Source organism: Canis aureus, chromosome 12 (genome assembly GCF_053574225.1).
Source record: "Canis aureus isolate CA01 chromosome 12, VMU_Caureus_v.1.0, whole genome shotgun sequence".
Taxonomy (NCBI): Eukaryota; Metazoa; Chordata; class Mammalia; order Carnivora; family Canidae; genus Canis; species Canis aureus.
This window is the reverse complement of record NC_135622.1, coordinates 7,118,495-7,260,454: the sequence shown is the minus strand read 5'-3', so window position 1 is coordinate 7,260,454 and position 141,960 is coordinate 7,118,495. Positions and strand designations below refer to the sequence as shown.

General features: G+C 44.7%; 3 protein-coding genes, 5 long non-coding RNA genes and 3 other non-coding genes across 20 annotated transcripts; 6 read left to right on the top strand and 5 right to left on the bottom strand.

Moving 5' to 3' along the window:
* Nucleotides 1-25,049: 25,049 nt before the first annotated feature.
* On the top strand, nucleotides 25,050-36,486 carry LOC144280497 (regenerating islet-derived protein 4-like). The gene is made up of 6 exons (XM_077842596.1): nucleotides 25,050-25,168; nucleotides 27,793-28,015; nucleotides 30,656-30,753; nucleotides 32,813-32,950; nucleotides 34,206-34,311; nucleotides 36,293-36,486. Exons 2-6 carry the CDS (start codon nucleotides 27,949-27,951, stop codon nucleotides 36,358-36,360), a joined length of 477 nt encoding a protein of 158 aa, XP_077698722.1. The 5' UTR covers nucleotides 25,050-25,168; nucleotides 27,793-27,948; the 3' UTR covers nucleotides 36,361-36,486.
* A 21,986-nt stretch (nucleotides 36,487-58,472) lies between these two features.
* On the top strand, nucleotides 58,473-73,164 carry LOC144280496 (NBPF family member NBPF6-like). Of its 7 annotated transcripts, none has more exons than XR_013348902.1 (11): nucleotides 58,473-58,580; nucleotides 58,682-58,993; nucleotides 60,285-60,381; nucleotides 61,151-61,364; nucleotides 61,551-61,602; nucleotides 62,595-62,749; nucleotides 63,504-63,694; nucleotides 65,624-65,863; nucleotides 68,046-68,262; nucleotides 71,174-71,459; nucleotides 71,985-73,164. XR_013348902.1 is itself a non-coding variant. In XM_077842592.1 (10 exons), the coding sequence occupies exons 6-10, from the start codon at nucleotides 62,706-62,708 to the stop codon at nucleotides 71,232-71,234; spliced, it is 753 nt and encodes a 250-aa protein (XP_077698718.1). In that variant the 5' UTR covers nucleotides 58,473-58,580; nucleotides 58,682-58,848; nucleotides 60,285-60,381; nucleotides 61,151-61,364; nucleotides 61,551-61,602; nucleotides 62,595-62,705; the 3' UTR covers nucleotides 71,235-73,164. The 7 variants fall into 7 exon arrangements, 5 of the variants coding, with proteins under 5 accessions (XP_077698718.1, XP_077698717.1, XP_077698719.1 ...); XR_013348901.1 differs by having other exon boundaries at nucleotides 71,174-71,650; XM_077842592.1 differs by having other exon boundaries at nucleotides 58,682-58,848; nucleotides 71,174-73,164.
* Nucleotides 73,165-73,854: 690 nt separating this feature from the next.
* Nucleotides 73,855-81,007, bottom strand: LOC144280495 (uncharacterized). Its single transcript, XR_013348900.1, has 3 exons — nucleotides 79,762-81,007; nucleotides 78,468-78,613; nucleotides 73,855-73,965 (listed from the first exon to the last, which is right to left on the bottom strand). It is a non-coding gene; the product is annotated as an uncharacterized LOC144280495 (long non-coding RNA).
* Nucleotides 81,008-81,274: 267 nt separating this feature from the next.
* LOC144281422 (U1 spliceosomal RNA) lies at nucleotides 81,275-81,434 on the top strand. Its single transcript, XR_013349960.1, has one exon. It is a non-coding gene; the product is annotated as a U1 spliceosomal RNA (small nuclear RNA).
* A 2,610-nt stretch (nucleotides 81,435-84,044) lies between these two features.
* Nucleotides 84,045-86,517, bottom strand: LOC144280492 (uncharacterized). The gene is made up of 2 exons (XR_013348897.1): nucleotides 86,080-86,517; nucleotides 84,045-85,344 (listed from the first exon to the last, which is right to left on the bottom strand). It is a non-coding gene; the product is annotated as an uncharacterized LOC144280492 (long non-coding RNA).
* Nucleotides 86,518-86,620: 103 nt separating this feature from the next.
* LOC144280493 (uncharacterized) lies at nucleotides 86,621-95,340 on the top strand. The gene is made up of 4 exons (XR_013348898.1): nucleotides 86,621-87,927; nucleotides 89,070-89,216; nucleotides 93,933-94,045; nucleotides 94,716-95,340. It is a non-coding gene; the product is annotated as an uncharacterized LOC144280493 (long non-coding RNA).
* A 193-nt stretch (nucleotides 95,341-95,533) lies between these two features.
* LOC144280490 (NBPF family member NBPF6-like) lies at nucleotides 95,534-109,201 on the bottom strand. Of its 3 annotated transcripts, XM_077842587.1 has the most exons (10): nucleotides 109,074-109,201; nucleotides 108,661-108,972; nucleotides 107,493-107,589; nucleotides 106,509-106,722; nucleotides 106,271-106,322; nucleotides 105,116-105,270; nucleotides 104,171-104,361; nucleotides 101,999-102,238; nucleotides 99,589-99,805; nucleotides 95,534-96,723 (listed from the first exon to the last, which is right to left on the bottom strand). In XM_077842587.1, exons 6-10 carry the CDS (start codon nucleotides 105,157-105,159, stop codon nucleotides 96,663-96,665), a joined length of 753 nt encoding a protein of 250 aa, XP_077698713.1. In that variant the 5' UTR covers nucleotides 105,160-105,270; nucleotides 106,271-106,322; nucleotides 106,509-106,722; nucleotides 107,493-107,589; nucleotides 108,661-108,972; nucleotides 109,074-109,201; the 3' UTR covers nucleotides 95,534-96,662. The 3 variants fall into 3 exon arrangements, with proteins under 3 accessions (XP_077698713.1, XP_077698714.1, XP_077698715.1); XM_077842588.1 differs by having other exon boundaries at nucleotides 105,116-106,322; nucleotides 108,806-108,972; XM_077842589.1 differs by lacking the exon at nucleotides 95,534-96,723 and adding an exon at nucleotides 97,586-97,700 and having other exon boundaries at nucleotides 105,116-106,322.
* LOC144280494 (uncharacterized) lies at nucleotides 102,417-106,055 on the top strand. Its single transcript, XR_013348899.1, has 2 exons — nucleotides 102,417-102,638; nucleotides 103,884-106,055. It is a non-coding gene; the product is annotated as an uncharacterized LOC144280494 (long non-coding RNA).
* Nucleotides 109,202-113,926: 4,725 nt separating the features above from the next.
* Nucleotides 113,927-130,762, bottom strand: LOC144280489 (uncharacterized). 2 transcript variants are annotated; one of them, XR_013348895.1, is made up of 5 exons: nucleotides 129,410-130,762; nucleotides 121,078-121,210; nucleotides 119,856-120,026; nucleotides 117,944-118,016; nucleotides 113,927-114,728 (listed from the first exon to the last, which is right to left on the bottom strand). It is a non-coding gene; the product is annotated as an uncharacterized LOC144280489 (long non-coding RNA). The 2 variants fall into 2 exon arrangements; XR_013348896.1 differs by having other exon boundaries at nucleotides 130,432-130,762.
* On the top strand, nucleotides 130,713-130,784 carry TRNAQ-CUG (transfer RNA glutamine (anticodon CUG)). Its single transcript has one exon. It is a non-coding gene; the product is annotated as a tRNA-Gln (tRNA).
* Nucleotides 130,785-138,833: 8,049 nt separating this feature from the next.
* Nucleotides 138,834-138,905, bottom strand: TRNAQ-CUG (transfer RNA glutamine (anticodon CUG)). The gene has a single exon. It is a non-coding gene; the product is annotated as a tRNA-Gln (tRNA).
* Nucleotides 138,906-141,960: the final 3,055 nt, after the last annotated feature.

Sequence of the window (141,960 nt, the reverse complement as noted above, 5' to 3'; positions counted from 1 at the left end):
GGGAAGACTGTACTATTGCTGGGTAGAGTACTGTATAAGCATTAATCAGATAAAGTTGGTTGATAGTGTTGCTTAAGCCTACTCTATCCTTGCTGCATTTGGTCTACTTGTTCTTAATGTTAATTTGCCTATTCCTCCTTGCATTTCTATCAGTTTGCGTCATGAGCAATAGACCTTGCTCTGAAGTCTATTGCAGCTGATATTAATACAGTTCCTATAACTTCCCTTTGACTACTGTTCATATGGCATATACATCTTTTTCATTCTGTTATCTGACTATATTAGTATCTCCATATTTATAGTGTGTTTCTTATAGGCAACATGTAGTTGAGTAGTTTTTAATATCAAGTCTGACAATTTCTTTTAATTTAACCATTAACATTTAAGGTGATTACTGAAAGAGCTAGGTTTGTGTCTATTCACTCCTATTAGTTTTTGGTTTGTCCCATGTTCCTTCTATTTCTTCCTTATTTATTTATTTATTTATTTATTTATTTATTTATTTATTTATTTATTTATGATAGTCACACACACAGAGATAGAGAGAGAGAGAGAGAGAGAGGCAGAGACATAGGCAGAGGGAGAAGCAGGCTCCATGCACCGGGAGCCCGATGTGGGATTCGATCCCGGGTCTCCAGGATCGCGCCCCGGGCCAAAGGCAGGCGCCAAACCGCTGCGCCACCCAGGGATCCCTATTTCTTCCTTCTTTTGCATTAAGCTATATTTTTAAAAATAATTTCATTTCATCTCCTTTGGTTACTAGCTCTAACTCTTCATTATTTTATTTCATTATTTATTATTATTTTTAATTTTTTTTATTGGAGTTCAATTTGCCAACATATAGCATAACACCCAGTGCTCATCCCGCCAAGTGCCCCCCTCAGTGCCCATCACCCAGTCACCCCAACCCCCCGCCCACCTCCCCTACCACTACCCCTTGTTCATTTCCCAGAGCTAGGTGTCTCTCATGTTTTGTCACCCTCACTGATATTTTCACTCATTTTCTCTCCTTTCCATTTATTCCCTTTCACTAATTTTTATATTCCCCAAATGAATGAGACCATATAATGTTTGTCCTTTTCCAATTGACTTATTTCAATCAGCATAATACCCTCCAGTTCCATCCACATTGAAGCAAATAGTGGGTATTTGTCGTTTTTAATGGCTGAGTAATATTCCATTGTATATATAGACCACATCTTCTTTATCCATTCATCTTTTGATGGACATCAAGTCTCCTTCCATAGCTTGGCTATTGTGGACATTGCTGCTAGAAACATTGGGGTGCAGGTATCCTGCCCTTTCACTGCATCTGTATTTTTGGGGTAAATCCCCAGCAGTGCAATTGCTGGGTCATAGGGCAGGTCTATTTTTAACTCTTTGAGGAACCTCCATACAGTTTTCCAGAGTGGCTGCACCAGTTCACATTCCCACCAACAGTGCAAGAGGGTTCCTCTTTTCTCCACATCTTCTCCAACATTTGTTGTTTCCTATCTTGTTCATTTTCACCATTCTCACTGGGGTGAGGTGGTATCTCATTATGGTTTTGATTCGTATTGCCCTGATGGCAAGTGATGCGGAGCATTTTCTCATGTGCTTGTTGGCCATGTCTCTGTCTTCCTCTGTGAAATTTCTGTTCATGTCTTTTGCTCATTTCATGATTGGATTGTTTTTTCTTTGCTGTTGAGTTTAATAAGTTCTTTATAGATCTTGGATACTAGCCCTTTATCTGATATGTCATTTGCAAATATCTTCTCCTATTCTATAGGTTGTCTTTTAGTTTTGTTGATTGTTTCTTTTGCTGTGCAGAAGCTTTTTAGAATATATTCACATGTCACACAAGCATTTTAAATGTAATAAAAAACAGAAGTGGAATCAAAAGAAAGATTTCAGCTTTACACTGGTTACTACATGGTAAGCTTGTAGGAAAAACTGGTTCACACAAGGGTAATGTTTTTCTTCCCCAGTAGACTGAAAGCCCTAAAAAGGCAGGGATGTGTCTCCTTCTGTCTTGGATACATCCCTAAGAAATTACATGGGTCCACTGACAGAAAAAAACAAACCTTAATAAACATTTGTTGAGGCTAGGTGTACATCTCCATATCTAGAAAGCTCCTTCGGTATAACCTAGACTGATTAAACTATAGTTGAGGACACTGAGGTCTCATGTTGAGATACCTGGCCAATGAGGTCACACAGCTCATTCAGAAAGTAAAAATAAGTGACTAGTAACAAAATAACAAGCAACAATCTCCAAATCAGCAACCCAGACTGTTTCTAGCATAATGACACATATTGTTGTATGTTTGGGTAGGTCTAAATTTTAGGCATAGCCGATTCAGGTGCCATTTCAAGTTAAATGATCTGAATAAGAAAGCACTATGCGCTAGTGGACAAAAGTCTTTTACTGCACATGAACAATCTAAAAGGAAGAAACCATCTTATAAATATTTGTATATAATGCTATAAAATTACGGACATAATGCACTCATTCCTATATAATGAAATACCCATCCTACTTTGCACTTTCCTATGGCACCAAGTAATTCATATGAAATACCCATTCCATATGATGGTCACCTCTCCAAGACAATACAAAACTCAGTAAACTACCTAGATTTTCATATTTGTATTACTTATTTTACCTGATCAGTCTTCTGTGGGTTTAGAATTTGGAATATGGAAAATCTGGGTTTCAATGTATACCTGTGACTGTGACAATGCAGGGGCTTTTCTAGGGGGCTTTCCTTCATAGTATAACTTATAGAAATGGTCCCCTACCGTGGTTGATCATGGGCTGGACATTTGGCCTAAGACACTGTATATGACAGAATTTCCTGAGATGTGATAGACTAGGAAGAGTGAAAAAGCCAAGAATGGATCCACAGTGAGAGACAGGAGGAGGCACATGTGCAAATAGGACAGGAGAATAAAGGCTCCATGCCCAACTGGAGAGCAAGGGGTCCCTGTGTGGAAGGAAAAACACTTTTGGAACAAGACCTACACATTCCCTGCATCACACAACAATGGAAGATACATTTCTCACCATTACTGGAACATAGGGTAATGAACATTTAAGCTACCACTAGCACAGGCAGAGAAGAAGATGTGGAGCCCCAAAGAGAAGGGAATGAAGCCCCTGCCTAATTCTCCTTACCATTGGCAAGGGGAGGCATTAGTCATGACCTCCAGTCTCACAAAGTACATAAAAATACCAAGATCCTGCTGAATTCATACTCCCAAAAGCTATGTCACAGATGACTTACTATTAACAGAGCTATGAAGGACCCTCAGGGTCCATGGCCAGCAGCATCACTTCAGCCACTTTGAGTGGGTTTCACTGTTTTGTCTGAAGTCCCCTGGAGTCATCAGGATACAGTGGTGAGATAGGTAGCTCTGTGGTTCTGCTTGTCATTTCTTTCCCTATGAAATGAATGTAGCCAGCTTCCATTTTCTGGCACTAGCGCTGGGAAGTCCCATCTATTAGGTGGAGTCAGGAGAGGTAAACGTGAAGTCTTCATAGACAATGGTGGTGGAAAGAAAGGCCCTTCTCTATTCTCTCTATGGGTGAAGCCGCTGGGACAGACAGTTGTATTCGGAGAATTACTGGACTTTCTTGATAGCATAGGCCATTCTGAGGTTCAGTGCTCAGATAAATGATGTAGGATTCTAAGGAAAAGTTATTTGCTAATGAAAATCCAAGGGAAAATCATATTACATAGACCTGAGAGACCAAAGTCAATTAGCATGACAACCACATAATCAGTACCTTTGATTAACTACTAACATACAGGAATATCATTTAAAAGAAGGTGTTTCAAGCATAGCTGGTTTTAGTTGAGTTACTGTAGAGTGGTATTCTCAGAAAACTGCCTGTTGTGTTTGGTGTATGTAGGATGTTCTTCTTTTGGATTTTTAAAATCTATCTCATCATCCCACACATGAAGAAAATGGCAATTATTGAGATTATTTAAAAAGTGAGTAGAAGAACAAAGGTTATCTTTTGGTCAACTTAAGCCATTCAAAAAAGAATTGAACTCCAATTAAAAATATACAAAAAGTTAAATAAAAAATAAAAAAAGAAATGACAAATACCCACCATTTGCTTCAATATGGATGGAACTGGAGGTTATTATGCTGAGTGAAGTAAGTCAATCGGAGAAGAAAAAACATTATATGCTTTCACTCATATGGGGAATATAAAACATAGTGAAAGGGATTATAGGGAAAAGGAGATAAAATGAGTGGAAAAAATGAGGGTGACAGAACATGAGAGACTCCTAACTCTGGGAAATGAACAAGGGGTAGTAGAAGGGAAGTAGAAGAGGTGGGTGACTGGGTGATGGGCACTGAGGGGAGCGCTTGACAGGATGAGCACTGGGTGTTATGCTATATGTTGGCAAATTGAACTCCAATAAAAAAATTAAAAAATAAAAATAAGAATCTGGCATCATTGAGTGCATATGGAGAGCATGTGTATTTGTCCTATCTCTTTGATTTGGTTTTCCTACTGGCTTAGGTTGTGTTTGCCGATTCTCTTCTTTTATAGATTGAAGACATTTTGCTACAATTATCCTGGACAACACCAGAATCAGCCTAGGACTGCCTCTCTTACATTGACAAAATGTGGAATCACCCATCATCCCTACAGCATGTCCCAGTTCATGTGTAGACACATAAGCAGAAAAATTCACGTTTTCCATTCCAGTAGTGCAAGTTGACACACCATGATATTTGTCACAAACTCCTTGGATCCAGCCCCTCCGACATGTGTCACCAAAAGACTCTTACTGTTAAGTGTGAGCAATCTGTTTAAATTTGAGGATATTGAACATTTCTTCTATACTTTGGAAAAAACCCAGAGAACATTGAATAATTGCTTTTTTCTAGGATTTATTTTAACACTGCTCGGTCAAAATTTCAGTAGTAGCTGGATGTATCTGTAGATGTAGTGTCTGAAACTGAGAATCTGTAAAACCTGCCAGAAGAAGGCCTTCAAAAGTGGTATGGGTTACATTGTGTTCCCTATACAACAACCTCTTATGGTCAAATACCAGGAGCAATTCTCATACTTTCTGTGGGTGTGGGTGTCAGAATGTGCCAGCAACTCTGATTGCTCACAGATGTGCTCTTCAGTTCCTTCATAAGTTATACCACAGGCATTTGCATGCAGCTCCCCATCCTTTAGGAGATAGCAGATGTGCTCAAAGTCGGAGGAGGCTTTGAAGGGCTCAGTCTGGTAAAGCAGATCTCCCATGGTCAGCATGCTGAGGAGGCCCCCAGGCATGTACTGAGCATGCCTTCGGACTTCTGGGAGCCTTCCATAAATCTTCTCTAGTTGCTATCTCTGTGTCAATACTACCAGTCCTCCAGAAGGCCTCCCTCCTCAGTGAAGGAGAACACTTGCAGGTGCAGGGCAGCAAGAGCCTCTGGGACCTCAGGGAGAGGACCTACTTCCTGCCCATCAGGTTCAAGAGGTAGGCATATCTTCCCTAGCCCAGCATGTTTCTCCATTCTAGGGTTCAGCTTCCTGGGAATGATAATCTCATGAGTCAAAGCCCCACTTGGGATGATCCTGCCCCAGGCACCTGAACAGTGTGGATGGCCAGCAGGTGAATGGTAGAATGGAGTGATCCTGGACCAAGGAGGTCCCCGTTGGCCTCCATCCTGAGACCAAGCCAAGGGCCCAGCATGACCCACAGTGAACAGCTCCAGAGGTGCCAGAGGAAACAATGCAGAGGAGCCAGGCCACTGAAAACCTCCAGTTGCACAACCTGGTCGCAATGGGCTGTGGGCAGTGCAGGGCCCAGTGCAGGTCAGGATAGGACAGTTCAGAGTAGGGCAGGGTGGCACAGGACAGGGGTTTGCAGGTCAGGTCAGGCCCACACCAGTTACTGCTGTACAGTTGAGCCTCAGAAGAGTGATCAGAGCACAAGGACACCAGGGGAAAAGACCTCAGGCTGTGCAGAGATTTTGAAAAGAAAAAGAGGGAGCATCTAGGATGAACAAGAGGAGACATTGGGAGACTTTATATTTGTGAGACCCACAACACCTTCTCTTCTGGTGCCTGGTCTTTGCATTGCTTCACACTACTTTGGTGATATTTTTGAGCCTCAGAATTGTGCCTTGATCCAGAGTGTCTGGTCATAGATCTTTTCACTTCTTCCTGGGCTTTGTGTACTGTGCTTACTGGGACAGTCTTCAGGAGCACTCTGGTTGGATAATTGGGGTACTGGAGATCAGAGCAGTCTTATCTGATTGCCTTTTACCTACCTATGTAAATGATATGCTAAACTCATGTTAGGAATGGTTTTTTTGGAGACTAACAGACCCATAGCAAGTCAGGGCAGGATTATCTCTGCATGGACACACTGATTAGTCTTCCTTTTCAGTGGTTCTGTGAGAGAGCCATGGGCTGGCCTGCCCCTTGCCTGGGACCTTTTGCTACCTCACCGAGAATCAGTCTGTGCTCAGAAACAATGACATACTTGTTTAAAGACTGCTCTGGGCCAATCCTTCTTGCTGTTAAACTGTATGGTTTGAGGGTATGCATGTGTTCAGACACTATTAAGAAAACAGCAAGGGAAAGAAACTGCACCAATTGGTATGTACTCATATTCTGACACTTGCTGAAAAAACAGTAGACCCCTGAAACTCTAAATGTGGCTAACTCAGATTCCCCTTTAACATGGTTATGATGGAATGCTTTTGGACTGTGAATTTTGCCTTGGGAGAGCATAACTTTCTTACACAATAATTTTTTTGTATATTTTTTATTGGTGTTCGATTTGCCAACATACAGAATAACACCCAGTGCTCATCCCATCAAGTGCCCCCCTCAGTGCCCGTCACCCATTCACCCCCACCCCCCGCCCTCCTCCCCTTCCACCACCCCTAGTTAGTTTCCAAGAGCTAGGAGTCTCTCATGTTCTTTCACCCTCACTGATATTTCCCACTCATTTTCTCTCCTTTCCCCTTTATTCTCTTTCACTATTTTTTATATTCCCCAATGAATGAGACCATATAATGTTTGTCCTTCTCCGACTGACTTATTTCACTCAGCATAATACCCTCCAGTTCTATCCACGTCGAAGCAAATGGTGGGTATTTGTCATTTCTAATGGCTGAGTAATATTCCATTTATACATAGACCACATCTTCTTTATCCATTCATCTGTTGATGGACACTGAGGCTCCTTCCATAGTTAGGCTATTGTGGACATTGCTGCTAGAAACATCGGGGTGCTGTGTCCTGGCGTTTCATTGCATCTGTATCTTTGGAGTAAATCCCCAGCAGTGCAATTGCTGGGTCGTAAGGCAGGTCTATTTTTAACTCTTTGAGGAACCTCCACACAGTTTTCTAGAGTGGCTGCACCAGTTCACATTCCCACCAACAGTGCAAGAGGGTTCCCCTTTCTCCACATCCTCTCCAACATTTGTTGTTTCCTGCCTTATTAATTTTCTCCATTCTCACTGGTGTGAGGTGGTATCTCATCGTGGGTTTGATTTGTATTTCCCTGATGGCAAGTGATGCGGAGCATTTTCTCATGTGCTTGTTGGCCATGTCTCTGTCTTCCTCTGTGAAAGTTATGTTCATGTCTTTTGCCCATTTCATGACTGGATTGTTTGTTTTTCTTTGCTGTTGAGTTTAATAAGTTCTTTATAGATCTTGGATACTAGCCCTTTATCTGATATGTCATTTGCAAATATCTTCTCCCATTCTGTAGGTTGTCTTTTAGTTTTGTGGACTGTTTCTTTTGCTGCGCAGAAGCTTTTTATCCTTTTTTGTCACAATAGTTCATTTTTGCTTTTGTTTCCCCTGCCTTCATAGATGTATCTTGCAAGAAGTTGCTGTGGCCAAGTTCAAAAAGGGTGTTGCCTGTGTTCTCCTCTAGGATTTTGATGGATTCTTTTCTCACATTTAGATCTTTCATCCATTTTGAGTTTATCTTTGTGTATGGTGTAAGAGAAGGGTCTAGTTTCATTCTTCTGCATGTGGATGTCCAATTTTCCCAGCACCATCTATTGAAGAAACTGTTCTTTTTCCAGTGTATAGTCTTTCCTGCTTTGTCAAATATTAGTTGACCATAGACTTGAGGGCCCATTTCTGGGTTCCTATTCTGTTCCATTGATCTATGTGTGTTTTTGTGCCAGTACCACACTGTCTTGAGATCACAGCTTTGTAGTACAACTTGAAATCTGGCATTGTGATGCCCCTGGCTCTGGTTTTCTTTTCAATATGCTCCTGGATATTTGGGGTCTTTTCTGATTCCACACAAATCTTCGGATGATTTGTTCTAACTCTCTGAAGAAAGTCCATGGTATTTTGATAGGGATTACATTGAATGTGTAAATTGCCCTGGGTAGCATTGGCATTTTCACAATATTAATTCTTCCAATCCTTGAGCATGGAATATTTTTCCATCTCTTTGTGTCTTCCTCAATTTCTTTCAGAAGTCTTCTGTAGTTTTTAGGGTATAGATCCTTTACCTCTTTGGTTAGGTTTATTTCTAGGTATCTTATGCTTTTGGGTGCAATTGTAAATGGGATTGACTCTTTACTTTCTCTTTCTTCAGTTTCATTGTTAGTGTATAGAAATGCCACTGATTTCTGGGCATTGATTTTGTATCCTTCCACACTGCCGAATTGCTGTATGAGTTCTAGCAATCTTGGGGTGGAGGCCTTTGGGTTTTCTATGTAGAGTATCATGTCATCTACAAAGAGGGAGAGTTTGACATCTTCTTTGCCAATTTGAATGCCTTTAATGTCTTTGTTGTCTCACTGCTGAGGCTAGGACTTCTAGTACTATGTTGAATATCAGTGGTGAGAGTGGACATCCTTATAGTGTTCTTGACCTTAGGGGAAAGGCTCCCAGTGCTTCCCCATTGAGAATGATATTTGCTGTGGGCTTTTCATAGACGCTTTTAAGATGCTGAGGAATGTTCCCTCTATTCCTACATTCTGAGGAGTTTTGATCAAGAATGGATGCTGTATTTTGTCAAATGCTTTCTCTGCATCTATTGAGAGATCATATGGTTCTTGTTTTTACTCTTATTGATGTGCCCTATCATGTTAATTACTTTATGAGTGTTGAACCAGCCTTGTATCCTGGGGATAAATCCCATTTGGTCATGGCGAATAATCTTAATGTACTGTTGGATCCTATTGGCTAGCATCTTGTTGAGAATTTTTGCATCTGTGTTCATTGGGGATATTGGTCTATAATTTTCCTTTTTGGTGGGGTCTTTGTCTGGTTTTGGAATTAATATGATGTTGGCCTCATCAAATGAGTTTGAAAGTATTCCATCCCTTTCTATCTTTTGGAACAGCTTTAGTAGAATAGGTATTGTTTCTTCTTTAAACGTTTGATAGAATTCCCCTGAGAAGCCATCTGGCCCTTGACTTTTGTGTCTTGGGAGGTTTTTGATGACTGCTTCAATTTCCTCCCTGGTTATTGGCCTTCTCAGGTTTTCTATTTCTTCCTGTTCCAGTTTTGGTAGTTTGTGGTTTTCCAGAAAGGTGTCCATATGCAGGGAACAATCTCAATATTTTGGTATCAGTTGAGAACTGATTCGTGACCCATTATGTGGTCTATTCTGGAGAAAGTTCCATGTGTGCTTGAGAAGAATGTGTATTCAGTTGTGTTTGGATGTAAAGTTCTATAAATATCTGTGAAATTCATCTGGTCCAGTGTATCATTTAAAGCTCTTGTTTCTTTCGAGATGTTGTGTTAAGAAAATCTGTCATTTGCAGAAAGTGCCATGTTGAAGTCTCCCAGTATTAGTGTATTATTATCTAAGTATTTCTTTACTTTGGTTATTAATTGATTGATATACTTGGCAGTTCCCACATTAGGGGCATAAATATTTATGATTGTTAGGTCCTCTTATTGGATAGATCCTTTAAGTATGATATAGTTTCCCTCTTCACCTCTTACTACAGTCTTTGGGATAAACTTTAATTTATCTGTTACGAGGATGGCTACCCCAGCTTTCTTTTGAGGACCATTTGAATGGTAAATGGTTCTCCAACCTTTCATTTACAGGCTGTAGTTGTCCTTAGGTCTAAAATGAGTCTCTTATAGACAGCAAATAGATGGGTCTTGCTTTTTTATCCAGTCTGAAACCCTGTGTCTTTTGATGGGATCACTAAGACAATTCAGAGTTCAGACTTATTGTTGAAAGATATGAATTTAGTGTCATCATAATACCTATTCAGTCCCTGTTTTTGTGGATTGTTTCTTGGGTGTCCTCTTTCTTTTACAGAGTCCCCCTTAATATTTCTTGCAGAGCTGGTTTGGTGGTCACATAATCTTTAAGCTTCTGTCTATCCTGGAAACTCTTTATCTCTCCTTCTATTCTGAATGACAGCCTTGCTGGATAAAGTACTCTTGGCTGCATGTTTATCTCATTTAGGACCCTGAATATATCCTTCCAGCCCTTTCTGGCCTGCCAGGTCTCTGTGGAGAGGTCTGCTGTTAATCTTTCTCCCCATATAAGTTAGGGATCTCTAGACTCTTGCTGCTTTAAGGATTTTCTCTTTATCTTTGGAGTTTGTAAGTTTCACTATTAAATGTTGAGGTGTTTAACGGTGTTTATTGAGTTTAGGGGGGGATCTCCTGGATCTGAATGCCTGTTTCCCTCCCCAAATTAGGGAAGTTCTCAGCTATGATTCATTCAAATATGCTTTCTGGTCCTCATGTCCCCTCTGTCCCTCTGGAACCCCAATTAAATGTAGATTTTTCCTTCTGAAGCTGTCATGTATTTCCCTTAACCTTTCCTCATGGTCTTTTAATTGTTTTTCTCTTTTTTCCTCAGCTTCCTTCATTGCCATCAACTTGTCTTCTATGTCACTCACTCTTTCTTGTACCTCATTATCCCTTGTCTTGAGGTCCTCCGGTTTGGATTACATCTCATTTAATTGATTTTTAATTTCAGCCTGATTAGATCTAAATTCTGCAGTCATGGAGTGTCTTGACTCCTTTACGCTTTTTTTCCAGAGCCACAGTAGCTTTGTAATTGTGCTACTGAATTGGCTTTCTGACATTGAATTGTAATCTAAATTCTGTAACTCTGTGGTAGAGAGTACTGTTTCTGATTCTCTCCTTTGTGGTGAGTTCTTCTTTCTAGTCAGTTTGCCCAGTGCAGAGTGGCTAAAAACAAGTTGTACTGGGAAAAGGAAGAAAAAAAAGGAGGGGTACCCTCTGGTTCTATATACTGTAAATCCCTTGACTTCCCCTGGAGCTTTCCAGCGCTGCTTGGTCAAGAACTTGCTCTTCCCCTGTCCTTCCAGCTAGTCTTCAGGGGGAGGGGCCTGCTGTGCTGATTCTCAGGTGTATGCGCCCCTGCCAGGTGCACAGCTCAGTTGGAGCTGTTTACCCCATGAGGCCCTTGTTCCCTGGCAGCCCTGTTCCATCCCAGGCACAGGGTGAACCAGGAGGAACAACACCACTGGTGGTGGCCAGCTCTCCAGCCCTGGAGTCAGCTCTCGCAGTAACTACCACAGTCTCCCAGTCTGCACTGGCCTGGATGCTCTGGGGATGGAGCAGGGGGTAGGGGTGCTGATCTGCACAGCTTGGGGGTGCCGGGTGACAGAAGAGTCCTCGCTGTCCTGTGTCCTCCCTGCCTCTGCCTGTCCCAGGGGGAGCGCAGGATCCTGGGCTGTGTCCTCTTGGTGCTCTGGGTCCAGGGCCTGTGCTGTGGGAATCATGCTCCTGGAGCCAGGGCTCCCGAAGGCAGCAGGGCACAACACCCTCTCCCAAGTTGCCGCCTGAGCTTCTCTGAGGCTCCACCTGGTGCGTGCTCCAGCCCTTTACCGAGCTCGGCCCACAGTCTGTGGCGGGCTCTCCCCTGGGCACACTTCTTCTGTTAGTGACCCCGGGAACCTGAAAGCTCCACTGCCCCTCCTGTGGTTCTGCCCAAATTCTCTGCTAAGCGCCTTTCTGTCTGGGAAGAATCCAGTGTGGATTTTTAAAGTTCCTGCTTCTTCAGAACTGGGCTTTCCTGTCCCCAGAGGCTTTCGCTGCCTGGCCTTGACTGGCTCCTCGCAGGAGCCCCTCCCCCACTCGATTCTTATTTATTTATTTTCCCCGCCTTACTACCTTGTTAGAAGCGCAAACTCTTCTCTCTGTAGCGTTCCAGCTGTTCTCTCTTTAAATCTCAGGTCAAATTCATAGGTTTGAAAGTTATCTAGGTAACTTGGTGGGGATAGGTGACCCACAATAAGTTCTTGGTTTACAGTTCCCTCACCATCTTCCAAGTTCTATTGTCATCAGCTAGATTTTTTTTTAAAAACAGATTATTAATAACATACTTCTTGCCCCTTCTACTTTATGAATTTTTCACTGTTAATTTGTAATTAAATTCACAACTCTATCATCAGCAGGTAGTTTTACAATGCAATATGATCTTAGTCATTGTTTTTCTTTATTCCTCACGTGTACCACTTTTGTGGATTCTTAATTTATTTTGTCTGAGTACAATGCCTTCTTCTTTTTAGTGGAACACTTTAAAATTTGAGTTTTCATCAGGGTGGACCCAGGTGTGTGTGTGTGTGTGTGTGTGCGCGTGAGTGTGCATGTTTTTAAAGATTTATTTATTCTTTAGAGAGAGAGTGTTAAGCAGACTCCATGCTCAATGTTGAGATGGATGCAGGGCTCAATCTCATGACCAGAGCAGAAGAGTCAGACGCTCAACTGACCTTGCCACCCAGGTGCCCCTATGTGCATGTGCTTGAAGTTTTCTCTGAAGGTTTTTTTTTTTTAATTTTTTTATTTATTTATGATAGTCACAGAGAGAGAGAGAGAGAGAGAGAGAGAGGCAGAGACACAGGCAGAGGGAGAAGCAGGCCCCATGCACTGGGAGCCCGACGTGGGATTTGATCCCGGGTCTCCAGGATCGCGCCCCGGGCCAAAGGCAGGTGCTAAACCGCTGCGCCACCCAGGGTTCCCCTCTCTGAAGGTTTTGATAGATACTTTGTATCTGAAGACAAGCCAGGGTAATTTTCTTACGTTTATGTAATTTCTTACCTTACCTTGTCTGTATTCCTCCAATGTTTTCTTTCCTTCCTTTAGAAGTCATATTACTGCTTATTTAATTCCTGGACCTTCCTTCTATACTTCTTTTCTCCTGAGAACAGGAGCTGTTATCTGTGCTGTGTTTAGACAATTATCTCAGCTTGACCTCTCAGCTCACTCATTTTTTGTTCAGCCATGGCTCTTATGTGATTCAGTCCTTGCTACTTGCTAGTTGTATGATGTAGGGAAGTTACATAAGGTTTTCATGCCTCATTTTGTCCTTTGTGAAATAAAGATTATTGGTACCATTCTCTAAAGGTCACGGAGAAGTATAAATAAATGACCACATGCTAGACACTGGGAAGAGAACACAGTAAGTCTCAAGAACTGAGTTGGTTGTTAGTAGGATGACTATTCTGTGTTTCTGTTGAAGTTTTTGTTTCATTTCATATCTGAGTGCTTCTTTTTTCACAGCACTCTGTTCTTGTTGGATTGGTGTGATTGCTTCTCAAATCTCTCTGAGGATATTAACCATACCAATTTTTAAATGACCTCCTCTTTCCTTCATTAAATATGAAAGCTAAAACTACAAACTTTTGAAGGAAAAGTAAGGAGAAAATCTTTATGACTTGAATTAAGCAATAATTCCTTATATTGGAAACAAAAAGGACAAGCCATTGAAATAAAATGAAATAGAACATCACCATAAGTTAAAACTTCTGATGTTTGAAAGATTCCATCAATACAATGAAAATGCAAGCCATAGATAATATTCACAATACATATATCCGAAAAAGAATTTGTATTGTAAGCATACAAAATCTCCTAATAATTCAGTGGGAGGAGGGGCAAGACGGCGGAAGAGTAGGGTCCCCAAATCACCTGTCCCTACCAAATTACCTAGACAACCTTCAAATTATCCTGAAAATCTATGAATTCGGCCTGAGATTTAAAGAGAGACCAGCTGGAACGCTACAGTGAGAAGAGTTCGCGCTTCTATCAAGGTAGGAAGACGGGGAAAAAGAAATAAAGAAACAAAAGGCCTCCAAGGGGGAGGGGCCCCGCGGGGAGCCGGGCTGAGGCCGGGGCGAGTGTCCCCAGGACAGAAGAGCCCCGTCCCGGAGAAGCAGGAGCTGCACCAATCTTCCCGGTGGAAAGGGGCTCGCAGGGAGTTGGAGCAGGACCCCGCGGGGGGGGGATGCCCTCGGGCTCCCAGGGACACTAACAGACACCTGCACCCCGGGAGAGTGCGCCGAGCTCCCTAAGGGCTGCAGCGTGCACGGCGGGACCCGGAGCAGCTCGGAGGGCTCGGGGGAGGCTCCGCGGAGGGGGCTGCGGGGCGGGAGCGTGAATCCAACAGCGCAGGCTGGGAGTACAGGGCGCCGGGACACAGCCCAGGATCCGGCCTCCCCCGGGACAGGCAGAGGCCGGGAGGGCCCAGGACAGCAAGGACGCTCCTGCCCCGAGCTGAGCAGATCAGCGGCCCCGCCCCGAGCCTCCAGGCCCCGCAGACGGAGAGCTCCAGGGTTACTGCGGGGGCTGAATCCAGGTTTCCAGAGCTGCAGCAACCACTGGGGTTGTTCCTCCTGGGGCCTCACGGGGTAAACAACCCCCACTGAGCCCTGCACCAGGCTGGGGGCAGAGCAGCTCCCCCAAGTGCTAACACCTGAAAATCAGCACAACAGGCCCCTCCCCCAGAAGATCAGCTAGAAGAACAAGTTCCAGGGGAAGTCAAGGGACTTAAAGTATACAAAATCAGAAGATACTCCCCCGTGGTTTTTTTTTTCTTTTTGATTTCTGATTGCTTCCCCCCCCCTTTTTTTCACCTTTCTTTCTTTTTATTTCTCTTTTTCTTCTCTTTTTCCTTCCTTTTTTCTTTTTTCTTTTTCTCTTTTCTTTCCTTCTTTCTCTCCACTCTTTTTCTCCTTTTCCCAATACAACTTGTTTTTGGCCACTCTGCACTGAGCAAAATGACTAGAAGGAAAACCTCACCTCAAAAGAAAGAATCAGAAACAGTCCTCTCTCCCACAGAGTTACAAAATCTGGATTACAATTCAGTGTCAGAAAGCCAATCAGAAGCACTATTATACAGCTACTGGTGGCTCTAGAAAAAAGCATAAAGGACTCAAGAAACTTCATGACTGCAGAATTTAGATCCAATCAGGCAGAAATTAAAAATCAATTGAATGAGTTGCAATCCAAACTAGAAGTCCTAACGACGAGGGTTAACGAGGTGGAAGAACGGGTGAGTGACATAAAAGACAAGTTGACATCAAAGAGGGAAACTGAGGAAAAAAAAGAGACAGACAATTAAAAGACCATGAAGACAGATTAAGGGAAATAAACGACAGCCTGAGGAAGAAAAACCTACTTTTTTTTTTTAAATTTTTATTTATTTATGATAGTCACACAGAGAGAGAGAGAGAGAGAGAGAGAGAGAGAGGCAGAGGGAGAAGCAGGCTCCATGCACCAGGAGCCTGATGTGGGATTCAATCCCGGGTCTCCAGGATCACGCCCTGGGCCAAAGGCAGGCGCCAAACCACTGCGCCACCCAGGGATCCCGAAAAACCTACTTTTAATTGGGGTTCCCTAGGGCACCGAAAGGGACAGAAGGCCAGAATATGTATTTGAACAAATCCTAGCTGAAAACTTTCCTAATCTGGGAAGGGAAACAGGCATTCAGATCCAGGAAATAGAGAGATTCCCCCCCTAAAATCAATAAAAACCGTTCAACACCTCGACATTTAATAGTGAAGCTTGCAAATTCCAGAGATAAAGAGAAGATCCTTAAAGCAACAAGAGACAAGAAATCTCTAACTTTTATAGGGAGGAGTATTAGGATAACAGCAGACCTCTCCACAGAGACCTGGCAGGCCAGAAAGGACTGGCAGGATATATTCAGGGTCCTAAATGAGAAGAAGAGGCAACCAAGAATACTTTATCCAACAAGGCTCCCATTCAAAACGGAAGGAGAGATAAAGAGCTTCCAAGACAGGCAGGAACTGAAAGAATATGTGACCTCCAAACCAGCTCTGCAAGAAATTTTAAGGGGGACTCTTAAAATTCCCCTTTAAGAAGAAGTTCAGTGCAACAATCCACAAAAACAAGGACTGAATAGGTATCATGATGACACTAAACTCATATCTGTCAATAGTAACTCTGAATGTGACCGGGCTTAATGACCCCATCAAAAGGCAGAGGGTTTCAGACTGGATATAAAAGCAGGACCCATCTATTTGCTGTCTACAAGAGACTCATTTTAGACAGGAGGACACCTACAACCTGAAAATAAAAGGTTGAAGAACCATTTACCATTCAAATGGTCCTCAAAAGAAAGCAGGGGTAGCCATCCTTATATCAGATAAACTAAAATTTACCCCAAAGACTGTAGTGAGAGATGAAGAGGGACACTATCTCATACTTAAAAGATCTATCCAACAAGAGGACTTAACAATCCTCAATATATATGCCCCGAATGTGGGAGCTGCCAAATATTTAAACCAATTAATAACCAAAGTGAAGAAATACTTAGATAATAATACACTTATACTTGGTGACTTCAATCTATCCCTTTCTAACCTCGATAGGTCTTCTAAGCACAACATCTCCAAAGAAACGAGAGCATTAAATGATACACTGGACCAGGTGGATTTCACAGATATCTACAGAACTTTACATCCAAACTCAACTGAATACACATTCTTCTCAAGTGCAACTTTCTCCAGAATAGACCACATACTGGGTCACAAATCGGGTCTGAACCGATACCAAAAGATTGGGATCGTCCCCTGCATATTCTCAGACCATAATGCCTTGAAATTAGAACTAAATCACAACAAGAAGTTAGGAAGGACCTCAAACACGTGGAGGTTAAGGACCATCCTGCTAAAAGATGAAAGGGTCAACCAGGAAATTAAGGAAGAATTAAAAAGATTCATGGAAACTAATGAGAATGAAGATACAACCGTTCAAAATCTTTGGGATGCAGCAAAAGCAGTCCTAAGGGGGAAATACATCGCAATACAAGCATCCATTCAAATACTGGAAAGAACTCAAATGCAAAAGCTAACCTTACACACAAAATCTCCTAATAATTCAGCAGTAATAAGACAAATGACTCAATTAATGATGGCTCAAGTATTTCAAACAATACCACACAGAGGCAATATATAAACACAGTGATTAAATGAAAAGATGCTGCAAATCATTGGACATCAGGAAAATAACAGTGAAAACCACAGTGAGAAACCACTTCACATCAGCTAAAATGGCTACAGCCAAAATGACTGACAATGCCAAGAGTTGGAGAGGATATGGAACAACTAGAATTCCAGTCATTATTGATGAGAGGGCAAAATGTTATGACCCATTTAGAAAGCAATTTGGCAGTTTCTTATAAAGGTAGATATATGCTTTCCATGTGACCCATAAGTGCTACTCAAGACATATAAGGGCATGGATCTGCAAAAATACATGAACACAATGTTCCAAGTTGCTTTACTCACAATAGTTCCAAATGACAGCAAGCGCAATGTCCATTAACAAAGAACGAAGCTGGAGCATCATACTCCCTGAATTCAAACTATATTACAAAACTATCATAATCAAAACTGTATAGTATTGGTACAAAAACAAAGACATACATCAATAGAACAGAATAGAGAGCCCAGAAATAAAACTATGCATGTATACTGAATTAATATATGACAAGAAAGCCAAGAAGATACAGTGGGACATGGACTGTCTCTTCAATTAATGATGTTGGGAAAATTGGCTAGCCACATGCAAAAGAATGATAGTGGGCTACTATCTTTTCACAGTGCATACAGTTATCAAATTATTCTGTGGTACACCTGAAACTAATATGATGTTATATATCTGTTACACCTTCACAAAAGTGTCCATTCACCTGTGAGCAGATAAACAAATTGTCATATATTCATATAATAGACTACTACTGAGCAATAAAAGGAAGAAAATACTGATACTAGCAATAACAATTAAGAATCTCAAAACTGTTCAGCTGAGTGAAAGAGGACAGATAAAAAAAGTATATAGCATATGAAGTGTTAGAGTAGATTAAACTAATCTGCAAAGAAAGAAACCAGATCACTGTTTTCTTGAGTGAAGAATTGTCTGCCAACAGGCATGAGACATGAAAATGTCTAGATTTTTGACTGAAATTGTGATTATACCGGTGTATACATTTATTAAAATGTATTAAATTACACACTTAAAAGGTATATTTTTATGCTTAAACTATATGTCATGAGGTTCATAAGAACAATAGTGTGGTACTGGCAGGTAGAAGATAGATAGATGATATATGAAAGATAATAGATAGATAGATAGACAGACACTAGATAGACGATAGATAATAGATAGTAGATAATAGAGAAAACTCAGAAATAGATCACAGCCTATGAAAAGATGGGGTTTACTTTTTTTTTTTGGCAGTTAAAGATTTCGCATTCCTATGTGGGCTGGTTTCCGATAAGAGTGTGCTTAGTAGGGGATCCCTGGGTGGCACAGTGGTTTGGCGCCTGCCTTTGGCCCAGGGTGCGATCCTGGAGACCCGGGATCGAATCCCACGTCGGGCTCCTGGTGCATGGAGCCTGCTTCTCCCTCTGCCTGTGTCTCTGCCTCTCTCTCTCTCTGTGACCATCATAAATAAATTAAAAAAAAAAAAGTGTGCTTAGTAGTTAGACTAGGGTGAGGGAGTGCCTTAAGGAATAGGCACGTCATGTGGGGGGTTTTACATGAGATGGCGGGTGTAGCACAGAATGGAGTTAGTCCTGCCCTGCTTGTCCAGGGGTAGGGGGTTTTTGTTAGATTTCCTGGGTCCCACAGTAGGCTTCTCATCTATTTCACTCCCAGGCACCTCCAGGATGATGAATCACTGCCACAGTATGTCCCTGCCCCCAAGGTAATTGCTCCCATCTTGTCTCTGGATGATTAAGTGCCACCACCTGTCCTCTACTTCTCCACGACACTATGATTCCCACCAACATCAGGAAGCCAGATCCATGGCAGCATCTCCCACCATTAGCAGCAGCCTGCAGAGGACATACCATAAGGCCCTTTCTGGTTTGTCAGCCTTCCTCTCACCATGCACTTCTTAAAGTCTTGATGGAGAGATGTCTTCTGGACCTTTGTTTGTGGGAGGCAAAGAAACAAAGAGAAATACAGCTACATGGAGCTCCTGAGAATGAGGACTGTGAAAGAGGGGCCACACAAGTCATGGAAAGATGCAAGTACTACCAGATTCCCAGTGTCAGTGCAGGGAGGGTAGAAGGGTAATACTGACCTCTCTCTACTTTCACCTTCCAGGATCCTTGTGGTGCCTCCCATTGGCCAAACCTAACTAGGAGCCTGTCAACAAGACAGCCCAGGGTGTGCATTCTGAAGAGTATAGAGCAGGACAGAGATGCATGGAGATTGGATCTGGGGGCCAGTGTTAGAGGTGTTGAGCAGGGGGAGAGAAGAAGGGAAAAACCAGCTAAGAACATTAGTATCAGCAGTATCATATGTTCTAGGCATTGTTCTAGGCATTTGGCATGTATCAAACGGATTTAATCACCAACTCTGCAGGGTAGAAACATTATTATTCCTGTCCTAGCGGTGAGAAAACTGAGGCTAAGCTCTTTCACTGTCTGTGCTCATGTTTAGAAGAGAAAGTTCAGCGTGCATCTCTAAACTGGGAGTCAAAATATTGGGATTTCAACTGTCATCTCAACAGGCATGCTATAAAGAGCCAGTGATTTCACGCTTTTAAAATTTGACCTAAAGGTCAGGTAGCATTGAGGCTGGGGCAGCAGTGTTCAGTTTTGTGCTGACAAATACATAAAGAAAGCCAGGCTGAGGGAAGAAGCAAGAGAGTAGACTAGACGCCCAAAGGGCACCACAGACCCCATGATCCCAGAGTCAGTGACTGTGTCAACCACTAATGAAGGGCCTCTCATTTCCCCAGGCAGAGCCCACAACTGGGCATGCTTTGTTTCTGCAAGATGCTTCTTTATCCTTTCAATAAGCCCATTTGAATTTGAGCTGGCTGGAATGGATTTCTCCATTGTAAGCAAAATCTTAATTGTAACAATTTCCAATGAATTTTGAGCATAGATGTTAGGCTTATTCCTGTTTCATTCCACTCTCTCTTTTATAAGATGAGGAGGAAGTATCAATAGCCTCCATGTTCTCCTCTGGCTCTGACATTCTATAATTCTGGGTTTTTTTTTCAACTACTTTGCTTTTGGAAGGACATATCCTAAAGTATCCAGCTGAACATCTTCTATCTCTCATGTCCAAGCATTCCTAGGGCTATTTTAGATAAGAGGCTTCTATGTAACTGTACTCACAAACCTTGAACCAACCCTATGACCATCTGCATCATGGCCAACTGTTTGCTCATTTGATGTGAACATAAAGGGAGGAGTAGCAAGCTTGCACATTATAAATTACATCATCCTAAAAGGGAAAGGAAGGCAAGACTTTGCAATAAAACCATAAAATAAGTTAATTTAAGGCTGATCCTTTGAAGGGTGTTCATAAAATCCTTATCTAAAGAACATTTAGGGAATTAATGAATAATCGTCATTCAAAGAGATATGAAGAACCATATGGGTTACCTCTGGTAGAAATGCAAACAAAGAATCCATCTCTACTCAGGAAAAACAACTGGTGACTTCTTTTGAAAAACCTGTGTATTTGACTCCTTACCTTGATCCACAGACTCAAATTTGATGCCCACTGGCAATAACCTGGCATTTGTCTCTTAAATTTTACTAAGATCTGGGTTTTTCTAGGTGTGATATTATTTTGTCTGACCATCCTTATCCTTAGAAGTCACCAAGAAGGAACAAAGAATTTATTTACCTGCCAGATGGGCACAGGCATAATGACTCACCATGGGTCACTTCCCTACCAATGATCCCGGGGCCTCCCATGCCCTAATCAGTTGAGTACCCTATGAGGTCTGACAGGAACTCAAGCTAGTCTTAGGATTCTTTACACAATAAACTTACTTTCTAAAGCCTCATGTGATGGTGGTGGCTGTGTTCCTACATCCCATACTCGTGCTCCTGAAGTCATCAGCCATAACCCCAGTTAGAAAAAACCCATTGGAAACAGCAATGGGTTTTCCCTTATCATACATAATTCATAAGAATGTGAAATGATTTAACCATTTTGAGGAAAGTCTGGCAAATTCTTATAAAACTAAGCAACTTCCTATTCTATGTCTCAATAATTCCAAGGTATTTACCCAAGAGAAATTAAAACATGTCCACAAAATGACTTGTTATACAAGAATGTTCACAGCAGCTTTACTGTTTTAAGAACAAGCACTGGAAGTGTTCAGGTACCTTCAATAGTATGGATAACTGTGTTATATTCATTCTGTGGCATATTAAAAAGAACAGTGAAAAAGGAACAAATTACTGACACACAAAACAATGTAGTTGAGGGACTCCTGGGTGGCTCAGTTGGTTAAGCATTCAACTCTTGGTTTGGCTCAAGTTGTGATCTGAGTGTTGTGAGGTAGGGCTCTATACTCAATGGGTAGTCTGCTTCAGATTCTTTCTTCTTCTCTCCCCATCTGTCCCTCCCAGCTCACACATGTGTGTGCTGTCTCTCTCTCTCTAAAATAAATACATAAAATCTTTACAAAAAAAAAAAAACATGGATTATCTCAAACATATTTTATTGAGCAAAAGAAGCCATGCACAAAAGAGTGTATACTCTTTAATTCCATTGATAGAAGTTCTGAAAATTAAAATTAATTTAAGATGAAAAATATCTGAACAGTACTTGCCTGTGGAGGGGGTAGGAATTGATTGGGAAGGGGCACAAGGAACCTTCGAGTTCTCATCTCAAGACCTGCCCGTGGGAGGCGGGTGCAGGGAGGAATTACCCAGGTGATGGAAATGTTCCGTATCCTGATTGGGGTTATTGTCGGTGTCCATCAAAAGATGAATGGATAAAGAAGATGTGGCCTATATTTACAATGGAATATTACTCAGCCATAAGAATGGACAAATACCCACCATTTGCTTCGACGTGGATGGAACTGGAGGGTATTATGCTGAGTGAAGTAAGTCAATCGGAGAAGGACAAACATTATATGGTCTCATTCATTTTATATATATATATATATATATATATATGACATCTTTTTTATCCATTCATCTGTTGAAGGACATCATGGCTCCTTCCATAGTTGGCTATTGTGGACATTGCTGCTATGAACATTGGGGTACAGGTGTCCTGGCATTTCCACTACATCTGTATCTTTGGGGTAAATACCCAGTAGTGCAATTGCTGGGTCATAGGGTAGCTCTATTTTTAATTTCTTGAGGAACTTCCACACAGTTTCAGAGTAGCTATACCAGTTCACATTCCCACCAACAGTGCAAGAGGGTTCCCCTTTCTCCAGCAACTTTCAACCTGGAAATCTATACCCAGCTAACTAGCCATTGAGAGAGAAGAGCATGAAATTAAGACATGTGAAAATTATAAGAAAGTTGCTTCCCTTCACACTTTTTATTTATTTATTTGTCTGATTTTTATTATTAATATATTTTATTTAGTTAGTTATTTCCCTTGCATTTTAATTACTCTGGTATGGTGCTATTCTGATCCTAGTTTGTTGTTGTTGTTGTTGTTGTTGTTGTTTTTGGTGGGGGGATTGTGTATGTTTTTGTGTTTTTAAAGATTTTATTTATTCAAGAAAGAGAGAGAACAAGAGAGAGAGAGCTCAAGCAGGGAGGAGAGGGAGAAGCAGGCTCCATGAGAGCAGGAGCCTTGCATGGGGCTTGATTGCAGGACCCTGGGATCATGACTGAGCCAAAGGCAGATGCTTAACTGACTGTGCCACACAGGCACCCTTGATCCTAGTTTTGGAGGTAATTGTTGCTGATTTGCAGTTTTAAGTTTCTCTAAATGTCATGTATGATGTGTCCACATATAGAAAAATTTCAAATAATTCTACTCAGTATTCAGTGGCCCTTTTCAATGCAGGTATTTCCTGAGTCTTCTGTGTTCTTATATTCCACAATTTTATGTAGGTTCCATTAATGTCCACCTTTGGAACTAACTAATGGGGGGAGGGGTTCAGTGGAAGACCTCTTTTTTTGTTTTTTTTGGAAGACCTCTTTAAGTCCTATGAGCCTCTAATTCTCTTGTCTCATCTTCTTCTCTTCCCTCTCTCTCATCTCAAGACTTTATATAGTGACATGTAGCTAGCAGAGTGAGGGTTGGGGGTTGGGAAATCTACCTAAACATATATTTTGTCAAAACATTGCTCTCAGGATGATCAAGTGTCTACCTTTGGCTGGGGGTGTGATCCCAGGGTCCTGGGATGGAGTCCTTCATCAGGCTCCCTGCAGGGAGCCTGCTTTTCCCTCTGCCTATGTCTCTGCCTCTCTCTGTGTGCCTCTCATGAATAAATAAATAAAATCCAAGAAAGAAAGAAAGAAAGAAAGAAAGAAAGAAAGAAAGAAAGAAAGAAAGAAGAAAGAAAGGAAGGAAGGAAGGAAGAAAGAAAGATTGCTCTCTTACATTTGGACCAGTTCTTTTGAATTTAAAAGGTTTGGAATTAATATCTTTGTTCTCTGTTGTGTCATGATTCCCATCCAGCTGCCTAAAGGGAGAAAGGCCATGTTTAACCGTAGTGTAAAAAACAAAATTCATCTGGTGATTTCCTACCACATACATTTAGGAAATTGAGGCTCAGAAAGGTTCAGGAGCCAGCCCAATGTTATGCAGAGAATAGGTAACAAAATTAGGACCTGAACAAACATTCATTTGAAGCCAGGCCTTATGCTTTTTCTCCAAAGTATCATCAGAATTGCAGATGTTCTCTAAAATACATTTTGGGCACCATGGAAACATGACTTTCTCCTGTCCTACCGCAGATGTATACACAGGCTAGAAAAAGCCAATGGAAAAGCTCAAGTAGCATTGTAAAAAGAACTCTGGGCTGAGAGGAAGAAAGCCCAGTTTCTGATACCAGCTTCACTCCAAACTAGCTCTGTCCTGAATCACTCACGGTGCTTCTCTGGGCTACAGGTTCATCGATGGTAGAGCAGAAGCACAGGACTTGAGAAATACCATTATCCTTCCCAGCCTTAAAGTTCTAGTCTTTAAAAAAAAAAAAAAAAAAAAAAAGTTCTAGTCTTTTGAGGTTGAATAATTGCTGATATTTTCAACATAGTTTAATTTTTTGGCTATCAACACTAGAGAAAGAAATTGTGTTGCCTTTTCTAAATAGGCTATTTTCTTAAGAGTGTGTGATTCAGGAAACAGGGAAGACCTGAGGTCACTATCCAGCTCCACCACTGACCAGCATCACACACCTGACTGAGCAGGCTCTCTACTATCTCTTAACGTTAAGTTTCGTCAGTGTGAAATGAGGGTAAATGTCCTACATAACTCCCAGGGGTTCTGTTAGGATCTCACAGAAACACTCTATGGTAAAACAGTATATCAATGTGAACTATTTTGACATAATTGTCCTGCATTAGGACAAGATTTCAGTGCCTTGTTCCTGAGGAACAAACAGTAGAAGCTGAAATAGATATTTGAGGAATGGGGTGCATGCTGAGGGGGATAGGATTGGTGCCTTAAAGGGGAAAGTCTGTTTGGACCCCTGGAGCACACGGCAGGGATGCAGACCTTCCATCCAGCCTGGTGGCAAATCTTTTCCACAAAGATAGACAGACACATCCTGATTCTCCAGAGATGAAGTGGGGCATCTTTATAGAAAGGGAGGAGAAAGAAAGGAAATTAACAGTAGAAAGAAATAAAAAAGATTGACAGAAGAAAAAGTAGATAGAGTGAGAGAAGATGGGCTTCTCACAGATGACAGGATGTTGTCAGTTTTGATAAGATGGGATGGAAAGGAAAGGCTGTTTACAAACAGGGAGGAGTTCTTCTGGCTATTTGATTCATTCTCAAGCCTTCTCTCATACATTAGCTTTGACTACAGATAAGACTTTTATGGATGGATTATTACTTGAAGCAATATTATTGCTCTATGATTAAAACAAAGGTCATATAATTCTGGAAGCAAGAAGATATAAGAACTCAGGAAACTCCCTGGGATCTCTCAGGACACCAAAGAAGACAGGGGTCTTCAAAGCCTTGAGGGCCATTCAGGTAATTCTCTACCCAGTTGAGGGCAGAAGACGTTTTTTTTTTTTTTTTTTTTTGAACATTAGTTTTCCTCTGCTAGCTCTTCACTGGGCCAGATATTATAAGCTTTGGGTCTAATTAATGATGTTAGTCATGCTCTTTGCTGCTGTGTTTTTAAATTTGAACTATGCATTTCTTTTGTTCCTTATAAAGAGCATTATGTTTGGTGTCAGTGTCAGGTTAAATCATGGCTGTGAAATCTAGTAGTTGTGAAACTTTGGGAGTTACTTAATCTCAATGAATGTGGTATTTTCATGGGTAAAATAAGTTAGCAATATGTACAATACAACTTAGTTAGGGTTAGATTAGGTGGCATGAGAGCATTCAATGAATGTCAGTGTGATAAGATCCACTTATAGATTATTCCAAAAGATGCCGTACCTCCCTTCCCCCAGACAGTTAGTTTGACAGAGAAGTCCTTGCTGTTTGTGTTTTAAGGAGGTTGCAGGACATTGAGAGTACCTCCATCACTTTCGGAAGGGAGGTTCATCAGGGAAATACAGGGTTAATGTAATTATGTTAAGGGGTGGTCATCACACCTTCACCATTTGGTTTCCTTTATTCACACTGTGTCAGAGTGCTCACATGGACTTGTGTAGGGATTGAATCTTCAGATTGTCTAGGAAAGTTTGAATATTATGTTCCATCATTTCCCTTAAGCAATTTATTATTTGACAGAATGTATATTCTGATTTTTGGATCATAAAGTATGCTTAAAGCAGGATTCAAGGAATCCCTCATCCTCATAATCATTTGGGAAAAAACCTTGGACCCAATGGCATGCTTACACTAAAATAAATGTCAGAGGAATGAAGATAAAAGAGAATATGGGTAGATATTTTAATCTTATGTGGATGGTAATGGCCTGTTTTTTAATATAAATTCCAAATGTTATAAAGGAGAAGGCAAATATGGACATTATTGAAATTTTCAGTGTGGCAAAAGATATAAATGAAAAGAAATACAAACTGGGAAATATTCTTAATAATATATGAAAGGCAATAAATGCACAAAGAAAGGCCCTACAAATTCCTGAGGAAAAAAATAGCAATCAAACAGGAAAAATGTACAAAGCTGTAAACCAAAAATTTACAAAAGATATTTAAAAAGCTAATCAATCATCATATAAAAAGCTGTTCAGTGACATATACCCACCATTTGCTTCAACGTGGATGGAACTGGAGGGTGTTATGCTGAGTGAAGTAAGTCAGTCGGAGAAGGACAAACATTATATGGTCTCATTCATTTGGGGAATATAAAAAATAGTGAAAGGGAATAAAGGGGAAAAGAGAGAAAATGAGTGGGAAATATCAGAGAGGGAGACAGAACCTGAGAGACTCCTAACTCTGGGAAACAAACAAGGGGTAGTAGAAAGGGAGGTGGGTGGGGGGATGGGTGACTGGGTGATGGGCACTGAGGGGGGGCACTTGATGGGATGAGTCCTGGATGTTATGCTATATGTTGGCAAATTGAACTCCAATTAAAAAAAAAAAAAAGCTGTTCAGCTTTTTATATATTTTGAACATTTTAAAAAAATACTAATTTAAGTAATTTAATTACTAATATTTTTAAAAATACTAACAAAACAATGAGATTTTTGTTTATTATGCCAAAATTAGCAAGAAAAAAAACTGGACAAATTAGGTGTCCCTCAAAGTTTGGGGGAACTGGCATTGCTGTCTGTGCACCATTACTGGAATGTATAGAACAGCCCATTCAGAGGGCATTTTAGCCAAGGTTATCATTGTGACTGTGCATGTCTGTGAAGTCACAACCCTGTGTGTGTGTGCACTTATACTAAAGAGGGAATCAAAACTGCATAACACTTATGTGAGGGGAAGAAGATTCATTACAATCAACCGTTTCTGAGAAACAAAACCAAGTAAAGGAACTCTATGACTCTGTTTATATAAATAAAATGACACACAGACCTGCACACATATACAGATGTACATGGAAAGATGTCTATCAGCTAGTCACTAAATTGTTTATTTCTGGAAGATTGAATTTACTTCCTATTTTCCAGTTTTTCACTGATCTTTTAATAATTCATGTACAGTCTGGTGATGGGGAAAGATAACAAAGCTATCTTCTTAAAAAAAAAAAAAGATGGTTATCACCTAAGTGTAAAGAACAGAAGGTTGCCCTAATATCTACTTGTAGCCATGTGACAATGACCAAACCACTTCATACCCATAGACCTCAGGTCCTCTAATCTGTGAAATGTGGGTATTGGATCATATATTTACTTTTGATTCTAACAGAAAAATTCACTCCTGGGACCAACTTAATTTGATTGAATCGACTCTATAGAAAGTCCATTACTGCTCCAACTGTGAGAAAGCTTGCTGGTTCTCCTGAAAATAGCAGAAGCAAGGTCTTCACAATATACCAAATGTTTTCATCCAGACTTTTAAACTATTCAGCCCAGTACAGTTACAGTACCCAGTACAGTTAGGTCTCTGGCACTGGGCCAGAGGCCTTGCAGGTGACATAAATTAAATATTCCTAATCTCTACATTTACCCTGAGGCTTCCTTTATTGTATAATCTGGGTTTAACCAGAACAAAATTTTTTTTCCTCCTTAGGTGATTTGGCATCTAAATTCCTGGGTCCGTTTCACCCACTGTGCTCAGATTGCAGATCCAGGTGAATCCAAGAACTTCAAGGGAAAAACTCACAGATATCTGAGACCCCTATAGTAGAGGTTTCTGAAGCATTTCTGCTGTCCAGGGAAGAGGACGATGGCTCCCAAAAGCATGTGGCTGCTCCTACTGCTGAGCTGCATAGCCAGCACTGACGTCCTGGGTAGTGAGTATCAGTCACTCAGCTGGAACTGAGCCTAGAGCCAGTCATGCAGCAAACTCACATAGCCCTCCTTTCGCCAAAAAAAAATGTTTAGGTGCTGCAGGCAGTGGATATCAGACAGGAATGAAAGACCATGTCACATGGTAAAAATTGCAAGGACTGTAGAATCAAATTCTAGCCTTGTATAATTGTAAGCCATAGTTAAATTATCAACGAAATGTCAGTTATAACAATTATTTTACAAGTTTCTTGTAAAGGGTGGAAATAATGTATTTAAAGCACCTGATGCTTAGTGGTCAATAAGTGAGAGATCTAATTAGAGCTACCCAATGTTTACACATTGTTTTTCCATTTGAATATGCTGGGAATTCTGGTGTGCAAAGGACTTACAGCCTCATGGGAGAGATGACTCCTGCATACATGTAGACCCAGCATCAAGTACAAAGTACTTGAGTCAACAAAGTGAGAATCAATAACCTAAGATCTTCTAGGAAATAAAGCTAAGAAGACTGTACACATGAATTAAGAATAAGTATCATAGAATATCTGAAATGGAAAATGAGATTTGGGTACATCTGGTATAATGCTTTTGTTCTGAAGAAAATCAGACCCAGAGGAGGTGGGGACTTGTCCAAGATCACACAGTAAGATTATGTGATGTTCTGGTGCCTAGTCCAGGGTGCCTTTCATAGTCCCATATGGCCCCGTGAAGGAAACCATGCCTGAGCATGTATATAACCTGACATTCTTCCCACTGAGGAATACTTTGGCCATGGGGAGATCCATTGGAGGGACATAGGGAGAGAAGTAGTGTTCTTTGGGCATCGTATTCATGTCCGTGACTCACATCTGTGGTTCTTGTCTTAGCCTACCCTGGATGTGTCCTTGTGTTTTAAGGCTCTCTGCCCTCCACACCATGCCAACCAGCAGCCACCAGTTCTCTCAGTCCTATGGGTGCCCGGTCCTGGGGAATTCAGCCACTTTCTCTGAACCATGCTAGAGTGTGAAAGACTATGGGAGGCAGCCTTCAAGCCCTCCTGTGGAGCCAACTAGCCAGTTGGTTAGTTCCCTGTTGTTCTGGTTCTGGCTTCCCTGCAGGGGCTTGAAATTCATCCAAGCTAAACCTGGGGAGTGAAGTAGAGCCAGGACATTCCTACCAGTCACTCCATTAGTCTTCCACAGATCGTCCCCTCAACTGTAGAGACTTTCTGGGGTTGCAGCATAGGAAGATCCAACTGGTTAGGGCTGTGGGACCAGGTCATGAAAGCCCTCACATGCTAGCCAGAGTAGGGAGATTATGTGAAAGCATAGGAAATCCCTAGAGATTTATAGGCAAGGGATGAAATAGAACAGGGAAAATAACAGTAGTGTCACTTGAGAGGGGAGTGAGGAAATGCTTGCTTTGTGACAACAACAGTCTGTGGACATCCACTAGGAATAGAAAGAGCCTTGCACTCATCTCTAGCATTGGAGCACAGCCACATGGTCACAAAGCCCAAACTTGCCAGCTTGGCATTCCCTTTAACATCTAGGCCCTCTGCATTTTCAGCCACCTTCTTGTTTTTTAAACCTTCAGATATGGTATCGTAGCCCACTCACTAATCCACTAGCACAAAGAACTTGTGCCTCACTCTGTCACAGATTCCTTGGCTTCAGGTCTTGATTCTTCATTTCCTTTCCACCAGGCTTGCCCGAAATATTCCCTATACTTAAGACAAAATTAAATGCTTGCTCTTGCTGTGCACAGCTTACACATTTCTGCCCCCATTCGTCTGCTCACACCCCCCTTTGCCTCACATGTCCCCTTGCTACTGACTTACAGCTCAGCTCACCCATCCTCAAGCTCCATCCAAGTTGCCATCTAACCTGTCCTGTGTCCCCCAGCCAAAGCCAGCACTCCTTTCTTGTAATGCCTACAACTACCAATCTATGCCACTCATCCACTCTTTTTTTTTAATTTTTATTTATTTATGATAGTCACAGAGAGAGAGAGAGAAAGAGAGAGAGAGGCAGAGACACAGGCAGTGGGAGAAGCAGGCTCCATGCACCGGGAGCCCGATGTGGGATTCGATCCCGGGTCTCCAGGATCGCGCCCTGGGCCAAAGGCAGGCACCAAACCGCTGCGCCACCCAGGGATCCCCCCACTCATCCACTCTTGTGCTGCCTTCATTATGGCTGTTTGACCTTAGGACCAATGTGGGGATTTTTCCAGTCACTGAGTATGTCTGTTCCAATTCTGCATTCCATAACTGGGAAGATAATCACAGGATGGCCTTGGGGTCCCAAGGACCCTATGAAATGGTCCTAGCTAAAACTCTGTGGTCACCTGACCTCCATGAGCCTCTCCTCTGGCAGACTACAGTGACTTTTTGAGTATCCTGGAATTAGTGTCAGTTCAGAATCAGTGTTCAGTAATCCCCCAAAGATCTCATTGTATCCTTTTCTCCAATGCACAGTTATCCTTCTAAAGGCCATAGTTCCCTTTGGAGAAGGCTGGGAGTAAGATTAACAGTATAAAGATTTGGCAACATAGCAGGGTCCTTCCTCAGGGCACCCAGCCTCCCCATCATTCTGTACACCGGCTGGTGCGGTAATTGATTGTTTTTGCCATCATGACTGTGATTGCCTTTGGTGTCTGTGCAGACATCATCATGAGACCCAGCTGTGCTCCTGGATGGTTTTATTACAAGTCTAATTGCTATGGATACTTCCGGAAGCTGAGGAACTGGTCTGAGGCTGAGGTAAGAAATCTGGCCCCACGCTTAGACAGGGATCTCTAAAGCAAGATGCCACGCAGAGCTGCAGGTCTCATGTAACTCAGAACTAAGGGTTATTCTTTGGCATTCTAAGGCTGCTGAGATGGAAGAAGGCAGTTGTATGTTTCAATTCATTCAGTTCTAAAAGCATTGATGGACCATGTGCTATATGCCCAGACCCTAGGTGGTCCATGAAGAAGTAAGAATAAACAAAAACAGCCATTGCTGTTGGAGATTACTGTCAGTGAGGACAGAAATACACAAAGATAAGGAGAATAAGAAGATAAAGACCTTATAGAAAGAAAAACTGAATTGCTGTACCAGATTTATCAGGCCTGGGACATGGTCTTCAGAACCACCTAATAGAAAGTGAAGCAATCTAAACAAATAGAAGGCTTCACTGTCTACACCACCCAACAATATACTGGTTTTATTTCACTGAAGATACTCAAGTAGGCGCTCCACCTCAGAGGATTGTGGGGAGCCCATGCTGTTCTTTCTCTGGGTTGCAGTGGTTTAACTGATGTGACTGATTGGGGGCACCTCATAGGGATATGTGGTGTGATCTGCACCCAGAATGGCCTCAGAACTCTGTATACAAATAACTCAGCAATGATGGAGCACTTACCAAGTTACAGCTATTGAGGATACAAAGTCTTCTGTGGCCTTAGAAAGTGCAGGATTAGTGCAAAATTGTGATGTTGAAACAGAAAATTTCAGGGCAGTGTAAGCATAAGTGACGTTCCCAAGATTACACCCAGAGTAAGCAGTGAAGCAAACCCAGAGAAGTCAGCCCTAATCCAATGCTTCCTGGGATGATGTGGATGAGAGAGAGACAGAGAGAGAGAGAGAGAGAGAGAGAACTACATGAAGAAGGAGTTTCCCAGACACTATTCACTGATAGAAAGTAAGCTGATGGAGAGCAATCAGCTTTTCCTCAATTCTTGAGAAGCAACTTTAAGAAATTTTGGAGCTGAAAGTTTTTAAAGTTGCAACAGAACAGATAGTTATGTGCTTCCACACCAGTCCCTGGTCTACCTTTACTGGGATGAAGATACTCAAAAATCCAAATAGGTTAAGTCCTGTGGCTACTGCTGAGGAAAAGCAAACAGATAGGCACATTCATCTAGAATGAAAAAGTAGCTAACACAAGATCTTCAATTCTAAACCAACATTTGAAGAGTCTCCTCTCTCCTGAAAGAGGCATCACTCATTTTTAGACAATTCACACTCCTCCTATTTGGTACAAAATAAAGTACAGAGCATTTGTTTACACTTTACCATGTGTTATTCTTGTGCAATATAGGGGCCAGAATAATTTAAAATAAAACAGACATGGAACTTGGGGGTTATGCAGACCTGGGCTCTATTCTTAGGCAATTAAGTCTAACACCATTTTCTGATCATGCGTTTCTCCACCATAAACTAAAGGTGGCTCCTATTTGTTAAGACTGGGTGAGGATTCAGTGAGAGAGCATGTGTGAGATGCTCATCATACTGAAGGTGCTCCATGAAGAACACTACCCTATCCTATCCACATCCTGTTCACATTTGAACACCTCCAAAATCAGATGTTCCCTTATTTAGATACAGTGGCAGTGTTTTTTTCTTTCTTTCCTGGTGGGACATGAACAAAAAGGCACATTTTATAATGAGTGATTTCTTAGATTTTTTGCGATGCAGAATTATAATATGTAATTATAGCAATTATATCCTCACATATTCCCTTGTGTAGCAGGTAAGGAAAGTTCAGAGAGGTCATATGACTTGTTGAGGTAACATGACGCAAGAACAGGAGGAGCCCAGGCACTTCCACTGACCCTAAAGCTCACAACGTTGCCTCGGGCTGCCTCTTCCTCTGAAACCTCACACTTGTGACAGTTGTATTTTCTCCTATGGAGACAGGAAGTGTTATGGGGTTTAGATTTCAAGTTCTGGAGGAGATGGGGCTGCACACTCCATGCTGCTTGGTGCACCAGGGTTCTGGGATGAGGACAATGCTTTTAAACCTCAAGAGTTGATTAGCACAACTTCTTGCCCACAGCTCGAGTGTCAGTTGTATGGAAATGGAGCCCACCTGGCATCTCTCCAGAATATAAAGGAAGCCAACATGGTAGCAAAGTACATAACTGGCTTCCAAAGAAACCAGCCTGTGTGGATAGGCCTGCATGACCCACAAAAGGTAACTTCAGAGTTGGTTCACAGATGCCCCCTTGGGAAAGCTGGATGGATTTAATTTTCTTTTTTTTTTTTTAAGTTTTTATTTATTTATTCATGAGAGACACAGAGAGAGAGGCAGAGACCTAGGCAGAAGGAGAAGCAGGCTCCCTCCTGGGAGCCTGATATGGGACTCAATCCCAGGACCCTGGAATCATGACCTGAGTCAAAGGCAGAGGCTCAACCACTGAGTCACCCAGGCGCCCGTGGATTTTGATATAATGTCAAAAAATGATGCCCATAACTCTTACCACTATGCTATTTTTAAAGAGAAGTTGATCTTTTAGTTTAAGTCATAGAAGAGGATTTAATTTTCTGTATTCATAACTTAAGAAAGTAAATGGCTAATAAAATCCTGAAAAATTTGTGCAATGTCTCTAGTTATCAAAGAAATGCAAATTAAAATAGCAATATAATTTGATTTGTAAGATTATCAAGCTTTTGCTTTGTCTTAATGAATAATTTTTTAAGATGTATTTATTTATTTGAAAGAGAGAGAGAGAGAGAGACAGAGAATGTGTGAACATGCAAGAGCAGAAGCAGGGGGAGGGAGAGGGGCAGATGGAGAGGAAGGGGAAGAAGCAGGCTCCCCGCTGAGCCAACCAGGAGCCCCTCAGTGAATAATATTTTTAAGGCTATAAAGAAATTTTCCAGTAGATGGAGACTTAAATTCATACAACTGGAAAGTGTTTGGAAAGTAGTTTGGAGAAATGCATGTCAGTACCCTCAACATATTCATGCCCTTTGACCCAAACATTCTACCTCTGGGTTTCTACCTAAGAAAATATGTTTAAGTACAGAAACAGCTTCAGAACAAAGTTGTTCATGGCAGTATTCTTTATAATAATTGTAAATTAGAAACAATATAATCATCATCAATAGAATTATAGTACACCATTCCCACTTCAAAATGTTTAGGAAGCAAGATACACAGTTGAAGAGGTATCTTAAAGCTCATATTTTAGCACATAAAACTGTTGTGGTTGAGAAAAACATTTATACCAGAAGTAAATATGGCAAAATATTAGTAATGTTTTTCTCTCACTGATTAAATGGGATGAGTTTTCTATTTTTCATTCTGTGCACATTTCTGTGCTTCCCCTATTTTTGCAATGACAAATTTTTACAAGTATTCAGAGGGCTGGAGAGGAGCCCCTGGCTATGAGCCTGTGAGCAGGAGGCCTGTTGGCTGACTATCTTCCATCTCTGGTCACTTGCAGAGGCAGAAGTGGCAGTGGATCGATGGGGCCTTTTATTTATATAAAAGATGGTCTGGTGAGTCCATGGGCAAGAACATGTACTGTGCGGACATAAGCGACAGGAACAGTAAGTCCTCACGTGCTGTCCCTTGCCTCTTCCTAAATCATAGCCCTGCCCTTTACCTGTAAGAGCAAATATGGACCGTCCGCTCCTCATCGCCCATCCACACCAACAACTCTGTTTTCTATAGGACGGTGGTCTTGCCACAGACATGGTGTACCGACCTTCAGTCATCTGTGACCACTTTACAGTCTCGGCCGTATCAATGGCCCAGTGGTTCATCTGTTTACTTAATAGGTTCTTTACATCCATGCACTTTTTTTCTGAAATAGGCTTATTTTAAAATCCTATTATATTCATACCATGAGGGGGAAAGATGCCACATTTTGGGAAACCCCGACTACCGGGAGCAAACATGCAGGACTCCTTTCGGACTTCTTGATACTCAGGGGTCCCTGGGAGGCACAGGACCTCGTCTTTGCCTGCATTCTTCCCTCTTCTTTGTTCCCCTGGATTTTGTCCCCCAAATGCAGGGCCCAGACCCTCAGCTGCAGGCTGCACATGATCACGTGAGTCTCCTGGTTTCTCTTGTCTGCTTTCATTCTGGGCTTTTTATGCTAATAAGTTAGTCTCCGACCTTTGTACCAATGACATTTGGGGCTGGATAATTCTTTGTTGTGGAGACTGTCCCGTCATCGTAGGTTCAGGATACCCTGATGTCAGTAGATCCACCACCACCCCAGGTCGTTTTGACCAAAACTGTCTCCAGACGATGCTACATAACCCATAAAATCCTCACATTTGAGAACCATGGCGGATAATGATGTGGAACATTTCCCTTATAAAACAAGGAAACAGAATATCAAAGATAAAGGGGCTACTTGATGCCAAAGACATTGGGTTTAAAAGGGCCATCATGGTGTCACCAGGGCACCGCTCCTGGGCAGGAAATGGGTCTGGGAAAGGCCTGGACTGAGGACTCAGGGACGTGAGGCAGGGGGGCTTCCCTCTAAGGAATAAAGTTTATATGCACAAAAAAGAGCAAGAAGACTTTCCAACAGCAAAGGATGAATGGTGGATAAGGTACAAACTCTGAGGCCAGGTCCCTACCCTTCACGAGGAGAAGGTCTCCTCGCAGATGAAGGAAGGGCTTCTCCCAGACTTGCAGAGACCCTAGCGCTGCTGTGAAAGGCGTAAGACAGTCCAGATAGAAGGGACACAACCAAGATCAATAGGTAGAAGCTAACAAAATGTGGAAATCTGTCTAAATTAAGGGAGAAAATTGTGAACAATTAACACTATTCAAAAATAGAATGGGCTACCTCCGGGAAGTAGTGAGAACCCCATCACTGGAGTTAACCAAGCAAAAGTGGACGTTGTAGCTACTAAGAGTGTTAGGAGAGAAGCTCCAAGGCACATGGAGAATTGACTGAGGAACACTTTTATTAAATTGTATTTTATTTATTTTTTAAAGTTTTTATTTATTTATTTATTTGAGAGAGGAGAGAGATCAGGAGCAGAAGGAGAAGCAGACTGCCCGCTGAGTGGGGAACCCAATGCGGGGCTTGATCGCAGGATCCCAGGACCATGACCTAGGCCAAAGGCAGACGCTTAGCTGACTGAGCCACCCACATGCCCCTAGAGAAATGGATTTCTTTTAAGGAACTGGCTCATGTGATTGTCAGCCTGGCAGAGCTGATGTCACAGTCCGGGGCCGGGGGGCACCCTGGACGCAGAATTCCTTGCTTTTTGGGGAAACTCCATCTTTTCACTGGATGATTATGCACATTATGGAGGGTAATCTGCTCTACTCAGAGTCTACTAATTTAAATACTAATCACAGCTAAATAAAAAAATTCCCTCACATGAAACACCTGGGCGCACATCCCAGCCCAGTGGACACATGAGATTAACCATGGCAGTGCCTTCCCGGGGTTCCAAGCAAAGCACTCAAGTAACACAGGGAAGTGCAGTACAGAGCCGGATGGGTTAGAACGTGTTTATTTTCTTTTTTCTTTGTTCTTTTCATCTGTTTATTCTCTTACAGATTTTTTAACTTGGGAGAGCAATGATTGCAGCAAGCAGCAGCATTTCCTGTGCAAATACCGACCGTAGAGCGTGCATCGAGGCTGTGCCCACCCCTCACAAGCCCCTGTCCTCTTCCCTCTGTGCATGCTGGCTGCATTTGACCATGATCTCAGAGTAAACATGGCAACAGAGGCTGATGAGGCCCTTGCTGCACTCACTTTTTTAAGTTTATTAGAGGCAAAGTCCTCAACGCTGTTTGCGACAGTGGCTTCCAGTTCTAAAGGTCACCCTGGGATCCATCCCTGTGGTCCTGTTTTCCTCCTCTCCACTTCTGGCCATCTAGGGGGACTGGTGAAGTCCCTGGGCATTGGGCCATCAGGTGTAAAGGTTGGAAGACAGGAGGAGGAACCTGAGGAGTGAGCTCCCAGCCCCTTTCAGCTTCTGAACCCCTCTGCCCTTTCTCTAGTGCCCACATCCTCCTGCTCAGACACCTCCTTAGTCTTCCTTCTGCAACAGGGCATGTCAACCAGCAGGGTTCCTATTAGGCTGATGTGGACCACAGATGCCAGGGCCATCTTTTAGTAAGTAGCTGTCTGTGTAGAAGATTGCTCTGTTCCAGTTCAGTAGTGATGGGAATGAAAAAGGAAACGACTCAGAAAAATATGCCCATGTGTTTCTTCATCTCCTTCCTCCTAGACCCTGCCTTCCCTCAGAATAGCTCCTCCCCAGCTGTGGCCCTGGTTTGACGAGAGGAGGGAGGGAAGCCCTAGGCCTGGCCAACCTCTGTGTCGGGGTGAATGGGTGGTGTTATTTCAGAGTGAGTACAGCAGCTGATGGGGATAGACAAGAGTCACAGCCAGTGGCCTGGAGCTGCCTCGGGCCTGATGCTCCTGTCTCCCCAGCCACTAACAGCCCCATCTCTTCACTCAAGCCTCTCTGCCTGGTGAGGTTTGAGATCCCTTATGAGGTGGTTGCTCTAATCCTCAGGAGGTAATTTTTCGTTTGTACAGATTTGGGACTCTCTAGGTCAAGAATCTACTCAGCTATATAAGAAGAAATAATATGGACTTGACAATTACAGAAAATACGGCTTTGGTGTGATCACATCTGCATTTCTTAGAAGCACCACCAGAGAGTGAGGTTGTGCGGCCAAGCCACGCACTTCAGGCTGTGTGGATGGCCATTGGCTTCCCCCCACATTGCTCTGCCAACCAGTCCACACAGAGTCTTATACCCGAACCTGAGAAAGCTCCCCTGCTCCCCTGTGACATTAGTAGGCTGAGACTAGCTATGACATGCTGGCTCACAGAAGAGTGCAATGAGGATAAGGGAAGTGAAAAGAGAGCTGATTTTCCCACCCCACTTCTTCCTCCCTTCCCCCACACCTTTGTCACTTTTGCAACCAAAGAAGAAGACATCAGAAATTATAGGTCGCAAAAAGGCTTGGTAACCCAAGGGATAAATGTCTTAATGGTGGGAGCTCAGACAAGATGACAGGCTGATAGTTAGCTTCAGCAAAAAGCAACCACCAACTCTTACCAGGGTTCTGAGTAAGGTACCATCGAGGAAACAAACAAAGGTATCTGATTTTATGACGGAAGATAAATCTGAAATGCCAGACTGATAGGATCCATGTAAGGACCTCGCTGGATTAAGTGCCAGATTCTGTGGTCTTTCCTGTAAGAAGTAATAGAATAGAAGAGAAACATAGGTCACAATTTCCCAAAAAAAGTAGAGATTCTCCATGTCTCCTGACTATGGCACATATGAGAGATAAAAGACACCATGGCCTGCCCACCTCCCCTAATTCATTCATCCTCTCCTCCAGAAAAGGAGCTCATGATAGCAAAGAAGCAAAGACAAAATAAAAATCCAAGGAGTGATTAATAATAGATATACCAACAGAAAGCAAAGTACAATCTAACAATCATTCTGTAAATACATTAAAAATACTTAAAGCATGTTTAAAAACAGTTCCAACTGGGCAGCCCAGGTGGCGCAGCGGTTTAGCGCCGCCTGCAGCCCAGGGTGGGATCCTGGAGACCTGGGATCGAGTCCCACGTCGGGCTCCCTGCATGGAGCCTGCTTCTCCCTCTGCCCTTGTCTCTGCCTCTGTCTCTTTCTCATGAATAAATAAAATCTAAAAAAATAAAAAAATAACAAAAAAAATAAAAACAGTTCCAACTGAGTAGCATCACCAACCTAAAACACTCTTGGTGATGTAACACTAACTAAGCACTCTCCTTGAAATTGCTGGAAGGCCAACAAGCTGCATGTGTGTGAGCACAGGTCCCAAACACGGGCAAGCAGCCATATGTCTTATTAGAAGGCTGGTCCTTGGTTAACTTTAGAACTGTGCTGGTTTCCAGTTCTGCATATGGAATTTTAATAATCTTTAATTATCCATCGAGTAGCTATGTCATTCAACAGCACCTTATTAAACGTATGCTATGTGCTAAGAATACATTTCAGGGATTGCGCACCGATCAATGGACAAACTAGATGAATCCCTTGCTGTTAAAGAGCAGGGGTGAAGAGTGGAGGCATAAACACAACTAAATAGACAATGTCGTATGAGAGGGTGACAGGTGCTGTGATGGAAACACAGAGCCAGGAAGGGGTACGGGGAGCAGGCCTGAGGGTGCTACGTAGACTAGTTAGTACACTGTTGGTCACAACCGACAGCCAGACTGTCTAAGGAAAACAGAGGATGCGTTGGTACATGTTACTCTACTGTCTGTGGGTAGATGTGGGCTTCAGGAATAACCCGACCAAGAGCTCAACAAAGTCACCAGAACAGGGTTTTCTCTCTGCATTTTTATACCTGTTTTGGTAGGAATGAACCTCATTATCAAGCCCCATCCAGTTGCAAGATTGGCAGCCACAGCCCCAGTGCTCACCTTAGGAAAAAAGACACCCTCAGCCCTCAAACAGAAGCCTCCAAACAAAGCCTTATTGGCCAAGGATCCCCTGATGTGCATCATTTGCTCAGGCCTCAGCCCATCGCTATGGCCAGGACGGTGGGATGTGGTGACTAAGTGAAGGGCAGCACATGTGCATCCCCTGGATCGCAGGGGCCAGCCAGCTTCACCTCAAAGACAGGGCCACTACTCGCAGACACAGTGCCCTTGTGGGAACTAAAGCGGATGCTCTCGGAAGACAGCCTCCTGGACCCACAGGACAAAAGCAGGCTGGAATTCAGTCCCTACCTCCCCCTTAGCTGTGTACTTTTGAGCAGTGCACGAACTACACAGCCTTCCTCTGTGGCTGGCCCTGCTATCTATGGGCTAAGGGCCATCCTTTGGGAAACTATTGAAAGGCCCCCACTGCAGGACTTTAGAATCAGGTGTCTGAACTGAGACTGGAGAAGCACCTGATTTGAGAAAGGCAACAATCAGGTGGATATTGTTTCCCAGGATGTGTTCAATCACGTAAGACTCCAGCCACAGCCTGTGGTAGTTTATTACAGTGGGAAGAGCAAAGCACTGGCATTAAGCCACTCGGGATCTCACTGACCCTGCCTCAAACTTGCTATCATACGGAGCGTGAAGTCTTGGAGCCTTCATTTTCTTCCTTGGGGATTTGAGGATTAAGTTAGTTAAGATCTATAAAAGGGTTTTGGACAGGGGCCTGGCCTACGCACTTAGCAAATGTCAGTGTCCTCTGTGAAAGTCACATCAGCAGTCATAATTAGCTGCTTGACTGCTGTAACATAAACTAACGCCCCCTGCTGGAGCATGAGGAGACAGCTATGTAGGAGAGAAGACTCCAGAAAATTCTGTCTATGTGCCTGACTGGCTGTGCACAAACAAGCCCATAGGAGGCAATGCAGACACAAGGTAGTAAAGGAGGTATACACCAGGCATTAATTTAAAACTGTAACACACATTTTCATCACATTTACTATGATATGTGAAGTGTTTGTATTCACTATGTGCATAAAGACAGAGGAGAGTTAAACTGAGGGCACGAAGATTAAGCCAGAAAGCACTTATTTTAAGGGTAAATACAGGCAGCCAACTTCATGATCTTGGGTTAGACATCCTAGACACAGCAAAAACCATAAGAGAAAAAACCTGAGAAACAGTACTTCGAAATTTAATCCGAACAACAGCAACAAAACCAAGCGTGATACCACAATACATCCTCTAGAATGGCTAAAATGAAAAAGACTCATAATACCGAGTGCTGGGGCGCCTGTGTGGTTTAGTCGGCGAAGCATCTGCCTTCAGCTCAGGTCATGATTCCAGGGTCCTGGGATCAAGTCCTGCTCGATCAGGCTGGGATCAGGTTCCCTGCTCAGTGGGGAGCCTGCTTCTCCCTCTCCTTCCTGCTCATTCTCCCTCTCTCTCTCTCTCTCACTATCTCTGTCTCCTTCTCTCTCTCAAATAAATAAATAAAATCTTAAAAAAAAAAAAAAAAAAAACAAGTGCTGGTGAGGAGGCATAGCAGAGGCCAGAGCCTCACAGATATATAACTGGGATGCACAGGGGTGCTGTCACTTTGAAAAACAGTTTGGCAGTTTCTTATACAGTTAAACATGCTTAACAAATACCCCAACAGTCTTTTCCTGGCTATTTACCTAAGAGTAATGAGACCACATGTCCACAGAAAGACCTACATTTTATTTTGTGATAGTTTAATTCATAATGGCACAAACCCGGGAAGAATCCAAAGGTACTGACTCATCTACTGGTGAACAGATAAACAAACTGAGGCATATCCATACAATGGAATATTGCTCAGTGATAAAGGGAAACCAACTATAGACCCACATGACATGGACAGATCTCAAAAATTATCATTGTGCTACATAAAAGAAACCAGGCATAAAAGACTACGTGCTGTAAGGTACCATCCACTTATCGGAAACTCTAGAACAGATAAAACTGTAGTGATAGAAAGCAGAGCAGTGCTGGCCAGCAGGTGCACGTGGCAAGGGGTTTGGCTGCCAAGGACCATCAGAGAATGCTTTGGGGGACGGAAATGTTCTAGATCACAGTTGTGGCGGTGGTCACGCAACTGTATACATTCGTCACCGCATCACACTGTATACCTCAAAAGGGTGAATAACTGACTTAAAATTATGGAAAACTTTCCCAAAAGGGATGGAAGAGATTCAGCCAGAAAGCATGTTCAGTGACTCCTCTGCTTCTGCAGAGCCACAGAGCTGAGTTAATCCCACAAAAGCTCACCTTTGAAAAACTCTAAATCTAAACCTATTTATTTACAAAACCCTCTCACATTCATGGTCGTCCCCTGAGTCTCTTCTCCCAACCCCATCCTTATCATCCTTATCACAATTACTTATTTTCCTTCTCTCCCTCCTCATTCCATCACTCATTCTCTTTATCGTTTCAACTACCTTCTTAATCCAATACCAAGGCACTTCACTCTGTAATTGGCTAACATTTGAAAGGCCCCAATAAAGTAAGAGAGCAGTGGGATTAACCACTCTCCCTCCCTTCAACATATCAGAGCCTAGAACCCCTTCATTTGCTAACTGATGTCTGCACATGCCTCCGACCAAGTGCCCCCACCTCCTCTAGGAGTCTCCGCTGGTTTTTCAAAGGTTATTTAAGAAGTCTTTTTCCTCCTAACTGCTAGAGCACTTGGCCCATCTCTCTGTTTTGTTGCCATCTTAAGTCTTTGTGACCTTGGGCACATGTCTCTTTCAAACTTTAGTTTATCTATAAAATGAAGGTCTTCAGTTAAAAACAAATGCTTAAAGGATATGGTTAGATATAAGTAAAGCAGCCTGTGTAAAGCACTTTTAACTGGAAAACTAGTGTCAAATTAATTTCTTCCAAGCTGTGTGTCAGCCAAACAAAGTAGGCCTACTGACCTTTGCCCATGGAAACCAGTTGGCAACTCTGGAATGAACAGTCTCTTCCAACTCCAATTCTCTCCCTCTCTTTGTTTTTTTAAAGATTTATTTACTTATTTTAGAGAATGAGAGAGTGTGCATGCGAGTGGGGAGGGGCAGAGAGAGAGAAGATTTTCAAGCAGACTCCATGCTGAACAAGGAACCAAACGCAGGGCTCAATCTCAGGACCCTGCGATCATGACCTGAGCCAAGACCAAGAATCAGACACCTAGGTGCCCCTCCAACATTTTTTTTTTTTTCTGCTTCTGTATGGACCATATAGTTCCCTGAGTCAGGGGTCAATCTCTAGCATCACTGGGAACTTACAAAAGTTAACAATGGACATAAAGTATAAGAAGACACACCATGATGAGGGAACAGGTATGTGTTCTACTTGAGGAATGTCATTCCCAGTTATGTTGCAACCAAGAAATAGCACAGACACAGAAACAAGTTGTAAAAGTAGAAGTAAGTTTATGAGGAATTTTAAAGCCCTATCCTGCAGCCTGATGGCCCCTGGAAGGTAGCTGGAGATGCAGTTTCTGGGACAAAGGTGGGGCAGAAAGGAATCAGCAGGGGAAGGCCTGGACTTTGTAGTATTACTCAGAATTTAAGCCTTCTTAAGGTTCTAGATTATAATATCATGCCATAGTGTATACTTAGTGGTAAATACCTGATTGATTGATCACATCTACTTTAAAACTACAATATTGTTGCTCTCCTCCACAACCCCAAAAAAAGATATTATTGAGAATGTAATTACAGCCATGAAGTTTCTCTATGGGAATTTATTAGAAAAGAAAGTTTAGCAAAACCTGAGCTTTGCCTGCGCACGAGCAATGCAGAAGGCATGTGGCTGAGAGTTGAGAGAGGGAGGACCCCTATGTGGCCAAGAATAGAGGGCCTTTGGGAAGAGCAAGAGTATATAATAAGATTTCTTTCTACTTTTACTGTGGTATATAATATACACGCCACAGTGTGCACATATGGAAAGTGCACACCTCCTTGAGATTTCACAAACAGAATACACTCATAGAACTGACACCCAGATCAAGCACCCTGGGAGCTGCCCTTGGGTCCTTCTGGTCATGATACCACCCCTAAAGGACAAACACCAGCCTGACTTGGGGCAGCATCTGTACTCATATTTGTCTGGCTTCTTTCCCTCAACATTGTGTTGGTGAGGTCACCAAGGTTGTTGCATAGTTGCAGCTCATTTATTCTCATGCTGAATCATAGCCCATTCTGCAAATATACCATATTTTGTTTGTCCACTCTACTGATGATGGACACTGGAGTAGCTCATTTATTTGAAAAAACTTTTAAACTGTACTTATTTATTTTTTTGGAGTTATAGTTGACATATAATATTACATTAATTTGGAGTGTACAGATTTGATATTTGTACATATTGTGAAATGATCACCACAGAAGGTTTAGTTAACATGAGTCACCACGCATAGTTACAAAATTTTTTTCTTGGGATGAGGACTTTTCAGATCTATGCTTTCAAATATTCCTTCTACACAGTATTGTTAACTGTAGACATCATGCTCTACATTACGTCCCATGGCTTATTTGTTTTATTACTGGAAGTTTGTACCTTTTGACTCCCTTCACCAATTTCTCCGACCCCTCCACTTCCTTGCCTCTGACAACCAATTTGATCTCTGTATTTATGAGCCTGATTTTTGGTTTTTATTTTTAGATTTCATATGTAAGTGAGATCATACGGTATTTGTCTTTCTCTGACTTATTTCACTTAGTGTAATGCCTTCAAGTTCCTTCCATGTTGTCTCAGATGGTAATATTTCTTTTTTTTACAAGTAGTATTCCAGTGTGTGTGTGTGTGTGTGTGTGTGTGTGTGTGTGTGTGTGTGTACATATCTTCTGTATTCATCCGTCCATCTGAGGACACTTAGGACACTTAGGTTGTCCCCACATACTAACTACTGTAACTAATGCTGCAATGAACATGGGAGTGCATGTATCCTTTTGAGTTACAGTTTCCATTTTCCTTGAATAAGTGCCCAGAAGTAGAATTGCTGGATCACACAGTAATTCTGTTTTTAATTTTTTGAGAAAATTTCATACTGTTTTCTGTATCAGTTGCACCAATTTACATTCCCACCAGCAGTGCACAAGGACTCCCTTTTCTCCATATCCTCTCCAGCACTTGCTATTTCTTGGGGGTAGTTTCTTAATAGAATTTTAGTTCATTTGCTGTATGGGGCACAATACAACCTTTTTCTCTGTCTCAACCTAAAAATCTTTCATCAACGATGAGGGTATTTTCTAAGGTGAGTACAGAGAATTGCCAGGTCTAGTATCAGGGATGGTTCAGGGTAGAACAGAAGTCACATACAAACCAGCACCTCAGGCTGGTTTAATATCTTGAAAACATTTGTTTCAAGATATTTGTTTAATATCTTGAAAACTCATTTACAATTTGTTCAACAAAAGTGATCAAGTCATCCAGTCAGGCTGACTGGAACTGGGCAGATCTAAAGAAAGTCCTCAGGATCTATACCCTAAAAACTACAGAACACTTCTGAAAGAAATTGAGGAATACACAAAAAGATGAAAAAATATTCCACACTAATGGATTAGAAGAATTAATATTGTAAAAATGTCAATGTTATCTAGGGCAATTTACGCATTAAATGCAACCCCAATCAAAATACCACAGACTTTCTTCAGAGAGTTGGAACAAATAATCTTAAGATTTATGTGGAATCAGAAAAGACCCTGAATAGCCAGGGGAATATTGAAAAAGAAAACCAGAGCCAGGGGCATCACAATGCCAGATTTCAAGTTGTACAACAAAGCTGTGATCATCAAGACAGTATGGTACTGACAGTATGGTACTGACACATCAAGCAGACACATAGATCAATGGAACAGAATAGAGAACCCAGAAATGGGCCCTCAACTCTATGGCCAACTAATATTCGACAAAGCAGGAAAGACTATCCAATGGAAAAAGAACAGTTTCTTCAATAAATGGTGTTGGGAAAATTGGACAGCCACATGCAGAAGAATGAAACTGGGCCATTCTCTTTCACCATACACAAAGATAAACTCAAAATGGATGAAAGATCTAAATGTGAGACAAGAATCCATCAAAATCCTAGAGGAGAACACAGGCAACACCCTTTTTGAACTTGGCCACAGCAACTTCTTGCAAGACACATCTATGAAGGCAAGGGAAACAAAAGCAAAAATGAACTATTGGGACAAAAAGGATAAAAAGCTTCTGCACAGCAAAAGAAACAATCAACAAAACTAAAAGACAACCTACAGAATGGGAGAAGATATTTGCAAATGACATATCAGATAAAGAGCTAGTATCCAAGATCTATAAAGAAGTTATTAAACTCAACAGCCAAGAAACAAACAACCCAGTCATGAAATGGGCAAAAGACATGAACAGAAATCTCACAGAGGAAGACATAGACATGGCCAACAAGCACATGAGAAAATGCTCCGCATCACTTGCCATCAGGGAAAATCAAAACCACAATGAGATACCACCTCACCCCAGTGAGAATGGGGAAAATTAACACGACAGGAAACAACAAATGTTGGAGAGGATATGGAGAAAATGCAACCCTCTTGTACTGTTGGTGGGAATGTGAACTGGTACAGCCACTCTGGAAAACCGTGTGGAGGTTCCTCAGAGTTAAAAATAGAACTGCCCCATGACCCAGCAATTGCACTGCTGGGGATTTACCCCAAAGATACAGATGCAATGAAACGCTGGGACACCTGCACCCCGATGTGTATAGCAGCAGTGTCCAAAATAGCCAAAGTGGAAGGAGCCTCGGTGTCCATCAAAAGATGAATGGATAAACAAGATGTGGTCTATGTATAAATGGAATATTCCTCAGCCATTAGAAATGACAAATACCCACCATTTGCTTCAGTGTGGATGGAACTATTATGCTGAGTGAAGTAAGTCAATCGGAGAAGGACAAATATTATATTTGTCTCATTCATTTGGAGAATATTAAAAATAGAGAAAGGGAATAAAGGGGAAAGGAGAGAAAATGAGTGGGAAATACCAGTGAGGGTGACAGAACATGAGAGACACCTAACTCTGGGAAACGAACAAGGGATGGTGGAAAGGGGGGTGGGCAGGGGGATGGGGTGACTGGGTGACAGTCACAGTCACTGAGGGGGGCACTTGACAGGATGAGTCCTGGGTGTTATGCTATATGTTGGCAAATCGAACTCCTATAAAAATATATACAAAAAAAAAAGAAGAAGAAATATTGGATCCTCATCTTAAATGTATCTATGTTCAAAGCGATGATTCAATTTCATTTTTAATTAAAGCACATAAACACAGAAAAAAAGAAGAAAGGCCTCTAGTGGAAATCTTCACATTTTTTCTTTTTTTCCTTCTTGAGAAATTCCATTGTTTGGAGTTGCTAGTTATAATAATCTCACTTATACTTCTCCACGGAATGGACATGTGACCCAATATAAATCATTTAAAGTTTCTTTCTCTGAAATTTGAGAGTCAAAATTTGTTTGGAATTGAGTTACCTAATGTATACTCTAAACAGATGGTTTGTGAAGCCATGCTATAGCAACTCCCAAAAGGTCCCTGGCTCCTACCCTTCTCAGGACTGTGCATAGCCCTTCTTTGAGTCTGCCTAGGGTTCTTTTGTTTTCTACCAAAGAATCCGTACTGTTAAAGCTCCTTTAACCAACAGTCTCCCCCTGTTGCCTACCTAAATCCCTATACTGGTGGTCCCAGTATAGGATCAGAGAGGGAAAACATGCAACACTAAGCTATTGTATCAAGGTATTGGAGAAAGACTCCCTCCTGAGCTAAAATTATGAAACAAAATTTACATGCCTAAAGAAACAGAATATAGAATAGGTAATTTGGGGGTGGGCATCTGGGTGGCTCAGCCAGTTAAGCATCTGCCTTCACTTGGGTCATCATCATGGGGCCCTGTGATTGAGCCTCGTGTTGAGCTCCCTGCTCAGTCAGGGAGTCCACTTCTCTCTCTCCCTCTGCCTTTCCCTCCTGCTCATTCTCTCTCTCTCTCTCTCTCTCTCTCTGTCTCTCTTTCTCTCCCTCTCTGTCTCTGTCTCTCTCAAATAAATAAAATCTTTGGAGTGAAAGAAAAGAATGGGTAATTTGGGGGTTAGAATGAGGCAGTCTGGCGTATGACACCCCTTCATGTAAAAATCTCTGAGCAAAAAAATAAATAAATAAAAATAAAAATCTCTGAGCAACTGGGAGAAAGGTAGAGGTGTAAGATGTTGTTGGCTGAAGGGAAGGAGGCTGTTGAAGAGAGCTATAATCCACATCCGTGATTAGGTTGGTTTAACTCACTGTAGGTAGTCAGCTGTGTGGCCTCCTCTCTAGAACAAATGGCACAGGAAGAGTGTTCTCTGTTTTTGTTTTTGTTTTATTTATCCTGGTGATTCTCATGTGAAACAGGTGTTAGAAACTTGAAGTTAAATAACTTCTTATAATAACTTTGTTTTGGATTTTACCTTGGTAAGTTTCCTGTTACTGATTTTTTTCTTTGTTTTTATTTAAATTCCAGTTAACACTGAGTTGTATGTTAGATTCAGATATAGAATTTAATGATTAATTACTTATATATAACACCCAGAGCTCATCGCAAGTGCCCTCCTTAATCTCCATCATGTATTTCACCCATGCCCCCCACCCGCCTCCTCTCCAGCAGCCCTCAGTTTGTTCTCTATCATTAAGTCTGTTTTAAGGTTTGCCTCTCTCTTTCCTTCTCCCTGTGTTCATCTGTTTTGTTTCTTAAATTCCAGAGAAGTGGAATCATATGGTATTTGTCTTTCTCTGACTGACTTATTTCAATTAGGATAATATTCTTCAGCTCCATCCATGTCATTGCCTTTGATGATTTCAATTTTTTGATGGCTGGGTAATATTCCATTGTATATATATATCACACTTTTATCCATTCATCAGTCGATAAATGTTTGGGCTCTTTCGATTATTTGCCTATGATTTATATTATTTTTATTTAAATTCAATTTGTCAATGTATATTATAACACCCAGTGCTCATCCCATCAAGTGCCCTCCTTAGTGCCCATCACCCAGTAACACCATCCCCTTCTGCAACCCTTTGTTTCCCAGAGTTAGGAAACTCTCATAGTTTGTCTTCTTCTCTAATTTTCCCCACTTAGTTTGCCTCCTTTCCCTTATGGTCCTTTTCAATATTTCTTATATTCCACATATGGTGATTGTCTTTCTCCAATTGACTTATTTCACTCAGAGTACTACCCTCCAGTTCCATCCACGTCAAAGCAAATGGTGGGTATTTGTCCATTCTTATGGCTGAGTAGTATTCCATTGTATATATAGACCACATCTTCTTTATCCATTCATCTGTTGAAGGACATCATGGCTCCTTCCACAGTTTGGCTATTGTGGACATTGCTGCTATGAACATTGAGGTGCAGGTGTCTCAGCATTTCACTACATAAGTATCTTTGGGGTGAATCCCCAGCAGTGCAATTGCTGGATCATAGGGTAGCTTTATTTTTAACCATTTGAGGAAACTCCACACAGTTTTCCAGAGTGACTGTACCAGTTTGCACTCCCACGAACAGGGCAAAAGTGTTCCGCTTTCTCCACATCCTCTCCAACATTTGTTGTTTCCTGTCTTGTTGATTTTCACCATTCTCACCAGTGTGAGGTGGTATCTCATTGTGGTTTTGATTTGTATTTCCTGATGGTAAGTGATGTGGAATGTATTTTCATGTGCTTGTTTTCCATGTGTAGATCCTCTTTGGAGAAATGTCTGTTCATGTCTTCTGCCTATTTCATGACTGGATTGTTTGTTTTTTTGCTGTTGAGTTTAAAAAGTTCTTTATAGATATTGGATACTAGCCCTTTATCTGATATATCATTTGCAAATATCTTCTGCCATTCTGTAAGTTGTCTTTTAGCTTTGTTGAATGTTTCTTTTGCTGTGCAGAAGCTTTTAATCTGATGAAGCCCCAATAGTTCATTTTTGCTTTTGTTTCCCTTGCCTTCATAGATGTGCCTTGCAGGAAGTTGCCGTGGCCAAGTTCAAGGAGGTTGCTGCCTGTGTTCTCCTCTAGTATTTTGATGGAGTCTTGTTTCACATTTAGATCTTTCAAAAATTTTGAGTGGTTTTTTTGGTGTATGGTGTAAGAGAATGGTCCAGTTTCATTCTTCTGCACGTGGCTGTCCAATTTTCCCAATACCGTTTATTAAAGAGACTGTCTTTTTTTCAGTTGATATTTTTTCCTCCTTTGTTGAAAATGAGTTGACCATAGAGTTGAGGGTCCATTTCTGGGTTCTTTATTCTGTTCTGTTGATCTAGGTGTCTGTTTTTGTGCCAGTACCATATTTTCTTGATAACCACAGCTTTGTAATACAGTTTGAAGTCAGGCAGTGTTGTGCCACCAGCTTTGGTTTTCATTTTCAACATTCCTCTGGATATTTGGGGTCTTTTCTGATTCCATACAAACCTTAAGATTATTTCTTCCAACTCTGTGAAGAAAGCCCCAAATCTCTATTTTGATAGAGATTGCATTGAATGTGTAAATTTCTCTTGGTAGCATAGACATTTTCACAATATTTATTCTTCCAATCCATGAATATGGAATGTTTTTCCATCTCTTTCTGTCTTCTTCGATTTCTTTCAGAAGTGTTCTGTAGTTTTTAGAGTATAAACCTTTTACCTCTTTGGTTAGGTTTATTCCTAAGTACCTTGTGGTTTTGGGTGCAATTGTAAATGTGATTAGTTCCTTAATTTCTCTTTTTTCAGTCTCATTGTTAGTGTATAGAAATGCAACTGATTTCTGGGCATTGATTTTATATCCTACCACATTACTGAATTGCTATCTGAGTTCTAGCAATGGGATGGAATCTTTTGGATTTTCTATATACAGTACCATGTTATCTGCAAAGAGGGAGAGTTTGACTCCTTCTTTGCCAATTTGAATGCCTTTAAAGTTTTTTTGTTGTTGTCTGACTGCTGAGGCTAGGACTTCTAGTACTATGTTGAACAACAGTGGTGAGAGTGGACAGCCCTGTCATGTTCCTGATCTTAGGGGAAAGGCTCTCAATTTTTCCCCATTGAGAATATTTGCTGTGGGTTTTTCAGAAATGGCTTTTATGATATTGAGGTATGTTCCGTCTATCCCTACACTTTGAAGAGTTTTAATCAGGAATGGATGCTCTATTTTTCAAATGCTTTATTTGCATCTATTGAGAGGATCATATGGTTCTTGTCTTTTCTTTTATTGATATGCTCTATCACATTGGTTGTTTTATGAGTGTTGAACCACTCTTGCATCCCAGGGATAAAGCCCAGTAGGTCATGGTGAATAATCCTCTTACTGTACTATTGGTTCCTATTGGCTAGCATCTTGGTGAGAATTTTTTACATCCGTGTTAATCAGGGATATTGGTCTGTACTTATCCTTTTTAGTGGGTCTTTATTTACTTTTTGGGATCAAGGTAATGCTGGCCTCATAGAATGAATTTGGAAATTTTCTTTCCATTTTTATCCTTTGAAACAGCTATAGTAGAATAGGTATTCATTCTTCTTTAAATGTTTGGTAGAATCCCCCTGGAAAGCCATCTGGCCCTGGAACCTTGTTTCTTAGGAAGTTTTGATGATTGATTATTTGCTGGTTATTGATCTGTTCAAGTTTTGTATTCCTTCCTGTTTCAGTTTTGGTAATTTGTAGGTTTCCTGGAATGCATCCATTTCCTCCAGATTGCCTAATGTGTTGGCATATCTTTGCTCATAATAGGTTTTCAAATTGTATTTCCTTGATATTGGTTGTGATATCTCCTCTTTCGTCCATGATTTTATTAACTTGAGTCTTTTCTTTTTTCTTTTTAATAAGGCTGGCTAATGGTTTATCTATCTTATTAATTCTTTTCAAGAACCAGCTCCTGGTTTTGTTGATCTGTTCTACAATTCTTCTGGTCTCTGTTCATTGAGTTCTTCTCTAACTTTTATTATGTCTCTTCTTCTGCTTGGTTTAGGCTTTATTTGCTGCTCCCTCTCCAGTTCCTTTAGATGCGATCCAATTTTTTGAGGGAGGCTTGTATTGTGATGTATTTCCCTCTTAGGACTCTGTCTTTGCTGTATCCCAAAGATTTTGAATAGTTGTACTTTCACTTTTGTTAGTTTCCATGAATCTTTTTAATTCTTTTCTAATTTCCTGGTTGACCCATTCATCTTTTAGTAGAATTCTCTTTAACCTCCACTTGTTTGAGTTTCTTCCAAATTTCTTCTTCCAGTTTCAAAGCGTTGTGGTTGGAAAATATGCAGGAATATTGGAAAATATTCCAATCTTTTGGTATCAGTTGAGACCTGATTTCTGACCCAGTATGTGGTCTATTCTGGAGAAAGTTCCATGTGCCCTTGAGAAAAATATGTATTCTGCTGCATCAGGATAGAATGTTCTGTATATATCAGTGAAATGCGTTTGGTCCAGTGTATCATTCAAGGTCCTTGTTTCTTTGGTGATGTTCTGCTTAGAATATCTGTCCTTTGCTGAGAGTGCCGTATTGAAGTCTCCTACTATTAATGTATTATTATCTAAGTATCCCTTTACTTTGGTTATTAATTGATATACTTGGCTGTTCCCACATTAGGGGTATAAATATTCATAATTGTTAGGTATTCTTGTTGGATAGACCCTTTAAGTATGATATAGTGACCCTCTTCATCTCTTATTACAGTCTTTGGTTTAAAATCTAATTTATCTGATATGAGGATTGTTACCCCAGCTTTCTTTTGAGGACCATCTGAATTGTAAATGGTTCTCTACCCCCTTCATTTTCAGTCTCGAGGTGTCATTAGGTCTAAAATGAGTCTCTTATAGACAGTATACAGATGAGTCTTGCTTTTTTTATCCAGTCAGATACCCTGTGTCTTTTGATCAGATCATTTAGCCCATTTCCATTAAGAGTAACTATTGAGGGCAGCCCCGGTGGCGCAGCGGTTTAGCGCCGCCTGCAGCCCGGGGCATGATCCTGGGGACCCTGGATCGAGTCCCGCGTCGGGCTCCCTGCATGGAGCCTGCTTCTCCCTCTGCCTGTGTCTCTGCCTCTCTCTCTGTCTCTATGAATAAATAAATAAATAAATAAATCTAAAAAAAAAGAGTAACTATTGAAAGGCATGAATTTAGTGTCATCGTATTACCTATACAGTCCTTTTTTCTGTGGATTGTTTCTTGGGCTCCCTCCTTCACTTATAGTGTCCTCCTTAATATTTCTTGCAGAGCTGGTTTGGTGTTCACATATTCTTTCAGTTTCTGCCTATCCTGGAAGCTCTTTATCTCTCCTTCTATTCTGAATGACAGCCTTGCTGGATAAAGTATTATTGGCTGCATGTTTTTCTCATTTAGTACCCTGTTTACGTCACACCAGCCCTTTCTGGCCTGCCAAGTCTCTGTGGAGAGGTGCTGTGAATCTGATATTTCTCCCCATATAAGTTAGGGACCTCTTGTCTTGAGCTGCTTTGGGGATTTTCCCTTTATGTCTGAAATTTGCAAGCTTCACTATTATATGTTGGGTGTTGATCGGTTTTTGTTGATTTGGGGGGGTCCTCTTATCTATCTTTTGGACCTGAATGCTTGTTTCCTTCCCCAGATTAGGGACATTCTTAGCTATGATTTGGTCAAATATACTTTGTGGCTCTCTCTCTCTCTCCACATCTCCTGGAATTCCAGTATGAATATTATTCATTCGCAAACTATCACTTATTTCCTGAAGCCTTTCCTTGTGGGTTCTTACTTGTTTTTCTCTTTTTTCATCAGCTTCCTCTCTTTCCATCAACTTGTCTTCTATGTCATTCACTCTCTCTTCTATCTCATTAACCCTAGCAATTAGAGCATCTGGTTTAGACTGCATCTCAGTTCAAGTAATTTTAATTTTGGCCTGATTAGATCTCAATTCTGCAGTAAGAGAATCGCTAGAGTCCTTTATGCTTTTTTTAAGAGACACCAGTAATTTTATAATTGTACCCCTGAATTGTATCTCTGACATGGTACTTAAATCCATATCCATTAGATTTGTGGCAGAGAGTATCAATTCTGGTTCTTTCTTTCGTGGTGAATTCTTCCTTCTAGTCATTTTGTCTGGTGCAGAATGGCTGTATGAGCTAGCAGAGTCAAAAATAGCAACCACAACCTAAGTAAAACACACCGTAGACAATTCCAAAGAGGTCAGGGACCAGAAAATAGAAGAAAAAGTAAAAGAAAAGAAAAAAAAAGAAAGAAGAGAAAAGAAAATAGGAAAAGAGAAAAAAGACCATAAAAGTGAAAAAAAAGAAGGTGGGGGAGAGAGAATATAGTCTCACAGAGTGGACTAAGAGGATGATCCTCTTGGTTCTAAGTGTATTTTGTTCTGTATATTAGAAGGTGCTAAATTCCAAATTTATATAAACCAGCAAAACATATGTAGAGAAAAACAGCAACCACAGAAACAAAAACAAGAAGACAAAAGAGGGGGACAGAATGGAAAGGAAGAGAGAATTGTCTCACAGAGTGGACCAACACAGTGCTTCACTTGGTTCTGAGTTAATTTTGGTCCATATATTAGAAGATATAAATTCCAAAATTATAAAACAAAACAAGACCAAAAAACCCCATAACTTATGTATCTACAAATATTAAATCAAATACATTGAAAGGAATCCAAAAATGAAGAATATATCTATGACATGTAATTGTAAAAATATGAAAGGAAAAAGGAAAAAAACTTGAAAATGAAGAGTTGATAAAATATAGTTAAGGCAGGAAAAAGGAAAAAATTTTGGAAATTTTTAACCTGAAAGATAAATCATAAGGAAAAAACCTCAAGTTCTATATACTATTTTCCCTTAGTCCTGGAACTTTTCAGTGCTGCTTGGTAAGTAAACTTGCTTTTACCCTGTTGTTCCAGATGTTTCTGCGGGAGGAGCCTGCTGTGCTGCTACTCAGGTGTCTGTCCCTGGGAGGAGACGCCCCGCCCCTTGCCAGGTGGTCAAGCTTAGTGTGAACTATTTGTCCTGTAAGGCCTTAGTTCCTTGGAGGTTGCACCTCTCCCAGGTAAAAGGAGGGGTAAAAAATGACAACAGCCAAACCTCCAGCCCCAGAACCAAGACTTCCCCATGAGGACTAAACTGCAGTCTCTCATGCACAGTGGTTTAGATCCTCCTGGGGGTAGGCGTAGGGGCACTGATTCATATAAATTGAAGGGCACCGAGCTGCGAGAGAGCTTTCACTGACTTGTCCCCTCCTCGTTTCCACATCTCCTGGAGGGAACAGAGGATAGCCGGCTTCTGTCTGCTGCCGGGCCCTGGGACAGAGAGACCTGCACTACTGAACTGCAAACCCAGCCTGCCTCCCAGATGTCCCAAGAAGGTTGCCGCGTTCCAGCCCTTTACCAGGACCTTGGAGGCATTGGTCCTATGATCCTACTACAGTTTGCAGTTTAGGCATAGGTTGAGCTTTCTCCCAGGAATCCCTATTCTTACTGTATCTCTGAGAATATTGAGACTTCCCTGCCCTCCTGTGATTCTGCCCTATTTCCCCCCTGAGCACTTTTCAGTCAGGGAAGACTCTCAGGAGTATATTTCTAAAGTGTGTGCTATACCACTTTCCTGCAGCAGCTTACCAAGACTCCCTCCCCCTCGCTGTTTATCTTCTGATATATCCCCTCCATTTTTCTTCTCTGAACTCCTACCTTGTAAGAAGTGATCACTTTTCTCTCTGTAGCATTCCAACTGTTCTCTCTTTACATCTCAGGTTGAATTCCTCATGCTATTTCTTATAAAAATCTGTATAGCTCTCTCTCTCAGAAATCTGGCTCTGACTAATAAGCAAGACTGGGAGAAACACTGTACATTTTCTCAGAGAAATAAAGTTGAGTTCCTGCTGATTTATAAGTTGCCTAAAAACTCCATCTAGTCAGTTTGGGAAATAGAAGAACAACCATGTTCCTTTCAGGTGTCGTTAATTCCCTTCAGTGAGGCTGGCCTGGGTGACAAACAGATCCTAGTTAATTTTTCTTATAAACATCTGGTAAGGGACCTCTTGGCAAACACATTAATGGTAGTTAGTACTGGGAGAGGCCTTCCCTATTCATGCTTACAATAGGATGTATCTGGTGTGTGTAGAACCCGTTAGGGAATCAAACAGAATCTATGGATTTATGTGGCCCAGTTGGAACCTGTCACATCAGTTATGTAACTATAAGCATAGGAGATGACCCTAAACAGCTTGGTATGTGTAAGTGATGGCCTCATATACCACATAGACACCACATATGTTCAACTTGGGCCAAAGCATGTCCTAACATAAGAAAAAGTTTCCTGCAAAAAGTGTTGGGGCCTCAAATTGGGCTTCTTTGCTTGTGCCTCCCAATTTCATCCTCAACATGTATGTAAAACTTCCTATTAAGTAAGGCTTTTGACATTGGTGGACTAAATAGCCTATATAGTCAAATGTGTTGTTAACATGCCTTTCATGACATTTGGAGAGGACTAAACAGGAAAATATGAAGTGCAACAGAGCATTCTTACCTTGAAAAAATAGGGCAATTTTTGTATACCCACAAGAGCATATACAGAAAACTAGCCTGTGGGGCCAGGCATAGCCTTGTACTCTATATGCCGCAAATTCAAGATATCTGGGACCCACGGAAAAGTGCAAGGGTACGCACTTGTGTGCACACATGCACACTCTTGGAGTCCTTCTACACAGAACTTGGAATAAATCAGGTGGTAGTCCTAGAGTAGTAGGTCCTAGAGCCTGTGAGCAATAGATGTCTAAACAGCAGCCACTGTTGCTGCCTCCTCTACATAAGACAGGCCCATTAGGAGATGCCTTACCTTGCTACTTCCCCTCTGATCCATGCCCCGCATGCCCACATCATCCCCATCCACCCCAGCCCCCACGCCAATGGCCAGCAGTTTGACCAGGCAGGAAGTGACATAATCACCCTCTGGGTTGAGGCCTCCTGTGAATTCTGAGGCCTCATTAGCAGAGCAGTGAGGGAATTAGCTCTTGAAAATGAAAACTATAACACTAGGCATAAGAACAACAATAAAAAAAAAATCTCAGGATCATGCTAAGGATATATTCTGGAAATCAGAGCCCAGATTGTATAGGGAACAAAAGGAGAAGGAAGATAGATTCAAATGATGTGTCTGTTAGGTCCAGAATGGAGGAACAGGATTTCCAGAGGAACAAGCAATGTTATGTGAGTCTCCCACTCACCAGGGGGAAGGCATGGGGACCAGCATCCCACAGTATGGTGGGAAGAGGAAGGGAGGGAATGGCCATGCACTGATGTGGAAGGGGACTCCACAGAGCCTGCTAAGTCCTGGGAGCATTTGGTGAGGACCAATAGGCACCAAAACTGGTAAGTCAGCCTTTGGGACATGATCCAGAGAAATGCATTCCAAACAGCATTTGTTTATACTGGGTGGGATGATGACATCTTTCTATTGACTCATCTCTGAAAGAAATGTAGCATTTCCTTCTGAATGGGGCATGCTAGAGTCTGGTAATTTTGACCCTGACACATTTCAGATTCTATGATATCATGTAGCTGTGGACACCGTGACATGATTTTTGGGCTCAATGTCTTTTGAGCTGATATAATTAGACAAGGTGAAAGAGCCCAAGCCTAGCAGCTTGGGTTAGAGAGACCCCATAGAGGACCAGTGCCTGCCTTTGTTTGGGTAACCAGAGAGCTCATTCATCTGGGAGCTGAGGGGTTTGAGCTTCAAGCCCAGCTAGGAATACTGACTGGGTTTTAAATGATCCAGGGCCATATTAAGTGAAACTGTACTACACATTCCCTCTTAGCTAGCTTCTTTGCAAACTTTTCCTCAATCTCTATTTTATTTTTAACTCTTTAAATTTTTAAAAGATTTTATTTATTTGTTTATTGATTTGCGAGGAGAGAAAGTGTGGGAGAGCGCCCACACAAGCCTGCAAGCAGTGGGGAGGGACAGACAGGGAGGGAGAGGGAGAGAATCTCAAGAGAACTCTACACTGAGCCCCAGCTCAATCTTAAGACCCTAAGAGCATGACCTGAGCTGAAACCAAGAGTTGGGGTCTTAGCCAACTGAGCCACCCTGGTTCTCCATATTATGAAAAAAAAATTTAAGATTTTATTTTTAGGGCAGCCCGGGTGGCTCAGCAGTTTAGCGCCACCTTCAGCCCCAGGCATGATCCTGGAGAAGTTGGTCCAAGGGTTGTGGGTTATTGTTAAGCTGTTCTAAAGGATAATTTCAATGAAACAATGAACACAAAGGGGCTCAATATCATTAGTCATGAGGAAAATACAAATCTAAACCACAGTGAGATCCCACTTAACCCCTCCAGTAGGACTTAAAAAAAAAAAAAGAAACAATACATGTGTTGTGAAGGTTGTAGGGAAATGGAATTCTTACACTTTCCTAGTGAGAATGTAAAATTGTACAGTTACTTTACTTTGGAAAATAGTTTGGCAGTTCCTCAAAAAGTTGAACATAGGGTTACATGTGACACAGCAATTCTACTCCTAGGTAGGTGTATGACTAAGAAAATTGAAAATATATGGTCTCTCAAAGGGGAAAAGAAACCTACACAACACAGAAATGCAGGACGAATAATACTGAGAGATTTCAGACAGAAAATATTTTTAAAAATCAATTGCGTAAACTACCTTTGGTCTTTCTCCTGTTTTTAATAGTGAAAAAAACTAGAGAAGACCCATGTCACATCATGACAGTTTAAGACTTTGGAATCGTTCACATATTAGAAAAGCCTAAGACCTATTTTACCCGAAAGAGAAATGGAATGACCTCACGACAACCCTTAAGAAAACCTGCTGCATGAGGCGCCTTGGTTGAGGGTTTGACTCTTGGTTTCCGCTAGGGTCATGATCTGATGGGGAGTTTCAGCTACGGACATGATCTGCATTGAGCTCCGTGTCATAGTCTCTCCCTCTACCCCTCTTCTCATTCTCAAACAAAAAAATTTTTTAAAAAAGAAAACTTATTGGGAAACTATATCTGCCTTGATGACTTTATCCACACACAAGAATGAACAATGAGAACTATGCTGAGATATACTTTTAGAAAGAGATGGGATCTGTGGTGTCAGCACAAGGGTAGACAGCTATTGAGAGTGGCTGCTGAGGGGTGGTCCCCATCAGTGGTGACCTTCAGGGAGACGAGGCAGCCTTGTGTATCAGTGGCTCCCAAGGTTCCTTGATCCCCACCACGTTCCAATTCTGTTATTGCAACTGCAGACCGTTACCTGGAATGCTGGGTGCTCCCCCTGCCATTCCAATCGGAGTCTGAGCGAGGGGCATTGCCTTCAGCTCTCAGCTCTGGCATCAGAGCTTGTTGTTGTGGTTACCGACTCTCGAGAGCTCTGGGGTGTTGCCCAAATTGTTGCCAATAGTAAGTAAAGAATTCCTGTATCCTCACCCCTCAGGCCTGATTAAACTTACTTGATTTCACTTGTTTTTAACCCATCCTGTGTTTGGGTTTCTTCTCCCCAGTCCCCAGCTCTACCTCGTCTGCCACTGGTCACCATGGCAGCGCCTCTTGGCCCTCAGTCTGATCCAAGGGCAGAAATCAGCCTCCTGGAAATCAACCAGATTGAGAGGGAACCTGGGCACAGGCTCTGCTTCCTAAGCCCGCAGAGGCCACCAATTGATACCCAGTGGTAAGGTTGAGGGTGTCTCAGGGAATTTCAGACAATCTGTGCTGCCTCCATCTATCTCTCCCGAAGCTGGGGAAACTTCAGTGAAGCAGGATGGCGAGCAGGTCAAGGTCTGGGCCAAGAAACATGTGGCCAAGTGAGGATGAGGGTGAGTGGGAGAGACCGCGGCCCCAGTAACCCCCCAAGCTAGAGTGGGGGGGTAGGCCCTCCCCCACAGTCAGCCTGAAATGGGGAGCTCAGCTGCCTGGTCTTAGGAGGGGGCTGCAGGGATGTAATGAATCCTGATGCTCTGAGCCCTAATTTTTGTCATGTTCTCACAACTGGCTTTCAGTACAGCAACGGGAGGGAAAATGAAAAAAGATTGATGCAGGGAAAGGTAATAATTGAAGCCTGCTATTTAGGAAAGTGAAGAGTTCCTGAGCTTTCAGGAAAGCACAAGCAAAGTTTTGTTAACATCTCTCCTAATATGGGATCCCTGGGTGGCGCAGCGGTTTGGCGCCTGCCTTTGGCCCAGGGCGCGGTCCTGGAGACCTGGGATCGAATCCCACGTCGGGCTCCCGGTGCATGGAGCCTGCTTCTCCCTCTGCCTGTGTCTCTGCCTCTCTCTCTCTCTCACTGTGTGCTTATCATAAATAAATAAAAGTTTAAAAAAAATTAAAAAAAAAAACCTCTCTCCTAATACGAATCACAAAATTGTGGGAAACCTGTTGTGAAGATGATGAAAACAGATATCGCTTGAGAGCTTGGAGTGGAGGTACCTCAATACAGGGGTGAGGAGCAAGGTCTCTGGGCCAGCCTTCCCGGGTTATTACTGTTGTGGCACCTACTTCTTCGAATCACAGTACTGAGTAATTTCTTGAAAAGCTCTTAGAGCAGAGCCTGGCACTGTGTAAACCCTGTTCATAATTCTACTGCTTCTAATCACAAACTTTATTAGGATTTGGACATATTCCTTTCAGATCCTTCTGGCTTTATGCACTATACTTCACACAAGTGCATCTGGATGAATTTTTACCCTCGGCATACTTGTTCAACAGAGAAATCCCAGCTCAGGGGACCCATCAGTCCTGTCGTCCTAGGGGCCTACTTCCTGTCCCTGCTCAGTGTCTACTTAAGAGGCTGCAATGCAAGGCTTGCTAGAGTGGCCATGATCAGGGTCGCTGTGAGCGGATGTGAATTTTGACTCTACCAAATACCAGTTACTCACCGTGTCTAGTCACTGCCTGTGGCTCGGGGCTGTTCCTTCCTCGGCTCTAAAACGGGGACTAATCACACGCCCCGTAGTTGGGAGGCTGAGGAAGGAGGCGTGGAGCTCCCACTGCAGAGCCTGGCTGCCGGGGTTACATTTGTCCTGGGCTGGACCCTGCCCCGTCCCTTGAAGGCAGCGAGCACAGCAGCATGTCCAGCTTTCCACTGAGGCAGGCATCTCTGTTTCTCAGGGTGTAAAGAGCTCACCGACATCATTGGACCCGTGCTGGGGGACAAGCTGCAGTTGGAGGAGGGGAAGCGGACAGAGGTGTTCGCTGAGCAGCTCAGGTAAGGAGGGCTCCATGTGGGAGGCTGGAGGGAAGCTGAGGGCATCTCTGACTTGGGGCAGCAACGGGCCTGGGCCAGGAGAAGGGCAGAAACGGTCATGGCAGGCACGTTACACAAATAGTTGTAACACCATTAAGGCCACAGTAATTGGTAGATTATGGACTCCAGTGACTCAGAGCCCCAGCTTCTCTTTTTAAAAAACATGTCAACGTCATCAAATTCAAGTGGACAGTTCATGGCATTTAGCACGTTCACGATGTTGTGAGTTCGCCCCCTCATTTCTGTCTGACACCGTCACGACCTTCCTGACCACAGCGTGTCATCCCTTCTTTTAGAACACACGGTCATCTTAACCCCGCCGTTCTCCTGAGCTTGCCAGTTCCCGCCAGCTGATTACGTGATTACGTTCATGCTTCTGTGTCGGAGCCATGTCCATTCAGTGCATGATGCACTGTATGTGGTTTTTCCAGAAATTGAGTGTGCCCTAAGTGAGAAGCTCAAGGGACGTCTCTCTGATGTGTGTTTAGGAAGACACCTGGCTTTTTACAGACAGAGAAGTAACAAGGGATGTCAAGGAGGCTCACAGGAGCGCCCTCTGATAGAGGAGGCCTTGTTTTACCTTCTTTCTCTGCCACAGGCAGATCGCCACACACATGCCCAAATTCGGCTTCCAGGGCTCCTTGGGGAAGTTCTCCCAGAAGTCTCCACAAAAGCTCTTCTAATCTTTGCTTCAACTCTGCATTTACAAATTTTCTCTGTCCCACCCTAGGCAATGTCATATCCTAATTAAAGATCATGCTAAAGAGCTGACCGGTTGTATCAAAAGTTACGGGGAGGGACAGATATTTCTGAACACCTCAATGAGCACCTCGAGGACCGCCTCACCCACCATGACCCTGAGCATTCTCGAGGGCAGGGTTTCCAAGAGCAGCTGCCTGAGGGAGGCAGGCTGGCCAAGCGCCTTGCCCGAAAGCTCAGTTCAGGTAAGGCGGCCGCAGGCCCTGATTGCACTAGGCCGCTCCAAGGTCCTGGGCTCACAGGAGACTCCCCACCTGCCCTTACACTGTTTGCAGCAGCTGTCCTTATGAATTTAGGGACACATAAGCCCACTGTGTGTCTAGTGCTGATGTGGGACATAGTTGACAGGACATTTCTGAATTTATTTGCAGAAAATTATGACGATGAGGAGGATGAAGAAAAACAAGAAACACTCACCCCAAGGTGACCATGAGTATTCAGGCACCGGTAATGTGTGGGTAAAAATGGACAGGGCAAGGATGCCTGGGTGGCTCAGTGGTTTGGCGTGATCCCGCTGTCCCGGGATCGAGTTCTGCACTGGGCTCCCCACGGGGAGCCTGCTTCTCTCTCTGCCTGTTTCTCTGCCTCTCTTTCTGTGTCTCTCATGAATAAATAAATAGCATCTTTTTTAAAAAAAATTCACAGGGCCTCAGAAAGGACTCTAAGTGAAGTCTAGAGAGTGCCAGATGCAAGAAGCAAAACTAGACATGGAAACAATGGATGGCCCCGTTAACTTGGTCGTCTGTTGTCTCTGTGGTACTTGTAAGATCAAGATGAATTCACTAGCCTTAAGATGCCCTGTAGCTACAAAATACCCATTCTTTCCTCTAAATGAACACGAGGAAGAGGTGCATATCTATTTCCTACACAATTCTCTAAGGTCCTTGGTGGGCAGGTGAGTAGCAAAGGAATTGGTAAGCAGACAACCGGCAAAATGAAAAACCAAGAGAAGCACTTAACCCAAACTTGCAGTGTCATGTGACACTATTATTACCATGGTGCCTAGAAGGCACAAATTTCTCCAGTCTGCGAGGACTCCAGAGCTGTAGCCGCCTGATCAATCTATGTTAAAGCCCACACAACCCAGGCACGTGGTGGTTGCCCCTGGCCTGGTCTCCATCTCTGCTTCACGTTGGGACTGTACCATACTGGGATGGCTGGCTCTCATTCCTAGTCAGTCCCTCGGTGACCGGTGCACTGAGTATCTGCTGCTGCTGCTCTGCCATCCCTTGGCAGCCACACTCTGTCTCTTACTGGATGGATCGCTTCTTCCCTCTCAAGGCAATGCCCCCCTCACCGCTCCCGATACGCTTCTTGTGACCACTCCCTGTAACTCCACTCAAAACCACTTAGGAAGCCATGGTGTGGGATCCTCTTGGTCCGATCTTCTGTCATTCCTGTCCTACCTCCCACAGCCTGGAGCAGCAGGAAGTTGAAAAGAAGGGGATCCTCCAGGACCCACCGGATGAATGTGTTTTGACTCCTTCAATTCTCCAAGACGGGAGTGAGAGCCACCAGGCTTCATAATGATTATTGGGAGGAAGAAGACCAAGGCCAGATATGCCCCCAGGTAACTCTGAAGAATCGTGGGCTTTAATTTGGTGGTGACATCTGGTGATCTCGGATCCAGGGAAATCTAGACAGTGCTACACGTACCTGTTTCACCCATTCAGACACCCACACAATGATCCGCTAGCCCTGTTCTCTGTTTCACTATGGTACTCGTACAGGCCCCTTTGTTGATCCTTCTCAAATGTGGGAAAATAGAGTTCACTGATGCAGGATGCTAAGCAATCACAGGATGTCTTGCACTCTCACAGTCTCTCTTTGTGTTGGGTCCAGCCCGAGATGCCCATCTGTCTCTGCCAGTTTGTCATTACAACATTGGCAAGAACTCATGGCAAAGACAGTATTTAGGAAAAAATTCATGCCTCAGTATTTAGGGGTGTAGGCCTTGGACACAGGAGCTTTCTAGGAATCTACCATGCTGCCGGAGCCTGGGGTTCTGATGGTGCTTTCTGTCAATTTCAACAAAATGTTTGCAAACGTCTTGGTGCTGGTTTTATTGTTTTCTGAGTGTTCTGTATGTGGTAACTGTTGTGCACTGGGTGGTTCAAACTCCTTCCCCATAAGCTCCCATTCTGCTGTGAGCACTTCTCTGATCTATCCCCAGCGCATCCACACTCTGGCCCCAGATGGAGGCAGACTGGTTCATGTCCCTTTATGGGGACTTCCCATTTGTTTTCTGTCACCACTCCCTCCTCCCTACCACCAAGACCAGCTGGGACTCCCTGTTGACTCAACCTTCTTCTTGCATCTTCCAGTACTCCCTGGAACACGAGGCTCCACAGGGAGCTGCCAGTGGCAGAAGAGAATGAAGTCCCACAGGACTCACTGGATGAATCTTATTGGACTCCTTCAGTTGGCCATGACCTGCCAGACGCCTGCAGGCCTTATACAAGTGCCTCATTCACATCTGATAAGCAGGAACTCTTCTTGGGTCTTGATGTGGACGGTAAGTACTCCCATTGTGAGGGCCAGAAAGTTCCTGGGGAGGCCCCAGAGAGCCTCTCTGCTTTCTATCCAACCACCTAAATAGGCTGAGAGATGCAAGCTTGCCAACAGGCCTTGTAGACTCATACTGGTTTTTTTGAACTCTGCTCCTGGATTTAATTTTAAAAACACTGGGGCACCCGGGTGGCTCTGTTGGTTAAGTGTCCAACTCTTGATCTCAGCTCAGGTCTTGATCTCAGGGTTGTGAGGCAAGTCCCATGTTGGGCTCCACACTGGGTATGGAGCCTCCTTAAATAAGAAAAGGCATCATATGGGTCAGACAACTTCTCTTTCCTTCTGTCCCAGACTAACCTCTGCCGCCTGCGCCCTCACTATTGTGCAGTGCAGGCATTGGTACCAAGACAGGAGAGAGGAGAAATGAGGGAAAAAGGCAAAAACCCAGCCGCCACTATGTCACCTGGAGACACCTGGGTAACAGACCTCTTTCTTTTATCAACTAGAGTCTTCTGCTACTCATGAAATTCTATTGCCAGTTGCGTTGCTTCCTATAATCTCTCCTGCTGTCCACACAGGTTTGCAGTCAGCTCCATATTTGCACCATCTATTATATTTTTGCTGATCCCAAAGATTTGCTCCTGAGCTGCCCTCTGTAGCATTTAGATAGAAGATCCTGAGCACCCAGCCCTGCCTGTACCCTGTGGTTTCAGTGAAGCTAAGGCTCTAGCTCTGGTTTTTCATCCCCATGGATGGAGTACTTTGCACCCTCTGTGCAGCATCAGTGATTTTTCCACGTGTGGATATGGTTTCAGTCAGGTATCTACTCTCTGTGGCACCATGTCGTGTAAATGATCAGTGGCCTGTGCACCTAGGGTGGGTATTGGCCTCAGCACAGGCGATCCCCTCTCCATAATCTTCAGAAAAGTGCTGCCTGCTGAGCAAGACCCCCTTGGGGGCCCTGTCACACAAGCGTGCAGAGTAAAACCCATTTCCCATTTGTTCCCTCTCGGGCTATTTTTTGGACTTCCCTTCTGGGAGAGTATTTGGATTGTTAGCAGAATTTCTTTGCTCTTCAGATCACCCGAGGGCCCACATGGCAGGGAGGAGGCACGGCTCCGACTGAAGCTGACCTGCTCTGGCGTGAGGGTGTTGCAAGTGTCTGGTTAGCCCCCTTTCTGAGAACACATACTCCCTTCACAGTGGAAACCTGAGTGTGTTTGATCACGGAGTGCTGCCCACACCTCCCTGAAGGGTGTGTGATGCTGGGACTGGGTGCTTTGTGCCCTCCCTGAAGACCCACAGAGTCTGACCCTGGAGCACTTCTGGCCCTGGAATCTCCTAAGGGACTCAGACCTCTGCTACATTCCTTACAGCTGTCAGCGCCTCCTCCGGGTGGCAATAGAACATACAGGTGGGTGGGTGGAAGGGCAGTCAAAAATTGTACATGAGAAAGTTCCACAGGCTCCAGAGCCAAAAAAGGTGCTCCTGACTTGGTCCATGGTACTTTTTCCCAAGTCCCTTTTCTAGTGGTACCTGAAGCCTCAAGGCCAAACGTCTTCCGTTGTTCTGTTATCTTTCGGGTACACACTGACATCTGCTTCTCCCCGTGCCCCCAGGCCTCTCTAGAATGTTTTCTGTAGGCTATAGGACGAAGGTTACAGGATAATAAGCATGAGTTCCTGCGCCCATCTAAAGGCCCTCTGGAGTCAAGGAGGTGATTTTTGCTTCTGGGACTTCGCAGCCTGGGCACCTGCCGTCCCAGCGTTCCCAGGCACAGACATAATGGTGACATCTTCACACACATGATATCTGCCTTTGTGCCCGCTCCCAGGGTGATCTCACAGACGGGCGGGGACGTCAGAAATGGGTGTTCTGGGAGTGCTCAGCTACGGAACACTGGGGTTTATCCCATTGACATCTCTTCTTGCTTCAGCTCCCATGCAGGTGCCCTGTCACCGGGGGCTATTGAGGGGAAACTTGACTTTCCTAAGGGCAGAGGTGCAAACTTCAAGAGCACAGCCACAGCCCAGCACCAAGGAGGCCAATTCTCTGCAGTTGCAGCTGGGCCAGCAGTTGGATCGTGGTGACAACAGAGCCAGGCTCGACCTCTCCCCCACCATCTGGAGCCTGGCAGCCAAGATGGGTTCTGGGGACCAAAGGCCACTCTCCCAAGGTGAGAGGGAAGGGAAGTAGGAAGCTCTAGTCTCTATGTTGGACTCACAGGCTTGTGGCTGGAGGCAACAATGGGGGTAGGTCAAATCTCACGATGCTCCAATACAGGGAGTGAGCAAGAGCCTGGTGTTTAGTATCCATTCTGCCCCGTGTCCAGGGGCTCTTTAACTGGACAAGCTATTCATCTTCTTATGTATTTTCCCTTCAGTACCTTCATCTGAAACCCCTGACAATGGTGCCCGATTCATCGAAGTTGGAGCGTGATTTTTAGGGGGCCTGATCCAACAACCACTGCTTGATAACATCTCTGAATTTGTAATGTCTAATTCTTGTGTCTCTGTGGTGCTTTAATGCTTGGGAAATGGTTTCATGGCATTGTTACACGTGGGGTGGAGCAATTTTCCCCCGGCTCCACTTTGGCTGGACCCCATCTTCCCTGGCTTTCTCAGAGGCTCGTGTGCCAATTTTTCTCCTCTTCCACATCTTCAAGCCAATTTTCCCTGTTAAGCTTTCACAGCCACGGTGGAAATACTGACTCACAACACAATCTCTTGTTTATTTTTTTCTTTTTCTAAAGAAATAAGGGGCCACCCTCTTAGATAAAGTGCACACGTCATTCTCTTCTCTCATCTTCCCTCCAGCTCATCATCTCCTCTCATCTCCATCGCCTCCTCCCCAGACTCCTGCTCATAGGATCCACCTCTGTTCAGATTTCCTTAAGACCGAACTTTTCAACCCTCCCCTGGGTCATGGTGTCTTTACCCTCCCTCCCTTTACGTGTCCCTTCCTGGAGCCTGGGGTGTCCCGGGGCTCCCCTGTCAGGCTCAGAACTCATCTGAGAAATGAGGTGATCCAGTACCCACATGGAGGTAACAAAAGGAGCAGCACTGTCTCACCAGGGAGAGGCCCGAGAGAAAGAGCTCAGTGAGTGTTTGGGGAAGCACAGCTTTGACAAGGGCCTTAGAAACTGAGGTACTTATTGTCTTCTCCCTCTAGCTTCTCTGTCACCTCTCCTTGGCTCCCACAGACCTGGCCCTGACTCCACCTGCCGGCTTAGTCCCTCTCTCTATGACTCACTTTCCACAGAGACCTGAGCAGGAAACCAGGGTCCATGCCAGATTTTTTTTGTCCATTCTGGCTTTTATAACAAAAATGCCCAGACAGGTTGGCTTATTAACGTCAGAAATTAATATCTCACTGTTCTGGAGGCTGAGTAGAGCCACAATCCAACAGGTGCACATTCAGTGCCTGGTGACACTTCCTGCTTGGTTCACAGGTGGCTGATTCTAGTTATGTCCTCACTGGGTGGAGAGGTGAGGAAGCTCTGTGGGGTCTCTTTTATAGGGTAGGAATCCCTTTAATGGGGGGCTCTGCCTCCCATGGGTTCTCTCCACAACACCATCATAGTAGGGATCACGTTGCAACATATGAATTGGGGGCAAATACATTCTATCATTCTATAGGCAGATGGTTTTACTCTGTGTTGTTCCCACTTCCTCCACCTCGTAATTCTTCCTCGATGTTTAAAGGCTCACCTGTTTCTTGCAAAAGCTTTTCTCATTCTTCTTGAATTTGTGTATTTTTTCCAATTTCAACTGCCAAGAAGGGGGTCTTACAATACTCTGTTGCATGTCCCCCAGCCCCTATGTAATCATTTACTCATTAAGTACATACGGACATACAGATACACACATTTATATCTTATGGCACAACAGATGGGTATTTGGTGTGTATATTATACATAATGCACATATATGAAATATATGTTGAGGCATGTTGGAGAGATTCCCTAGCTTTCTCATTCCTTGTTGCTTCCCAAAGCTTCCCTTCAACTTTGACTTGGGTGAGATCTCTACAATATCCTCTCTAATAGTGCAGACTCTTTCCAGCATGATTTCCTTGCCTTTGTCTCTCTTCCCCGTAACTCTGTTTTTACCAATTCTGTTTTTCCCCATTTCACTTTCATCCATTGCGAGCCTATTGACCTCCTGGCCCTCTTGGTAGGGTAAGAAAGATGAACAAAACAGGAAATAATCAAAATGTGTCCATTGGCTTCTCCTCACTCGTGAACATTCCGATGGCCTCTCTCGTCCTGCCCACTGGCCTTCTTTGACGTCTTACTGGTGGGGGCTCAGAAAGATCCTGAATGACAACGGATCCTGTTGATGTGCTTTTATTTTCAGAGCTGGGTTTGGATGCATCCGGGGGCATGACAAACCACACTCTCAAGCTGGAAGGTGAAACTGCTGAGGGCTCGGTGGCCAGTCAGTGTGAGTGTCAAGTCTTTGACCCCATGAAGGCCCCAGGTGTCACGAAACACGAGATTATCAAGAGGAAACTGCAGTTCATCCAGGGGCAACTTGCATGCAGATTTCCCGCCTTCAAGCTTAGGGCGCAGAGGTAATCACATCTGTGCTGTTGGGGCATGGGTTCCTATTGCTCTTCTTCAGATTACAGCTCCATCCTCTCCACCACTGTTCGTGCTCTTCCTCCTTTGTTCGCTCCCATAGCTGGTGCTTCTTTTGTTTGCTCTTATCTCTGTTTCCCACAAGGGCTGCCGCCCTGCTGGCCCTTCCATCTCCATCACCTGGTTGCATCTGAACTCTGCTGTGTTCCTGCTGGGGCTGTCCTGAGGTGCCCTCTCCCCTCTCCTCATGACAAGGGGGCAGCAGGCCCCATGGGCCTCCTCAGCAGAGCAGCATCATCTACACATGTCACCAATCACGCAACAGTCTGCCGGAAATCACACAGTTTCTTGGCTTCTTTGCCATCACCACCACCCCCTCACCCCCCCAGCTCCCCCCAACCCCGCTTCCACAACTCCATGGCCTCTTTCTCCCAGGAGCATTGTCTTAATGAGCCATTGCACGAGGATTCTCCTCCTGGGTCTTTCAGGGAATCTGACCTCGGATGACACTTAACCCTCATCTTCTCCATGTGAATAAGAAGTATGAAAACAGAGGAGAAAGATCCCCCAGGACAGAAACTAAATGAGAACCTGAGTCATGGCTGGGAGTGCCACACTCGGCGACCTGGAGTCAGGTTTCTCCTCAGCCTCAGATGAGAAAGGAAGTCCCGTATGGGGCTTCCGGGAACTTTGTGTCCCCCACCTTAGGGGGGACATGGTAGTTGGCATCAGGTGGAGGACAGGAATGGCACTTTTCTAGAGAGACATCGGCCAAAGGTAGAAGCTAATGCCAGGTTTCCAAAAGGAATAGAACATGAGGTGCTAAAAAAAAAAAAAAAAAAAAAAAAAAAAAAAAAAAAAAAGAACATGAGGTGCTTAGGCATCAAGACGTCTCCCCTTTTCGCGGTCATCACCATGTCTCCACGCTCAGTAGGAATCAGCGAAAAGGTAACTGGGTTGAATTTCAGGCAAGAGAACATTCTAGAGCATTGTACTGAATTCACTTCGGGCTGCTTTTGGAAGAGCCGGGGAGATGCACAAGAATCGAGTCCAACAGAGAAAGAAAGTCATTCATGGCAGGTTGTCAGAAAGAAGACCAACATTCTTAGGGACAGTGTCCTCCTGGTGGAAGAGATGAGGTCGAGAAAACACTGGTGTGAATTAGGGTAGCTTAGCGAATACTTCTAAATCAATCATGCTAGGATAAAAGAAACACTGAGTCAGCTGTGAACTAACACGAGTGCCTTCTCCCAGTACCTTAACATTCTGATTTCAAGATTGTGAGGTGGAATTTGGGTAACAGGATTTTTTAAAAGCTCCACTAGTATGCTCCTAGAAATTAGAAGGGCCATGGATCCAGTAGGGTCTCCGTGAGCAGTACAGAAGGGTCCCGTGTGGCTTCTACTTCCTAGAAAAGCTGTTTATCAGCCATTGACGGAATCGGCATTCCTCCCTCAACACCGCAGCCTAGAGAAAGCAGAGGAAAAAGATACGCAGAGGAACTAGATGGATGATCTCTCTTTTGGATCTTAGTCTCCCACAAATTTTATAATATGGGATACAGGAGGAATAAAACCCTGCATAGGAACCCAGTGTCCAACATAGAATCTCTTCCCTGATCAAAAATAAAGGAATTTAGTGCTTTCTTTCCTCCTCTGACATTGAAAACGCCAATTCACTAGTCACTAAGTGGATTTGAAAGCCCCCGTCAGAGTCACTGCAGCTTGCAACAAAATATTTTAATCAAAGTTTGTGCTTATACAAAATCTCAGTAGGGAATTTTAGGTCTCATTCTCCTGTGTTAATCCACTTGCAGGCCCTTCTGCACACCAGTGTAAACACTGAGAAACTTTCTTACTTAGGGAAAGTTTGGAAAAGAAGGGATGACAATCTAGGGAGCTAAATAAAACTAATGCTTTTTCATTTTCACTTCAGAATTTGGTGAGTCCATCTACGGAGGATATTCCTGGAAATGCCCTAAGTTCTATCCTGTGGGACATTACCTTCAGAGAATGTTGGTGGACCTGAGTGAAAATGAGTAGGGCCATGGCTACATGCCCTGATCTTTTTGTTAATTCCCCTTGAGTCTCTCCTTCTTGGGATCCTCCCTCAGCCCCTTTGGGCGTCTTCCTGTCAGGCCACGTGACCAACAGCATCTACTGCTTGCACACACCTCCAGAACTGAGGCTTTCTTCTCCCTTCCCCCACATGTTTGGGCAGGGCCTGAGCCTGTGTCTCGTCTCAGTCTCCAGGGTTTTCAGGAACAGGTCACATGGCTCGGGCGGTCCTTAGCCTCTTGGACCACATCTCCTCATCTGCACATGGCAGAACTGAACTTGGGGACATTCTGAGGCCCCTTCCGGCTCTCACATTCTAGGACTCCTTCTATAGCCTGGCCTCCTCCTCAGAAGACTGGGACAAGGGTGAGAAGGGGGAGTGTTTGTCTGCCAAGGGTCCCCTCCTTCCTATGGCAGACTGTTTGTGAATATGTGTGTTAGGTGCTGAGTGCCCCCCTCCCTGGGAAGCAAGAGAAAGCCACCACTTGGCTTCTGCTGAAGCAGGTTCAAGCATGAAGTGGCTGCTGAGGAGGAGGTAGTCAGGATCTGGCAAAAGTTCACAGCAGCCTTGAGCTTGGGTTCACCAGGTTCCTTCTGGGTGGAGCACAGGGGTCCCTGGGTCCTGCAACACAGGCCGCTGTAAGTTTAGTGAGGTGTCACTTCTGACCTGTGGCTCCTACTCTCCGGCTCGGCCTGCTTGTGGGTCCCCCGTCAGCTTCTTCTCTGCACAGGAGCTCAGCTTGCTCCTGGCCTCCGTGACCACGTAGCCACCCCTCCAGGCTCAGCTATCAGCAGCATCTGACAAAGACTCACATTCCATTTCTCTCTCTCTCTCTCTCTCTGCCAGATACCAAGTACCTCAGAAAATAGGAGAAGAGATTCCTCATGTGAATGAAATCCTACCATAGAACCCCATCATTTTCCACTTGATGAAAAGAAATCTAAAACAGTGCAGCTCGGAAAAGCCCCAACAGAGCACGGAAGGGATCCTTTGCTGAGAATCAACATCACAACCACAAGCCACTCTGTGATTTTGACTGCAACACACGGTTTGACGAGAGAAATTCTAGCCCTTCAGCCTCCACTCGTGATAAATCGCCAAGGAGACCAATGCCTGACTGGATCACGTGCAGGTTTGAGAGACCTTAAGTCTTGCTCCTCTCAATTCCATCCCGCGATGAACCCGAGGACTCAGGAGCAACGTGGAAAAAGAGCACGTGTCAAACTGGACATTCTGGGCCAACAGATGGGCTGCGCTAGGAGCAGACAGCATTAACTGTGCAGTGTTCCGGCCGCAAAGGGTTAGCCTGAATTTGAGCACAAGGTAGGCATCAGTCAACTTCAGGATGTAGACCATCGAACAAGACGCCTGTCTTTCTTCAAACAGTCATTGTCACCACAAATAAGAGACGACAAAAAGGAGAAGAGATCTTTTGGGTTCCAAAGGACTAAAAAAGTGTGTCACTGTTTAGTCCTTTCAAGCCCAAGACATCTCCTCACCTTTAGGTGGCTGTCTCTGGTGGTGGTGACATTTCCTTGTTTGTAGGGGACAGGTCAGATATCCGTCTTAATGGTCTACATCCTGAAGTTGTCTGATCCTGATTAGGATCAGGAAATTAAATTCCTCCTGATTAAATTCAGCCTAACCCTTTCGCCAGGGCACTCCATAGTTAAGGCTGTGTGTGTCCCAGCTCAGCCCACCCGGAGACCGAGAGCGCCAGTTTGCCCGTCACCGTTCTTGCGAGAGCAGCATGGGTCACGTGCTACGGAGGGGCCCGAAGATCTGTTCACAGGAACACATGGTTTTCTCTCTAAAACTAGTAATGTGGTGAGTGGAGCTCTGAGAATGTATGAAGATCCTTTTCTGCAAAGTTTTTCTCTGAAATGTTGTCATCCTGTGATGATCCCTGTGGTGTGTCATCACCGCATCCGTGTGTGTACATTGGAAGGATTCTACTTTATCGTTCCTGTACAACGTGTATTGGCTGGCATTGTGCCGTGGAACACACTCCCTCCCCGCTCTACATCATTAGAGTTTTTGTTTTGGCGATCACTGTGGCCTTGTGAATTTTTGTATTCGATGCTCTAATCCCTCACTCTCCTGGTTGATTTGGTGGATATGGATATAAAGTGATGTAAATATTCTGGGATTTCATCATATTTAATGCAAAGTCTCCATCTCTTGTAGGCTATACTTACTCGATGGGGAAAAAATTCTGACCATGTTCCTCTCTCTGTGGTATTTTCTGTTTTCTGTGAGTGCACATATGTCGGCCTACATGTGCCTTTGGTGTTTAGGAAGCTTGTCATAGGCAGGGCCGAACATTGCACCAACCGTTCTTGGACACGTTGGGTTCCGTATTAATTTGTCATCCTTTTCACATCCAGTCTCTAAGTTTTAAGTGATCTCTCAACCTCAAAGTTTTGACATTACTCTGTTTTCTCTTTTCTTCTGTCTTAACCTGCACTCTTATTGTATTGTTTCCACCCAGTAAACAGATGCCATTTACATCCTATTTTTCTCACCTGCTCCATTTCCAGATTTTTGTTTCAGATCCACACTTAAGTTTATTTAATGGTCACCATCTGTTCGAAAGTCAAAATGTCCCCAGTCCTCTCTCCTTGGGTGAAATCTTTAAATGACTCCTAGTGATGGAATGGGGACTCCCTGAGTGTTGCTGGAATTAAAATTTTTTAAAATTGAAGAACAATTTTAAAAAGATGAAACATTGCTTTGTAGATTTCATTGACTTGACTTCATGTCATTGGCCTGTGGTTGTCTTCCTCTACCCAAACATGGGCAGTTCAAGGTCATGGGTCAGTGGTGCTTGATGTCCACGGTGGATGTGTCCATGCTGTTGAGTGACATAGAAGCTGAGGTTGAGAAGGCAGGGGAAAGTGATGCCCTGAAGCACCTCCTCACTTCTTCAGCATATGTTCCCACCTACTACGTCTTATGAGCCAGAGACTTAGGAGGTCCCTGAGGAAGGGGCCCTGATCAAGGACATTTTCAACTTCTAATGTTTGTGGGTCCTGCTCCTGGGCTCCAGGGAAGCTATGCCTCCACACTTACGGAGGTCAAAATGACTCCACAAAAACTCAAAGCCTGGACTCTATATCTGCCCCAAGCACACGTTTTACGTCTGCTTTATTAAGGAAAATAACCAAAAAGGGCCCCCCCTGGGAAAGATAAGAAAACAGGAAGAAGTGTACCTGGTTCCCATAAGATTAAAATCATTATCGTATATCATCACTGCATATAATGGAAACTTAGGACCAGGAACTGCAGTGTCTCTGCAAAGTCTTTGTCTTTAACAAGTTTTAAATTTTTATGTAAAAAATGTAGATAACCCTACACCAAATATTCATTTTCCAGAACACTCTCTTCTTTGTGAAGATTGCCCACCCGAGGCCACTGTCTTTTGGGCTCAAATAAAATTCCCTTCCTTTTTAAAAAAATAAATATTAAAAATATTTATTCATTTTGCATGGAGAGCTCAATCTCTTCAGTTTATTGTCTGGACTTGCCTGAGTTGAAGGTGCAAGGGTGTGGCCACGTGGCACTGAGCGCTCAAGGTAGAGGACAGAGGACTGGATCGATCACTTCTTTTTTTTTTTTTTAAGCATCAGTTTTAAAATCTAAATTCAGAGCAATAACATGTAACGTATCATTAGTTTTAGAGGTACAGGTCAGTGATTCATGAGTTCCATATAATACCCAGTGTTCATTCCATCACGTGCCCTCCTTAATGCCCATCACCAGTTACCCTATTCCCTACCTGCCTCTCCTCCAGCAACCCTCAGTTTGTTTCCTATGATTAAGAGTCTCTTATGCTTTGTCTCCCTCTCAGATTTCATCTTGTTTTATTTTTATTTTTCCCTCTCTTCTCCCATGACCCTCTAGTTTTCTTACAATCTACGTATGAGTGAGATTGTATGAAAATTGACTTTCTCTGACTGACTTACTTCACTGAGCATGACACCCTCTAGTTCCATCCACCTAGTTGCAAGTGTCAAGATTTCATATTTCGATGGCTGAGTAGCATTTCATTCTCTAACCATTCATCTGTCGATGGACATCTGAGTCCTCTCCATAACTTGGCTATTGTGGACATTATTGCTAAACACTGGGGTGCAGGTGCCCCTTCGGATCACTACATTTGTATATTTAGGATAAGTCCTTACTAGTGCATTTGCTGGGTCGTAGAGTAGTTGTTCTATCTTCAAATTTTGATGAACCTCCGCACTGTTTTCCAGGGTGGCTGCACCAGTTTGCATTCCCACCCACAGTGTAAGAGGGTTTCTCATTCTCTGCATCCTCACCAACATCTGCCGATTCCTGGCTTGTTCATTTTAGCCATTCTGACTGGTGTGGGGTGGGATCTCATTGTGGTTTGATTTGTATTTCCCTGATGCCGAGTGATGCGGAACAGTTCTTCATGAGTCTGTTGGCCATTTGTAGCTCTCTTTGGAGAAATGTCTCTTTCTTCTGCCCATTTCAGTTTTAAAAAAGATATTTATTTGTTCATTTGTTCGTTTGTTTATGTGCAGGTACAAGCAAGGGGGAGGATACAGACAGACGCAGTCTCTCCTCTGAGCAGGGAGTCCACTGCGGGGATCGATCCCAGGACACTGGGATCATGACCTGAGCCAAAGGCAGATGAGCCACCCAGGCACCCCTGCCCATTTCTTGATTGGATTATTTGTTCTTGGGTGTGATTTTGATAAGTTCTTTACAGATGTGGGATACTAGCCCTTTATCTGATAAGACATTTGCAAAAAATATCTTCTCCCATTCTGTCAGTTGTCTTTTGGTTTTGTCAGCGGCGTCCTTTGCTGTGCAAGAGCTTTTTATCTTGAAGTCCCGACAGTTGGTGTTTACTTTCGTTTCTCTGCCTTTGGAGACATGCCTGGCAAGAGGTTGCCGAAGCGGAAGTCACAGAAGTTGCTGCCTGTGTTCTCCTCTAGAATTTCGATGATTACTGTCTCACATTCAAGTCTTTCACCCTATTGAGTCTGTTTTATGTGTGGTGTAAGAAATGGTCCAGTTCCCTTCTTCTACATGTGGCTGTCCAATTCCCCCCCACCAAGCCATTTTGTTGAAGAGATTATCTTTCTCCCATTGGATGTTCTTTCGTGCCTTGTCAAAGATTACTTGACCATAGAGTTGTGAGCTCATTTCTGGGTTCTCTATTCTGTTCCATCGGCCTATGTGTCTGCTTTTGGGTTGTTTTTTGTCTGTCTGTCTGTCTGTCCGTTTGTTTTTTGCCAGTACCATACTGTCTTGATGAGTACAGCCTTGTCATAGACCTTGAAGTTCGGAATTGTGCTGTCACCACTTTTGGTGACTTTTGGTTTTCTTTTTTCAACATTCCTTTGGTTTTCGGGTCTTTTGTGGTTCCATACAAATTTTAGGATTATTTGTTCCAGCTCTGTGAAAAAAGTTGGTGGTATTGTGATAGGGATTGCATTGAATGCGTACATTGCTCAAGGTAGCATAGACATTTTCACAACATTTGTTCTTCCAATCCATGAGCATGGAACATTGTTTCATTTCTCTGTGTCTTCCTCAGTTTCTTTCATGAGTGTTCTATATTTTTCTGAGTAGAGATCCTTTGCCTCTTTGGTTAGGTTTATTCCTAGACATCTCATGGTTTTTGGTGTAATAGTAAATGGGATCGACTTACTTTCTCCATCTTCTGCCTTATTGTTAGTGTACAGAAATGCAACCGAAATCTGTGACGATTTTATGTCCTGTCACTTAGCTGAATTTCTGTATGCATTCTACCAATTTTAGGGTAGAGTCTTTTGGGTTTTCCATATAGAGAATCATAGCATCTGTGAAGAGTGAGAGTTTGACTTCTTCTTGGCCAATTCAGAAGCCTTTTCTTTCTTTTTTGTTGTCTGGTTACTGAAGCTGGGTCTGGTAGTACTATGTCAAACAACAGTAGCGAGAGTGGACACCTTTATAGTGTTCTTGACTTTAGGGGAAAGGCTCTCGGTTTTCTTCCTATTGAGAATATTTACTGTGGCTTTTTGTATAAGGCTTTTATGATATGAAGGTATGTTTCCTCCATCCTTACACTGTGAAAGGTTTTAATCAAGGAAGCATGCTGTACTATGTCATGTGCTTTTCCTACATCTATTGAGAGGATCATACGGTTCTTGTCCTTTCTCTTATCAACATAGTATATCCCATTGATTGATTTGAGATGTTGGACCATCCTGGCAACCCAGGAATAAATCCCACTTGGTCGTGGTGAATAATCCTTTTTTAACGGACTGTTGGATCCTATTGGCTAGTATCGTGGTGAGAATTTTGGCATCCATGTTCATCAGGGATATTGGTCTGTTACCTCCTTTCTGGTGGGGTCTTTGTCTGGTTTTGGGGTCAAGGTAATGTTGGCCTCATAGAAAGAGTTTGGAAGTGTTCCTTCCATTTCTATCTTCTGAAACAGCTTCAGAAGAATAGGTATTCATTCTTCCTTAAATGTTTGGGAGAATTCCCCTGGGAAGCCATTCGACCTTGGACTCTTGTCTGTTGGGATATTTTTTGACTGCTTCAATTTCCTTGCTGGTTTTGAGTCTGTTCAAGTTTTCTATTACTTCCTGTTTCAGTGTTTGTTAGTTTATACATCTCCAGGAATGCACCCATTTCTTCCAGATTGCCTAATTTGTTGGCATATACTTGTTCATAATCGGTTCTTTCTTTTTTTTTAAGATTTTATTTATTCATTCATGATAGACAGAGAGAGAGATGAGAGAGAGAGAGAGAGGCAGAGACACAGGCAGAGGGAGAAGCAGGCTCCATGCAGGGAGCCCGATGTGGGACTCGATCCCAGGACCCAGGATCGTGCCCTGGGCCAAAGGCAGGCGCTAAACCGCTGAGCCACCCAGGGATCCCCATAATAGATTCTTATAATGATTTGTATTTCTTTGGTATTGGTTGTGACCTCTCCTCTTTCATTCATGATTTTATCGATTTGGGTCCTTCCTTTCTCTTTTCTGTTTGACGAGTCTTGGCCAGTGCTTTATTAACCTTATTAATTCGTTCAGAGAACCAGCTCCTAGTTTCATCGATCTATTCTAATGTTCTTTTTCATTTCTATTTCATCGATTTCTGCTCTAATCTTTATTAGTTCTCTTCTCCTGCTGGGCTTAGGCTTTCTTTGCTGTTCTTTCTCCAGCTCCTTTAGGTGTAAGGTAAGGTTAGGTGTAGTGGAGACCTTTCTCGTTTCTTGAAAAAGGCTTGTCTGCCCTCTCCTTCCCTCTTAAGACTGCCTTTGCTGCATCCCAAAGCTTCCATGAATCTTTAGAATTCTTCTCTAATTTCCTGGTTGAACCCATTCTTTCTTTAGTAGGACGCTCTTTAGCCTCCATTCCATGTATATGACTTCTGTCCCAATTTCCTCTTGTGATTGAATTCAAGTCTCAAAGCAGTGTGGTCTTACAATAATACGTATGCACGGAATGATGCCATTTTGTGGTACTGGCTGACACCTGATTTATGACACGGTATGTGATCTATTCTGGAGAATGTTCCTTGTGCACTTGAGAAGAATGTGTATTCTGTTGCTGTAGGATGGACTGCTCTGAATACATCTGTGAAGTCCATCTGGTCCAGTGTGTCATTCAAAGCCTGTGTTTCCTTCTTGATCTTCTGTTTAGTCGATCTGTCCATTGCAGTGAGAAAGGTGATAAAATCCCCTACTATTATCGTATTGTGATCAACATGTGCTTTCAATTTAGTTATGAAATGGTTTATAGAATTGGCTGCTCCCATTTTAGAGGCATTAATATTAACATTGTTAGAGCTTCTTGTTGGATAGACCCTTTAGTTACGATATACTGTCCACCTCATCTCCACGTACAGTCCTTGTTGTAAAATCTAAATTGTCCAATATAAGGATTACTAAACCAGCTTTCCATTGATGTCCATTAGCACGATAAGTGGTTTTGGACCCTCTCACTTTCTATGTGAAAGATGTCCCCTTGGGTCTAAAGTGTGTCTCTTGCAGACCGCGTATCAATGGGTCTTGCTTTTTTATCCAATCTGATACCCTGTGTCTTTTGATTAGGGCATTTAGCCCATACATTCAGAGTAACTATTGAGCGATATAAATTCAATGACATTGTACTACCTGTAAAGTCACCGTTTCTGTATATTACATCTTTTTTTTCTAGTCTTCTAATCTGTTGATTCCACTGCACGCTATCAGGCTGAGAACAGCTATTCTATTTTCATATTTATTTCCTTTTCCAAAGAAAACCGTTGGTTTGAATCGACCTAAAAGTGAATTTGATAAAAAATAAAAATGTAACTTGAGGGAAAACATGTTACCTATATGACAGGCGTCATGTACGTTTATTGAAAATACTAACACATTCCCCAGCAAGTTCGTGGATTAATAGCAGGTGGCTTGCAAATCAGAAACTAAACCCTTCACATGGACTTTAAAGCTCTGCCATGAGCAATGGGGCCTATTCTTAGGACGGCTCCTTGACGGTAACCTGAGAGAATGCTGATCCCACAGTGTGAAAATGAGGTCAGGCCATGAGTTCACCCTCCCTATTTTTTCTTTTTCATTTTTTCTTTGGCTAACTCCCTTTTGTTCTTCTCTGCTGACTCCTTTCTTTCCTGAGCCTCTATAGAAGAACACTTACAAGATGGTCTCTGCAAAGCCTTGTGGCTGTCCCAGCAAAGGTAACCCTACAGCCCCACACATGGACTGGCTTCTCCTTGTTTGGAAGTTTCCTCTGCACTTCCCAGAGACCAATGGAAAGGGCTCAAGGCCTGGTGTCTAACCCTGGCCCCATGGCTTTGGGTGGCCCCTCCTCATCTCTAAGAGGGGGCACTAGACTAAGGGGATTCTGAGCTCCTCAGTGCACTGCAGCCCCAAGGGGAACAGACGGATCTGACCTTAGACGGGCTTGACATTTCACATGGTTAGGCCTCTGCTGACCCAGCCACAGTAAGAAACGCCAGCCTTGTTTCCCCAGGGAGATGTCAGCCCACTTCCAATGCACAGTTCACCCCTGTGACTTTTAGAACAGCCTTCCAAACTGAGCCCTTTCAGCCAGAAAGAAGAGCTTCCCTCCTATTTGTTCTCAGGACTTGCCTATGATCTGGCCACAACTTGTTCATCCCAGATTGCCTTTCCCTTAAGATTCCCACGGATCCCAGTTTTGCTGGTAAAATACCTGGCAGTTTCTCTTTTTTAGGTTTCCAGACAGTGTGTCCCTTTGCCTGCTGCAGCTTTGAGAGCCCCCCTCCCCCGCCCCCATCCTCCGCCCCAGCAACAGCAGGCAGAGTCCTCCTCACACAGCATCCCCCCCCACCTCCTATTTGGCCTCTTCCTGCTGAAGGGCCCTTGTCATTCCAGGGGGCTGCCTGGATAACCAGGCAGGGTCATCTCCCCATCTCAAGGTGCTTACCGTCAGCACCTCTGCAGGGGCCCTCGCGCTGTGTGATGGAACACCACGGTCACAGGTTCCCGGCATCAGCGTGGGGACCTCCTAGGCAGGGGGCATTCCTGTGCCCACCACCACCCTATTCACTCAGGTGACTAGTGGACGCCCCCTACCCCCCAATCCTTTGTGATTTCAACAATTCGGTAAAAGTCAAACACACTTCAAGGCGCAATCGGAACAAGGCAGATCAGAACCCTAGGGCGCTCCACGGATGACCATGAGATTGCCCAAGTACTCGTCTCTTCAGAGGCGCGGCTTTGCCCGGTTTCCCAGACCTGGCTTTTTCCCTGGGAGGCTGATTTGATCGCAGAAGTCGCATCCAAAAGGACGCGCCCAGCGGTGGAGGGAGGGAGGGAGGGAGGGAAGGCGGTGGCAGAAGGGGCGCCTGGGACCCCACTCCCCCCTGCTCTGAACTGTGAGTCTGGTCCCAGGGAGCAGAAGGGATGGTGCCCTTGGCCCTGCCCTTGCCTCTCAAGCAGGGGGACCCTTGTGCGCCTCCCCGGGCGGCCACGAGGGGGCGCACTCCCTCCCCGGATCCCGCCTGGGGTACCGGCAGGCACCTGGGTGTTTTCAGCCTGGGGGACCTGGGGGGCAGGTGTCAGCCCGAGGGCCCAGAGGTTCCTGACGTCGGCCCCACCCCGGGGGTGTCCCTGCCGGGAGCGGTGGGGGTGGGTGGGCAGCTGGCACGGAGGCTGAGGTCCTCAGGTGCAGGCATCGCAGTCCGTCTCCTCCAAACCAGGTTCTGGACAGAGAGAGAGAGAGAGAAATTAGAGAGAGAGAGAGAGAAGGTATCCGCGGCGGCGCTTCCCTGGCTGGTGGAAAGTCCTTCCCCACGGTCCTCCAGGCTGCACAGGCTTGTCTGTGCTGAGGGCTGTGCGTGTGCGTGTGCGCGTGTGCGTGTGTGTGGAGGGGTCCTGAGGCCGAGCTGAGGGAGAAGCAGGAGGAATGGTAACAAAATCAGGCTGGAGGGAAGGAAACAGGGGAGACTGGAAGGTGAGGAAGAAAGCCAAGGCAGGGAGAGGAGGAGGAGGAGGGGGGGAGAGGGAGGAGCTGGTGGAGGAGCGGCTGGAGCAGGAGCAGGAGCAGGAGTCTCAGAGCAGGAGCAGGAGCAGGAGGAGGAGCAGGAGCAGGAGCCTCAGAGCAGGAGCAGGAGCAGGAGCAGGAGCAGGAGCCTCAGAGCTGCGATCCTAGGGGGGACCCAGGTGGGGCGGGGCGGGGCGGGGCGGCGAGGCCGTGACGTCACGAGGGGCGTGTCGGATGCAAACCAGGCCCCGGCGGGCTGCGGCTCCCGGCGCTGGACTTCCCCGGGCGGTGGCGGCGGCAGCGCCCTCGCTCGCACTGTGTTCGGGAGAGTTGTGTGGGGGCTGAGGATGCTCGGGACAGGAGTGGGTGCGGAGGGTTTTGGGGTGTCGGCCGGGTGAGCGTGTGTGTAAGGTGGAGGCGCGCGGGGCTGCCGCGGGGCGGGGCGACATGGGTCATACTTACCTGGCGGCGGAGACCCCACGATCCCGCAGGTGGTTCTCCCGGGGCGAGGCTCGGCCATTGCACGCTGCCGTGCTGACCCCTGCGGTTTCCCAGCGCTGGAGACTCGGCTGCACAATTTCTGATAGTGGGGCCTGCGTGCGCGCTTGCCCCGGCCGGCGGGTGTAAGAGCAGAGGACAATATTTTTGTTTTGGAATTTTTTGGTGTTTCGTTTGTGGGAAGCGGGTTCCGAGCAGGAAGTCTGATGTGGGGCTCCGGACTCGTTTGCTTTTGTTGCGTTATTGGGTCGGCCCGTGGGTGGTCCCTGGGTACACTCTATCCCATCTTTGCTTCTCCGGTGGTTTAGTTCACAAGCTCTGGTTTCCTTTTTTTTTTTTTTTTTTTTTTAACATTTTGTTCGTGAGTGGTCAGCAGAGAAGGGGGAGGCAGAGACACAGGTGGAGGAAGGAAGCTCCATGCAGGGAGCCCGACAGGGACTCGATCCCGGGTCTCCAGGGTCACGCCCTGGGCTGAAGGCGGCGCTAAACCGCTGACCCACCCGGGCTGCCCCTTGACCCGCGTTTATTTTATTTTATTTTAATTTTTTTTAAATTTTTATTTATTTATGATAGTCACAGAGACAAAGAGAGAGAGGCAGGCTCCATGCACCGGGAGCTGGATGTGGGATTCGATCCCGGGTCTCCCGGGTCTCCAGGGTCACGCCCTGGGCTGAAGGCGGCGCTAAACCGCTGTCCCACCCGGGCTGCCCCTTGACCCGCGTTTAAAGAGGCACGTCTGTCCACTCGCGAAGGATCCCCCCCCCCCCCCCCACACACACACACTTAGATAGAATTTACATATCGTCAACACCTGTTCAGTACCACCTGGTTGTTCAGATGCTTTTCTCACCCACCCACGTTCCCTTCAGCGGCTCTCAAGACCCTCCGCGCTCCCCCCTCGGCCCCCAGCCACTTGGCTCTGCTTCCTGTCTCTACACATTGTCCTTGGCTGGACGTTTTATGTTAACCGAGTACGACAGCACGTAGTCATTGGTGACTGGCTCCTGAACTTAGCGTGCTTTGAGGTTATTCCATGCTGGAGCTTCATCAGATTTCTCTGCCTTTTCTTATTGCTTATTAGAATTCCACGTGACTCCTAGGCCACGCTTTGGCCATTCACCACTTGACAGACCTTTGTGCTGTTTGCCAGGTTTTTTCCTAATGTCGGGAATGCTGCCCTGAACATTTCTGTAGGACTCCTGAGTGGAAGTATGTTTTTACTTCTCTCAGCTAGGTTTCTAGCCGTGGGATTGCTGGATCCTATGGGAAGCTTTTGCTTAACTTTTAAGGAACCCTCAAAGCGGTTTCCAACGTGGCTCTTGTACGTTATGTTCTCAGCAATAGAGGAGGCTCCCATGCTCCACATCCTCAGCAACACTCGGTGGTGTCTTTTGAACACAATCTCACTAGCTGGTGTAAAATGGTACCTGGTCTTAGCTGCATTTCCAATTTACCAACATAGAGTATAACACCCAGTGCTCATCCCATCAAGTGCCCTCCTTAGGGCCCGTCACCCAGTTACCCCATCCCCCCACCCCCTTTCCACAACCCTTTGTTTCCCAGAGTTAGGAGTCTCTCACGGTTTGTCTTCCTCTGATGGCACAGCTGGAGTCCAGGATCAGGGCCAGTGCCTTCCACCTCTGCCGCTGGCAGTTCCTCTGGACTCCACAAGGTGGCAGATGACTTAAGGGAGGAAACCTCCAGGTGGCACAAGGAGACCAGGGGGCAGCAAGCAAGATGGGGGGACCAGCTCTCTGGAGATTCTGGGAGCAAGTGAGGGCTGCAGGACACACGAAAGCAGTTGGCAGGATCTGGATGGATCTTAAGTAGGCTTGGTCCCTGGGTAGGCTCTACCCACCAACCTTTAGGTTAACCTTTGAGGCTTCCTCCTGCACTAGCTTGAGGCTCCCACCGCACTGCCCCTTCCCATCAGCAGACAGAAAAGTGCCTGTGGCACCATTAACCTTCTCCTCTGTCTAACTAGGGGAGTTTGGGATGGGTTTTGGGGGGCTCTACCCCTTTCTGGCCACCTCTCTTGGGGCAACTACTTGGGGATGAGCCATCCCTGCAGGGACCTAGAAGGGGCCCCGTGTCCTTCAAATTGGAGCTGGGCTCGCAGAGAAGAAGGGCTCCCGCTGATCTGTATTTCCCTGGCCTAGGCTGAGCATCCTGCGCCAGGACTGAGGGGCTGAGCTGACCTAAAACAGAGAACCTCCTTAGGTGGCCTGTGGTGGTGGTGAGGAGAGAGGTAGGGCAAAGAATTCTACACTCTGTCAAAACATCTTCGAGTGAAGATTTTTAAAAATAGTTGTTAAGAGGGTAGATCTCATATTATCTACTTGGTGGTATAGTTAATAACTGCATGTGGCGAGGGTAGCTACACCTCTAGAGACCATAACATAATTCATGGAGTTCTCCAGTCGCTGTGTTGTGAAATTGATGTTACATTTGTATCAACTAGAAATCAATTTTAAAAACCTGAAGGTGACGGGAAACATTTGAAGAGGCAGCAATAAAAGTATACCTGACTGTGGAACAACAGGAGTTAGAATTGATTTGAACAACGTGCGTTCAATTTGAAGTGAACATACGTCCACTTCTACATATAATTTTTTGAATAAATACAGTATAGTACTGTAAATGTATTTTCTCTTAGGATTTTCTCAATGACAGTTACTATCACTGAATCAAATGAATAAACTATGATACAAATAACATGCAAAATATATGTTAATCAACTCTTTTTTTTTTTTTTACATGTAAGGCGTCAGTAGGCTATGAGCAGATAAGTCTTTGTGGAGTCAAAAGTAATACACAGATTTTAATTGTGGGAATCTGTACCCCTAACCCCCAGGATTTTCAAGGGTCCGCTGGTATCTGTATTTGCAGATGACATGCTCCTATAGTGAGAAAAAATACCAAATACTGACGCGGCCCAACTCCATAACCTAATTCTACAGAGTGTCAGGATACAGGACACACCACATTGCTAGTGTTTCTACACACAACCAATGAACAATCAGAAAAGGAAATTACGAAAACCGTTCCATTTACAATAGCGTCCACCAGAATAAAGTATCTAGGAATAATTGATTCAAGGAGAACAAAATCTGTACACTGAAAACGACACAACGTTGCTGCAAGAGATTCAAGAAGACCTAAAGAGTGGAAAGACATGCTGCGCTCCCGGGTGGGAAGCAAGGTGTACGTGGTTAAGATGGCAATACCGCGACCCGCAGATTCCCATAGGATTGCTATCAAACATTTTCCTTCTGCCTCCTCGAATCGCATTCAGCCCTTGCTATACAAGTCCTTTCAGACTCTGTGGTTCTCATCTCTTAACGTGAGATTGGATCATTTTCACATTTTCCATATATCTGCTGAATATTTTGAACCAAAGGAATGAATGCACTTGTAACAAACAAACACTTTCTAGTCCTGCTCTGGTGGTTCTCACATCTGTGTCAGCTTTGGGTTGTTTTCAGAGGATTGATCCTGAAAGGGGGCCGTAGCCTGCGAGAGTGCCAGGCCCTGGTCCTATGATTGTCCTCAGAGGTGCTGTCGTCGTGTCTCAGGGAGGACCCTGTTGCACGCCGCAGGCCCCTCCACAGCTCTTCCATGGTTCCTTTCCGCAGTTCTATCCTCCCCGGATGCTGTCCTGGGGTCTCTCAGCTCAGAGTCCTAAACTCCAAGGTGTCCACAGGGCTCCTCTTCCAACGCCACCCCTGCTGGCTTGGATAAGATCTGGAGGCAGTGCCTTGGAGCAGCTGTAGGGCTCAGGTCACCTGTGTCTCCATATCTCCAGGAGTACTATCCTCTTTGCCTGACCCGGTATTTTTGGAAATAAATCTGCATTTCGTGCATCTTGTGTGCTTCTGTCCTGTTTTGTTTTGTTGTTTCAGGCAAGAGAGTGAACAAGTCCTGTAAGTCCTTTTTGGTGTGGCTCCTATGTTAACTTCAAATTTGGAAAACCTCTATGTCGATCCTGAATAGAGAGAGAGACCTTGCAGAGTAGAGCCCCAGCTCCTGTGAAAGCATAAAGCCAGAAACCGCTTAAAACCCTTAAAGCTTGGATTTAGGAAGCAAGGCTCACACGGCTGTAAGGGCGGTTTAAGCTTCAGACCCAGAGTGGAGAGGGCAAAACGCGCCTTGCTTAAGAGCTAACCTGCTGTTTGTGAAATTTCTGTGGTGTCCAACCCAGTGAATATTTGCGAATGGACACAGGTGCGTCTTTATGAGCCCTGAAGGGGCGCCTGGCGGCCCGTCTCCATCAGGTGAGCTGAGTCCGGAGCCCCACCTTCGGAGCGGAGACTACTTAAAACGGTCTTATTCACGTAAAGCTGCCAAGCTCGACTGTCTCCATTCCCCCAAGGGCCCTCCGAGGAAGGCTCTACGGGTAGGGCAGGAAGGGCCCATCCTAAGGAGCGGTAGAGCCTGGAGCTTGGGGGAGGTCCCGCAGGGTGCCGGGTGGGTGGGGGCCGGGAGGAAGCGGGGAGGAGAGAAAGAAACGGACTCGGACGCAGACGTGTGCTCTGCAAAGCTGCGGGGACTGAAGAAAGCACCTTTTTCAGGCGGCGGGACTGCGAGCCCCGTAGGGAGACGCAGGCAGAGGTGCGGGGAGCTCCGGGGCGCGGCGTCCCCGCTCCAGGAAGGAGCCCAGGGAGAGCGGAAAAGCCAAGCTCCGCCTCCAGGTCGCAGGTAGGAGCCGCCCAGAGCCTCCGTAGAAAAGGAAAAAGCTGAGCTTTTTTTTAGGTGATAAACCTAAACAGGCCTCAGGGGCAGGAACGTCTTCGCCACTGGAAAGCTGTCGCCACGGAAAAGTACCAGGAGAAAGTAAAGAGCCGCAACCTTCCCTTAGACCCACCGGCCGGGGCGAGCGCGCGCAGGCCTCACTAGCACAACTGCGCAGCCGAGTCCCCCGCGCGCGGACACCACAAAGGTTCAGCACGGCCCGCGTGCAACGACCGAGCCTCGCCCCGGGAGAACCACCTGCGGGATCGTGGGGTTTCCACCCCCAGGTAAGTATAGCCCGCGCCGCCCCGCCCCGCGGCAGCCCCGCGCGCCTCCACCTTACACACACGCTCACCCGGCCGACACCCCAAAACCCTCCGCACCCACTCCTGTCCCGAGCATCCTCAGCCCCCACACAACCCTCCCGAACACAGTTCGAGCGAGGGCGCTGCCGCCGCCACCGCCCCGGGGAGTCCAGCGCCGGGAGCCCAAGCCCGCCGGGGCCTCGTTTGCATCCGACACGCCCCTCGTGACGTCACGGCCTCGCCGCCCCGCCCCGCCCCACCTGGGGCCCCCCCTAGGATCTCAGCTCTGAGGCTCCTGCTCCTTCCTGCTCCTGCTCTGAGGCTCCTGCTCCTGCTCCTCCTCCTGCTCCTGCTCTGAGGCTCCTGCTCCTGCTCCTCCTCCTGCTCCTGCTCTGAGGCTCCTGCTCCTGCTCCTGCTCCTGCTCCTGCTCCTGCTCCTGCTCTGAGGCTCCTGCTCCTGCTCCTCCTCCTGCTCCAGCCGCTCCTCCACCAGCTCCTCCCTCCCCCCCCTCCTCTCCCTGCCTTGGCTTTCTTCCTCACCTTCCAGTCTCCCCTGTTTCCTTCCCTCCAGCCTGATTTTGTTACCATTCCTCCTGCTTCTCCCTCAGCTCGGCCTCAGGACCCCTCCACACACACGCGCACGTGCACACGCACACGCACAGCCCTCAGCACAGACAAGCCTGCGCAGCCTGGAGGACCGTGAGGAAGGACTTTCCACCAGCCAGGGAAGCGCCGCCGCGGATACCTTCTCTCTCTCTCTCTCTCTCATTCTCTCTCTCTCTCTCTCTCTGTCCAGAACCTGGTTTGGAGGAGACGGACTGCGATGCCTGCACCTGAGGACCTCAGCCTCCGTGCCAGCTGCCCACCCACCCCCACCGCTCCCGGCAGGGACACCCCCGGGGTGGGGCCGACGTCAGGAACCTCTGGGCCCTCGGGCTGACACCTGCCCCCCAGGTCCCCCAGGCTGAAAACACCCAGGTGCCTGCCGGTTCCCCAGGCGGGATCCGGGGAGGGAGTGCGCCCCCTCGTGGCCGCCGGGGGAGGCGCACAAGGGTCCCCCTGCTTGAGAGGCAAGGGCAGGGCCAAGGGCACCATCCCTTCTGCTCCCTGGGACCAGACTCACAGTTCAGAGCAGCGGGGAGTGGGGTCCCAGGCGCCCCTTCTGCCACCGCCTTCCCTCCCTCCCTCCCTCCCTCCACCGCTGGGCGCGTCCCCTTGGATGCGACTTCTGGATCAAATCAGCCTCCCAGGGAAAAAGCCAGGTCTGGGAAACGGGGCAAAGCCGCGCCTCTGAAGAGACGAGTACTTGGGCAACCTTATGGTCATCCGTGGAGCGCCCTAGGGTTCTGATCTGCCTTGTTCCCATTGCGCCTTGAGGCGTGTTTTACTTTTACCGAATTGTTGAAATCACAAAGGATTGGGGGGTAGGGGGCGTCCACTAGTCACCTCAGTGAATAGGGTGGTGGTGGGCACAGGAATGCCCCCTGCCTAGGAGGTCCCCACGCTGATGCCGGGAACCTGTGACCGTGGTGTTCCATCACACAGCGCGAGGGCCCCTGCAGAGGTGCTGACGGTAAGCACCTTGAGATGGGGAGATGACCCTGCCTGGTTATCCAGGCAGCCCCCTGGAAGGGACCCTTCAACAGGAAGAGGCCAAATAGGAGGTCAGGGGGATGCTGTGTGAGGAGGACTCTGCCTGCTGTTGCTGGGGCGAGGATGGGGGCGGGGGAGGGGGGGCTCTCAAAGCTGCAGCAGGCAAAGGGACACACTGTCTGGAAACCTAAAAAAGAGAAACTGCCAGGTATTTTACCAGCAAAACTGGGATCCGTGGGAATCTTAAGGGAAAGGCAATCTGGGACAAACAAGTTGTGGCCAGATCATAGACAAGTCCTGAGAACAAATAGGAGGGAAGCTCTTCTTTCTGGCTGAAAGGGCTCAGTTTGGAAGGCTGTTCTAAAAGTCACAGGGGTGAACTGTGCATTGGAAGTGGGCTGACATCTCCCTGGGGAAACAAGGCTGGTGTTTCTTACTGTGGCTGGGTCAGCAGAGGCCTAACCATGTAAAATGTCAAGCCCGTCTAAGGTCAGATCCGTCTGTTCCCCTTGGGGCTGCAGTGCACTGAGGAGCTCAGAATCCCCTTAGTCTAGTGCCCCCTCTTAGAGATGAGGAGGGGCCACCCAAAGCCATGGGGCCAGGGTTAGACACCAGGCCTTGAGCCCTTTCCATTGGTCTCTGGGAAGTGCAGAGGAAACTTCCAAACAAGGAGAAGCCAGTCCGTGTGTGGGGTTGTAGGGTTACCTTTGCTGGGACAGCCACAAGGCTTTGCAGAGACCATCTTGTAAGTGTTCTTCTATAGAGGCTCAGGAAAGAAAGGAGTCAGCAGAGAAGAACAAAAGGGAGTTAGCCAAAGAAAAAATGAAAAAGAAATAATAGGGAGGGTGAACTCATGGCCTGACCTCATTTTCACACTGTGGGATCAGCATTCTCTCAGGTTACCGTCAAGGAGCCGTCCTAAGAATAGGCCCCATTGCTCATGGCAGAGCTTTAAAGTCCATGTGAAGGGTTTAGTTTCTGATTTGCAAGCCACCTGCTATTAATCCGCGAACTTGCTGGGGAATGTGTTAGTATTTTCAATAAACGTACATGACGCCTGTCATATAGGTAACATGTTTTCCCTCAAGTTACATTTTTATTTATTATCAAATTCACTTTTAGGTCGATTCAAACCAACGGTTTTCTTTGGAAAAGGAAATAAATATGAAAATAGAATAGTTGTTCTCAGCCTGATAGCGTGCAGTGGAATCAACAGATTAGAAGACTAGAAAGAAAAAGATGTAATATACAGAAACGGTGACTTTACAGGTAGTACAATGTCATTGAATTTATATCGCTCAATAGTTACTCTGAATGTATGGGCTAAATGCCCTAATCAAAAGACACAGGGTATCAGATTGGATAAAAAAGCAAGACCCATTGATACGCGGTCTGCAAGAGACACACTTTAGACCCAAGGGGACATCTTTCACATAGAAAGTGAGAGGGTCCAAAACCACTTATCGTGCTAATGGACATCAATGGAAAGCTGGTTTAGTAATCCTTATATTGGACAATTTAGATTTTACAACAAGGACTGTACGTGGAGATGAGGTGGACAGTATATCGTAACTAAAGGGTCTATCCAACAAGAAGCTCTAACAATGTTAATATTAATGCCTCTAAAATGGGAGCAGCCAATTCTATAAACCATTTCATAACTAAATTGAAAGCACATGTTGATCACAATACGATAATAGTAGGGGACTTTATCACCTTTCTCACTGCAATGGACAGATCGACTAAACAGAAGATCAAGAAGGAAACACAGGCTTTGAATGACACACTGGACCAGATGGACTTCACAGATGTATTCAGAGCAGTCCATCCTACAGCAACAGAATACACATTCTTCTCAAGTGCACAAGGAACATTCTCCAGAATAGATCACATACCGTGTCATAAATCAGGTGTCAGCCAGTACCACAAAATGGCATCATTCCGTGCATACGTATTATTGTAAGACCACACTGCTTTGAGACTTGAATTCGATCACAAGAGGAAATTGGGACAGAAGTCATATACATGGAGTGGAGGCTAAAGAGCGTCCTACTAAAGAAAGAATGGGTTCAACCAGGAAATTAGAGAAGAATTCTAAAGATTCATGGAAGCTTTGGGATGCAGCAAAGGCAGTCTTAAGAGGGAAGGAGAGGGCAGACAAGCCTTTTTCAAGAAACGAGAAAGGTCTCCACTACACCTAACCTTACCTTACACCTAAAGGAGCTGGAGAAAGAACAGCAAAGAAAGCCTAAGCCCAGCAGGAGAAGAGAACTAATAAAGATTAGAGCAGAAATCGATGAAATAGAAATGAAAAAGAACATTAGAATAGATCGATGAAACTAGGAGCTGGTTCTCTGAATGAATTAATAAGGTTAATAAAGCACTGGCCAAGACTCGTCAAACAGAAAAGAGAAAGGAAGGACCCAAATCGATAAAATCATGAATGAAAGAGGAGAGGTCACAACCAATACCAAAGAAATACAAATCATTATAAGAACCGATTATGGGGGATCCCTGGGTGGCTCAGCGGTTTAGCGCCTGCCTTTGGCCCAGGGCACCATCCTGGGTTCCTGGGATCGAGACCCACATCGGGCTCCCTGCATGGAGCCTGCTTCTCCCTCTGCCTTTGTCTCTGCCTCTCTCTCTCTCTCTGTCTATCATGAATAAATAAATAAAATCTTAAAAAAAAAAGAACCGATTATGAACAAGTATATGCCAACAAATTAGGCAATCTGGAAGAAATGGGTGCATTCCTGGAGATGTATAAACTACCAAACACTGAAACAGAAAGTAATAGAGAACTTGAACAGACTCAAAACCAGCAAGGAAATTGAAGCAGTCAAAAAATATCCCAACAGACAAGAGTCCAAGGTCGAATGGCTTCCCAGGGGAATTCTCCCAAACATTTAAGGAAGAATGAATACCTATTCTTCTGAAGCTGTTTCAGAAGATAGAAATGGAAGGAAAACTTCCAAACTCTTTCTATGAGGCCAACATTACCTTGACCCCAAAACCAGACAAAGACCCCACCAGAAAGGAGGTAACAGACCAATATCCCTGATGAACATGGATGCCAAAATTCTCACCACGATACTAGCCAATAGGATCCAACAGTCCGTTAAAAAAGGATTATTCACCACGACCAAGTGGGATTTATTCCTGGGTTGCCAGGATGGTCCAACATCTCAAATCAATCAATGGGATATACTACGTTGATAAGAGAAAGGACAAGAACCGTATGATCCTCTCAATAGATGTAGGAAAAGCACATGACATAGTACAGCATGCTTCCTTGATTAAAACCTTTCACAGTGTAAGGATGGAGGAAACATACCTTCATATCATAAAAGCCTTATACGAAAAGCCCACAGTAAATATTCTCAATAGGGGATCCCTGGGTGGCGCAGCGGTTTAGCGCCTGCCTTTGGCCCAGGGCGCGATCCTGGAGACCCGGGATCGAGTCCCGCGTCAGGCTCCCGGTGCATGGAGTCTGCTTCTCCCTCTGCCTGTGTCTCTGCCTCTCTCTCTCTCTCTGTGTGTGTGACTATCATAAATAAATGAAAAAAAATTTTTAAAAAGACTTAAAAAAATAAAAAAATAATAAATATTCTCAATAGGAAGAAAACCGAGAGCCTTTCCCCTAAAGTCAAGAACACTAAGGGTGTCCACTCTCGCTACTGTTGTTTGACATAGTACTACCAGACCCAGCTTCAGTAACCAGACAACAAAAAAGAAAGAAAAGGCTTCTGAATTGGCCAAGAAGAAGTCAAACTCTCACTCTTCACAGATGCCATGATTCTCTATATGGAAAACCCAAAAGACTCTACCCTAAAATTGGTAGAATGCATACAGAAATTCAGCTAAGTGACAGGACATAAAATCGTCACAGAAATCGGTTGCATTTCTGTACACTAACAATAAGACAGAAGAAGGAGAAAGTAAGTCGATCCCATTTACTATTACACCAAAAACCATGAGATATCTAGGAATAAACCTAACCAAAGAGGCAAAGGATCTCTACTCAGAAAAATATAAAACACTCATGAAAGAAACTGAAGAAGACACAGAGAAATGAAACAATGTTCCATGCTCATGGATTGGAAGAACAAATGTTGTGAAAATGTCTATGCTACCTTGAGCAATGTACGCATTCAATGCAATCCCTATCACAATACCACCAACTTTTTTCACAGAGCTGGAACAAATAATCCTAAAATTTGTATGGAACCACAAAAGACCCGAAAACCAAAGGAATGTTGAAAAAAGAAAACCAAAAGTGGTGACAGCACAATTCCGAACTTCAAGCTCTATGACAAGGCTGTACTCATCAAGACAGTATGGTACTGGCAAAAAACAAACAGACAGACAGACAGACAGACAAAAAACAACCCAAAAGCAGACACATAGGCCGATGGAACAGAATAGAGAACCCAGAAATGAGCTCACAACTCTATGGTCAAGTAATCTTTGACAAGGCACGAAAGAACATCCAATGGGAGAAAGATAATCTCTTCAACAAAATGGCTTGGGGAGGGGGGAATTGGACAGCCACATGCAGAAGAAGGGAACTGGACCATTTCTTACACCACACATAAGACAGACTCAATAGGGTGAAAGACTTGAATGTGAGACAGTAATCATCGAAATTCTAGAGGAGAACACAGGCAGCAACTTCTGTGACTTTGGCTTCGGCAACCTCTTGCCAGGCATGTCTCCAAAGGCAGAGAAACGAAAGTAAACACCAACTGTTGGGACTTCAAGATAAAAAGCTCTTGCACAGCAAAGGACGCCGCTGACAAAACCAAAAGACAACTGACAGAATGGGAGAAGATATTTTTTGCAAATGTCTTATCAGATAAAGGGCTAGTATCCCACATCTGTAAAGAACTTATCAAAATCACACCCAAGAACAAATAATTCAATCAAGAAATGGGCAGGGGTGCCTGGGTGGCTCAGTGAGTTAAACATCTGCCTTTGGCTCAGGTCATGATCCCAGTGTCCTGGGATCGATCCCCGCAGCGGACTCCCTGCTCAGAGGGGAGACTGCGTCTGTCTGTACTCCTCCCCCTTGCTTGTACCTGCACATAAACAAACGAACGAATGAATAAATATCTTTTTTAAAACTGAAATGGGCAGAAGAAAGAGACATTTCTCCAAAGAGAGCTACAAATGGCCAACAGACTCATGAAGAACTGTTCCGCATCACTCGGCATCAGGGAAATACAAATCAAACCACAATGAGATCCCACCCCACACCAGTCAGAATGGCTAAAATGAACAAGCCAGGAATCGGCAGATGTTGGTGAGGATGCAGAGAATGGGAAACCCTCTTACACTGTGGGTGGGAATGCAAACTGGTGCAGCCACCCTGGAAAACACTCTGGAGGTTCATCAAAATTTGAAGATAGAACAACTACTCTACGACCCAGCAAATCCACTAGTAAGGACTTATCCTAAATATACAAATGTAGTGATCCGAAGGGGCACCTGCACCCCAGCGTTTAGCAATAATGTCCACAATAGCCAAGTTATGGAGAGGACTCAGATGTCCATCGACAGATGAATGGTTAGAGAATGAAATGCTACTCAGCCATCGAAATATGAAATCTTGACACTTGCAACTAGGTGGATGGAACTAGAGGGTGTCATGCTCAGTGAAGTAAGTCAGTCAGAGAAAGTCAATTTTCATACAATCTCACTCATACGTGGATTGTAAGAAAACTAGAGGGTCATGGGAGAAGAGAGGGAAAAATAAAAATAAAACAAGATGAAATCTGAGAGGGAGACAAAGCATAAGAGACTCTTAATCATAGGAAACAAACTGAGGTTGCTGGAGGAGAGGCAGGTAGGGAATAGGGTAACTGGTGATGGGCATTAAGGAGGGCACGTGATGGAACGAACACTGGGTATTATATGGAACTCATGAATCACTGACCTGAACCTCTAAAACTAATGATACGTTACATGTTATTGCTCTGAATTTAGATTTTAAAACTGATGCTTAAAAAAAAAAAAAAAAGAAGTGATCGATCCAGTCCTCTGTCCTCTACCTTGAGCGCTCAGTGCCCCGTGGCCACACCCTTGCACCTTCAACTCAGGTAAGTCCAGACAATAAACTGAAGAGATTGAGCTCTCCATGCAAAATGAATAAATATTTTTAATATTTATTTTTTTAAAAAGGAAGGGAATTTTATTTGAGCCCAAAAGACAGTGGCCTGGGGTGGGCAATCTTCACAAAGAAGAGAGTGTTCTGGAAAATGAATATTTGGTGTAGGGTTATCTACATTTTTTACATAAAAATTTAAAACTTGTTAGACAAAGACTTTGCAGAGACACTGCAGTTCCTGGTCCTAAGTTTCCATTATATGCAGTGATGATATACGATAATGATTTTAATCTTATGGGAACCAGGTACACTTCTTCCTGTTTTCTTACCTTTCCCAGGAGGGTCCTTTTTGGTTATTTTCCTTAATAAAGCAGACGTAAAACGTGTGCTTGGGGCAGACATAGAGTCCAGGCTTTGAGTTTTTGTGGAGTCATTTTGACCTCCGTAAGTGTGGAGGCATAGCTTCCCTGGAGCCCAGGAGCAGGACCCACAAACATTAGAAGTTGAAAATGTCCTTGATCAGGGCCCCTTCCTCAGGGACCTCCTAAGTCTCTGGCTCATAAGACGTAGTAGGTGGGAACATATGCTGAAGAAGTGAGGAGGTGCTTCAGGGCATCACTTTCCCCTGCCTTCTCAACCTCAGCTTCTATGTCACTCAACAGCACGGACACATCCACCGTGGACATCAAGCACCACTGACCCATGACCTTGAACTGCCCATGTTTGGGTAGAGGAAGACAACCACAGGCCAATGACATGAAGTCAAGTCAATGAAATCTACAAAGCAATGTTTCATCTTTTTAAAATTGTTCTTCAATTTTAAAAAATTTTAATTCCAGCAACACTCAGGGAGTCCCCATTCCATCACTAGGAGTCATTTAAAGATTTCACCCAAGGAGAGAGGACTGGGGACATTTTGACTTTCGAACAGATGGTGACCATTAAAGAAACTTAAGTGCGGATCTAAAACAAAAATCTGGAAATGGAGCAGGTGAGAAAAATAGGATGTAAATGGCATCTGTTTACTGGGTGGAAACAATACAATAAGAGTGCAGGTTAAGACAAGAGAAAAGAGAAAACAGAGTAATGTCAAAACTTTGAGGTTGAGAGATCACTTAAAACTTAGAGACTGGATGTGAAAAGGATGACAAATTAATACGGAACCCAACGTGTCCAAGAACGGTTGGTGCAATGTTCGGCCCTGCCTATGACAAGCTTCCTAAACACCAAAGGCACATGTAGGCCGACATATGTGCACTCACAGAAAACAGAAAATACCACAGAGAGAGGAACATGGTCAGAATTTTTTCCCCATTGAGTAAGTATAGCCTACAAGAGATGGAGACTTTGCATTAAATATGATGAAATCCCAGAATATTTACATCACTTTATATCCATATCCACCAAATCAACCAGGAGAGTGAGGGATTAGAGCATCGAATACAAAAATTCACAAGGCCACAGTGATCGCCAAAACAAAAGCTCTAATGATGTAGAACGGGGAGGGAGTGTGTTCCACGGCACAATGCCAGCCAATACACGTTGTACAGGAACGATAAAGTAGAATCCTTCCAATGTACACACACGGATGCGGTGATGACACACCACAGGGATCATCACAGGATGACAACATTTCAGAGAAAAACTTTGCAGAAAAGGATCTTCATACATTCTCAGAGCTCCACTCACCACATTACTAGTTTTAGAGAGAAAACCATGTGTTCCTGTGAACAGATCTCACGGGCCCCTCCGTAGCACGTGACCCATGCTGCTCTCGCAAGAACGGTGACGGCAAACTGGCGCTCTCGGTCTCCGGGTGGGCTGAGCTGGGACACACACAGCCTTAACTATGGAGTGCCCTGGCGAAAGGGTTAGGCTGAATTTAATCAGGAGGAATTTAATTTCCTGATCCTAATCAGGATCAGACAACTTCAGGATGTAGACCATTAAGACGGATATCTGACCTGTCCCCTACAAACAAGGAAATGTCACCACCACCAGAGACAGCCACCTAAAGGTGAGGAGATGTCTTGGGCTTGAAAGGACTAAACAGTGACACACTTTTTTAGTCCTTTGGAACCCAAAAGATCTCTTCTCCTTTTTGTCGTCTCTTATTTGTGGTGACAATGACTGTTTGAAGAAAGACAGGCGTCTTGTTCGATGGTCTACATCCTGAAGTTGACTGATGCCTACCTTGTGCTCAAATTCAGGCTAACCCTTTGCGGCCGGAACACTGCACAGTTAATGCTGTCTGCTCCTAGCGCAGCCCATCTGTTGGCCCAGAATGTCCAGTTTGACACGTGCTCTTTTTCCACGTTGCTCCCGAGTCCTCGGGTTCATCGCGGGATGGAATTGAGAGGAGCAAGACTTAAGGTCTCTCAAACCTGCACGTGATCCAGCCAGGCATTGGTCTCCTTGGCGATTTATCACGAGTGGAGGCTGAAGGGCTAGAATTTCTCTCGTCAAACCGTGTGTTGCAGTCAAAATCACAGAGTGGCTTGTGGTTGTGATGTTGATTCTCAGCAAAGGATCCCTTCCGTGCTCTGTTGGGGCTTTTCCTTGCTGCACTGTTTTAGATTTCTTTTCATCAACTGGAAAATGATGGGGTTCTATGGTAGGATTTCATTCACATGAGGAATCTCTTCTCCTATTTCCTGAGGTACTTGGTATCTGGCAGAGAGAGAGAGAGAGAGAGAGAGAGAGAAATGGAATGTGAGTCTTTGTCAGATGCTGCTGATAGCTGAGCCTGGAGGGGTGGCTACGTGGTCACGGAGGCCAGGAGCAAGCTGAGCTCCTGTGCAGAGAAGAAGCTGACGGGGGACCCACAAGCAGGCCGAGCCGGAGAGTAGGAGCCACAGGTCAGAAGTGACACCTCACTAAACTTACAGCGGCCTGTGTTGCAGGACCCAGGGACCCCTGTGCTCCACCCAGAAGGAACCTGGTGAACCCAAGCTCAAGGCTGCTGTGAACTTTTGCCAGATCCTGACTACCTCCTCCTCAGCAGCCACTTCATGCTTGAACCTGCTTCAGCAGAAGCCAAGTGGTGGCTTTCTCTTGCTTCCCAGGGAGGGGGGCACTCAGCACCTAACACACATATTCACAAACAGTCTGCCATAGGAAGGAGGGGACCCTTGGCAGACAAACACTCCCCCTTCTCACCCTTGTCCCAGTCTTCTGAGGAGGAGGCCAGGCTATAGAAGGAGTCCTAGAATGTGAGAGCCGGAAGGGGCCTCAGAATGTCCCCAAGTTCAGTTCTGCCATGTGCAGATGAGGAGATGTGGTCCAAGAGGCTAAGGACCGCCCGAGCCATGTGACCTGTTCCTGAAAACCCTGGAGACTGAGACGAGACACAGGCTCAGGCCCTGCCCAAACATGTGGGGGAAGGGAGAAGAAAGCCTCAGTTCTGGAGGTGTGTGCAAGCAGTAGATGCTGTTGGTCACGTGGCCTGACAGGAAGACGCCCAAAGGGGCTGAGGGAGGATCCCAAGAAGGAGAGACTCAAGGGAAATTAACAAAAAGATCAGGGCATGTAGCCATGGCCCTACTCATTTTCACTCAGGTCCACCAACATTCTCTGAAGGTAATGTCCCACAGGATAGAACTTAGGGCATTTCCAGGAATATCCTCTGTAGATGGACTCACCAAATTCTGAAGTGAAAATGAAAAAGCATTAGTTTTATTTAGCTCCCTAGATTGTCATCCCTTCTTTTCCAAACTTTCCCTAAGTAAAAAAGTTTCTCAGTGTTTACACTGGTGTGCAGAAGGGCCTGCAAGTGGATTAACACAGGAGAATGAGACCTAAAATTCCCTACTGAGATTTTGTATAAGCACAAACTTTGATTCAAATATTTTGTTGCAAGCTGCAGTGACTCTGACGGGGGCTTTCAAATCCACTTAGTGACTAGTGAATTGGCGTTTTCAATGTCAGAGGAGGAAAGAAAGCACTAAATTCCTTTATTTTTGATCAGGGAAGAGATTCTATGTTGGACACTGGGTTCCTATGCAGGGTTTTATTCCTCCTGTATCCCATATTATAAAATTTGTGGGAGACTAAGATCCAAAAGAGAGATCATCCATCTAGTTCCTCTGCGTATCTTTTTCCTCTGCTTTCTCTAGGCTGCGGTGTTGAGGGAGGAATGCCGATTCCGTCAATGGCTGATAAACAGCTTTTCTAGGAAGTAGAAGCCACACGGGACCCTTCTGTACTGCTCACGGAGACCCTACTGGATCCATGGCCCTTCTAATTTCTAGGAGCATACTAGTGGAGCTTTTAAAAAATCCTGTTACCCAAATTCCACCTCACAATCTTGAAATCAGAATGTTAAGGTACTGGGAGAAGGCACTCGTGTTAGTTCACAGCTGACTCAGTGTTTCTTTTATCCTAGCATGATTGATTTAGAAGTATTCGCTAAGCTACCCTAATTCACACCAGTGTTTTCTCGACCTCATCTCTTCCACCAGGAGGACACTGTCCCTAAGAATGTTGGTCTTCTTTCTGACAACCTGCCATGAATGACTTTCTTTCTCTGTTGGACTCGATTCTTGTGCATCTCCCCGGCTCTTCCAAAAGCAGCCCGAAGTGAATTCAGTACAATGCTCTAGAATGTTCTCTTGCCTGAAATTCAACCCAGTTACCTTTTCGCTGATTCCTACTGAGCGTGGAGACATGGTGATGACCGCGAAAAGGGGAGACGTCTTGATGCCTAAGCACCTCATGTTCTATTCCTTTTGGAAACCTGGCATTAGCTTCTACCTTTGGCTGATGTCTCTCTAGAAAAGTGCCATTCCTGTCCTCCACCTGATGCCAACTACCATGTCCCCCCTAAGGTGGGGGACACAAAGTTCCCGGAAGCCCCATACGGGACTTCCTTTCTCATCTGAGGCTGAGGAAAAACCTGACTCCAGGCCGCCGAGTGTGGCACTCCCAGCCATGACTCAGGTTCTCATTTAGTTTTTGTCCTGGGGGATCTTTCTCCTCTGTTTTCATACTTCTTATTCACATTGAGAAGATGAGGGTTAAGTGTCATCCGAGGTCAGATTCCCTGAAAGACCCAGGAGGAGAATCCTCGTGCAATGGCTCATTAAGACAATGCTCCTGGGAGAAAGAGGCCATGGAGTTGTGGAAGCGGGGTTGGGGGGGGCTGGGGGGTGAGGGGGTGGTGGTGATGGCAAAGAAGCCAAGAAACTGTGTGATTTCCGGCAGACTGTTGCGTGTTTGGTGACATGTGTAGATGATGCTGCTCTGCTGAGGAGGCCCATGGGGCCTGCTGCCCCCTTGTCATGAGGAGAGGGGAGAGGGCACCTCAGGACAGCCCCAGCAGGGACACAGCAGAGTTCAGATGCAACCAGGTGATGGAGATGGAAGGGCCGGCAGGGCGGCAGCCCTTGTGGGAAACAGAGATAAGAGCAAACAAAAGAAGCACCAGCTATGGGAGCGAACACAGGAGGAAGAGCACGAACAGTGGTGGAGAGGATGGAGCTGTAATCTGAAGAAGAGCAATTGGAACCCATGCCCCAACAGCACAGATGTGATTACCTCTGCGCCCTAAGCTTGAAGGCGGGAAATCTGCATGCAAGTTGCCCCTGAATGAACTGCAGTTTCCTCTTGATAATCTTGTGTTTCGTGACACCTGGGGCCTTCATGGGGTCAAAGACTTGACACTCACACTGACTGGCCACCGAGCCCTCAGCAGTTTCACCTTCCAGCTTGAGAGTGTGGTTTGTCATGCCCACGGATGCATCCAAACCCAGCTCTGAAAATAAAAGCACATCAACAGGATCCGTTGTCATTCAGGATCTTTCTGAGCCCCCACCAGTAAGACGTCAAAGAAGGCCAGTGGGCAGGACGAGAGAGGCCATCGGAATGTTCACGAGTGAGGAGAAGCCAATGGACACATTTTGATTATTTCCTGTTTTGTTCATCTTTTTTACCCTACCAAGAGGGCCAGGAGGTCAATAGGCTCGCAATGGATGAAAGTGAAATGGGGAAAAACAGAATTGGTAAAAACAAAGAGTTACGGAGAAGAGACAAAGGCAAGGAAATCATGCTGGAAAGAGTCTGCACTATTAGAGAGGATATTGTAGAGATCTCACCCAAGTCAAAGTTGAAGGGAAGCTTTGGGAAGCAACAAGGAATGAGAAAGCTAGGGAATCTCTCCAACATGCCTCAACATATATTTCATATACGTGCATTATGTATAATATACACACCAAATACCCATCTGTTGTGCCATAAGATATAAATGTGTGTATCTGTATGTCCGTATGTACTTAATGAGTAAATGATTACATAGGGGCTGGGAGACATGCAACAGAATATTGTAAGACCCCCTTCTTGGCAGTTGAAATTGGAAAAAAATACACAAATTCAAGAAGAATGAGAAAAACTTTTGCAAGAAACAGGTGAGCCTTTAAACATCGAGGAAGAATTACGAGGTGGAGGAAGTGGGAACAACACAGAGTAAAACCATCAGCCTATAGAATGATAGAATGTATTTGCCCCCAATTCATATGTTGCAACGTGATCCCTACTATGATGGTGTTGTGGAGTGAACCCGTGGGAGGCAGAGCCCCCCATTAAAGGGATTCCTACCCTATAAAAGAGACCCCACAGAGCTTCCTCACCTCTCCACCCAGTGAGGACATAACTAGAAGCAGCCACCTGTGAACCAAGCAGGAAGTGTCACCAGGCACTGAATGTGCACCTGTTGGATTGTGGCTCTACTCAGCCTCCAGAACAGTGAGATATTAATTTCTGACGTTAATAAGCCAACCTGTCTGGGCATTTTTGTTATGAAAGCCAGAATGGACAAAAAAAATCTGGCATGGACCCTGGTTTCCTGCTCAGGTCTCTGTGGAAAGTGAGTCATAGAGAGAGGGACTAAGCCAGCAGGTGGAGTCAGGGCCAGGACTGTGGGAGCCAAGGAGAGGTGACAGAGAAGCTAGAGGGAGAAGACAATAAGTACCTCAGTTTCTAAGGCCCTTGTCAAAGCTGTGCTTCCTCAAACACTCACTGAGCTCTTTCTCTCGGGCCTCTCCCTGGTGAGACAGTGCTGCTCCTTTTGTTACCTCCACGTGGGTACTGGATCACCTCATTTCTCAGATGAGTTCTGAGCCTGACAGGGGAGCCCCGGGACACCCCAGGCTCCAGGAAGGGACACGTAAAGGGAGGGAGGGTAAAGACACCATGACCCAGGGGATGATTGAAAAGTTCGGTCTTAAGGAAATCTGAACAGAGGTGGATCCTATGAGCAGGAGTCTGGGGAGGAGGCGATGGAGATGAGAGGAGATGATGAGCTGGAGGGAAGATGAGAGAAGAGAGTGACGTGTGCACTTTATCTAAGAGGGTGGCCCCTTATTTCTTTAGAAAAAGAAAAAAATAAACAAGAGATTGTGTTGTGAGTCTCTATTTCCACTGTGGCTGTGAAAGCTTAACAGGGAAAATTGGCTTGAAGATGTGGAAGAGGAGAAAAATTGGCACACGAGCCTCTGAGAAAGCCAGGGAAGATGGGGTCCAGCCAAAGTGGAGCCGGGGGAAAATTGCTCCACCCCACGTGTAACAATGCCATGAAACCATTTCCCAAGCATTAAAGCACCACAGAGACACAAGAATTAGACATTACAAATTCAGAGATGTTATCAAGCAGTGGTTGTTGGATCAGGCCCCCTAAAAATAATGTTGTATCACGCTCCAACTTCGATGGATCGGACACCATTGTCAGGGGTTTCAGATGAAGGTACTGAAGGGAAAATACATAAGAAGATGAATGGCTTGTCCCGTTAAAGAGCCCCTGGACACGGGGCAGAATGGATACTAAACACCAGGCTCTTGCTCACTCCCTGTATTGGAGCATCGTGAGATTTGACCTACCCCCATTGTTGCCTCCAGCCACAAGCCTGTGAGTCCAACATAGAGACTAGAGCTTCCTACTTCCCTTCCCTCTCACCTTGGGAGAGTGGCCTTTGGTCCCCAGAACCCATCTTGGCTGCCAGGCTCCAGATGGTGGGGGAGAGGTCGAGCCTGGCTCTGTTGTCACCACGATCCAACTGCTGGCCCAGCTGCAACTGCAGAGAATTGGCCTCCTTGGTGCTGGGCTGTGGCTGTGCTCTTGAAGTTTGCACCTCTGCCCTTAGGAAAGTCAAGTTTCCCCTCAATAGCCCCCGGTGACAGGGCACCTGCATGGGAGCTGAAGCAAGAAGAGATGTCAATGGGATAAACCCCAGTGTTCCGTAGCTGAGCACTCCCAGAACACCCATTTCTGACGTCCCCGCCCGTCTGTGAGATCACCCTGGGAACGGGCACAAAGGCAGATATCATGTGTGTGAAGATGTCACCATTATGTCTGTGCCTGGGAACGCTGGGACGGCAGGTGCCCAGGCTGCGAAGTCCCAGAAGCGAAAATCACCCCCTTGACTCCAGAGGGCCTTTAGATGTGCGCAGGAACTCATGCTTATTATCCTGTAACCTTCGTCCTATAGCCTACAGAAAACATTCTAGAGAGGCCTGGGGGCACGGGGAGAAGCAGATGTCAGTGTGTACCCGAAAGATAACAGAACAACGGAAGACGTTTGGCCTTGAGGCTTCAGGTACCACTAGAAAAGGGACTTGGGAAAAAGTACCATCGACCAAGTCAGGAGCACCTTTTTTGGCTCTGGAGCCTGTGGAACTTTCTCATGTACAATTTTTGACTGCCCTTCCACCCACCCCACCTGTATGTTCTATTGCCACCCGGAGGAGGCGCTGACAGCTGTAAGGAATGTAGCAGAGGTCTGAGTCCCTTAGGAGATTCCAGGGCCAGAAGTGCTCCAGGGTCAGACTCTGTGGGTCTTCAGGGAGGGCACAAAGCACCCAGTCCCAGCATCACACACCCTTCAGGGAGGTGTGGGCAGCACTCCGTGATCAAACACACTCAGGTTTCCACTGTGAAGGGAGTATGTGTTCTCAGAAAGGGGACTAACCAGACACTTGCAACACCCTCACGCCAGAGCAGGTCAGCTTCAGTCGGAGCCGTGCCTCCTCCCTGCCATGTGGGCCCTCGGGTGATCTGAAGAGCAAAGAAATTCTGCTAACAATCCAAATACTCTCCCAGAAGGGAAGTCCAAAAAATAGCCCGAGAGGGAACAAATGGGAAATGGGTTTTACTCTGCACGCTTGTGTGACAGGGCCCCCAAGGGGGTCTTGCTCAGCAGGCAGCACTTTTCTGAAGATTATGGAGAGGGGATCGCCTGTGCTGAGGCCAATACCCACCCTAGGTGCACAGGCCACTGATCATTTACACGACATGGTGCCACAGAGAGTAGATACCTGACTGAAACCATATCCACACGTGGAAAAATCACTGATGCTGCACAGAGGGTGCAAAGTACTCCATCCATGGGGATGAAAAACCAGAGCTAGAGCCTTAGCTTCACTGAAACCACAGGGTACAGGCAGGGCTGGGTGCTCAGGATCTTCTATCTAAATGCTACAGAGGGCAGCTCAGGAGCAAATCTTTGGGATCAGCAAAAATATAATAGATGGTGCAAATATGGAGCTGCTTGCAAACCTGTGTGGACAGCAGGAGAGATTATAGGAAGCAACGCAACTGGCAATAGAATTTCATGAGTAGCAGAAGACTCTAGTTGATCTAAAAGAAAGAGGTCTGTTACCCAGGTGTCTCCAGGTGACATAGTGGCAGCTGGGTTTTTGCCTTTTTCCCTCATTTCTCCTCTCTCCTGTCTTGGTACCAATGCCTGCACTGCACAATAGTGAGGGCGCAGGCGGCAGAGGGTAGTCTGGGACAGAAGGAAAGAGAAGTTGTCTGACCCATATGATGCCTTTTCTTATTTAAGGAGGCTCCATACCCAGTGTGGAGCCCAACATGGGACTTGCCTCACAACCCTGAGATCAAGACCTGAGCTGAGATCAAGAGTTGGACACTTAACCAACAGAGCCACCTGGGTGCCCCAGTGTTTTTAAAATTAAATCCAGGAGCAGAGTTCAAAAAAACCAGTATGAGTCTACAAGGCCTGTTGGCAAGCTTGCATCTCTCAGCCTATGTAGGTGGTTGGATAGAAAGCAGAGAGGCTCTCTGGGGCCTCCCCAGGAACTTTCTGGCCCTCACAATGGGAGTACTTACCGTCCACATCAAGACCCAAGAAGAGTTCCTGCTTATCAGATGTGAATGAGGCACTTGTATAAGGCCTGCAGGCGTCTGGCAGGTCATGGCCAACTGAAGGAGTCCAATAAGATTCATCCAGTGAGTCCTGTGGGACTTCATTCTCTTCTGCCACTGGCAGCTCCCTGTGGAGCCTCGTGTTCCAGGGAGTACTGGAAGATGCAAGAAGAAGGTTGAGTCAACAGGGAGTCCCAGCTGGTCTTGGTGGTAGGGAGGAGGGAGTGGTGACAGAAAACAAATGGGAAGTCCCCATAAAGGGACATGAACCAGTCTGCCTCCATCTGGGGCCAGAGTGTGGATGCGCTGGGGATAGATCAGGGAAGTGCTCACAGCAGAATGGGAGCTTATGGGGAAGGAGTTTGAACCACCCAGTGCACAACAGTTACCACATACAGAACACTCAGAAAACAATAAAACCAGCACCAAGACGTTTGCAAACATTTTGTTGAAACTGACAGAAAGCACCATCAGAACCCCAGGCTCCGGCAGCATGGTAGATTCCTAGAAAGCTCCTGTGTCCAAGGCCTACATCCCTAAATACTGAGGCATGAATTTTTTCCTAAATACTGTCTTTGCCATGAGTTCTTGCCAATGTTGTAATGACAAACTGGCAGAGACAGATGGGCATCTCGGGCTGGACCCAACACAAAGAGAGACTGTGAGAGTGCAAGACATCCTGTGATTGCTTAGCATCCTGCATCAGTGAACTCTATTTTCCCACATTTGAGAAGGATCAACAAAGGGGCCTGTACGAGTACCATAGTGAAACAGAGAACAGGGCTAGCGGATCATTGTGTGGGTGTCTGAATGGGTGAAACAGGTACGTGTAGCACTGTCTAGATTTCCCTGGATCCGAGATCACCAGATGTCACCACCAAATTAAAGCCCATGATTCTTCAGAGTTACCTGGGGGCATATCTGGCCTTGGTCTTCTTCCTCCCAATAATCATTATGAAGCCTGGTGGCTCTCACTCCCGTCTTGGAGAATTGAAGGAGTCAAAACACATTCATCCGGTGCGTCCTGGAGGATCCCCTTCTTTTCAACTTCCTGCTGCTCCAGGCTGTGGGAGGTAGGACAGGAATGACAGAAGATCGGACCAAGAGGATCCCACACCATGGCTTCCTAAGTGGTTTTGAGTGGAGTTACAGGGAGTGGTCACAAGAAGCGTAGCGGGGGCGGTGAGGGGGGCATTGCCTTGAGAGGGAAGAAGCGATCCATCCAGTAAGAGACAGAGTGTGGCTGCCAAGGGATGGCAGAGCAGCAGCAGCAGATACTCAGTGCACCGGTCACCGAGGGACTGACTAGGAATGAGAGCCAGCCATCCCAGTATGGTACAGTCCCAACGTGAAGCAGAGATGGAGACCAGGCCAGGGGCAACCACCACGTGCCTGGGTTGTGTGGGCTTTAACATAGATTGATCAGGCGGCTACAGCTCTGGAGTCCTCGCAGACTGGAGAAATTTGTGCCTTCTAGGCACCATGGTATTAATAGTGTCACATGACACTGCAAGTTTGGGTTAAGTGCTTCTCTTGGTTTTTCATTTTGCCGGTTGTCTGCTTACCAATTCCTTTGCTACTCACCTGCCCACCAAGGACCTTAGAGAATTGTGTAGGAAATAGATATGCACCTCTTCCTCGTGTTCATTTAGAGGAAAGAATGGGTATTTTGTAGCTACAGGGCATCTTAAGGCTAGTGAATTCATCTTGATCTTACAAGTACCACAGAGACAACAGACGACCAAGTTAACGGGGCCATCCATTGTTTCCATGTCTAGTTTTGCTTCTTGCATCTGGCACGCGAGACTCTCTAGACTTCACTTAGAGTCCTTTCGGAGGCCCTGTGCATTTTTTTTAAAAAAAGGTGCTATTTATTTATTCATGAGAGTCACAGAAAGAGAGGCAGAGAAACAGGCAGAGAGAGAAGCAGGCTCCCCGTGGGGAGCCCAGTGCAGAACTCGATCCCGGGACAGCGGGATCACGCCAAACCACTGAGCCACCCAGGCATCCTTGCCCTGTCCATTTTTACCCACACATTACCGGTGCCTGAATACTCATGGTCACCTGGGGGTGAGTGTTTCTTGTTTTTCTTCATCCTCCTCATCGTCATAATTTTCTGCAAATAAATTCAGAAATGTCCTGTCAACTATGTCCCACATCAGCACTAGACACACAGTGGGCTTATGTGTCCCTAAATTCATAAGGACAGCTGCTGCAAACAGTGTAAGGGCAGGTGGGGAGTCTCCTGTGAGCCCAGGACCTTGGAGCGGCCTAGTGCAATCAGGGCCTGCGGCCGCCTTACCTGAACTGAGCTTTCGGGCAAGGCGCTTGGCCAGCCTGCCTCCCTCAGGCAGCTGCTCTTGGAAACCCTGCCCTCGAGAATGCTCAGGGTCATGGTGGGTGAGGCGGTCCTCGAGGTGCTCATTGAGGTGTTCAGAAATATCTGTCCCTCCCCGTAACTTTTGATACAACCGGTCAGCTCTTTAGCATGATCTTTAATTAGGATATGACATTGCCTAGGGTGGGACAGAGAAAATTTGTAAATGCAGAGTTGAAGCAAAGATTAGAAGAGCTTTTGTGGAGACTTCTGGGAGAACTTCCCCAAGGAGTCCTGGAAGCCGAATTTGGGCATGTGTGTGGCGATCTGCCTGTGGCAGAGAAAGAAGGTAAAACAAGGCCTCCTCTATCAGAGGGCGCTCCTGTGAGCCTCCTTGACATCCCTTGTATCTTCTGTGTCTGTAAAAAGCCAGGTGTCTTCCTAAACACACATCAGAGAGACGTCCCTTGAGCTTCTCACTTAGGGCACACTCAATTTCTGGTAAAACCACATACAGTGCATCATGCACTGAATGGACATGGCTCCACACACAGAAGCATGAACGTAATCACGTAATCAGCTGGCGGGAACTGGCAAGCTCAGGAGAACGGCGGGGTTAAGATGACCGTGTGTTCTAAAAGAAGGGATGACACGCTGTGGTCAGGAAGGTCGTGACGGTGTCAGACAGAAATGAGGGGGCGAACTCACAACATCGTGAACGTGCTAAATGCCATGAACTGTCCACTTGAATTTGATGACGTTGACATGTTTTTTAAAAAGAGAAGCTGGGGCTCTGAGTCACAGGAGTCCAAAATCTACCAATTACTGTGGCCTTAATGGTGTTACAACTATTTGTGTAACGTGCCTGCCATGACCGTTTCTGCCCTTCTCCTGGCCCAGGCCCGTTGCTGCCCCAAGTCAGAGATGCCCTCAGCTTCCCTCCAGCCTCCCACATGGAGCCCTCCTTACCTGAGCTGCTCAGCGAACACCTCTGTCCGCTTCCCCTCCTCCAACTGCAGCTTGTCCCCCAGCACGGGTCCGACGATGTCGGTGAGCTCTTTACACCCTGAGAAACAGAGATGCCTGCCTCAGTGGAAAGCTGGACATGCTGCTGTGCTCGCTGCCTTCAAGGGACGGGGCAGGGTCCAGCCCAGGACAAATGTAACCCCGGCAGCCAGGCTCTGCAGTGGGAGCTCCACGCCTCCTTCCTCAGCCTCCCAACTACGGGGCGTGTGATTAGTCCCCGTTTTAGAGCCGAGGAAGGAACAGCCCCGAGCCACAGGCAGTGACTAGACACGGTGAGTAACTGGTATTTGGTAGAGTCAAAATTCACATCCGCTCACAGCGACCCTGATCATGGCCACTCTAGCAAGCCTTGCAGCCTCTTAAGTAGACACTGAGCAGGGACAGGAAGTAGGCCCCTAGGACGACAGGACTGATGGGTCCCCTGAGCTGGGATTTCTCTGTTGAACAAGTATGCCGAGGGTAAAAATTCATCCAGATGCACTTGTGTGAAGTATAATGCATAAAGCCAGAAGGAACTGAAAGGAATATGTCCAAATCCTAATAAAGTTTGTGATTAGAAGCAGTAGAATTATGAACAGGGTTTACACAGTGCCAGGCTCTGCTCTAAGAGCTTTTCAAGAAATTACTCAGTACTGTGATTCGAAGAAGTAGGTGCCACAACAGTAATAACCCGGGAAGGCTGGCCCAGAGACCTTGCTCCTCACCCCTGTATTGAGGTACCTCCACTCCAAGCTCTCAGGTGATATCTGTTTTCATCATCTTCACAACAGGTTTCCCACGATTTTGTGATTCGTATTAGGAGAGATGTTAACAAAACTTTGCTTGTGCTTTCCTGAAAGCTCAGGAACTCTTCACTTTCCTAAATAGCAGGCTTCAATGATCACCTTTCCCTGCATCAATCTTTTTTCATTTTCCCTCCCGTTGCTGTACTGAAAGCCAGTTGTGAGAACATGACAAAAATTAGGGCTCAGAGCATCAGGATTCATTACATCCCTGCAGCCCCCTCCTAAGATCAGGCAGCTGAGCTCCCCATTTCAGGCTGACTGTGGGGGAGGGCCTACCCCCCACTCTAGCTTGGGGGGTTACTGGGGCCATGGTCTCTCCCACTCACCTTCATCCTCACTTGGCCACGTGTTTCTTGGCCCAGAACTTGACCTGCTCGCCAATCTGCTTCACTGAAGTTTGCCCAGCTTCGGGAGAGATAGATGGAGGCAGCACAGATTGTCTGAAATTCCCTGAGACACCCTCAGTCTTACCACTGGGTATCAAATGGTGGCCTCTGTGGGCTCAGGAAGCAGAGCCTGTGCCCAGGTTCCCTCTCAATCTGGTTGATTTCCAGGAGGCTGATTTCTGCCCTTGGATCAGACTGAGGGCCAAGAGGCGCTGCCATGGTGACCAGTGGCAGACGAGGTAGAGCTGGGGACTGGGGAGAAGAAACCCAAACACAGGATGGGTTAAAAACAAGTGAAATCAAGTAAGTTTAATCAGGCCTGAGGGGTGAGGATACAGGAATTCTTTACTTACTATTGGCAACAATTTGGGCAACACCCCAGAGCACTCGAGAGTCGGTAACCACAACAACAAGCTCTGATGCCAGAGCTGAGAGCTGAAGGCAATGCCCCTCGCTCAGACTCCGATTGGAATGGCAGGGGGAGCACCCAGCATTCCAGGTAACGGTCTGCAGTTGCAATAACAGAATTGGAACGTGGTGGGGATCAAGGAACCTTGGGAGCCACTGATACACAAGGCTGCCTCGTCTCCCTGAAGGTCACCACTGATGGGGACCACCCCTCAGCAGCCACTCTCAATAGCTGTCTACCCTTGTGCTGACACCACAGATCCCATCTCTTTCTAAAAGTATATCTCAGCATAGTTCTCATTGTTCATTCTTGTGTGTGGATAAAGTCATCAAGGCAGATATAGTTTCCCAGTAAGTTTTCTTTTTTAAAAGATTTATTTGTTTAGTTGAGAGAATGAGAAGAGGGGTAGAGGGAGAGACTCTGACACGGAGCTCAATGCAGATCATGTCCGTAGCTGAAACTCCCCATCAGATCATGACCCTAGCGGAAACCAAGAGTCAAACCCTCAACCAAGGGGAACGCTCAGGCGCCTCACGCAGCAGGTTTTCTTAAGGGTTGTCGTGAGGTCATTCCATTTCTCTTTCGGGTAAAATAGGTCTTAGGCTTTTCTAATATGTGAACGATTCCAAAGTCTTAAACTGTCATGATGTGACATGGGTCTTCTCTAGTTTTTTTCACTATTAAAAATAGAAGAAAGACCAAAGGTAGTTTACGCAATTGATTTTTAAAAATATTTTCTGTCTGAAATCTCTCAGTATTATTCGTCCTGCATTTCTGTGTTGTGTAGGTTTCTTTTCCCCTTTGAGAGACCATATATTTTCAATTTTCTTAGTCATACACCTACCTAGGAGTAGAATTGCTGTGTCACATGTAACCCTATGTTCAACTTTTTGAGGAACTGCCAAACTATTTTCCAAAGTAAAGTAACTGCACAATTTTACATTCTCACTAGGAAAGTGTAAGAATTCCATTTCCCTACAACCTTCACAACACATGTATTGTTTCTTTTTTTTTTTTTTAAGTCCTACTGGAGGGGTTAAGTGGGATCTCACTGTGGTTTAGATTTGTATTTTCCTCATGACTAATGATATTGAGCCCCTTTGTGTTCATTGTTTCATTGAAATTATCCTTTAGAACAGCTTAACAATAACCCACAACCCTTGGACCAACTTCTCCAGGATCATGCCTGGGGCTGAAGGTGGCGCTAAACTGCTGAGCCACCCGGGCTGCCCTAAAAATAAAATCTTAAATTTTTTTTTCATAATATGGAGAACCAGGGTGGCTCAGTTGGCTAAGACCCCAACTCTTGGTTTCAGCTCAGGTCATGCTCTTAGGGTCTTAAGATTGAGCTGGGGCTCAGTGTAGAGTTCTCTTGAGATTCTCTCCCTCTCCCTCCCTGTCTGTCCCTCCCCACTGCTTGCAGGCTTGTGTGGGCTCTCTCCCACACTTTCTCTCCTCGCAAATCAATAAACAAATAAATAAAATCTTTTAAAAATTTAAAGAGTTAAAAATAAAATAGAGATTGAGGAAAAGTTTGAAAATAAGCTAGCTAAGAGGGAATGTGTAGTACAGTTTCACTTAATATGGCCCTGGATCAGTTAAAACCCAGTCAGTATTCCTAGCTGGGCTTGAAGCTCAAACCCCTCAGCTCCCAGATGAATGAGCTCTCTGGTTACCCAACCAAAGGCAGGCACTGGTCCTCTATGGGGTCTCTCTAACCCAAGCTGCTAGGCTTGGGCTCTTTCACCTTGTCTAATTATATCAGCTCAAAAGACATTGAGCCCAAAAATCATGTCACGGTGTCCACAGCTACATGATATCATAGAATCTGAAATGTGTCAGGGTCAAAATTACCAGACTCTAGCGTGCCCCATTCAGAAGGAAATGCTACATTTCTTTCAGAGATGAGTCAATAGAAAGATGTCATCATCCCACCCAGTATAAACAAATGCTGTTTGGAATGCATTTCTCTGGATCATGTCCCAAAGGCTGACTTACCAGTTTTGGTGCCTATTGGTCCTCACCAAATGCTCCCAGGACTTAGCAGGCTCTGTGGAGTCCCCTTCCACATCAGTGCATGGCCATTCCCTCCCTTCCTCTTCCCACCATACTGTGGGATGCTGGTCCCCATGCCTTCCCCCTGGTGAGTGGGAGACTCACATAACATTGCTTGTTCCTCTGGAAATCCTGTTCCTCCATTCTGGACCTAACAGACACATCATTTGAATCTATCTTCCTTCTCCTTTTGTTCCCTATACAATCTGGGCTCTGATTTCCAGAATATATCCTTAGCATGATCCTGAGATCTACTTTTTTTTTCTCGTTTCTTAAATTGGTTTTCTTTTCACTGCTTAGTTGAAAGAGGTTTGGTGATTTGTTTGGGCTTTTTTATGTATTTTACGTATCAGACCTTCATCAGATATATTCAATTTGCAAATATTTCTCCCATTCTGTAGATTGTCTCTTCACTTACTTGATAGGGTCCTTTGAAACAAAAGGCTTCTAATTTTGATGAAATCCAGTTTATCTATTTATTCTTGGGCTGCTTGTGCATTTCAGAAACAGGCTTCTAATCCTAAATCATGAAGATGTACAACCATATATTCCTCAAAACATTGCTTTTGAATGTGAACTTTCTTGGTTTTTGGTGGATGGATTATTTAATAATGTCTCTTGTCTGTTTTTGATATTTTTCTCAATTGATATTCACATGCCTATTTTCCCTTCTCAGAGCATGCCATGGTCTGTAATAGAGATTTTGGAAATTGTACCTATCAGTATCCTGGCTTTGATTCAGGTGACAGTCCTGGTTATATAGCTGAGCTGGTCTTAACTCCACCCAGTTTCACAAATGGCGCAGGACCTTTAGAGAGGAGTAGTTGATTGTCTCTTTGAGGAACACCTGTCCAGTAGTCCAGATCATTCTAGGGCTAGAATGGACTTTTTCCTCCCCTCCAGACCAAAAGGATTGCAGAGGTTCGATCTAGTCAAGATTTTCATCTATGAAAATAAATAAATAAATAAATAAAATAAAAAATAAAATAAAAAAAAATTTTCATCTCTGGTCTTAATTGAAACTAGACCTCCTTCAGGGTTTGGGAAAAGTTGCTCAATACAGATTGGTACCTCTCCAATCTTTGTATTATATACACGATTTCTTTCTAGAAAAGGTGAAAGGATATTTATTTTAGAACATCTTATCTGTTCTTTGCCAACTGTATGTGGTTTTAAAAATGTATAGAGGAGAATTCAAGGTCAAATATATTCTTGGCAAAAATTACAGATCATGTATACTATCAAGTGATCATATTTCATCCTATGAGTTATCTTAATACATAGATGTTACCCTTTTCCTGATGAGAAAAGAAAAACCTCAGAAAGAATGCAAAGCCTCCTAAGATCACAAATCTAACAAAGAGAGGAGGGAGCATTAGAAACCAGTTCTGGATGCACCTGGGCGGCTCAGTTGGTTAAGCACCCAATTCTTTGATCTCAGTTCAAGTCTTCATCTCAGGGTTGTGAATTTGAACCCCATGTTGGGGCCTACTTAAAAAAAAAAAGAAAAGAAACCTAACTAGCAGATATCTCATTGGGTTTTCATATGCTTATTAATCATTTGGATATCTCCTTTTGGGATGGGCTTTTTAAAATATTTCTGCTCATTAATATACTAGGTTGTTTCTGATTTCCTTTGTGATTTATGAGTTCTTGATATATTTTGGATGAGTGTTTTGTCAGATAGATGTTCTGTAAATAATTATTCCCGGTCTTTCCATTTTTAAAGCATGTCTTATGGTAAGCAGAGGCTTTATTTTTCATGAAGCACAATTAATTGATTTTTTTATGCTGAGTGCTATTGTGCCCTTTTTTTTTTTATTGGAGTTCAATTTGCCAACATATAGCATAACACCCAGTGCTCATCCCGCCAAGTGCCCCCCTCAGTGCCCATCACCTCCCCTTCCACTACCCCTTGTTCATTTCCCAGAATTAGGTGTCTCTCATGTTTTGTCACCCTCACTGATATTTTCTATTGTGTCCTGTTTTAGAAATATTTGCCAAAGCCAAGTTTATGAAAATATTTCCTATTTTTCTTTTATAGGCTTTGTAGTTTACACTTTCATATCTCCAATTAATTTCAATGTAAAGTAGGAAGTGTTTGTTAATATTTACTTTAAAAAAAAACAAATCATCTTTTGCTCTAGTACCTTTTACTGAAAAGTCTTTCTTCTCACCAGTGAAGAATATTCAAAGATACATGTATATATACACACACATATATAAAATCACTTAACTGTTCACATGTGGGTATATTTTTGAATCTTTATTCTTTTACTTTGCCATATTTATGTTTACTCACACCATACTATGGTTGTTTAACTACTGTAGCTTTAGAGTGAGTTTTGAAATTAAGCAGAGTGAGTCCTCCATCTTAATGCTTCTTCAAGATTATCTGGTCTTATCTAGCTAGCTAGGTTCATTAATTTTTTTTTGGTTCATTGATTTTTCATTTTAAAAGTGGCATGTCCTTTTCTTCATAAATACCTACAACAATATTAATGAAAATAATGTTGATTTGATATCCTAACAAAACTGAGTCTTACAATCAGTGAACACGATATCTATTTCTCTGTGTACTGGTCTTCTTGAATTTCTCTCAGCAATAGTTTCTAGGAGTTTTGCATCTGCTTCATTTTATATATTCATAAACATTCAATAATTTTGGATTTTAATCTCAATTGTGTTTTATTGAATTTCATCTTCTAACTACTAATTGCCACAATGGAGAAATACAATAGATTGTGATATCAACTTTATTAAGATATAATTTAGGTACAATAGAGTGCATGGCTTGAAGGTGTACAATTAAATGCATTTTGATAGATGTTACACACTAATGAAACTTCCACTACAGTCAAGATACAGGGCATTTCCACTATCTCACAACTTCCCTTGTGCCCCTCTGTGGTCCATCACTGCCTCTAGCCTCAGTCCCAGGGAATTATCGATACTGTAGATGGTTGCATTTTTAACAACTTCATATAACTAGAAATATACTATATATATATATATATATAGTGACACATATATTGTGTCATTTCCAATTTCGGGCAATCATGAATAAAACTATTAAGAATATTCACATGCTGATCATTTCGTAGATGTGTAAATAGCTAGGAATGGAATGACTGTCCTTATGATATGTATTTTTTTTAATCTTATAAGAGACTGGAAGTCAGCTTTTCAAAGCGGTTGTACTGTTTTTCATTTCCACAGGTCTATGAGACTTCCAGGTGCTTTTTGTGATATTTTCAGACTTTCTAACTTTAGCCATACTAACTCAATGGCATCTACTGTAGAACTGATTTCTTTCCTTCATGACTAATGAGTCGAGCATCTTTCCATGTGCTAATGAACCATTCCTAGATCTTGTTTTGTGAAGTTTCTATTCAAGTCTTTTGAAGAATTATTTTACTGTGTTGATTATCTTATCAGATGACATGATATCTATTCTAGAGTAAGTCCCTTGTTGGAGATCAACATACTTCTATACTGTGTCTTCCCTTTATGTTCTCTTAATGTTGTCTTTTCTCGGAGAGATCTATATAGAAAGATAAAGACAGATAAATTCATTTTCATGTCCTAAGAAATAATTCATTGCCTACTTTAAGCCTGCAAAACCATATGGTTGTGTTTTCTGGAAAATGTAAAAAACACTTATTAAAAAAAACACTTATTAATTTCAGGCTTTGAAAGTTGTTTTTTTTTTTTGTATTTTAAACTGTTTTAAAGGGTATAATGAGATATAATTTATATGCAATAAAGTGCATATAATAAGTCTCAAGTTTAATAAGTTTAAACATATATATGCATCACCCAGATAATGGATATATCTATCACCCTCAAAAGTTTCCTTGTGTTCCAAGCAAAATTACTCCTTCACATTTTCACCTCAGGAAACCACTGATTGGCTTTTTTTTTTTTTTAAGATTTTATTTATTTATTCATGAGAGACACAGAGAGAGGCAGAGAGAGGCAGAGACACAGGCAGAGGGAGAAGCAGGTTCCACGCAGGGAGCCCGACATGGGACTCAATCCCACGTCTCCAGGATCAGGCCCTGGGCTGAAGGCAGCGCTAAACCGCTGAGCCACCCAGGCTGCCCTGGCTGTTTGTTACAATAGATTTATTTGCAATTTCTAAGGTCTTGTATTAATGGAATAATATGCTATGTGCATGGTTTTATTTTGATTTTTTGTCCAGAATAATTATCTTGAAATTTACCCATGTTGTTATGCATATGAAGAGATTATGCAAAACCAAGTAGTATTTCATGAGATGGATACACCATAATTTGTTTTAGTTCTTTATCTGTGGATGGATTTTAATGGCTTTCTGGCATTAAAAATGAAGTTTCTAAAAAAAAAAATGAAGTTTCTATCAATCAACTTGTATGAATATTTCCTTTTATCTTTCACTTGAGTGGAATGGTGGTGCCCTATGGTAGGTATAGTTTAATATTTTTAAGAATTTCCCAACTCTTGGGGTGCCTGGGTGGCTGAGTTGCTTAAGCATCTGACCTTGATTTTGGCTCAAGTCATGATCTCATTGGTAGTGAGATCAGTCCTCCTACCCCAGTAGGGCTCTGCACTCAGTGAGGATTCCGCATGAGATTCTGTCTCTCTTCCTCTCCCTCTGCCCCTCCTCCCACTCTGTCTCTCTCTCTCAAATAAAAAGATTAATCTTTTTTTAAAAATAATTTTTCAAACTATTTTCTAGAGTAATTGTAAAATTTAACATTCCCACCAGCAGTGTATGAGACTTCTAGCTCCTACACATCCTTGCCAATACTAGAAATGGAGATTATTTTAATTTTTGCCATTTTAACTGGCATGTAGTGGTTAAAATTTGCATTTTCCTAATGACTAATGATGTAGATCTTGTCATGTTCTTCTATGTCTTCCATATATATTCTTTGCTGGACTATCTTTACAAATCTTTTACCTATTTTATTATTCTTTAAAGGTTTTATTTATTTATTGAGGGGGGGAAAAAGAGAGAGAGATGGGGGGGGACGGGGCTCAATCCCAGGACCCTGAGATCATGACCTAAGCAAAGGCAGTTGCTTCACCAACTGAGTCACCCAGGCACCCTGAAAGATTATATTTTCTACAGTGTTTTGCTTTTTACATTTGTCAAAAATCTGTTCTCCATATAGGTATTAGTTTATTTTTGGATTCTATAATCCATTTCATTGATCTATCTACCAATGCCAATCTGTTTTGATTATTATAACTTCAGAATAGTTCTTCAAATCAGGTCCGGCTAGCCCTCAAACTTGGTTCTTCCTTTCACGGGTGTTTAGGCCACACTAGGTCATTTGCATTTTTATATGAATTTTAAAATCAACTGCCTACTTTCTACCAAATATATATGCTGAGATTTTGAGAGAGATTGAATCGAATCTATAGATCAAATGGGGAAAATTGATGTTTGAACAATATTGAATCTGTGAGCCACGAGTAAGGAATTTCACTTCATTTTCTGTGCTTTCATTAATTTCTCTGTGAAATACTTTGTAATTTTCAGTCAGACCTATCCTGCAGTATTTCATGTTTCATGCTATTATAAATGACGTCACTTTTTATATTTCAGTTAGGCACTACAATCACATAAAACACCCCAGAGTTTTATAGATTGATGTTAGATCTTTATACAAACCAATGCTTTTCAGATTCAAGCTAGATCTGGCAGTGACCATATCTTTGGAGATTTAGGTATTGCCAGGTGAGAAGAATCTTATTCTATTCACTTGAGGTTTTATCAAAAGCCAAGGAAAAGGAATAACACAACCCATATCAAGTCCTTGGCTGGGCAAATGGTACAAGGAGTCTTGTGGACTGATGTTTACATGTAAAATGTAAAATGTTTTGTATGTTCATTAATAAACTTCCTTAAGAGTAATCATTCAGTTAGCAAGGCTGCCAATTTATCTTGTGGTTAGCTGCAATACCACAGTTGCAAAAATTAGGGGCCAATGTTCTCTCTTATCATTTAATTTTGTCTTCAATAATCTATTCTCAGCATTATGTACTGCCAGAAGCTTTGTAACAGTATGCAATGCTATATCCATCAAACATCATGAGTGTGTGCCCACGTCCGTTTCACCTTATTTTGATGTGATCTGTTAGAAAATGACACTAACAGGCTTAAAACAATGAATAGTGGCAGGCTGAGGGAATTTGGTTGTGTGCCTCAGTTGCCTTAGGAGACATTGTCTCCTACTCTAAATCTAAAGTAGGTGTCTACTCCCATCAGTCTGTAAGCATCAGGTCCTGACTTTGCCACAGGATCTGTAGTCCTTTGTGTCCTTCATTTCCCCAAGGGAGATCTTTGATCTAAGTAATGATTGGTGTGTGTAGCATAGTTAAGTTACCTCTTCAGTCACTGAACTTAGATTCCTATCACATAAAGCTTGCTTACATGTGTGACTCACAAGATCACATTCCAAGTGGCTCAGGTGACATGTCTCAAAGCAACTAAAGCATCCATTTGCCATTACATGTCTCTCCTAGCATTCACCCTTGATGGGCTAAAACATGGCTCACAGCTTTAAATGTGTTTGATTTATGTTTGTCTAATGGTTTTCTAAAGTCAAATTACCCAAATGACTGTCAATTCAGTTTTCATTTCCCAATGCTCTGCCTATCTGACATGACCCAAGAATCAATGTAAACATAGATTTATTCCAATTTACTTATAACCAATCATTGTGTACATTAGATATAATTCTACACATTCCTTTTTTTTTTTTTTACCTGTTTTCTCTTGGATATTGAGACAATATGAGGCTACTTGCTTCTTCCACTGACATCCTGAATTACAATTCTGCTATCTGGTAAAAAAAAACAAAATTGCTTTACCTTGTTATTTATAAAAGTCATTATAGGATATGTTTAAATCTTCATATTGGTGAGCATCACTATATTTTTTAAAGATTTTATCTATTTTAGAGAAAGAGAGAGTGCAAGCTGGGAGAACAGAGGGAGAGGAGAGGGAGAAAGAATCTGAAGTAGACTCTGTGCTGAGCACAAAGGCCCACTTGAGGTTCAGCCCCGCTATGGAGACATCATGACCTGAGCCAAAACCAAGAGTCAGACACTTAGCTGACCGATCCACCCAGGGATCCCTGTGAGCGTCACTAATAGACAATTATTTGGTTAGGTCAGAGACCAAAATTTAAAATAAGAATTTCATCCTTTATTATTTTTTATATTTTCTTTGACTAGATCATTTCCATTTTAGGTGTTTGCGTGCTGCTGTGCTGATCCCTGGTCTCTCTTAGAAAAGTCACTGTTGGGACACCTAGGTGGCTCAGGAGTTAAGCATCTGCCTTCAGCTCAGGGTGTGGTCCTGGAGTCCTGAGATCGAGTCCCACATCTGGCCGCCTGCATGGAGCCTGCTTTTTCCTCTGCCTATGTCTCTGCCTCTCTCTGTGTGTCTCTCATGAATAAATAAATAAAATCATTTTTTAAAAAGTGACTGTTGCTTCAAGCCAATAGTGGATAATCTGTAAAAGAAAGATTGCAGATCATGGAATAAATGTCCATTGAATCCAAAATTTTGCTAGACATGTTTTCACAGGATTGTATAATGTTACTAAGAGCCAACTTACCTTCAACTTAAAAAGTCCCAAACCTTTTTCTCCACCACCTGGGGGACACTGTCACATTCAACCCAGCCCCTTCTTGTGCCACCTGCCAAGTGATCTGTTTTATTTCATGACTCTACCCGCAGAGTGACTTTCCAACTTATTATGTCCATTAAAGGCCTCCTGTTTCTTGAACCAATGGAAGTAAGTGGTACACTTTGTTATTTGGCATATACATCCATGATTAGGGTCACATTGGTTTCCCCAGAAGTCATTAGCTTCAGTAGTTTTCACCTACTACACTATACTTGACCCCACTGATGCATTATATTCTCTAAACCTTCACTTTCCATGTGGATCCCTGACCCTTTTTATTCATGGCCCACCCAGGCAGCATTCTTTTCAAGTCCACCTCTGTGCTTCTCCTGTTAACTTCCCTATGGTCATAATATAAAGTGTGAAATGAAATACACGGAGGGGACTTACGCCAAGAATTGTAACTTCCAGTATCACAGCTGGGACACTGTCTGTAGTAGATTCTCCAGATGCTTTTTGCCCTAAAACTTTGGGAATCAGACAGCCCAGCACTGACGGTCAGCTGCCATTCATTATCACCTCCCCTCTCATCATTATGAGCCTGTTGTTGTCTGCTATGGATGTTCCAATCTACAGATAACCGAGGCTAGCTAGAAACAGTCATCTTTAAGCTCCCTTTGGGAAAGGTATGTGCATCCTCCCTCTATAACTTCCAGTGTAATAGGCTTTATCCACAGTGGCACAGTAAATGCACTCTTTGAGCTCAACTAATTTAGATTCCAAGTTATCTAGATAAGCAGATTCATTATAGTTTACAGAATTGGATGGGGTAAATAGAGGAGCAAGTCAGAGGTGCTATTTTATTGTTTCTAAGAGTACAAAAGGCATTGTGTTCACCAACCACGTAGGAATCAGAAAGCAAGAAATTTAGCCTCAGATCCCTTACATTCCCCCCATGAACTTGAAAGTTGCTTTCGACTTTCAAGAGGAGAGAGGTCATCACTGGTCATTATGCAAGGATGACCCTAGAAGACTTAGAGAACTTGCCTCTATTTCTCCAGCTGGCCAGAACACAGTCAGTAGTTACTGATACCAGCAGTTTCTTCTGGAGATCTTGTTAGTGTTGATTGCTTTGGGCCAACATGGAGTCTAGGTGTTGGATGTGTCCAAGAGGCTGAAATCTGGGAGGCTTGGGATCATCGGGAGTCATCTAGCTGTTGGAAAACACAGAAGGAAACAAGGACAACAAACCTACCACTACTACATTTCTCATGACTTCTGTTTACCAGGCTGAGAGTCCCATGAGAGGTGGGATAATGTTTTCATCTTTGTATTTCATTTCAAGCACTGAGGAGGCTCTCAGAGGCATTCCTTCCCTGATAGACTAAAAGTGGTTGTAAATCTCTGATTATCTCAACTATGTTCCTGTCGTACATGTCCTGTCAGGGATGCTCTGGTTCCTCTCAGGAGGAGGCAAATCCCCTTCCTTAGAGAGGAGACTGTCCTACATTCTCCATGTCCCATGACACTCACCTGTGGTGAGCTCTGATAAAAATGGAATTCTCCTCAGGGATTCCTCTCAATGGCTCATCTTTTCATTAGGAAGAGATGTCCTTGGCCTAGCTCCCAACCCCATCCTCTATACTGACACAACATCCCAGTTTAGGAGGACTAAGCACTTTGTCTGCATCTTCCTCTCACTGCTTTGACCTCCTCAGGAAAACCTTACTAATATCTGAATTCCAAGTTCTTAACACAGCCTAAGGAAAATGACACACTCAACAAGTAGTCAACACATATTGTGTGTAAAGCCTTTCACAACCATAAATGCAGAAGAGTATTATTAATATCATGGCTTCAGATGTAAGAGTCCCCCACCCTGCCCCCTCCTGACCTTAGGGCAGAACTATTTTCAGTAAGAATGGACATCTCCAACCCTCATCTAAGCATATTTGATCCCTCTAAGCCTACACTTACTTGGAGGACATCCACCGTGAAGGCAGCTCCAAGGTCAGAGCTGGGGGTCTGGGGCAGAGCCTCATGGTCACATCCATCTCCTCCTTGAATTGGTGTTTCCCAGCAGTATAGACCAACCCCAATTTGTCATGTGGGGCTCCTCGGCAGGTGCACAGCTTCAGTGTGGACTAAGTTACTCTCCCAGCCTTCACTGTTCTGCTCAGGCTGATCCTTGCAGCTTTGGATGCTGCTGTATGCATTTTTCAGTTTCCTCTGATTTTTCAAGACTGACCTTGTCCTTATTCTTACCTCCTTTGGCAACTCCCTACTCCAACACTGTCTCGTTCTTCTTTGGCTTCTTCCCATCCTCCAAACCTGCTGATTTCTGTCTTCCATCTGCTCTCTCAGTTCCCCATTTTCAATGTGGGCTCAGCTCAGGCTCCTGCAGGAAACACACAGAGAAGGGCCCAAGCCAGGTCTCAGTTGCTGCCCTCAGGGCTGCTTAATGGGCACCTCAGTCCCTCATGCACTCAGAAACTGACCAGGAGGAGACTTTGGAGAATTTGAGTAACAACCTTATCTACAGATGAAGAAACTGAGGCCCAGAGAAATTAAGAGATTTTTCCAAACTCCCTCATCACTTGATGGCAGCAGATCCACCACACAGGCCTTGGCTGCAAGCTTCCCTGTGGAGGTACTTAACACACTCTCTGGAACCCACATCTAAATTTCAGGGGATGCTAAAATTAAAAGTTCAACTTAAAAATAAATAAAGAATTTTTGGAGACTTTGGATCAAATGTAGGTATTTCCACTGTTAAAAATACCAGAAAGGGGATCCCTGGGTGGCGCAGCGGTTTGGCGCCTGCCTTTGGCCTAGGGCGCGATCCTGGAGACCCGGGATCGAATCCCACATCGGGCTCCCGGTGCATGGAGCCTGCTTCTCCCTCTGCCTGTGTCTCTGCCTCTCTCTCTCTCTCTCTGTGACTATCATAAAATAAATAAAAATTAAAAAAAAAAAAAAAGATTTAAAATCTTTAAAAAAAAAAAAAATACCAGAAGGGCTTTTCTGGCAACAAATCTTTTATCACAGTTATATAGTTCTACTATTTATATTCACTTTTAAATCACTGGCTAGTAGATTAGGATTAGAGAACACAAAAGTATTAAGTAATACTTATCATAATCACAAATAAAATGCAGCTATATAATTATCTATAAGATATCTGGCTCCTGTGCCAAAACTCATCTTCCTGAGAGCAGGCACTCTGTCTACCTTGTTCACTCCATCTCTCCAGTGCCTTCACAAGAGCCTGCTAGGTGAAACATTCAGTAAATACTTGTTAAGCAAATAAATAACAGTTACCAGGATTAACCAACTTACTGATCTCTAGTCCCAATCATATTTCCAATCAAACCCTGTCCTGGGCCTGTGCTAAAGCAATAAAAGCACAGCCTTAAGAAAAGCATGCCCAAGATTCCAATGCCAACTTCACCACATCACATTTGCTTTAGTGGGTGATTTAATTATCGGTTTGAGCATATTTATCTAGTGTATAATACAGAATATATAATACAAATTAGAGCAGGTAACATAAACTCCCAGAATGTTAAACATGAAATGTGAAATCCTGCAGCAGCCAGGGCTCCAGTCCCTGGGCACCAGCTTTGGAGCTATAGGACACCTATATGACAGTCGGTGTGGTGCTGGGGACAAGGCCCAAGAAGCTGCATTTCAGACGAAAACTCCCAGAAGATTTTCATGTACAGAAAAAGCCTAGTTACTAAAGTTACTAAACAAAGAGCATAGAATGGAGACTCTGAATACCCCAGTGCTCCCAAGACTGACTCTGCTTTGAGCCAATCAAGTCACTCACACAAGGTGGCTTTCAATGGGGAGTGGTGACATTTCTGGGAAGGATTCCTATCTGATGTGGGCCCTGCTTCCGTGATTTGGGTTTTAGGGCCTCTACTGCCCTGTAGGTTTCCTCCTCTGCTCTAATCCCTGGGGGAATGTCATGTCTCTCATGGGAGTCATTCCTTTATGAAGACCTCCGTCATTTATTCTCCTCCTGAAGAAGAGATGGCAGAGATCAGTTCTGAGGCTCCACAATTCTAAGCTTCCTCCTAAGCCACTTGGGTAAATGTAAAGAATCATGACAGAGAGAAATCAAGTCAGGGAAGAAGATCCTGGAGGAGTGAGATGGTGAGGGCAGCCCCTCATGGGGGAGAGAACCACAATAAGGTCACTATCAGACCTGTTCAGGTGGAGATGACATTCCAACCATTAAGGGGAGGATACTGCCATGAAGAGAAAAAGGAAGACCCAGAGGCCTTTGAGAAAAAGAAAAATAATAATGATGAATTAAATGAAGATGCAAACAAATGGGAACTCAAAGACAAAGCCTCATGTCACAGAGAATTATTCCTGGGTCTTGAAACCTAATAAGGGAATTCCTGCTGAAGTTTGCTCAGGTGAATTTCCAAATTACTATGGAACAGTGACCTTTTTATGCCTTCCATTTTCTCTCTTTTTGAGTTGGAACCTGAAGAAATGTTATCCTATATCTGTCCCACTATTGCACTTGGGGGGTAGTTTCACAGGTCTACAGAGGAAGGAGACTTGTACCCTGTGCTTAATGGACACCCTCAGGAGTCTCATCCACAGTTGATATAAATGACTTAAGTGCACTTTTGGAATTTTGAGCTGATGAAAATTACTTTTTTTTTTTTTTTTACTTTGAACTGATGCTGCCATGGGATGAAACTTTGGGAATCTTAGGGGTAAGGTAAATGTATTTTGCATCTGGAGGGGACATGTAATCCCTGAACCCAGAGGTTGGACTATAGGAAACAGAAGTCTAAAATGCTCTCCAAATATATCTCCCCCAAATCCCTGGAACTTGTTAGACTGAGGAGATATTGCCCCCATGATGATGTTGTTATATGGCATGGCTGACTTTAAAATGGGGAGTAATCTGAGTGGGCCAGATGTCTAATTGAATGACTCCTTAAATATGAGAGTTCTCTCTGGCTGGCAGGAGAAGACAAAATCAGAGTCAAGTATGAGAAGGACTAAGTGCACTATTACTGGTCTGACAATAGAAAAGGCCCCATGGGAAAAAAAATGCAGGCAATCTCTAGAAGCAGAGCATGGCCTTTGGTTGATAGCTAACAAGTAAACAGGGACTTCAGTCCTACAACCATAAGCAAATGAATTCTGCCAGTTACTGTACTGAGCCTGGAAGAGGAGCCTGAGCATTAGATGAAAACATAGCAAGCTGACACCTGTATTTCAGACTTGTGAGGCTGAGCACAGAACTTACCCACACTATTCCAGACTTCCGAATCTACAGGTCTGTGAGATAACAATTATGTCTTGTTTTAAACCACTGCTTTTGTAATCTGCTAATATGCACCAATAAATAACTAATTCAGATGTTTATCTTTATATCTCTATTTTTCTGATTTTTATTTTCATTTTTTAAAGATTTTATTTATTTATTCATGAGAGACAGAAAGAGAGAGAGAGAAGCAGAGACATAGGCCGTGGGAGAAGCAGACTCCATGCAGGGAGCCTGAGGTGGGACTCAATCCCAGATCCCGGGATCATGCCCTGAGCCAAAGGCAGACGCTCAGCTGCTGAGCCACCCAGGTGTCCCTATTTTCCTGATTTTTAAAAAATATTTATTTATTTATTTATTTATTTATTTGTTTGTTTATTTATTTATTTATTTATTTATTTATTTTAGAGAGAGAGGGCTCATGTATGAGCAGGGGAGGGGCAGAAGGAGAAAGAGAATCTTAAGCAGACTCCCCAGTGAGCCCAGAGCCCACTACTGGGCTCAATCTTACAACCATGAGATTATGACTTGAGCCAAAATCAAGAATCACATACTTAACCAACTGAGTCTCCTAGGTGCTTGCTAATTTCCTGATTTTTTAATTTTCAGAAACAATATGTTAATTCCTGTAGGAAAAAAATTTAAAAAGCACAGTAAAAATCTTGTGCTTGCTTTCACATGACTTCTCATGACATGACTAAAGGACACTATGAAGAGCATTTCAGGCGCTGGAGAATTATCTCTCTAATGTTACTAACCAAATTTCTGAAAGAATAAAGATGGTATAATACTTAATTCCAGGTAACATCATCTGAGAATTCATCATCTATCACCATTTCGTACAGTAGATTTTTTGTTGTTGTTGTTGTTTAACTCCTTGTTCTCCTGAGTTACAAGAAAAGATTTTATAGCAAGTGCCACTTAGGAGCACAGGAGAACCACTTCAAGAAGAGCAATGGAACAGCCACTATGTGAAGTTCCCCCAAAGTCCAAAATGCATCTTTCTTCTAGTTATCACTAATGTAAGGAAAGCATCCACTAAGAAAAAAAAAAAAAAAGAATCCACTATAGAAAATCCCATCTAATAAATATTTGAATTTAATGGTGTCTGTTTCCAAATTGTTCCTTTGCTCAGGTGTAGTCATTGTGAGGCAGGGATTGACTGCAAAGAGGCTTGAAGGAATTTGGCAGGGCAAAGAAAATATTCTAAAACTGGACTCTGGTGACAGATAACCCTAAAAATATACTAAAATCATTGATTTATACATTTGCAATCATTGAATTTGTATAATATTGCATAAGCATTCTCCAGAAAAAATAGAACCAATGGAGATGTATTATGAAGAATTGGTTCATGCAATTATGAAGGCTAAGAATAAGAAGCCCAATGATCTGCCATTTGCAAGCTGGAGACCCAGAAAGCCAGTGTTGTAATTTCAGTTTGTGTCCAAATGCCTGAGAAACAAGGGAGCCAATGGTAAAAATTCCAATCCAAGAGCAGAAGACTGAAGTGCCGGCTCAAGCAGAAAGGCAAAAAAGGAAAAAAAGGATCAATTTCTCCACTTTTTGTTTTATTCAGGTCCTCAAATAATTGGATGATACCCACCCATATGATAGAAGGCAACCCACTTATCTGAGTCCATTGATTCAAATGCTAATATGATCTAAAACATCCTCATGGAACACCCCAAAATAATGTTAATCTAAGTACCCTTTGGCTCAGCCAAGTGGACAAATAAACTTAAAATGTTATTGACTTAAAAAAAATCAGGGCACCTGGGTGGCTCCAACGGTTAAGCATCTGCCTTCAGCTCAGGTCATAGTCTCAGGGTCTTGGGATCCAGCCAGTGTTGGGTGCCCCAGGAATCTGCTTGTCTCTCTCTCTCTGCTCCACCCCTGCCTCACTTGTGCTCTCTCTCTCTCTCTCTCAAATAAATAAATAAAATCTTTTTTAGAAAGTCAAACTAGGTTTCTATTCCAACATGAAAAGAACTTGGAAATCCTTACTCTAATCCTTACAAGAAAAAAATGCTAACAAAACTGAAAATCAATGACTCTTCATAGACCAGACAAGTGAGGTCATAGGCCATGTCACCCTCAAAACTAGAGAGAAGGCTAATGCAGGGAATCACAGCTTACTAGGAACAGAAGCTATTGGAGCCAGCAGCTAGCAGAAATCTTCAACAGTAATTGACAAATTGCTAGAAGCTGATTATTGACTAGCTTGAGAGTTTAAAATTCTTGGGGGCATGGATTTTGTGAGATATTACCTCCAGGAACCTGAGCAGGTTCTCATAGTGAAGATTAGGAAAATCCCCAAAGGATTGATACTACCAACTTCAAGGTAATAAAGCAATAAAGCTATAGAAATCCAAACAGTGTGGAATTGGTGAACACACAGACAAATCAATGGAACAGAATCAGAAATAGACCTACATAGAGTCAGCTGATCTTGATAAAGGAGCAAAAGCAACTTAATGGTGAACATACAGTGATAGTATTTTCAACAAACAGTGCTGGAGCAACTGGACATCCATGTGCTAAAAAAATAAAAAGACTCTAGACAGAGACATACTTTTCACAAAATTTAGATCATAGACTGTATAAAACTATAAAACTTCTAGAAGATAACACAGGAGAAAATCTAAGTGACTTTGGGTTTGGTGATGACTTCATAGATACAACCCCAAAGGCACAATCCATGGAAGAAAAAATTGATAAGTTGGACTTCAATAAAATTAAAAACTTCCACTCTATGAAAAACACCACTAAGCTGATTAAAGACAAGACACAGACTGGGAGAAGATCTTTGCAAAACATGTATCTGATGAAGGACTGGTATCCAAAATATACAAAGAACTCTTAAAGCTCAAAGATAAGCAAGTGAATGACTGCATTAAAAATGGTCAAAAGATCTAAACAGATACCTCATCAGAAAAGACAATACAGATGACAAATAAGCCTATAAAAGATGGTCAAAATCATTTGTCATTAGAGGATTGTAAATTAAAACAACAATGAGATACCACTACATATTTATTAGAATAGCTAAAATCCAAATCACTGATAAAAAAAAAAAAATCCTGGCAAGCATGTGGATGAAGAGGCATTCCCATTCATTAGTGATGGGAATGCAAAATTGTAAAATCACTTAGAAGACGCTTTGGCAGTTTCTTACAAAACAAAACATATCTTACCTTTGATCCAGAAATCACAGCCCTAAGTATTTGCCCAGATGAGACGAAAACTTATGCTCAAGCAAAATCCTGCAGATGAATATGTATAGCAGATTTATTCACAATTGTCAAAACTGGAAGTAACCAAGATGTCCTTCAATAGCTGACTGGATAAACAAAGTGTGACACATCTATAAAATGGTATTTAGCAATAAAAAGAAATGAGCTACCAAACCATAAAAGACATGCAGGAACCTTAATAATACACAGCATTAAGTGAAAGAAGCCAGTCTGCAAAGTCTACACATTGTGTAAGTAGCTAGCTACAGGACATTTTGGAAAAGGCAAAACTATAGAGACAATAAAAAGATCAGTGATCACCATAGGTCTGTGAGGGGAGGAGGGATAAATAGGCAGAACAGGGGGACTTTTTGGACAGCGAAACTGTTATGTATGATACTGTAGTGGTGTTTTCATGACTTGCATCTGTCAAAATCCATAGAACTGTATGAGTATGACAAAGAATGAACTCTAATGTAAACTACGGGCTTCAGTTAATAATGTGTCAATATTATTTCATCACTTGCAAATGTACCATAATAATGTAAGAATGTATGGGGAAATTGTGTGAGGGAGAACAGAGTGCATATGAACTCATTTATTAATTTATCTGCAAACCTCAAATTGTTCTTTAAAAATAATGTCTACTGATAATAATAAAAAAGTAAGGATGTGACACCCTCAAATCAAAGTGTTAATGGCATCCTGTAATGGTGTGGATAATACTAAGTGTTGAGCCTCAGTAACCTAGAGGCTGACCACTTGGTGATTTTGATGCCTGTGCCTTCAGCCTCTGGCCCCAGCAGTTCTCCTGGAATCCAGATGTCCATCAGCTAGGTCATCAGATGTCATCAGATGTGGACTTTGCACTCCAGATGGCACAGAGGGACCAGAGGCATCTGGTAAGGATGGAAAGAAGCCATGGGACAGGGCAGAACTAGGTGAATTAAGGATGACTGAGACTTGCAGCTGCCCCAGCTGTGCCCACAAAACAAAATGGAGGGGGGGTGATCTTGGAGGGGGGATACTGAGAGCTCCTGGGTGAGATCACCACTTGAAAGACAAAAGCAGCTGGAAAAGCTTTGGTAATTGAAAGCCAGAAAATGTGTTTAAGTAAAGATGAGAACTTCTGGCGATGGGCTTGAAAATCACCTACCTTTCCACTGACAGCGATAGGTGCTTATTAGACCACAGAGACCAAGTTATTACAAAATGTTGGTGTTGCCATGGGTGACAACTTGCTCCCCAACCCCTCCATCCTTTGCTAAAAACACACTCAAAACCCGCTGGTGCTGGAGACATTGAGTCTTAATACTTGGCACATTTGGGGGGCACTGATACTAGCACATGGGCATTCAACACCCCATGCCAGGCCCAGGGGCCTCCCTGCCTGCTCCTCTCCTCCCCCTGCTCTAGGTGATGACCACAGGTTCATGGGCCTAAGTCATCCATTTGCCATTCCTCCCTGCGCGTCACCCCTAGCGCTCACCATGAGTTCCTCGGCCAGGACAGGTGCTGTGGGAAGGACACGAATGGGCTGTGCCCCCAAAGTGCTGCCTGCTCTCAGTGCCTCCAGAGGAGGGCTCCACAGGACAGGGCCTGGGGTCTACTCACCATGCAGCCCCCGTGCACAGCAGGGCCTGGCGCCCAGTAGGCACCCAACAGATGTCTGGTGAAGGACGCATTCCGCGGCAGGGTGCTGGGAGGGACCAAATATTTCACTTGGGCTAATAAGTTTTAGTCCTAGAAGAACCCCCGAATGGAAGGATGGGATATGCTTTTAAAGGTGGTGCTGTTTAAAACTTTTACAAGGGCAGCTGAATCATGTAAATGTCCAATCGTGGAAAGGTCTAGAGGGCACCACTTGGAATTGCACGGAGCTCTCCACTCAGGATCTTGCAGCAGCCTCAGCCTGTGAGGACTCTGGCTGGTGAAAGGTTGAAGAAGAGAAAGGTGGGAGCGCGACAACCAGGTGAGAAGAGAGAAAAACGAGAGAGACAGAGACAGAGATGCAGATATAGCCACTGAGGAAAAAGGCCCAGGAGAAAATGTTATCACCTACCTACAGCGGACCACAGCACTGCAGGTCGTGGAGGGCGCGGGTCTTGCTCGCGGGGTGGGGTCCAGGGGCCGGGGCAGCTTTGCGATTCATGATAGGGAGAGGACTCAGTCCCGAATTGAAGCCGGCAATGCTGTCTGGTTTTACTCTTCGGACCTGGGAGCTCTCCGGGGGCGAGGCTGTGCCCAGCGCCCCTCAAAAGGGCCATTACGTGTGTGCAGGCGCTACGACTCGGCCCGAAGCCCTCGTGCGGGACTCGGCAGCGCTCCCAGGACCAAGCCACGAGTGCGCGGCTCTCGGGCTCCCGATGCGGCCCAGAGGACAGGCGGGGGCGATTTCTTGGTAAGCGCCTCGGTTCAAGGGCACCTTCTTCTAACTGGGAAGTTGGACTGGTTTTCTCCTGACGAGACCTTGCAGCGTCCTAGGTGATGCGGACCCCGGGATGCGGTCACCGAGGGGCCATCAGGAGGCGCCCCGGTCCTGCCACATAAAACGGCTTGCAGAGGGCGAGGCCGCCGCAGGTCTCCATTCCCCGGGACTTCGCCGGCCAGATTTAGTCCTGCGGAACGCGGTGTTGCCCACGTAGGGTCGCCCCAGGCACCGAGTCGCCTTGGATCAGCCTGTCCTGCTCGAGCCTGGCCTCGGCCATGCCGCTGGGGCCACCTCATTCCGCCTCCCTCCCCAGCATGGACCCCCAAAGGGTCCTGACCAGGGAGACAAGTCTTTCTCACCGTCCTCTCAGGCTGGGTTGTCCATTCCTACGTTGGACTGGACGGTGGTGGTCTGGAGAACCCGGAGCGAAGAGATGGAAAAGGGGTAAGGAGTAGCCAAGAAGGAAGGGACGGAGGAGATTGGGGCAGCGAGAGAAAATGGGTGTCGAGGAAGACAGGAAAGAAACAGGATCGGAATGGATGGGGGGGGCGGTCCCGGGAAGTCCCAAGTCCCGTTCTGTCGGTCCCCCGAGCTCCCAGGGCGGTGGGAAGAGAAGGGAAGGAAGACTTCTTTTATTCTGGCAGGAACTTTACCTCCGGGCAGGAGTCCGGGCCTCCAGGCAGAGCAGGTGCACCCGGGGGGCGCGCCCCCAAAGCCCGTCCCTGTCGTTCTCCCGCAAGCGGACTCGATCTGGCTCCCCGGGACGCGAGCCCGGGAGCGGCAGGGAGGAGGTGAGCCCCGGCGGGCCGTGGCGGACGAGGAGCCGAGCGCGAGGTGAGCAGACGCCGGCAGGAGGCGCGTCGCCGGCGCGCGGGGCGGAGGCGGAGGCGGGCGCTGTGCACAGCTCGGAGAGCCGAGGAGGCCCGCCCCCGGCGGTTCCATGGTGTAATGGTGAGCACTCTGGACTCTGAATCCAGCGATCCGAGTTCAAGTCTCGGTGGAACCTTCGCGGGGGCCGGGCCGCGGCGCCCCCTTTTTATCCTCCTCTGCAACACCCAGCGAGTGGCACGTGCCCTCTCGGTCCCGGGAAGGGACCGTCCGGGGGACCCCGCGCCGCCCGGGTGGGCGCCCCTCCCTCGCGGCCGCGGCCCCGCGCTCTGCCTCCTCCTCCTCCTCCTCCTCCTCCTCCTCCTCCTCCTCGAAGCCGGGGACCCCGCAGGCTGCTTCTCAGAGCGGCGCCCCTCCGCTCCCCGCCCCCGGACCCTGCGGCCACAGCGGGGACGCCGGGCCGTGCGGCCCCTGGCGGGGTCACCCTGGGGCCTGGGCGGGGGGATGGGGCGGGGGAGGCGGGGGCTGCTGGCGTCAAACCGCGCCCGGCGACCCGCTCCCGCCGCGTCCCGGGACTGCACGCGTCGGCTGCGCGGGTAGAAAACAGCGCGAAGGCGGCGCAGCGTGTCCCGCCGCCGTGGCCGGTGCTGAGATGAGGTTTCGGGTCCCGGGATCGAGCAGAAGGTTGGGTGCATTTCATCTTCTTTTCCTCGGACCCTGTCCCGCCAGCTCGCAGAAGCAGCTCGAGTCTCAGGCCAGGAGGGGCCGCGGTCGTCCGGGACCGTGTCCTTGGGCGTGGGGCGTCTCCGTGAACCCTAAGCTTGGCGGGGAAGGGAGATGCTGGCGGGGGACTCCCGCCCCCTGACCCGCGGCCGCCGGCGATGCTCCCCCTTCGTCCTGCCTGGATCTACCCAAGAAGACACCATAGGAAAAGAAGACCATGATCTTTTCCTTCTATTCACAGAATCTTTGTAGTTTTAAAGTTTCTGTAGATATAAACAGAGTCTCGTTTTGTTTGTCTGCAATGGCAGAGAGCTAGAGACCTAAAAAGAACTAAATATACTTGTGTAGCATAAAGTTAAAGGAATAACACTACCCAACTTTAAGACTTACTAGAAAGCTTCAGTTAGCAAGGTATTGCGGATTAGCGAAGGGATAGACACACAGACCAATGAAACAGAACAGAGGGTCCTGAAATAGGACTAGGGAAACATGTCCTATTGATTATTGACAAAGGTGTAAAAGCAATTCAGTGGAGAAAGTCTTTTTTTTTTCTTTTCAATAAGCTGTTCGAATAATTGGACATACATGTGAAGAAAAATTCCACCTAAACCATACAGTTTATACAAAAACTAACTCAAAATGGAGCACAGACTAAATGTAAAATGTAAAACTAGAAAATTTATAGGAGAAAATCTTCATAATGTGGGGTTAGGCAGTGTTCTTAAGTATGTCACCAAAAGTTCTAGCCAGAAAAAGAAAAAAATAAATTGTACATCATTGGAATTAAAAAGTTTAAAAAAAAAAAAAACAGCTAAGAGGGCAGCCCGGGTGGCTCAGCGGTTTAGCGCCGCCTTCAGCCCAGGGCCTGATCCTGGAGACCCCGAATAGAGTCCCACGTTGGGCTCCCCGCATGGAGCCTGCTTCTCCCTCTGCCTGTGTCTCTGCCTCTCTCTGTGTCTCTCATGAATAAATAAATAAAATCTTAAAAAAAAAAAAAAAACAGCTAAGAGAAGAAAAGTTTTAGATTGAGAGAAAAAAATTAATAAATCACAAATGTAACAAAGGCTGGTGACAAGGATATATGAACACATCTTAAAATTAACAATAAGGAAATAAAAATGGAAAAATTAGGCAAAAGACATGAACAGACTTCCTTAAAGGATATAAGTACATGAACATCATTAGATATTAGGGAAATGCAAATTGAAGCCATAGTGAAATATCATTACACATCTACTAAAATGACAGTACCAAGTCTCTGGGATAAGGAGTAACTAGAATTCTCATAACACTGCTGATGAGAATATAAAATGGTATAGCCACCCTAGAGAAGATTTGGCAGTTTCTCATAAAGTTAAGCATGCAGGTACTATACAATTTAGCAAACTTGGATTGCTAGGAAATCTGCCTTAAAGAAACAAAAACTTGAGTTCACACAAAAATCTCTGCAGGAATGCTCATAAAAACTTTATTTGTAAAAAGCCAAAGCTACAATCATCACATATCCTTCAAAGTGTTAATTGATAGACAAAACAGTGGTATACCCACTGGATAGAATATTCCACAATGAAAAGAAATTGTTGATATACACAACTTAAAAGAATCTCAGAGTCTCCATGCTGTATAAGAGAAGCCAGTCTGAAAAGGCCATATACTATATGCTTCCATTCTTAGGACCGTCTCAAAAAGATAGAACTATAGCGATCAACAGATTAGTTTGCAAGGGGCTATGTTTGTGGGGAGTTGTGACAGTAACAAAATAGCATGGAGATTTTTGGTGAGATGAAACTGTTATGTATTCTAATTATGGTGATGACTCTGCAAATCTACATATATGTTAAAATTTATGGAGAATTTGTACCAAAAGAAAAAGTCCATTTCAGTATGATAATTAGGACATCAGGGGGAAGTCATACACTACGGACTGAACAAACTAGATGATGAACAGCTGGGATTTTGTCTTCTATTTTTTTTGGGGGGGGGTATTTTGTCTTCTAACTAGTAGTAGCAAAGAATTTGCTTTCCAAGCCAATGCTGGGTGCTTTTCTTCAATCTTTCCTATAAAGTAAAAAGAGTTGTTCCGGTGCACGGGGGTCAAGCCCTTTTGCTGCCTTTGCCTGGCCTCTCAGGAGTGGGGGGGGGGGGCGAGGGTTAGGACTGGGGGGTGCTGCAGACCTAGCCTCTGGGTGACTGTTGGCCTTTCCTCCAAACGAGGCAGGTCTCTGCTCCTTGTGAGCTGAGGCTGGAGTTCCACCAGGTGGGACCTTGAAAGTTTAATTCAATTGTTTGCAGTCTCCAGTTTCATAGCGGGAAGTTTCATCATATCATAGCGGCTTTAATGGGGGTTGTTTAACGAGGAAAACAATGAGTTAGATAACAGTGAGTTAGATGATGTCATAACTCGGATTCAAGCCAAGGTTACTAGGGTCGCAACGCAGAGTACTAACCACTGTACCATCACTGTTGGCCAAGGACAACCTGCTGTGCTGTGGTTGAGAGCAATTAACTCATCCAAATAACCTCAACTTTTTAAATTGGTTTTTCTTTCCGTGGCTAGTGTTGGTGTCTCTCGACTTTCTTTTCATTCCTTTGCCCTTTTCTTCTCATCCTCCAGACTGCTCTCACTCTCACCTACCTCCTTCTCTTTACCTCTCCTCCTCATCTTTCTCCCTGTGCCAATCCCATCCCTAGACTGAGGCCACCACACTGTCCTGGAGGGGAGCTCATTGACGTTCTAGGTGGTGTCCTCTAGATGTTTCCACGACTGGGACATTGAGCTGGTTCTCAATCAGCTTCCAGGATAAAGATTTTAAAGAATGGCGGGCTTTCACGTCTTCCCATTCAGGGCATTCTCCAGAACTAAAATTCATAGTCCAAGTGAATTTCTTGGTGCCCTTCCTGTCCCCTCCAGGCCCTTGCAGCTGAACGGACTCCTCCACCGAGCAGGCGCCTACTAAGTGTCAGGCAATTCTGTAAGAGAGGGGGTGCATCGTGAGCAAACCCAAGGTCCCTGCCCCAGTGGAGTTCACGACTAGAGGAATTCAGGCGGGGCGGGGGATGGGAGGGTGGGGAGTGCGATGGAGGCAGAACCGACTCTCCTTCTCCTCGCACTTGCGCGCACGCCCGCTCTGCCCACCCAGGGATTTAGGGGGACTCGTGAGGCGCAGGACAGGTGAAGTGGAGCAACGAACTGGAAAATGGATGACTTCAGAACGAGAGGCTGCAGTTGTCACCCTGGAGCCTGATTCGATCCTAGGAGTTCTCCTCTCTTTTGGTCAGCACCCAAATTTGGGTAACCACACGACTCTTGGACTCAGAGCCTTCCGTGCCCTTAGGCTTCTGGAGCAGGGAGGGAGGTTAGGCAAAACAGAAGTGTTGCTTGCACACAGAGAACCCTTCTCTGTACTTCTGTGCAGTGAAATGATTATGTACAATATACTCCCCTCGCCCAGTTTTAATGAGATGGAAATGAGATGCATACACCACTTTATAAGTTTAAGATATACAGCCTCATGACCTGACTTACATATTGTGAGATGATTACCACAACGTTGGTAAATATCCATCATCTCATTCAGATACAAAATTTTTGGAAGGTATTTTTTCCTTTTGATAAAAACTCTTAACTATTTAACAACTTTCAAATATACTATACAGCAGGATTAACTATAGCCGTCATGTTGTGCGTTATATCCCCAGTATTGATTTCTCTTATAACTAGAAATCATAAGATTTTGACCAGGAGCGTGAGCCAATTATGTATATAATACAAATGACCAACAGCCTACAGCTGACCTTGCCAAATGTCTCAGTGGCTCAATCTGTTAGTACCTTTGGCTAACAGAAAGTTTGATGGTTTGAGCCCATCCAGGGATGCTTGTGTTTCTGGAGAAACTGGCTTTCAAAGCCCTCCTGTTTCTCCTTAGGATACCAGGCTTATGTGTGCATCTAATTCCCAGGCACCACTAAAAAAAAGAGTGCCCCTTTGGAGAAAAAGTTTTGGAGCTTCAGAGCACACCTGCCATACATCTTCCCCTACTATTTCTGAGGCTGTTTCTTTCAGTTTAGCGTATTTGGAACATTGTAAATCCCTAAAATGGAGAACAAGAGAACCAGGTGGGACCTTGAAAGGCATATCCATGGTGAAGGCACAGGCTCTGAGCAGGAAACGTATTCAGTCCAAAAAAGTTAATTGAGTTTTCTGTGCCTCCATTTTTACACGTATAATGAGCCACATGGAGTACTTGGCTTATCCAAAGTTTAAATGAGATGTGTAGGGAAACACATAGCCAATGACTCTCACATAACAAATGTTTAATACACATTAGCTCTTACCAGTGTCATTGCCATCAGCATTTTCATTACCTGCTTTGTTCTTTTTAGTTAAGATCCTTCTTGAGGGCAGCCTGTTGGCTCAGCAGTTTAGTGCTGCCTTCAGCCCAGGGCCTGATCCTGGAGACTCAGGATTGAGTCCCACGTCAGAGTCCCACTTGAGTCCCACTTCGGGGCTCCCTGCATGGAGCCTGCTTCTCCCTCTGCCTGTGCCTCTGCCTTTCTCTCTCTCTCTCTCTCTCTCTCTCTCTCAATCTCTGTCTCTGTCTCTCATGAATAAATAAATAAAATTTAAAAAAGAAAGGACCCTTCTTGATATGAATGAGTCACTATTCAGACTCTAATTGATGGTCATGCAATTGGCTCCTATTTTGTTATCACAAATACTACTGCAGGGAACACCTTTTTACAAATATCTGTCATCATTCTTCTTCTTCTTTCCAGAATCCTGAAAAGGGAATTGTTAGATCAAATTTTGCTAATTCCTGCCTAATTGCCCTGAAAAGAAAATGTAGTAGGTCATATTCCCCACATTTTATGAATATTCTTTTCTCCAGTGTTTTGCCAAAACTGGATAGTACTTACCTACCAGTTCGTTTAAACCTTTTTGTGCTAACATTTTTATAGACCTACAGTGGGAAAACGTTCTGTGCAAGACACCAAACCCAGAATTCTTCCATGAAAAGAGCCAATATTATGACTACATAAAAATCTATATTTGGGATACAAACAATAAATTTTAAATTTACACATATGTACGTATATGGCAAAGGAATTATTTTGTATTAGGAACACATTTTTGTCAAAGTTACATATACTCATAAGTTTATTTAGAAAAACAGCAAACCCCCCTTACTATTCCTTGACTTTCAAATTGTAAACATTGTCTCTCTTTCACATACTTCATCATCACCCCCACACCCAAACATGCTTCCTCTTGCTTTATCCTCCAGTACATTTGTATCATAATTTGATAGATCAATTATTATATTATTTTAATTATGTAAGCTTTATAATCAGAATTGGGCCACATAGGATACAGATTGCAGGAACAAAAACCCCAATGTTTTCAGGGACTTTTTTTTCTCAAGTGGATAAATTTGAGGTTTATTTCCTGTCTGATCACCTCCCCTCTACTTTCATATTCCAGGGAAGTACTGGATATGATTGGTTCAGCGTGGGTCATGCCCTCACCTTGAGCCAATGAGGGCAGGGCAGAGCACCTTCATGAACAGTACAAGGAAGACATTATTCAAGGAAGAAGCAATAATTCCAAGAACAAAAGAAGAAAAATGCTGGGGTGTTGAGTAGGCAACAAGAAGGACAAGAAAGCTATATTGCTCTGCAATGCATATACGTAGTAGAGTATGGATCCAAGGTGAAGGGAAAGGATTTTTGAGAGATGTAGGCCTTGGATATGCTTAAATGGGCTGAAGCTATGCACACACATGTGGGACTGCAGAGGGGCTGGATGCTGATGAGGATCTGCCCTTCCTAACCTGAGGAGACTAGTGAGTGTCTTTGTCACCAGGCAGACACTGGCCTTGAACTAAAACAATTCAGGTGGAAAAATACAGGAAAGGGCTTTTCCTCCTTGAAGAAAAGTCTGGAGTCCGGTTTTGGTAGGGAGTGAGGCTATAGCTGGCCTGATAAGGGTACTAAAATCTATGTATAAGTGCAGTTCCATGAAAAGAATCACTTTTACTAGTAAAGAAGGTGCCTGCCATGCCACAGAGAAAACCTGTTGATTAACCCTGACTATTCACTTTGCTCAGTCTCCTGGCCAGACCCCCTACCCACACTTTGGAAAGGCTCAGTCTGCTCAGCCACCACATGTCCTGGCAACCTTCGTCGTTTTGGGTGCCTCCACCCTCTCCAAGCCTGTCCTGCCAGCAGTCGTCCTGGAAGGGAAGAAAAGAGAGGGAAAGGCTACTTACCATTTAGCGCCAAGGAATTCAACAAAGCCCTAACTTGGTTCTTAATAATTTGCTGGTCTATTTACCCTCGGACTCCGACTCCCACAATTAACGAAAAGAGCAAGGACAAACGCCCGGCCCGAAGGTCCCCCCCCCCCCCCCCGGGAGCACTCCACAGGGAGCCGGAGGCGGCCACCCAAGGCGCGGTGACCCCGGGCTCCCGCCTTCTCCTCCCGCCCTCCTGTCTCCCTCCGGGCGTCTCCGCGTTCCCCTTCCTACCCTCCGTCCCTCGGGCCCTCCCCCCCCCCCCGCCCCGTCTTTCAGACCCTCAAAGCGAGCCCTTAAATAACAGCGGTATTTAGAGTCCTTTCTAACCCGGTGGAAGTTCCAAAAAACTAAGACAGATTTGGCGGTGAACATTGTCACTAGCTATGAGGCCCTTCGTGACGTGTGACCGGAGCTTCTACGGAGCAGAAGAGAACGAGCGTGTTTCCACCGCATCCCGGGCCGAGGCGTCTTCTCGGTGGAGCGAGGGGGCGCCCCGCGGGCGGGACTCGGAGCTGGAGGGGTTCCGCCCGCGGCCGCGGGTCAGGGGGCGGAGTCCCCGCCAGCATCTCCCTTCCCCGCCAAGCTTAGGGTTCACGGAGACGCCCCACGCCCAAGGACACGGTCCCGGACGACCGCGGCCCCTCCTGGCCTGAGACTCGAGCTGCTTCTGCGAGCTGGCGGGACAGGGTCCGAGGAAAAGAAGATGAAATGCACCCAACCTTCTGCTCGATCCCGGGACCCGAAACCTCATCTCAGCACCGGCCACGGCGGCGGGACACGCTGCGCCGCCTTCGCGCTGTTTTCTACCCGCGCAGCCGACGCGTGCAGTCCCGGGACGCGGCGGGAGCGGGTCGCCGGGCGCGGTTTGACGCCAGCAGCCCCCGCCTCCCCCGCCCCATCCCCCCGCCCAGGCCCCAGGGTGACCCCGCCAGGGGCCGCACGGCCCGGCGTCCCCGCTGTGGCCGCAGGGTCCGGGGGCGGGGAGCGGAGGGGCGCCGCTCTGAGAAGCAGCCTGCGGGGTCCCCGGCTTCGAGGAGGAGGAGGAGGAGGAGGCAGAGCGCGGGGCCGCGGCCGCGAGGGAGGGGCGCCCACCCGGGCGGCGCGGGGTCCCCCGGACGGTCCCTTCCCGGGACCGAGAGGGCACGTGCCACTCGCTGGGTGTTGGAGAGGAGGATAAAAAGGGGGCGCCGCGGCCCGGCCCCCCGCGAAGGTTCCACCGAGACTTGAACTCGGATCGCTGGATTCAGAGTCCAGAGTGCTCACCATTACACCATGGAACCGCCGGGGGCGGGCCTCCTCGGCTCTCCGAGCTGTGCACAGCGCCCGCCTCCGCCTCCGCCCCGCGCGCCGGCGACGCGCCTCCTGCCGGCGTCTGCTCACCTCGCGCTCGGCTCCTCGTCCGCCACGGCCCGCCGGGGCTCACCTCCTCCCTGCCGCTCCCGGGCTCGCGTCCCGGGGAGCCAGATCGAGTCCGCTTGCGGGAGAACGACAGGGACGGGCTTTGGGGGCGCGCCCCCCGGGTGCACCTGCTCTGCCTGGAGGCCCGGACTCCTGCCCGGAGGTAAAGTTCCTGCCAGAATAAAAGAAGTCTTCCTTCCCTTCTCTTCCCACCGCCCTGGGAGCTCGGGGGAATCCTCAGATTTTTCTCTAGCTGCGCGGGCCTTCGGTCGGCTCAGGACCAGCCCGGAGCTCAGGACCGTCCCAAAGTAAAGCCCTGAGGCTCCGCGCGGCTTAAGGCCGGCTGGTCGAATCCCACCAAGCTGAGCCTGGAGCCCCGTTCTCTACTGTCCCTGCCGGGGGATGCGATGCGCCCGGTCTCGCCCCAGCGTCGCGGAGCCGCACAGCGCTCGCAGCTCCGCGCAGAGCAGAACTGCCTGGGCCAGAGGTGCCAGAAAATCCACAGAGCGCTGCGCTGTACTCAGGACCTTGAAATTAAAAGTCAGACCAGCGACTAAACTAGGTGCATGGCAAAGAAAAGAGGGTGTGCTCCTGTCTCCTGGGTACCAGCGCGGGTTGAGAACGCCTCTTAGATAGGGCTTTGAGATTCAGACGGGATAGTCCCCCACATGTGAACATGGCCAGGCAGAAGACTGAGTCATAGAACCCTCAGCCTTCTGCAGCCAGCGCTCTGCTTTTTAAATTTCCAGTAGCACAGAGATGGCCAAAGCTCGCCTGCTCTCATGTTTTCACAACTCATGAGCACCCGGACATTCCTACTAACTCTGGAGCGGCGAGTGGAGAGGGGCAGGGAGATCTTAGACTCGGAGTGAGAAAGGAGGGAAGACTGGGCGAAGCATGCTAGTCAGATTCAGTGGGGAATTGTCAAAGGGCCAGAGCTGTGGTTTAGATCCCGTTAACAGTGGTTAGTTACTCTTATGGAAATTAGTGTGGAGGTGAGGAATAGCCCCAACACCGCCCCCCCATCCCCCCCCCCCCCCGCATTCTTATATCGTGTAACTTACCAAGAGACCATATCGTTATGTTCCTTAGGTTTAAGAAGAAGAAAAAAGGACGAAAATAAAAAATGAAAGAAAGATGCTTCAGATGCCAGTGCGGAGGCAATTTAATTGGGGAGGGGGGAAAGAGAGCCTCTTTGGGGAAAGAAGTCTGAGAGGGCGGCAGGGTTCTGAGAAGATCCTAGGGGATAAAGCTGGATCTTCACTCTAGCCAGTTGGGGCAGAGGAAGGAGGTTGGCTGTTGGACTGAGCAGCAGTTTCCTACAGGTGGGTTATTTGGGGATCTATCCCCAACCTCTTACTCTCCTGGAAATGGCCCTCAAAACTACCTTCCCCCCTTGTAAATTTTCTTTGTACTCAGTTTCTAAATACCATTTTCCACTAAAAGACACTAATAAGCATTGTATAAGTGCCTGGTTTGAGGTTGGGAGAGTAGAGCTACAAGGTGAGCCCGGAACATCTTGTGCTCAACGATTAGTAAGAGACGACTCAAAAGGTCGCAGAAGCCAGCTTGAAGATTTGAAGAGTTCCCCTGGTCAAACTGAAAGCTATTGGAAGATCAAAAAGAATAAGGATTATAATATATTATGACATTGAATAAGAAAGGATACATGTAGTATTATCCATAGTATACTTACAGAAGAGATGGAGGGAATGCTGTACTTTATAGAATAACATCTATAGTTGTTATAGATGACATATTATAGATGTCGATATGTTATAGAATAACATATTAGTTGTTTATAATGACTTTACTTATTCCACAAATATTTATTGTCTATGTGGTGGGGACTTGTATAGTGGAAGGACAAGACAGATCCTACTCACATGAAGATTATCTTCCACAAGCCAGATATTATATAATTACTAAAAACATTGTAATTATGATGAATGTTAATTATTACTTTTGTGTTCCTTGGTCCAGTTTCATCAGTTAAGGATTGAAAGCTGACTGAGCATAAAAAGTGAATCTATACAGTCCATGAGAATATATTTTTCCTGGGCAAGAATTTTCTGATTTATGTGTCTTAAAAGTGAGAAAACATTGTTTATTCCACAGACCCCTGACATTTTAATACGAGGTCATATGTATGGCATGAGAGCACTAACCTGTGAGTCTTTTTTTTTATTTTTATTTTTTTTTTTATTTTTATTTTTATTTTTTTTTAGTCTTTTTTTTTAATAATAAATTTTTTATTGGTGTTCAATTTGCCAACATACAGAATAACACCCAGTGCTCATCCCATCAAGTGCCCCCCTCAGTGCCCGTCACCCAGTCACCCCCACCCCCCCGCCCTCCTCCCCTTCCACCACCCCTAGTTCGTTTCCCAGAGTTAGGAGTCTTCATGTTCTGTCTCCCTTTCTGATATTTCCTACCCATTTCTTCTCCCTTCCCTTCTATTCCCTTTCACTTATATTTATATTCCCCAAATGAATGAGACCATGTAATGTTTGTCCTTCTCCAATTGACTTACTTCACTCAGCATAATACCCTCCAGTTCCATCCACGTCGAAGCAAATGGTGGGTATTTGTCGTTTCCAATGGCTGAGTAATATTCCATTGTGTACATAAACCACATCTTCTTTATCCATTCATCTTTCGATGGACACCGAGGCTCCTTCCACAGTTTGGCTATTGTGGACATTGCTGCTAGAAACATCGGGGTGCAGGTGTCCCGGCGTTTCATTGCATCTGAATCTTTGGGGTAAATCCCCAACAGTGCAATTGCTGGGTCGTAGGGCAGGTCTATTTTTAACTCTTTGAGGAACCTCCACACAGTTTTCCAGAGTGGCTGCACCAGTACATTCCCACCAACAGTGTAAGAGGGTTCCCTTTTCTCCGAATCCTCTCCAACATTTGTGGTTTCCTGCCTTGTTA

Coding starts and splice junctions, on each gene's coding strand:
- LOC144280496 (XM_077842592.1), top strand. CDS start 62,706: ATGATTATTGGGAGGAAGAAGACCAAGGCCAGATATGCCCCCAG. Junction 62,750..63,503: donor AAGGCCAGATATGCCCCCAG/GTAACTCTGAAG, acceptor TGCATCTTCCAG/TACTCCCTGGAACACGAGGC. Junction 68,263..71,173: donor TTCAAGCTTAGGGCGCAGAG/GTAATCACATCT, acceptor TCTCTCTGCCAG/ATACCAAGTACCTCAGAAAA.
- LOC144280497 (XM_077842596.1), top strand. CDS start 27,949: ATGGCTCCCAAAAGCATGTGGCTGCTCCTACTGCTGAGCTGCATAGCC. Junction 30,754..32,812: donor GGAACTGGTCTGAGGCTGAG/GTAAGAAATCTG, acceptor TCTTGCCCACAG/CTCGAGTGTCAGTTGTATGG. Junction 32,951..34,205: donor GCCTGCATGACCCACAAAAG/GTAACTTCAGAG, acceptor GGTCACTTGCAG/AGGCAGAAGTGGCAGTGGAT.
- LOC144280490 (XM_077842587.1), bottom strand. CDS start 105,159: ATGATTATTGGGAGGAAGAAGACCAAGGCCAGATATGCCCCCAG. Junction 102,239..104,170: donor CTTGGGTCTTGATGTGGACG/GTAAGTACTCCC, acceptor TTCTTGCTTCAG/CTCCCATGCAGGTGCCCTGT. Junction 96,724..99,588: donor TTCAAGCTTAGGGCGCAGAG/GTAATCACATCT, acceptor TCTCTCTGCCAG/ATACCAAGTACCTCAGGAAA.